A 144,179-nucleotide genomic window follows, 5' to 3' on the forward strand; every position below is an offset into this window, starting at 1 on the left:
ATGAAGAGAAGGACAAAAGCAGATGCTGTTTACCTGTGTTTTAGAATTTTGGAATACACGCTGCAGTCCCATGTCCTGTGGTCATTTAGAAGCTCCTGTGTATGTATCAGTATGGATTATGCAAATTGCGATCTTGCTAAATTCTGTTTATCTTATTCTTTTATGAGACCAAAAGGGCTTCAAATAATGGCACTCGTGTTGATTGCTTGTTTCTGGACCTCCAGAGAGCATTTTTGCAAGGATGCACGTTGTTGATAAGTAAACGAACCCTGACTAATCAACTCTAATCATATGTTTAACATGTATGTAACAAAATTTCACTCAGCTCCATAAAGTGTACTGCTGTGCTATTTCCTACCCAGTTAGAAATTCACATTTCGCAGCAGACTGCACTTATCGACTGAGGTGTTCTACGAGAATCATGAAAGAAATATTTGAAGAATTGAAGCTTTGCAAGCGAGTCTTGAGTCGTACCAGGCCTGCTTAATTGGTAGGATGATTTGGTGACTTGTTTGATCAATATTTATCCATTGCTATGCTAGGATGCACAGTGAGGCCATAGAAATTCCAAAACATAGAAAGAACTTAAAGAAAAAAAGGACTGAAATTTGACAAACTGAGGGCTTTAGAGCTAAATACTTCAACTGCATCAACTCTCTCCTATTCCATGCTCCATTACAGACATCGTGTCGCAATCGTGGGAAGCGATCTAACAACGTCACTAAATGACCGTTGCTTGGATACACACATGTTGATTATAATCAAAGTGCACTTACTTACAGGAGGCCAGTGTGAGGCGTAATTGTCTTAAGGCAGCGAATATTTGCATATATTCTAATGCGTTAATTCAAATCGATTTACGCTGGAAAAAAAAATTCCAATTCTGCCCATCAGGCGCAAATCTGGTGGTATAAATACAAGAAAGGCGTATAGAAATGTTTCCATACATAATGGATAGGAACAAGACGTGGGCTGAGCCATCAACAGTAGAGGAAGTAGCTGACTTCACGTAGCAGACTTCATGCTGCAGCAAAGTTCCCGTGATATATGCTACTCGTACGTCAGTTGAAAAGGATGGAAAGGGTTCTTGTAGTACATCTAGGAAAGTGGAGATGGTTAATGGATGATGATTCTACACGGAGGGGCTCGATTCTTGTTACAGCCGCGTTACACTCATCATTATTGCCGTTAGTCCAACAGCAAGTCTGAGTCTATAAAAAATAAAAAACCAAACGAGTTGAGCACATGAAATCTAAGCCATGCCTCATCGGAAGACTCATTTTTTAGCGAGAAGAGATGCTACACAATGGGATTTGAAGATTTCGAGTAAACGTTGCAACAGTCGGATATGGTTAACCCTTAGCTGTGTAAGTACCTCAATGCATCGGAAGTAATTTAAAGATATATGTACCTGACTTGAGTTTTAAGTTCGAAAGGCACGGTGCGCTAGCACGAAAAGCGCTCACAACACGCGCACGTTATAGGAACACGTCTTACTCTATTTAACAGCTTTTCTAGGGCTCTGTCTTACACTTATTAGCATCTAATGAACCAGCCGCTGCCGGAACGATTCTCCTTAATTTTACCTTTATCTCCTCCACCGTGGAAACTTTTATAACGACTGTTCTTCGTAGTTATTCGACAAATATTGGTACCTTTGTTTGTTTCTTTCACTTCATAAATGCTGCTAGGACTTCTGAGGCGTTTTAACGCCCAAGGAAACAATGTTGAAGAGTAACACTTAAGCCTTATGAGAGCAGTTCAGTACTTTTAAGGCCCTGCAAACAATACATCGAAGTAACACAATGCGGGCATAAAATTGGGGATATTTTCGAAGTTTTGAAGAAAAACCATAAATCGAAAGATGGTAAAAACTTAACAACGCTTGCCTTAATCTTTCTACCTAGTGAAAACAAGAGTGGAAGTACCCTGGAACAGTTTCAGTGTATTCGAATTGTGGAATTAAATTTTTATTTCAGTTTTATGACAGTCTCCTTATTCGTAATAAAGCTGCATAATGTTCTAATACTTTGATGGTACTAGTTCATTTGTAAGAACATGCTATGCGACAAAAGCAGGTGCTAAATATTTCAATATTGTTACAAAGTATCCGTTTGATTTGTTTTCAGACACTGGAATCTAAAATCGAACTCTAGGTTTTCGCAAGCGGTCGCTTTTACCAGAAAAGCCACAAATCCACCACATCGAACATACTCAAATTCACAATGTGGCATATTTGCCTCAAATTTTCTCAGAGTTTTCTTTGGCCTTTAATAGCTTCCTTCGCTTTGAATAGCACAATCCATTGAGGCGGCATTAAGGACCATCAACCTTACCTCTGATGCCCATTTTTTTAGTTGCTGAAGAACTTCTGATGATACATTCAGAGAAACTACGTGCAGTCAAATGTTACTATTAGAACTTAACCATCCGGAATGCGAACGTGAATGGCGTAATTGGTAAAGTCGAGCACTCACAAGAATAGAGAGATCCATATTCTAATCAGTTGTCTAGCTCAGACTTCCATTGCATCGTATTTTAACAATCGCAGCGCATACTAAAAATAAATGAACTGCTTCCTCTGAATCGAAGGTACGGTACTTGTAACACGGTTTTAACTGGGCTTGACATGACCATATGCAGAAGCACGTCCATTACTATTTTATCAAATTAATGGTTCCGCATAAACTTTAGATTTAGTATTGAATAATTCATATTTAGCATTTAAATCGGGAGAATATTCTGAGTGTCTTTCGGAGTCACTAAACAAATCATTTCACGATTTCGTAAAATAAATTCCCGATTGTGTCTAATTGTTGCCTGCTTCATGTTCGTCACAATGCTTCATGTTTAGGAAACACCGTGGAACTTAGACATGGTAATTTTAGTATGTGATTTTTCCCGATAGAATAACTATTTTTCATTTTACACTTAGTATAATTAGGCTAGGACAACAGACTACTATCTGTCGTGTGTGTCACTCACGTACCGCTTGTATTTAGAAAAACATGGGAACTTGTGTAGTGACGTACTTCAGTTTAAACTTTTAAATGCGTCGTCTGACTTTTTCCGCTCAATATCCACTGGCTTAAGTATGACGCGGTGCCACGCTCAACGTTTGGTTACAAAAGTTTAAAAAATGATTTCAGGGAGGTGCAGAATGTGATGGAGAATGGTTTGGGGAGTGGTAGAGGAGTGTAAATTTCCAAGTAGCTCGACACATTGGAGAGATGCCGAATTTGGAATCTTCCTTTATGTGTATATTTTGTCTGTAGAAGCGTCCTCCTGTGACCGTTACTTTTAAGCCAGGCGACTCACGTTAAATCGACAGGTGTGTAAACCTATTGGCATGCTAGCAGGTTTACACACAATTTATTTCCGTATTCTTTCTGGACGTGTAATACGTAACTGTGGCGGAACGGTTATCCACCATACCAGCGCTTACGTAACTGCAGTAACCACCTAGAATTGTTACTGAGGCTGACCAGCGGAACTGACAAAGACCTGCGTCGAGAGACAGCATTTTCCTGTGCTAAGAGTCATCACACATTACCATATAGCGATTTCCGCGGGTTATGTTTCTTTTTGTGAAGGAACACAAAACGCCATCTATTTACTTTCCTGGAGAAAAGATTTTACTCGCTGTGCGAATGCAACTAAAAATTTCATTTGTGACAGGTAGTTTTAACGCCTTAAACTTTATTAAGTTGAGGCATCTTGTCACGGTCCGCGCGGCTCCCCCCGTCGGAGGTTCGAGACGTTCCTCGGGCGTGGGTGTGCGTCGTTCTTAGCGTAAGTTGGTTTAAGTTATATTAAATGTTGCGTAAGCTTAGAGATCGATGACCTCAGCAGTTTGGTCCCGTAAGACCTTACCACAAACTTAACTTTCAGTGAGATAACATTTCCAAAATGGAAGTATATATCTTTTGTGGGTGCTTAAATTAGAAGTAAATATTATTAGTATTACCTTGTAATACATCTAAAAATATATACATTGTGCTGAATATGGGTTCAGTATTTTATTACTGGTATGGACCCTTCTGCTTAAACGAAGATCGTCACGAGCTGAGCCTGGATAGCTGAGTCGTTAAGGCGATTTTCCATGAAAGAAGGGCCAAATCCGAGCCCAATTCTACACACAGTGTTACTGTCAGGAATATTCAGAACACTGAACACTCGAGTGCGTAGCAGAAGATTAATTCTAGAAATATAACAGTTTAAAGAAACGTCATAAAATCAAGCAGTAAGGTTTTATGTTCTCCCAAAATGTCTTAACATTCTACCAGCAGCGTTTCCTTTCCCTTATTTAAATCACATATATAAGCAGATACCAAATCTTTGTTTGCAATATAATGTCGCTACTGCCAGATTGTTTCCTGAATGCCCACAGCCAACAGCACCTTTCGATACAAAATAGTTGAAGATTACAGTGACCAGATTAAGGGGGAGAAAGACTTTAATTATAATAATAAATGGTCCACGATGCGAAACGAAAATTAAAGAAACTTATAGTAATAAGTAATGTAATAATATGCTATGATAATGAAAAGATAGATTGGAAATGTATCTGTGGTCTAGAAGTCAATATTTTGGACATCTTTTCAGAGCAACCAAGAATTCTTTAGCTTCGATTTTGTTCATTTGATGGGAATTGCTGGTATAAAACAAGTTGGTAACAGTGCAGTGGGCTGCCTTTTCTCACATTCCTCCTCATTATCATGATGTCCCAGTTTTCCATCACTTCGGAAACAGAAGTTTCCTTGTTTTAGGAGCTGACGTCCTAACGATACAGCAGTACCGTGGCTAAGTCGGATTCTAATTTGGATAGTAAACTATAGGACATTTAGTTCCGGCAAGTCAGATTTCGTACAATTTTATGTTTTAAAGCAGCATAGGCAATCCTTTTTCCAATTACTAGATCGACAGCAGTCACTTAAAAACGTCATTATTATTCTAAACACGCGCATTGTAGCTAACACATGAAAGGCACCACATTTTTCACTTAGGTTATGTGAAAACGTTAGGATACGCGAAGGACTGGGGTAGTTGATGGGTGATAAGCAGAGGTAACCATTGCAACATCTTCCATTCTCCTATGTAAATCTAAGTTGGATCTGCGATCTTTCAGAACAGGTGTGGTAGGAGATTACGAATGCCTCACTTTCGCTTTGGTGATACGCAAACAGGTCGAAGTGGCGAAGTGACAAAATCTCACTAGTTAATATGGCTTCTTGCTTACATTTGACGTTCTATTGACAGCGTCGTAATTAGAGCGACCCCCAACTGCTTAGCTTTTGCAACAAGAGGAAGGAATCTGAACTGACAGCGAGTAAAATAAGTCTGTACTAATAACGGAAACGTTGTCTTCCTCATTACTGATAAAAGCCCCCCCCTCCCCTCTATTTTACGGTCAGTCAAGAAATGTAAGGGTGGAACTTGTCTGTTTGTAAAACACACATAAAAGATACATTTAAAATTTGCTCAGTGCTAAATCGTCTTGCCTCAACTACGAGTGAGTGTATGGATAGAGTTAACTAATTTATAAGTTGTGTGTCTACGATATATTTTATATGCCTATAATAATTCAGTCAATGCAAAACTGGATTAACTGCGTTGCACGTGTTATCTGTACAGTTAAATTTGCAGTTCCAACACGTCTAAGACAGACCATACCGCAATTACAACGTATTTTCATATGCCTTATTGCTACGGGTTTCTTTGATTTTCATTTTGCATCACGGACCACTTTCTAATAATGCTTATTGTGTAGAAATTCCAATCACAGTCCGTCTCGGTACCTGCGCTGTCAGCGCGGCGTATTGCTTTCTGAAGGGGGCTGTGTTCGATTCCCGGCAGCGTTGGATACTTTCTCCCCATCAGGACTGGGCGTTGTGTTGTCCTCACATTCGTATCCTCGTAACTGACATTCCACTACTCAGACAGCCATATAGGCACGTTCCGAAAGCCAGTACATTGAAACAAGTTCCATTCATTCTCCGCCTTAATGCTCTATTCACTGTTATCGCACACCGTGGTTTATGCAGCAATCCCGCCAGCTATGGCCAGTAAAGATAATTGGCCAATCGCGAGGTTTTTATATTCTAATGGAAATAAACATTCAGGAGCTGCTTTTATATGTCATTTAACTAAGTGAAAGCAAGCATAGCTAGCAGTACGTCTGACGTTTTGGCAGAACATAAAATCTTATTGGCCAATTTTATGCTCGTTTAAACGTGTTTTCGGAATTAATCTCTTACTACGTAGCGGGATGTGCGTCAGACTAGGGTCCTTATCGGGCCTTCTTTGGCTTTCACAGGTTACCCCCACGCACCAGAGATGGCTCGAAGAGGGGCGAATGCATTTCGCTCACTCCACAGACTTCGGTAGTTCCCAAAAGCATTTGTCTGTAGCTAGCTTTGTGTGCACGTAAATTGCCTCTTAAAAAAAAAAAAAAGTCCTTAAATGTTTCGAAGAATTGCTCTTACATACAAGTACGTCGAGGATGTACAAAAACTGCGAAACTCGTTATAGTTTTGGAGTCTGTGACGACATAAAATACAAAAACGCAACAAAATAGTTTTCTACAATGTCAAATTTGAAAGATTTATTGCGAACAATAGAAGTCAATGACAGATTTAAGTTTCTTGATTTCGTCGCTTATTCTCCCACCATGAGTTAGCAAATCCCGTTCTACATTCAACAAGTCGCAGGGGCAACTAACTAGGTGTTAGTTGAGAATATCTGTTTTTTACTCCATATCATTATAAATCTAAAGGAGGCAAAGAAAATTTTAATAAAGTAGATCTGATTGTGATCTGCACACCGTCGTTTCTCAGATATGTAAGTAGACTTAGTAGCTACACAGTTTGTTTGTGCAGTAGTAGTACACAGCTATTTAAGAACCTTTTCCACATTGCACTGTACAATGTTAGCAGCAGTGGTATTTACTGAAAATACAAAAACGTACAGAAGGCCACCGGTTCATTCATAATGTGCTTCGCTGTTCATCGTATATGCATTAGTGATGCTTATCCAAGCGCGCAACATTGGAAATCTGTTTCACTTGTTTGGGTACTTACAACATAAGTGCTCTGGAGTTAACTTTTTGGAGAGGGATGTCAGGAAATGTTTCACACCGGAATCAGTTCAAACCTTTCTAATGTTGTCGCTGTCAGTACAGCTACGCCGATACACACAATACAGGAGCGGAATAGCTAAAGAGTGCAACTGAAAGTTGTGTCCCTTGGAAATCAGAGACTGAAAAGAGTGAACACTTCCGTACGATTTGAAATGACTTAACTCTTTATATCGAACTCTGCTAAGAATGAGCGATCTTTTACTGAGAAATTACTGCTCACAAAGTGCAGTAGGGCATGTATCATCGTCGGAGGACGAAGCCTGCAGAACCTTAATGCAGAATATCTGTTCAAGAAACATATTTAGAGGTGTAAGAAGACAAACGTCTTTCAAAATAAGAGACGGTCAGGAACAAACCAAGGAAAATTGCATAAAAAAGTATAATTCATGGACAATTATAATCCAAAATTTCCGCCGAGAAGCAGTAGTTAGCGTATCTGTTCCTTGCATGGTTCTAGAACGAAGGGAATTCCCAAATACTGTCATAAATCCAGTAGTAGCTAGAATCACGCTAATTTTCTTCAACATGAAAAGCGCTGAACAGCTCTTGCGTTGTTTACCGAGAGAAAAATTATTTCTTAACATTGTGGATAAAGGATGCGGTTACACAGTACCGTTTAGGCAATCAGCACATCTGTGTCTTAAAAAAGAAACGAATTTGAGACTGTTGTGTAATCATTGCCAGCAGAAAGACTAAACAATGATTACAGGACGCGTAGTCATTGAAAAGAAAAAAAAGAAGAAAGAAATAAACGTATAGTGAAATGCGGAAACTGGTAACCACTTAAGAACACAGTTTCCGCAGCCGAATCACAAGCAGACACTATAGGTTGAAGGGATAGTCGCTGGTAACTTAAATGCAAGAGCAAAAACTTGCTGCGCCCACCTGCACTCGGCAAGCAGCAAGCGTCGCGTAGCAGGCAAAGAAGCTGCGGAGTGCGTCGAGCCGTCCTCCCCTCCACTTCCTGCGTGCAACCCCTATCGCTGTCGGCTACTCACTGCTGACAGCTGGCAGTCGTAAATTTGCCTGAGGCGACTCGGGCACAAGCTCGTGACGTCACCGCGCATGCGCCCGAGCGCACCTATCTTCTGCCTCCGTGCTTGCCGCGGTGGCTTTGGGACGGTAGGCACGGGCGTGAGGAAGCTACTGACTCGCTACCAGCCAATCGCGAACCTTAAGGTAATATTACTTTTTGATGCAGCTGTCGAGCGTCCAGACGCATATCACCTTGCACCAAAGTCACCGGGTAGGAATGAAGAGTACGAAGTAACTGTCCCACGGTGTTTAATGCCTAACTAACACAGTGGTCAGTAAACAATATTTCTTGCGCAACATTTAACTAATTACGAAAAGAATGTATCTGCTTTTCCCGCACCGTCCCAGGATTTACACATACTACAAGCCGATATCAGAACAAACTCCTCTCAATTCAAATCTACTTGGCACAGTAGTAACCTTTGACAAAAATACTGCCATCGCATAGAGGAACACCTCTTTTTTTCCAAAAGCATCTATTAACGATACAAAAATTTCAAGATCGTAAAAAGCTTTCAAAAAATAAAACGGATTCCAGCTTTCTTTAATTCCTTGGCGTAAACATCTGCCTGGACTGATAGATTGAGCGAGGAAACCCAGTGCTTAGGACACGGTCGTAGTCGCGAGGAATGGGGCTCAAATCCTCGTCCAGCACAAGACGTTGAATGTTAGATTGTGAGAAGTGGGAACACACCATACAGCCAACATCCGCCCATCCTTTTCATAACTGCTGATATCATACATAGATCGGCATGGATGTGATTTTCGCCTGTTTGTAAGACCTGCCATTTTACGCCTCATGTACCGGAAAAGAAACAGATATCAGCGGTCACATATCGGTGACGTGCATCCTTTCATATGCCTGTTAGTTAACGGTGACGTAGTGACAGAAGGAACTCCAGCTACAAGAGTGAAGTTTTTCTATTGGACGCCGCTTCGGAGAGCTGTGTATCCCTAAGCTACCCTAGTAGTTCTACCAGAGAAAGGGGACGTACCCTTTAACGGGGAATCCGAACCACATCTCGTTGCTGGCGAATCTTTACGTCTATGAAAGGTGAAGGCTAGGTTAAAGGCAAATTCAGAATTCCATGGTCTGACCGAGATTCGATCCCGGCCATTGAATTGTCAGAAGCACGCTTACAATTTCTTTATTTTTTGTGAGACCACAAGGAACGACAAGGGGTGAAGTGAAAGGTTCAGCCGGCCGTGTTGGTCGAGCGGTTCTAGGCGCGTTTGTCCGGAACCGCGCGACTGCTACGGTCGTAGGTTCGAATCCTGCCTCGGGAATGGATGTGTGTGATGTCCTTAGGTTAGTTAGGTTTAAGTAGTTCTGAGTTCTAGGGGTCTGATGACCTCAGATGTTAAGTCCCATAATGCTCAGAGCAGCTTTGGAATGGACAACACTTTATACTCATAAGGCACCTAAGAAACTTTGGATCGATTTTTCCCGGGATTTTCCGGGTAGTGCGTCCTAATATCTTAACCACGTGAGGTGTTAGGGGTCCTCTTTCACCACACAAAATTTCGGACAAATCCCCGACCCCACGCTCGTGCCGTCTCCTTGTTAACCCTTTCGAAAACGCTGAGCCCTGCCCCCCCCCCCCCCCTCAACCCCCACCCCCCTCCACATGCCCCTAAAGCCAATGATCATGCCCATTTGGACTGAAACGTCCCCTTATAAAAAATATACAAGACTGGTCTATGTGAAACGTCCTCTTTGAACAATTATACACGAATGTGCTTAAACTGACACACAATATCTTTAGCGCAACACAATCTAACTTCCAAAAATACCTACGAAAGAATGGCCCCGACTAACATTAACCTATACGTTTCACAAATCACTTACCTCACAAAAATCTTCGTTACTCGAACTACTGCAATACAGCGAGCGCCACTACTGCCAGCTAAATAAAATATTCAAACTACTGAAGGCACTAACTACTGATAGGCATAGTTAGCAAATGAAAGATTTTAATACAGAACAAACGATGTATTTACCTTAATAGTCATAATATATATATATATATATATATATATATATATATCAGTTCGTGACACCAATTCTTACAAATTTCAAAACTCCGCCATCTCTCTCCCCACGTCCACCACTGCTGGCGGCTCACCTCCAACTGCGCAACGCTACGCGCTGTTAGCATCGAGCTTCCGCTGCCCAACACTACAATGGCGAGTATTACAACAATGCCAACCAGCCACAGACTGCACACGGCACAGCCAGTGATTTTCATACAGAGCGCTACGTGGCGGCGGCGTTACCAATAAAAAAAACCTAAACAGCCTACTTACATAGCCCCCATGCTCCCCACAAAAAAATTTACAAGTTGTTTTGGGCAGTGGCCAATACAGATTTGAAATTTTTTTTCATAATTACAATAACAAAGAAATGAAATGCACACACTTATCGATACAATGTTGGTCAAAAGCTAAAATTTTCTCACAGTCCATAAAGACAGTCATGATCATTCATCAAAGTAAAATTGCAGTATTTTTCTCAAAGTCTGAGTAGTAAAAGAAAATGCACACGGACGTAGTGGATTTCCATGCAGTCTTGAAAAAGTAGTGTTGTCCTTTCAATGGAAAGACAGTGCTGACTCTTGATATGCAGACAGGTAATGGGCCACAGCAGAGTCAATCAATGTTGAAGACTATCGGTAGGTAGGTCATCACAGAGCAGACCCACTGTAGTCCTGGTAGAGATTACTATTGGTGGGCCACCAGAGGTGCAGACCCACTGCAGTCCTTGTAGAAATAATGGTATTGGTGGGTCATCAAAGGTGTAGACCCACTGTAGTCCTTGTAGAGATGGCCAGCAGCCATCTGTTTGACTGTGCAGGCGCACAATCACCATTGAAGAGTCTTGCGAATAATATAGCAAGTCCATAACCACCACTTGTGCACTCAGAAAAATTGTTTTTGAAATGTCCTTAGAACCAGCAATGCTGTTATCCAGTCCCTTACTGAGTTATTAACACACGTGCAAACACTATCAGTCCCTACTTCTCACATATTGTCCATATACTATGACCAACAGAAACGTGTGCAGTGAAATGTAATTTACAAGTTACTTAATTTGATGAACTGGTGTCAATTACAATTTTATAACGTAAGAATACAATAACAAAGGTATAAAATACATTATTAAAGAACATAATAGTACAGATAACATTTGCAGTCATACAGGCTTTACAAAAGAATCGAAACAACAAATACATCAGTGTTACAAAAATTACGACATAAGTACATACATAAAAGATCAGAATAACTCTTGAAACATCAACTTCACACATGAGCATTAAAACAAAACACAATAAATAATGTCTGAACATATTTACAAAGAAAATAACATAGTATTTGAAAAATTCTACAACATAAATCTTATTAGCTAAACACATAAAGACAGGAAAAAGACAAATACACAAGGGTACATAAACACATAGAGGGATAATACGAAAGGAAAGGACAGGGTTTGTTTTACTGCAGTATTTTGCATAGAGATCTCCCTTAGTTCATCATTATTCCCAAAAAGTCCTATCTAAACCTGCTTTCTGTACTTTTCTCATATAACCTCTCAGTGCATTTCTTCAAATCCATCGCAACTCATTCTCTTATATAGGCTACCCCCTCTTAAGCTAACTTAAATCTACTGAGCTCAGATGCTTAACTAAGGGACGAGGCAATGCAACAGCACAAAACAATTTACACAAACAGCAATGATAAAAAAATGGAAATTGGCAAAAAAAAGGCAGCAATATTACAACTAATATAAGGCAATGCGCAGCAAACAAGAAAAATAAATCATTTATAAAATTGGCTTAACCTAGTAATACAAAGTGACATTCAGTAGCACTATGAATGGTAAACGGCCGCAGCAAATGCTATAACTTATACCTAAACATGACAAAGCTCAATCAGAAAAAATATTACACTAAAGACAACAATGCAGATAAGGGAAAGTTATAATCACACCTTAATGTCTATGTAATTAAAGTGGTGCACCACAACTTATTCTATTAAATAAATTACCAAGTATTTGAAAAGAAAATAATGTATGCAGTTCCTGTTACTAGTCCCTTCTTATTGTTCTTTCCTTTCCAAGTGCTCCTTTTTTTTTTGAAGAATGTGGATCATAAAATTATTATTTAACAGATCTGTTGACAGAAAGTTTTCACACTAGCAAATGCATTTAATTTTATTTTATAAAACCAATGCTGTAACACAGCTGGAAAACAGATATCAAATGAAATAAGCAATTATGCAAAGCAAAGAATAAAAACATCATTCAATAGCTATGTGGCATTTCAGAAGTCAGTAGAAGTTCTCTCAACTCTCGTAGAAAGACACTTGTTAATCAGGTGTGCAGATGTAAGAATGTTTCCAAGTAATGAGCATGTCGTATTTGCGACGCTTTCAACAAAGAAATGTCAATAGCGAGGATAATGGCTTCCCTATTTTTTTTTTTTTACCTGTGCCTCTGAAAGGCACACACTAATGGCTTGTTTCCTGGTGGCTGTCGCCCAGCTTGGTGCCCACGACGCATTACGCGCAGGTGGTCTCTTAACTGTCTTACCGAAATATTTACGACACCAGTTTCCGCTACAGTGGCAGTCTCATATAAAAAATTTCACAGGTCAAGAACTTGCGTTACAAATCTGTAGAAACAAAATCCTGTAAATATAACAGTGTCCAAAAAATTTTCGGCGGCATTGTGGTACATTCACGCATTTACATACATATCATCTCTTAAAGTACGATTCTTGGTTTCCAACCACCTTTTTCACAAACCAGAGTCCCTAACCACTACTCATTATTCCTTACCTTATTACACATATACATATTCGTCCACACTTCTTCAATATTTCATCATAACAAATACATAGCATAATCAAATTCCTCATATAGCATCAACTTATTGATCATAAACATGCCACAACAGCATAATACACATAGTCATCGCAATAATAACATCATAACACCTCAGTCAAATCTCAAAATCGTCGTAGCTTCCTCCAATAATTTCAAAACCTAAAAAAAATTCTCTGCTCATGTCAAAAGTGTCACCTGCCTCAAACGTACTTTAAAAATCATGATCCCATACCAAATATGTCATTCAAAGCTCTCATAGTATCACAATGGTTCCGAAAAAATATGAACAGTTCACAAAGTACAGACAAATTCAATTTCGTGAGTGTGAAGTTATCCAACTGCGTAATTACGTAAACATCTGTCACTGATATAGTATAATAAATGTTTGTTTCTCTCAGTTAAATGACCAGATAGCTGTGTAATTTATGTGTTAGAGAAATATGGTACCGATGTGTAAAGTTGTATAAGCAAATACCATATTAGCTAGGGCTCCTTGTGCTTGCCAAACACATGGTACACAAAGTAGACGTGTACCCCCCTGAGGATTAATGTAATTTTACCCTCAGGTGTTACAGATTACAGCAATGGAATGAAATGTATCACAAAAAACTTTCTTTTTAATTCAACAATATTGATAAATAAATGTTTTAAGTACCAAATTAATCACTCAAATGCGTGCCCTGTAGTGCTAAATGTGCGTTTTGCTGTAAGATAATTCTGTGGAACTGTCGTAGTTATCGTCCTCTGTAAGCAAAGTTCTGCTGAAGTCAATGTACTTACCTCATCATAAACGAAGGTGAAATGCTTTCCGTATAGATATCGTAGTTATTACGTACCTTACCGTGGTCAAGAAAGTACTATAATGTAACGTATTGTTGTGCTACGATAAAGGCTGTCTCATTGTTGCTATACCACAAAAGTTACTACTAAAACATGTTTTACTTTCCAGAATAATACAGAAAAACTGTGCAGATATAAAACAGATACACCGCAAAAGCAACAATGTAAATCGTGTCACATATTAGTAGCGTCGTGATATAATCGTGTAGCTATTTGAGAAACCAAAAGCTAAGTCATTTTTAATCTCACCGAATGAACTTCAAATAAAGAATGTGTTTTCAAGTAAACCAAAATGTTGCATTAAAATCTCATTAGCAGTACTGGTAAATGTTCTAAGAATGTAAGCCTTATAGTCGTTAGGTAATCGTGCAACTAACAAGCAAGAATGTACACACACAATAACACTGTGACGTCTGTTCACTATAACAATGCACTCGTAAATACTGTCTAAATAAGTTTTCTAAGTTCTAGACTGGATAGTTAACTTCAAAATATTGTTGCATGTTAACAGATTCTTAGTGTGACAAAGTATACTAGTGACGTGATGTGAACAGCTTTATGGCAAAGACTAAGTTAAAAAGCAGATTATCTTTCAATAAATGGTTTTACATGTGAAGTGTTGTGTAAACCTTTACTCTTCCTAGTACGAAGAGTTTCAACTTCAACGCAATTATAATGTGCTATACGTCAGATTCTGTAAGGTCCATTGTAAACTAGAAAGAATTTGTGACTCAAGTGTTTCTTCTTATGTGACAATGAATGAGCTTTAATGAGAACTTTCTGACCAATATATAATTTCTTTGCATTTGCTTTACCGTGTAATTTTCTCCTTTTGTCTGCAGCAGAATTTATATTTTTAATAGCCAAATCAATTATGTCTTTGTGTCGAAGTTTACGTGTATTCGGAAAAGGTACAAGCTCTCTGATTCTGTTCGGTGGTTCTTTATTCTTCAGTACAAGAACAGGTGGTAAAGCAGTGGAGTCATGAGGCATCTCATTCAGCACGTTTTGAAATAAGTGTAAATATCTGTCCCAATTCTGATGCTTTTTGTGACAATAAAGTCTGCAAAGCTTATTGATTTCTTTCATAATCCGTTCAGACGGGTTACAATGTGGTGAGTACAATGAAATAAAAACAGATTTGATTTTATGGTTACGAAGCATGCGTGACCAAACAGCAGATCTGAATTGCGGTCCGTTATCTGAAATGACTTTCCTAACGTGTCCAACTTCACGGAAGAAATTTTTAACAAAGGCGTTGGACACAGACCGTCCAGTGGCTTTACGTAACGGAGTGAAATAAACAAATTTTGAAGTAAGTTCAACAGCGACTAGAACGTACGAAAATCCATTAGGTATTCTGACAATCGGTCCCAGGAGATCAACAGCAGCAAATTCTTTTAATTTAGAAGGAATGATAGGAAACAATGGAACACGATGCGAGACAGTAGATGGTTTCGCCTTTTGACAAAGTTTACAAATAGACAAGACTCTTCGAATTCTCTTTTCCATATTGTTAAAATAACAAGTCGTTCAAAGAATATGATAACATTTTCGTGGACCAAAATGTGCACAGCTGAAATGAATGTACCAAATGAGCTTATTAACGAAATCGTCTGGAATGCAAAGTACCCATAGCTTGTCATCAACAGTGCAGCGTTTGAACAATATGTTGTTTCTAACCAGATAATAATGCCGAATCTGTGTGTGTGTCTTTTCATGCCATTTACTTTTGATGTATTTCCAAATCGGATCTTTATCTTGTTCATGAGCAATGTCCTTCAAAGATGTGGTGATGAAGTTTTCAAAGGCGACTTTTCTGAATGTAAAGAATATTGAAATTTTTCTCGAGGTTGCTTTCTGTGTTACTTTTCTCAAGCCCAGCCGGTGCACGTGGCTGCCTGCGGTGCGAGTCATTGTCTGTTACCTCTTTGTTGGCGCGCGTCGTTATTGGGATTTGGAGACCTAACTTATACAAATTCACCTTGTCGAGAGGGCCCTGCTCTGTTTGAATCCCGCCAGTTATGCTGCAATTCAGGTCTGTCGTTACGATCATATCGTGTGTCGTCATGTCGGTAGATTCCATAGTTTCTTTCTTGTCGGTCACGTGGTGGAGAATTTCTCCCTGAATCGTAACTGCGCGCTGGACCGTTGCGTCTTAAGTTATTCCGTCTCCCTTGATAATAATTATTTTGGTTTCCATATTGTCTGTTTCTCTGATTGTCTCTGTGATAGTCATTACCGCGGAGATGTGATCTTTCCCTGTAATAATTACTACTCTGCCAACGGTTGTCATACGGGTGGTGTCTGTTTTGGTCACGATTTACGTTGTACGACTAGCCTTGTCGTGTATTATTTCTGTCATCGCGGAATTGTGACAGGTGTGACCTGTAATTGTTGTGCTCCTGTTTTCGCGTTCCGCGATTGTCAGTGTCAATTTCCAGTTCTTGTAACAGTCCCTGAAAAGCTTCAATGTCGTCTTTGCATCGTCCTGCTAAAATAATCTGTCGTAAATGTTCAGGTAATTTGATTAAGCAAATGCGGATGAGTTCTGAGGGGCTGTATGGGTTTGAAAGATACTGATTCTTATGTAACATGTCTTCAAAATATTTGACAAGACTGGAAAATTCAGATTGTTCGAAATGTTTCATCATTATGATGCTATGTTTTACTCGGTCTTGTGTAGCTTGAGACAAATATGCTGAGAGGAAGGCATGATAAAATTCTCCTTCACTATGACAATCGTGAATGACCGATCGCATTCTTACAGCTGGTTCATTCTCCAAGTAGCCACATATAAATTCTAATCTGTGCTCTAATGACCAGTTGGGAGGAAAACAATGAGAGAATTGATGGAGCCACGCTTGTGGATGAATGTCGTTGCCAGAATTCTTAAATGTTTTGAATTTACGTGCAGTAATGAACAGCTTATAGTCAAAATCATCGTGTCGGCGGGTAGCATATCGTTCATTGTTACGTCGTGTCGGCAGTTCCATCTCAAAATTCGGTGCACCTTGCCAATTTCTTTCACAATTTCCGAAATGCCCTGTGTTATTATTTTGTGGCTTTTCCGTATTTCTAAGTCCCTCTTCCCGTGTTGGAGCGCGAGTGTCCTCTGAAATACGTAATTCTTGTATTACCTGTGTCAGCTGATCTTGCACTTCCCGGATTTCTCTTTGGTGTTGTGTATTAATTTGATTCTGATTTTGTTTGAATTTCCTAATTTGTTCGCACTCTTCTGTATCATTCAGATCATCATCTACCTTTGTAGATAAGTTAGTGAACTGATCTGAAAGTTCGGCTACTTTCTCCGATAGTGAACACATTTCCTCAGTGTGTTTTTCTGAACCAAGTTTCAGAGTGTCCATTTGTGTTGAAATCGAATCTACTGTGACCTTTAAGTTTTCCTGAGTTCTTGCAAGTTGCGTAACCGAATCGGTGGATGCAACTGAGTCCATTTTAGCTTGCAAGGTGTCGTGATTTTCACGAACAATAGTTTGCAGTTCTTTTATGGCTGCTTCATGATTCTGTAATGCATTTTCATGCCGCGAAAAAATAGGTTGAAAATGCTCACAAATTTGTGTTTTTACGTCATTGCAGATTTTTTGGCATCTCGATTCAATGTTATGTAACTCAGTAGTTAAATCGTCACGTGTTTGTTCAAGTGTGCTGTCTAACTTCCGAAGATTTTGTTCCATTGTGTCTAACTGTTGCTGTGTTTGTCTCTGGTGTTGTTCCATTGTGTCTAACTGTTGCTGTGTTTGTCTCTGGTGTTGTTCCATTGTGTCCAACTTTTGAAGATTTTGTTCCATTGTGTCTAACTTTTGAAGATTTTGTTCCATTGTGTCTAACTTTTGAAGATTTTGTCCCATTTGTTTCTGATTTTGCTCAAGCGTTGTGTCTAACTTTTGTAGCCTTTGTCCCATTTGTTGCATTAACTGTAATAACAGTGCACTGGTGTCTGAAACATGTTCCTCAGTGCTTTTGGCAGTGCATTTGAACCGGCAATATTCGCATTTTGAAAAGCAGAAAATGTGTCTTGATTTATTTGAGAAAACGGTGAGGACGCAAAATCTGAATCTACAGTATTTGCAAGATTGTGTCCTGTCATTTCGGAATCCTGAGGCGAGCTGTTGCCGACCGATCGATCGATAATGCTTCCCTGTTCACTAATTGTTTCACTCCCTACACCATTATTTGCAGCCCGCTCCATTTCCCTATGCGCTATTACCAAATTACTACTTTGAACGTTAGTGAATTCATTACATGGTGACGCTAACACACTGATTTCGTCTTCACTGTCATTTCTCAGTTTACTTTGGAGCCTAGTGTTACGTTTTTCACACGCCATTATTGTCACAATTTTTCACACGACAACACAGAAAAACACAATTTGAAGAACAAAAATAAGAGAACACATTAACATAGCACTGAAAATAATATCTAGTTAATTGCAAGCGCAGCTGCGAAATACTTCGTGCAAGACTACATGCATGCCACAACTATTTTACTGTACAACAATGAAGGACTGCAACTACAAAGGAAATTCTCTCTATGATTACGCGCTAGCAATAAACAAAGGCTACACTAATTACACAAACTACAAGGAAAAAATCAGAAGATTCCAGTGAGGTATCCTTGGCTAAGGGTCGACATATGAAACGTCCCCTTAGAAAAATTATACAAGACTGGTCTATGTGAAACGTCCTCTTTGAACAATTATACACGAATGTGCTTAAACTGACACACAATATCTTTAGCGCAACGCAATCTGACTTCCAAAAATACCTGCGAAGGAATGGCCCTGACTAACATTAACCTATACGTTTCACAAATCACTTACCTCACAAAAATCTTCGTTACTCGAACTACTGCAATACAGCGAGCGCCACTACTGCCAGCTAAATAAAAGATTCAAACTACTGAAGGCACTAACTACTGATAGGCATAGTTAGCAAATGAAAGATTTTAATACAGAACAAACAATGTATTTACCTTAATAGTCATAATATATATATATATATATATATACATATATATATATATATATATATATCAGTTCGTGACACCAATTCTTACAAATTTCAAAACTCCGCCATCTCTCTCCCCACGGCCACCACTGCTGGCGGGTCACCTCCAACTGCGCAACGCTACGCGCTGTTAGCATCCAGCTTCCGCTGCCCAACACTACAATGGCGAGTATTACAACAATGCCAACCAGCCACAGACTGCACACGGCACAGCCAGTGATTTTCATACAGAGCGCTACGTGGCGGCGGCGTTACCAATAAAAAAAACCTAAACAGCCTACTTACAGGACGTCAGATAAATCGCCCCATTTCGGCATTACGACAACTACTGCACGTTTTGCAGGTCTCCTCTTCACTACTAGTGCTGCCACCTTCCGTCTGTGTGTGCTTATTGCACATTGACGTCACATAAAAGTGATTGGACTGTGTATTTCCAGAAGACACTGTGGACAATGATACACGGATTCTGGTTGTTTATTTTACCTTCTTATTTTTTCCACTTGGTTTCTAGACGGACTGAAGATTTTTGCACCCAAAATTGACGCGAGCACTTCAATTGCAGTTCGCTCCAGCATGACGCCATCATGTTTGTGGCAGGGTGTAGCCTGGTTCCAACATTCAGCCCACAAATGCTTACACAAGAGCCAATGGTCAAACACAAATGGTAGGAGAATTAACCTGAGTGTTCTATCTGCATTCTTGGAAATGTTGTGAATGTGATGGAAAACTGGATGTGTGTGATGTCCTTAGGTTAGTTAGGTTTAAGTAGTTATAAGTTCTAGGGGACTGATGACCTCAGCAGTTAAGTCCCATAGTGCTCAGAGCCATTTGAAGCATTTGCAAGTTCTTCTATGAAATACTTCGTATCTCAAAACAAATATTTGCAACCAAGCAGGCAATTATTTCTTTTATATTTTTATTGAACACTGATTATACCTAAAACAATCAGATGAAACAAATTTTGGTTAAAGAAAATAATAAAAATTCATTTGCAAAAGACGTGTAATAGGTATTCTTAAATACAAGGTAACCAACTTTGAAGTAGCAGCTGACGAGGAATAGCTGCAAATATCGATAGTGTAAACCTACCTGTACCCAGATAGCCCCAGGAGCCATAATGCTGACTTTCTCCAGCTGGTAGGGGAATTATTATTTGTATTGTGTTTAAAGAAATTTTTAATAGATGGAGGACAATCCTTAACTGTCGTTTAGTTCGTGGATGGCGATTTTAATCACAACACGCGTAGCAGGTAGCAAACAGTCGCAGCTAATGAGCTGCTAAATGCAATGTAATGGCGAAATGTTCATGTTACACTGTCGGTAGGTTTTCGGAAAGTAAGTCCTCGTGGAAACAGGTACGGCATAATATGTAAAACCGATAAGGCCATAACAGCTGTTGTAATATCTGCCTGGAGCTCACATAAAAACTTTGTAGCGTGTTTCAGTTACCACTTCCCTCTCTCACCGAAAGCAATTCCGTTGTAACAACCGCTAGGTTACCTTGGCCGATTAGGGCCAAGTTATATCAGCCAAGATGAGTAATAGGAAGTGCTTTCCAGACCGTGCGATACGCCAAACATGAATGGAATATGCTCTGGAAATTAACAGCCGATCATCTTATAAATTAAATTTGTCGGATTCCTTTCTAGTTCTGCATTTTCTCCGCTCCTCTTTCTTCCACTTTTCATTGCAACGTAGTGTAAGATCGCACTGCGGCTTTTTCAACAGGGGTATCCAAACACACAGAAAACATGCCGAAGTTATGTGACGGCGACCTCACAATCAGTAGGATTAATAACAGGAAATATCACTTTATTCAAGTTTTGTAAATATTTCTCCTCTTTCAGGTCGTTTTTCAGTGGTGATAGTAGAAAGGTATTTTTTTAACGGATTGGTCTATGCTGAGGTTAAATATTCATTTCCACAAAAGGTGTTGTGCGCTTATGCAGGGTAATTATTTCCACTATGAACAAACTCTAGGGATTGATCTATGAGAGGATACGGAACAAAAACGATATAACGAACTTATGTTCGGGAAAGCAATGTTTCCATGTTAGAGACCATTTATTCAATCATAATTTGTCTCAGATACTGAGGTCTAATATGCGCTAGTTGCAGTGTGCATGGTTACCCCCTAGAGGGTGGTGCTGTTCCTCTTACGTCATGCGCTAGCTCTCTCTCCCGCCATACTAATTGGTAATGTGCCCGATTCACTTCTCTTGCTGACTCACCTTATAATGGATGTGACACAGCATTGTGCGCAATGCTTCCGTATTCGAATCGAGAGCTTCCCGACGTGGTGTTTGCTTACGGAAAGGCAAATGGCAACGGGCGGAGGGTAGCAAGGTTGTATCAGGACACCTATCCTCTGCGACAACAACCACAGCAGTCAATGTTTGCAACAGTGGTTCGCCGTCTGTCTGAGTCAGAGTCGTTTCATGAAGCAGGAAATCATGACGGACGTACCCGAAATGTTCGGACACCAGCCTTGGAGGAAAATGTGATTAACGCTGTGGAGACGACCGGGCAGTTCGCCCGCCAGTACAGGGGAAGCCAGACCGTTGTTACTATCCTTATCACTTACAGCGTATACAGGGCTTACTAGCGACAGACTTTCCACATCGGGAGCAGTTTTGTCATTGGTTTCTTCACCAGGCAGCCACGCTCCCGGGATTTGTGTCATCCAACCTATTCACAGATGAGACCATCTTTACGCGCATTGGTATCTTCAACTTTCTTAACAGTCGTCTGTGAGATAGTATGCAGAACCCTCATGGTATGGTGACAGTAAATCATAAGCATCGGTGCAGCCGGAATGTGTGGGCCGGGATAATTGGCAACCGTATTTTGAGACCAGTCTTCCTTCCACCTTGCCTAAGAGGCCGGAACTATTGGCGTTTCTTGGGGGTTACTTTGCATCTCCTGCTAGAAGAAGTGCCATTGATGATTCGGAGGGTTACGTGGCTGCTATATGATGGTTCTCCAGCACATTTCGATGTTAACGTCCGGACGCAACTCAATCGCGTCTTTCCTGGTCGATGGATCAGACTACGGGGTCCAGTTGCATGGCTTGCTCGTTCACCGGATCTCAACCCGTGCGATTTCTGGTTATGGGTCAATCTTAAATGTATCGTGTATGCAGAGTCAATTCCAGTTGTGGAGACACTAGAGCACTAGAGCAGCGTATTCATGCTGCCTTTGACACTCTTCGGATGCAGCTTGACCCATCTAAACGTGTGAGACAGAACGGCGCGTACACGTATGTGTTGAAGCATGTGGGAACCATATTCAAAACATACTGTAACTGTGGCTGCGTGGTACTGCGTGTATTAGACCTCAGTCTCTGTAACAACGTATGACTGAATAAATGGTCTCTAGCATGGAACCCATGCATTTTAGGACATAATTTCATTAGAAGTTTTTGTTCCGTTTTCTCTCGTCGATCAACTCCTAGAGTTTGTACATGGTGGAAAGAATCACCCTCTATAATATAAATAAACCACAATTTCAATGCAGCCAGTGAGCGATAAATTAGGTTAACTCTAATTACTCAAAAAATGGTTCAAATGGCTCTAAGCAGTATGGGACTTAACATCTGAGGTCATCAGTCCCCTAGAACTTAGAACTGCTTAAACCTAACTAACACAAGGACGTCACACACATCCATGCCGGAGGCAGGATTCGAACCTGCGACCGTAGCAGCAGCGCGGTTCCGGCTTGAAGGCCTAGAACCGCTCGGCCACAGCGGCCGGATCTAATTACTCAAATGTTTCTGAAGGGTGATTTAATTGTCTGACCAACGATCCGAAAAGTTCGGTGACAATTTGGATGTAACGTAGATGGGATATTTTAGTGCATGATTAATTAAGTAAATGTTCCTTACATCATGATGTTATGAATTGCTATTTCCTCATAAGTAGTCAAGCAGCCGTTGTGATAGTGGGTTTATACAAGGACACCTCATCGAAGTAGTGTGAGACCACCTGTTTCGGTATACAGTAATGAGTGCACTCCACTGGCGGAGATCTGATGGTTCAAAATGGCTCTGAGCACTATGGGACTTAACAACTGAGGTCATCAGTCCCCTACAACTTAGAAACTACTTAAACCTAACTAACCTAAGGACATCACACAAATCCATGCCCGAGGCAGGATTCGAACCTGCGACCGTAGCGGTCGCGTGGTTCCAGACTGAAGCGCCTAGAACCGCTCGGCCACACAGGGCGGCTGAGATTTGATGCTTATATCTTAATCTACATCTATACTCGGCAAATCACCTTATAGTGTGGTGGAGGGGACTTTGTGTACCACTGCCACTTCCCCATTTTACTGTTGCACTCATATACGCTTCGTCGGAAGAACGATTGGTGACAAGCCTCCGTGTTGGCTCCAGACTCTTTATTATTACATTCATGGTCTTTCCGGAAATATACGTAGGAGGAAGCAATATATTGCTTGACTCTTCTAAGAACGAGGGCTCTCGGAACGTTAACAGTAAACCACACCACGATATAGAACGCCTCTCTTGTAGCGTCTGCAATTAGAGTTGACTGAGCATTTCCGTGACGCTTTCGTGTTTACCAACTGAACCTGCCACGAAACGCTCTTCTCTTCTTGTGATCTTATCTGTTTCCTCTAATATACCTGTCTCGTACGGATCTCAGACTGACGAGCAATATTCAAGTATTCGTCAAACGAGGGTTTTGTAAGCTACCTCCTTTGTGGGTGGAATACATTTCTTGTCGACTCTCCCAATGAATATCGGCCTGGCACCTGCCTTGCTTTCGAGTAATTTGATGCGGTCGTTCCGCTTTAAAATTTGATGCGGTCGTTCCACTTTAAATCGTTCCGTACGCCTACTCCCAGGTATTTTGTAGATGTGACTGCTTTCGGTGATTGTTCTGCAACCGTGTAATCAGGCAGTAATGGGTGTTTCTGCTTGTTTGTGCACAGTACATTACATTTTTAGAAGTTGAGGTTTAATCGTCTATCCTTGCACCAAATGTCGATTCTCTATAAGTCTTCATGCATTTTCCTACAATTTTCTAACATTACAACTCCTTTGAATACAATAGCATCATCGGCGAGAAACCCCACGAAATTCCGACGTTACCCACTAGGTCATTTATATACACTGTCCGTCCAAAAACTGCAGAGGATGATTTTTAGTCCTCGCATCTAAGCAACGTCAGCGCACTAACTACGGTGGCAGCTTGAACTAACAATTGGAAACAACGTATGTACATTCCACTAGTCAGTTCAAAGCAGGCAGTGTTAACCAGTGCTCGTTCGACTGTAGAGTGTCAACATTGTTGTATCACAAATCGCAATGGACCAACATCTCTCAGTCTAGTGTTCAAGACATTCTGAAGAATGTTTTGAAGAAGAGGAAAGTGTGTGCGAAATTTGTAATGCACACTATGACTTCCAAACAAAGACAACGATGCGGGGCAGCTTCCCGCGATTTGATTGAAATGCAAATCGCGGACAGTTCTTCTCTGGAAAAAAATCAGCACGGGTGACGAGACTTGCCGTTAACAATATAAACCTACCACAAAACGACGAAGTGTAGAAGTCCACACGAAGGATCAATGTTTTGTCTATATAACCGACATTCAAGCCAATGTAACTAATGGGCTGAACAACACCCCAAAGACGGACTTTTCTAACACTTTCACATGGTTGTATGAACGTCGTGTGCATTGTACTAAAGTGATGGGATACTAAATAGAACACATGAAGCATTAAAACCGCCACCTTAACGTTTCTCCATTTTGCTTTAATCCTTTCTCGAAGCTTTTTGGACTGACGGGGTATATTGTGAGAAGTAATGACCCTATAACACTCCCTTGGGGTATGCCCTAAGTAACATTTACGTTTGACAGTTTATCTCCGTTGAGGATGACATGCTGTTTTCTGTTTGCAAGGAACTCCTTAGGCCAGTGACACAGCTGGTCTGACGTTCCGTGCGCTTGTGGAGGAGGAGAAGATTAGTGTTTAACGTCCCATCGACAACGAGGTCATTAGAGACGGAGCACAATCTTCGATCAGGAAAGGATGTGGAAGGCAATCGACCGTACCCTTTCAAAGGAACCGTCTCGGCATTTGCCTGAAGTTATTTAGGGAAATCACCATACGCTTGTATTTTGTTCATTAGGCAGCAGTGCGGAACTGTATCAAAGGCCTTCGGGATATCAAGGGACATAGAACAACCTGGGCGTTTGTATCTACTGCTTTCTGGATATCGTGGACGAACAGATCGAACTGGATTTCATACCATCATTGCTATAAGAACTTATGTTGACTCCTAAGAAGGAGATTTTCGGTCTCCAGAAATGCCGCAATACGCGAGCATGAGACATGTTCCAAAATTCTGTAAATATCGTTTCTTTGCCGAAGTCGTCCAGCTTTACCTAAGTTCCAGACCTGAAGATATAAATATTGCGATTGTCTAGACGAATGATGATCTGTCTTCAGTGGTAAGATGGGCTAAAAACTTGGTGCTAAAACTAACTGCAAAAAATCATATGTTATCTTAGTATCTGATGAGAAATTAATAAGTTTACAATTCCGCGAACATTCCCTCGTATTCTGTTCGACGGAATTCAAATTCCATATCAGACAACAATGAAGAACTTGGTGTAACGTTTGTTGAGAATCTATACAAGGCAAAGAATACTGTTGCCCTCTCCCGGAAGACTTTCGCTTGTTTTATGCCCTCAAAAAGTATCAGATCATATTTCCACAGGATATGAAACGTAAACACGTGTAAGCACTCGTTCTACCTAGAATTCAAATACCATATCAGACAACAATGAAGAACTTGGTGTAACGTTTGGTGAGAATCTATACAAGGCAAAGAATACTGTTGCCCTATCACGGAATACTTTCGCTTTTTTATGCCCTCGAAAAGTATCAGATCATATTTCCACAGGATATGAAACGTACACACGTGCAAGCACTCGTTCTACCTAGCATCCACCATTGCGATGTAATTCAGTATGGCATGAGTTGCGAAAACACAACATGGCTACAGCTAATCATGAATGCTTGTGTACGTTAAATCCTCCAAATTCGTCTACATAAAAATGTCGGTGCTTCACACACCCAGACACGGTGGTGGCCACCAGACACATTACTTGACAATCGCAGGCTATGTCTGCTTCACAGACAGCTCAGTGCACAAGCATCCCAGTACCTGGAATTACAGATTAAATACCTTTCATGCCATCACAGTCCAAGCATTTGCCTGAAACGATTTAGGGAAATCACGGAAAACCTAAATCAGGATGGCCGGACGCGGGTTTGAACTGTCATTCTCCTAACGCGAGTCCAGTGTGCTGACCACTGCACCACCTCGCTTGGTCAAAAACAGTTCCAACCTCCTTTGCTGTAACTGCTGTCCGCCTCTGGAAAAGCTGGTCAGCACTCTGCTCACAATTCAATACCCTGCTGCTTTTAAGAAGTTGAAGCACTTCCTTCTGTCACCCTCATAACGTTTTTCCCAAAAATTAACCTCTACGTCTAGCTTTCCCTCTGTCAAATAATAGAGCCAATGCTTCTGTCTTTCCCTAGTTATTCTCCTTTTTCTTTTCCTTTCTCCTTGAGTCACACTACTTTCTTATGCCTTATATTTATTAACTGTGCTTTGTCATTTTCCTCTTTCCCACCTTCCCTCCCTTTTCCTTTATCTGTGAGACACGCTACCTTCTTTTCCCTTATATTCGTTAACTGTGCGTTGTCATTTTCCTCTCTCCCTCCCTGCACCATTCCTTTTTCTCACGCTCACTGCTGCTAGAGCTCATATTAAAAACCTACCTTATCGTAAGTTCTAATTATTGTTGTACTTTTCATGTATGAATATAAACTGTGTGAGTATTTTTTTACCTGTACTATCGTCATTTTTAATTTTTAAATTAATGTAGTGTAAGATGTTTACCGTAATATATCTAGTGTAAAATATTTAGAATGCCTGGTTAGGCCGATCGGGATTAGCCGAGCGGTCTAGGGCGCTGCAGTCATGGACTGTGCGGCTGATCCCGGCGGAGGTTCGAGTCCTCCCTCGGGCATGGGTGTGTGTGTTTGCCCTTAGGATAATTTAGGTTAAGTAGTGTGTAAGCTTAGGGACTGATGACCTTAACAGTTAAGTCCCGTAAGATTTCACACACATTTGAACATTTTTTTGCCTGGTTAGGTACAAGAGAGGGCCTGATGGTCCTAAATTGCCAAGTTAATAAATAAATAAATATTCTACAGCAGATTGATGTTATAGTTAGAAGCCTATAATTTTGTGCGTCTATTCGATGACCCATTTAGAAAACAGGAACGATCTGCGCTTTCTTCCATTCATTAGGAATACTTCGCTCCTCCACCGAACCACGGTAGACTACTGCTAGAAGAACAGCAAGTTCTTTTACATACTCTGTGTAGAAACATAATACTGTGTGGGAATTATTATCTTTTATAAGCGAGAATAGTTCTGGGACCTTTCCTGCACTTAATTAATATTACGAGAGCTATTCCTAAAGTAAGGACCACTCGATCCGATGAAGCTTTGAATAGATGGATTGAGTAGCGTCTCCACTATGCCTGTCGATCGCGTCACTTCGTTCTCTTCAGTTCCAAACACAGGAGCACGTAATTGTGTCTAGAACAATTGTGTATCCCGCCAATTATGGGTGCCCTGTGAGAAGTTTCGCCTAATTTCATGCAGTTCCACATAATGTACCTGTCATGCATTTCCTTCTTCATGACAGTTCTCAGCAGCACAGTGCAGGGACAATGACGACGCCCCTGAAGCGTTTTCACGGAAAGAGTTTGATCACCTACCATACAGCTCCTACTTGGCTACCTCTGATGTTCAGTTCTGTTCTAATGAACAGCTGGCTATTAAGACAACATGTTTGCACTGACAACGAACTGCAGACCAACGTAAAGAAGTGGCAGGAAGCACAGGCGGCTGGCTGCCTTCTCTGACGAGGGAATTTGATAGTTGGTACAACACTAAGACAAAGGTGTAAGTCGGAGTGGCGACTATGCAGAGAAGTAGCAGGATGGTGTAGCAAACTGTTGCTAATAAAACAGTTTTGATTTACACTGCCGTTTTCATGTAGAGGTCGAGAAATCAGCAACCAAGATTGTCGTAAATCGTCTCAACCTCTAGTTTAAGCCTTCCACTCGGTTCTAAACCACGGTACCACGATAGGATCTGGGAGCGATTCTGCTAAACGCTAGCTCTACTTCCATCCCACGAGCGGGGCTAGCTGTGTTCAACAAAGCGGTCAGTCAGCTATAGAAACCGAAGGTGGTATGTGACTGCCATCTTCCGTGCCGACATGACCCACGATATATACCAGGTGCACCCAGTGGCCTCAATCGCTGCCAGCAAAACGTGGACACTGTTCTTCTTTCCCGACCTGCCCGCTGTTTACCAAAGGGAAATATGAGTTTTACAGTTTTACTTTACCTATTTGAGAGTATTGTGCAAATTTTTTCTACCACTGGAGTTCGAAATGTTCAGATCCCTTGAAGATGTGAAATATATGATATCTAATTTAGTTTACGTTTTCCGTAATTATCTTGGAATCAGCAGGGAATTGATCGTCTGATCATTAAAACCAAATTAACTCAAGTGAATGGATTCGTCAGTGCCCTGAATGTAAGGGAAGCTTAGTTTTCCCTGTGTCCAGTGGACGATACCTAAAAGTTGGACATTCCTTTTTCACTACGGGCGTGAAGGCGAGTCGTATGCTGTTTCCTGTTAGAAAGCTTCTTTTGTGCTGTGTCTCGATGACTGCTCTGAGTAATAGTATTTATGATGGCTATTTTTGTCAAACTCAGATCGCTTAACAGATGGAAGACACAGGGAAAATAAAAAAAAAGTGCTAAATGTAGTTACACCTTCCAGCTACTTCTCTGTTTACTCGCCACTCCGACTTAGGACATGTGTGGGATAAGCTTCATCGGATTTTCACTGTGGTTTTAATTTCCACGAGTGGTTGGAGCTTGAAAACAAATACTCCTTATACATACCCGCAGAAATCTGCAAGGATACTGTAGAGTGATGGTGACATAAGCGAGGGAGATGGATAAATGGTGTAAATAACTTCCATAATTGAGTTCATGAATGTGGAAATTACTGTATACACAAGACACAGTACAATTCAGAAGTTTCAGGCTGTCCCTGTAGTCTCTCTTCTCATTTTTCCTCTTTCTGATATGCAAATACAATAAATAATTCACAGATCACATTCATATCGTTCGAATCTCTCTCTGATTTAATAAGAGAGTAATAGCAGTGATTGTAAGGTGAGATCATCTTCCTCTTCTCTAATTAACAATACGGGCTTACACAGAGGTAGAACTCAGTCTCTGGCGAACGGACAGAACAGTTGACGGCGACAGCGACTCGGCTGACCCCTAGGGAGCGGGCTGGTGGAGGAGCGGACAATGAACACCGCAGGCAGGCTTGACAGACTACATTTAGGTGTAGGATATAGTACTTTCGCCAGCTAAGGGGCAATGTTGGCTGTCTCGCCTCCGATTAAGACAGCATCGTAGCGTATCTTCCCAGCAGAAAAGCGGCCTACTTTTACTGGCCAGCTCTACCACGAAAACACGGCCTGTTTTTCAAGCTAAGTTGGACGTCCAGCGGAATTCGCAGAAGACGGGAGTGAAGAGGCTCATTTCTCCACCTACCTGTATTTTCCCCCGGTCTGAAATCAAATAAGACATTTCGGAACACGTCTTGTGTGTCATTTCTTACCACCAGGTGGGAAGATGACAGGAGAGGCCATAACAGTGGGATGATAAGAATTTGTCAACCACAAGGAGAAAGAAGCGTCCTGAGAATTCGTGGAAAAGCACAGAGCTATTTCAGTATTTTTCCGTGCCAAACGACTAATCATTGGCTTACTAAATGGCGTGCATTCATGATGGGCACCCAAGGCCCAGAATCCTCCGTACAGAGCAGGCCGATGGACACTAGATTGGAAGCTATGTTTTCAGCAATTCATGGTGGGAGCAAAACAACAATTACTACTGACAAAATCTAGGAAAAGTCTTGTCATTAGCGGACAAAGAATTTAGTGCAAAACCAAATTCAGAGTAAATGGTGTGAGTGCAATGTCTTCACTTGTTGGTCAGAGTTATTTTTAAACAGTACTCTGTGGTCTTCCCTGGACATTTGCATACTGCTGTAGACTCCAGCTCCGACTTCACATGCAGAGAGTGCAGATTGTCGTGCACTTTGAGATGGAGAGAGGCGAAGGCAACGTCTGTAACTAGATTGGTAGAAGCTGGAATTCAAATGAGCTCCATCTACACTTTTGCAGTCAACTCATCTGCTCACAATTATGGTAAGATAAAGTAAGATTGAGTATAATTTTAGTTGCTTTTTGTTCAGTTTTGCCACTCAGTAGCAAAGAATAATCGATACTAAAATTATATATTTATATGGATTAAAATTTTATAAAAATGTTATAAAAATCATCATATTGAATTTTATAGCCATCAACCATTTCCATCGAGACCCATTCCTAATTTTATTTCCGAATATCTCTCTAACTTCTGATGCTGCTATTTTTCCTCCAAACAATGAATCACAAAATATATAGCCTGTCTTTCTCCATTTTTTAAAACTGTTTATCTGCTTTATGTCTATATTCTAAATTTTTATGATATCTGAATGGAATATCCTCTTCGTTTTTGTAGGTTTCATCTAAGGAATTCCTATCCTGATCATCTAATACTAACTTTTCATCTATTTAAGTGAATTTTCTGCAATATTAAAATCATGGTTGATACATCTCTGGTAATACCAAATTACTTAAGGTCAATTTAGTAATACTTTTCTATGTTTTTCATTTTATAAAATGTATCTGGTAGTCTTCAAGATACTAATTAAGAATAGAATTCCTTTGGGATTGTTGCTAATGAAATCATTGAAAATATTCATTTATATTTGCTTATTATTCACAATGTTTCTCTATGAATTACTGTTAATTGAGTGATTAAATTTCTAACATCATTTATCCAAATATATTCTGCTGCTCTTTCTGCATATTTTTTAATTTAACTCATTTCTTTATACATTTTCTGAGGCATCTATATTTTCACTCATTTTTACAAAATTGTGAAAGCAGAGGAGTCATTTACAATAAAAGAAATGGTTAATGTCAAATTATTTTAATTGAACTTATAGTTTTTCAGAATATATTACTGTTGACTCAAATGATATATTTACATAATTTGGTAAATGAACAGACTCAAATTTTGAATTTATATCATCCTTAGTAATATGTTTTTTGCCAAAAAACTTTGTTAGCTTATCTGTTTCTTCATATACTCTTTCACCAGGAATTACTTTATCTCCATCAAGTTTTACTGGTAAATTACCAATATATTTAAACATACCAACCGGTTTTATTCCAAAAACTTTATTTGCACTATTGTTAGCTTATTTCAAAATTCTTCCACTTATAATTATTTTTAATATCTTTTAATTTTTTATATTCTTATTCCCTTCTTTGTATTTACTCAGAATGTCATGTATTTCTGATATGCTTAACGTTAATCAGTTAGTGTAATATCAATAAATTCTTTGAAATATTTATGGTGATTATAAGGAACCAATTGGTTTTCAACTTCTCTATTTTTTTAAATATCCTTCAGTACATCATCACCTAAACCTTAGATTCCTTCTTTTACTTTTTCTACTCCATTAACAGCAGAATGAAATTCCTTTTCATATTTTTCATTTCTGTTCTTATTTGTTTCTTCTGATTTTTAATTCTTCTTTTAATTCTTCCCTTGTCTCCCTCTTTTGTATAGATTTTCTAATAATTTGTCAGTCATATTCTGCAAACATTTAATAAGTATAAAAATATTAATATATTATATTTAGTGTTTATGTTTCTACATTATTAAGAAATCGTTAATCTTATTTCTATATTTTCCTTCATCAGTTTTTCTTGCCATATCTAATGTAAAAACTAAAATATATTATTATTCCTACATTTACTACACATTTCTTAACACTATCAAATGTAGATCCCTCAAACATAGTTGCGGTAAATATGTTTAAATCTGTGTCATCTTATCTGAATATAATTAAAACTTGTGATTCTATCTAATTCTTTTGGTACTGTTGAACAAGCCTGTGCCACAAAAACAATCTATTTTTCATTCCTTTCTCTAGTAAAATATTTTTTACAACACCTTTATTTTTAAGAATAAAATTACTAGCTAAAACAAAAAATTTTTCTTCACATTCATGTAATTTTATAACATCATCATTATTTTCCATAAAAGTAACAATATTTTAATCACATTCTTACACATTTTCATAGATTTTTCATATTTGGTTGACATAAACTTTTAGAATAAATATATAAATGATTGATTTTGTCTCAGTTCAACCACACTGGGGCGAAAACATTATTATTGATCACAAATGTTTTTTCTTCACAACCATGTGGTCCAATTATAGAACACTGATTTGTATTTGGTAAAAGCCTACTATGCTTAATCTCTGACTACTTTTCTGGACTTCTTATTTTTAGAGTTCAGTGTCTCAGTTAGTAAATACCAATTACTTTTATAAATGAAACGATTGGTTTCAAGTAAAGAGTCATTCATCAGTTAACGAAAAAAAGATTAACTGTGCCCCTAATGTAACAGTAATTGGTTTTTACAAAACTTCTTTAATTCAAAATATTACTTTCAAAATAAATCAATTATATTGAATTGTAGAAATCCCTGTTGTTCAGTATGGCTGGAGGAACTTAAAAAATGCTATCATTCTAATAAACCTAATGTATGTGTTAAAGTAAATAATATTTATACAGATTTGCTATTGAGAGCGAAGTTATGCTATGTATTAATTTAAAATATGGTATTGAAGAAGTTTTAGGATTAAAATTTAAAATTATTGAAGCTGAGAAGAAAGTTGTTGCTAATAATATTCAAAAACTTATACCATTGTACATAATTAATGTTAATTTTAATTTGACTGATAGAAAGTGTCAAAATGGTGAAGTTTTTCTTTAGGAAATTTTTATTGCTTCTTTTATGCCTCATTTTTAATTTAGTGCTTGTATTATGTATGAATCAAACTGTTCAAAATTTATTCCAGTTCATGATAGAAACTTTCAATATTCCAAAAAACCATAACTGATGAAAACGATAATTTGGTTGTTTTTAATGGTTCTACTACAACATCTGTTTAAGAAATGAATTAATAATTTTAAGAACCTAATTAATAAATTTTAATCCATTTAAATGAAGATGATTGTGAATTATCCATTTTATTCTTTTCTTGTTAATCCAAAAAGAAAAATAATTTAATTATTCTTAATAAAGATGCTGAAGCTAACATAAATATCTGCAACTGATCGGTTTATATACATTTGTAGAATTACTGGAGCTGATTATCGAACATAGAATGAAAAATATGACAAAAAATTTATTTGATTTTATAACTAAAAAGAAAGGGGATAATATTTTATCTAAAGTAGAATGCTCTTTCAATTCTTCATCAGTTTCATTAAATTTAACTTTGCCTCTTTCTGATCAAATTAGTATGTAAGGATATATACTTAATAATGGTATAATAAAAAGTGGGAGAAATTAAGTTCTTAATCTTTTAGAAATATTTAGAGGTTTATTTAAATATTGTAAAAAAGTAATGTGGGAAGGAGGTTTTACTATTTATTTCACTTTGAGTTTGAGTTCAAATGATGATATTTTTTGATAGACTGATTTAAATAATTCTGAAGTTGGAATAAAAGATGCTTTACCAAAACAAGAAGAAACTGTAGTTGAAAATATGGACATTCGAGTTCCTGTTGTTAGATAAGAATCAGAGTATGAACCTGAATTAGACCAAGAAAGACTTAAGAATCCTAAAAACCAATATTTCTCTATGAGTTAGAAACTACAGAAGTCGCTGGATTGAGTATTAGAGAAAATGTAGAGTTGAATATAACAAGTCATTACAATTCAGCAAAACGTGATTTGTCTTACATTATTTTTGTTGTTTTTCAAGGAAATCGTAAAAATAATTAATTAGTTGATCCTTCATTATTTGATAGTGGTAAGTTACAGAATATTTGTTTGAAAATTTGGGAAAGGAAGTTTTGTCTGAATAAATATAGAATTTAGGTCTAGCAAATAACTTTCTGGAATCTTATGGTTCATTTCGAAATTTTAAACGATTAACACAATTAAAAGGAGTTACTGACATCAGTCCACATAATTTTATTACAAGTTATCCAACTGGTGTTATAAGTATGTCCCACAGAAAGAAATAATGTGGCAACACCAAAAACTGCTATTAAATAATGCACTACTTTTAATGATAAAATTCCTAATAATACATTAGCTTATACAATTTCGGCTGGAAAAAGAAATTCAACTTATGAAACTTGACACAGGATATTATCAGTGTATTTTTAATTTTTTTCTTTTTTTAAGATTATCTACTTTCATAAATTTATCAAAAAATTAAGTTATCAAAAACTGAATATTTTAATCCATCATATTTGTTCTCTCTTCAACTGTATAAATTTGTTTAGATTTTTGTTGTAGGATTTCCAAAATATATTAGCAGAAAATATAACTCTTTTTCAATTGTTTAGTTTATCATTTTAAAAAATTTCTTCACTATTTTCATTTTTAGAATAAGTAAATTGTTTCCAAATATTTGTCTAGTTATTAAAGCAATTATTTTATCTTTTCTGAATTTATGATATCCTCTGAAATTATTTCTTTTACAACGATCACAAGTCGAGAAAGTGTGCATTGTCTCAATGTGGTCTGCATCAAAAACATCAAAATTTGTTAGGTTTTCCAAAAACAGAAAATCGAGTTTATCTTTTTTATAAATTTTCTGTTTAAATTAAAGGGCTATAATAATTTTTTTTACAAAGTATTACTGGTTGTGAATATCTGAATAGAAGGTCTGAAGAGAACATTTGTATGAGCATAATAATGAGTTAAAATTACTTTGCCAGTGAGATATAATAAATTAATTAATGGAAATGATTTCAATTATTTTGAAGAAGGAAACGTTTAACAAAGATCTGAAGAAATGAAAAATAAAGGTAATGAGCTCCAATTATATGATCTGGAATTCGCACAGTGAGTTCCTTTGAAATACAATACTGAGTTTCTAAAATAATTTTTTTCCTTAAAATATTTATAGTAAAAATAGTGAAAATGCCTGCAATTATGACAATTGTTATATAAATTCACGTAAATTTCCCTGAATTTCTAGTGATGTTACTGACTTTTTCGACCATTTTAGATATTCAGTTAAAATTTACGATTTTTCTGCTTACATGCATTGTATTTCCTGTCACTCATGTCTTTTGCTCTTTATTTTTATTGTTTTTTTTACTGTAATAGGAAGTGACATACATGCATTTTTTATGATACATAAATAAAATTTTCAGTTAAAATTGCGACTTTGCTGATTGTTCTATTATTTTCTTTCATGGTATTTGGCTGAAATTTACAATTTTTCGGAAAACAAACATGTTACTTAAATATTTATTTAAATTTTGTTGATTTTGGTAAAAGTGGGGTGGCATCCCTATAATCACTATACCATTTCTCAATGCAATATGCAGTTTATCAGAGATCATTATGTTTTGCTATATGAAATTACACACATTACCAACAAGTACTTGTAGGGTACTGCGATGAATACACTAAACAATTTGGGAGCCTATTACAATATCTAGAGTTTGCCATGTGGCAGAGTAGCTCAGGAGAGAGAAGAGGTGAACAGCAAAGTCAGTTCGGTGGGCCACAGTAACATGTTAACGAAAGCTGAAACGAGACAGTAGAAACAACAGGCTTGGATCATCCGGAACTTGTCGATTTCAGCTGTATTCATCAAATGAAGCAATCTGGAATCATAACAGGGACAACAACATGAATAGATTTCGGCAGAACTGGAAAGAGACAGGGAGAAATAGGTCACAGATGGAAATTGTGAAAATGAGACTGCCTAATCAGAGATACAATTAGAATGTATTTATTGTAATGACTGATAGAAGGCATGGGAATGGTAGTAGCAGAACCTATGAACCACACCAGAAGCAGCTACAGGAATTTTAGGTGAGATGAGGATACAATAGAAACAGTTTCAGAATAGGAAGACGACGTTGTTGTGCTTGATAATGAACAACAAGGAGAAAGTTGGAAGGCTCGTGCTGATAAGGACTACTTATAGTGAAATTTGTATGCCGAGCAAACTGGAACAGAAAATGATACTGAAATGATGGCAGAAGGATCTGTCGATCACATTGAGGCCTGTGAAAGAATATAACTGAAAGGGAGGACATAGCGGAAACTGTTGGATGTAACATATGACATTGTGATGCATTAATCGTGTCCCATTATCACAATTACTGTTGGGGACATACTACTGAAAAGGAATTTTGATAGTTCCAGTCAGATTTCTGCCATTTCGGACGAAGCCTTTAAAAAGGTGATAGGGAACAATCAGTGGTCGGTATTATCACTAAAAGGGACAAAAATTAAGGGAGCAGTAGTTGGAAAGTGCATGAACGTGAGCCAACAAACTTCAAAAGTTTTAACTCCAGAGAGAAAAGAAATTACCATAAATCCCTTCGCTCATTTACCCAAGGAAATAAATATAGAAGATGAAATGTAAAGAAATGTAAGACTAAGCTAAGTAATTAACAAATGCGTTATTTGCAGTTTACATGAAATAAGCGCAAGTGTATACGTAAGGTAGGTTTCTCTGACGTTTCTTTTTCCTTGGTATTATTTTTTTCCCCCAACAGTTGAAGAAATCTGTGGCATTGCGTCAATCTCACCCCTAAACAGTTTGACTCTACTTAATGGACTATAGGTGGTCTAGTTGGCAACTGTAATTTTATGTTGACTGTCGTAGTCATTACGATAACTTTGTGTGGTCCATCATATTGTGTTAAAACGTTTTTGTTTTGTCCTATGGGGCATCCAGATTAGATGGTAATATCCACTTACTTCTCTAAAGCACGGTTTACACTTGGCCAAACTTTCCTCAATGTCTTCCAAAAATTATTCACTGATTCATCCTGTGGACCTAGTTTAGGTTGAATTGCATCGAAAGGTGATGGCATTTTTCGCACACGTATTGCCTCTTACAACGAGAGGCCAGTTCTTTTGTGAACGTTTTAATTATATGCACTGATTACAACACTTAAATGTACCGGTATATCCCAATCTGAAGACTCTGCGTTTATATAATGGCTTAAAATTCCGGATAAAATACGGTGAAATCGTTCTGTCTGTTCATCGGTTTGAGGATGTGATGGCCTGATACGTAAAGTTTACAGTAAGCAACATAACTGTTTCATTAGTTCACATACAAAGTTAGTTCCCTGGTTCGTAATAATGGTTTCTGGCACACGAGGTTTCAGTAACCTGTGCTATTGTTCTCGTCGTCTGATCCTGGATGACTATTAAAACTAAATATCATGAAAAACAATGTAATATGGTAAGGAAATATTTATTACCGGCTTTTGTCCTATTAAATGATCCTGAAACATTCAGGTCTAGCATAGAAAATGGTTTGTCAACTGGAGGTAATCTCTGTAACTGAATTTTCTGATGACACCAATCTGATCTTTGTGCACACAGGATGCAGTTCCTCACATATTGTTCTACATCACTGTGACGTATTTCCCACCAAAATCTTACAGCTACACATCTATCAGTTGTTCTTTTCTCTTCATGACTGATAGGACACTGTCATTTATTTGATGTAATACTTCCATTCTCAGCGCTGCAGGAACGACAATGAAGTCCGCACTTTGTAAATCTCTATAGCAAGCCTTATTGCGTTTCAAACTGAGGTTGCATTCAAAACAAGTGACACTCACTGTCAGCTGATTGTGCCTTTTCGAATCTGCCCAAATTCCACCGATTACGTGTAAAACTTCTGTCTTACTGCTTTGGGTATTAGCATTCGCATGTTCGACTCCTGGCTCATGAACTACTTTATAGATAAACCCACTTTACTTTAACAACCATCTCGTTAACTGACCTGACCGTAATACCCATTTTAAAAATATGTGATCTGTAATCACTCTGAATTTTCGACCGTACAAATAGCAACGAAAATAAGAGAGCTGCACAAGTAACTGCTAATATTGTTTTTCAGTAGTTGAATAATTAGTTTTAGCCTTATTCAGTTGCCTGGAAGCACACGCCAGGAACATTCTGACTTAAAATACAATTCAAAGTATTGTTGGAGGTATCACATAAATCTTTGAATTCCTTTTCAAAGCCAGGGAATATTAACACAGGATCCGTTATTAATGTCTTCTTGAGCATCTCAAATGCTTCTTGACACTGTGTTGTCCATTGAAAACTAACACCTTTTCGTAGTAGCTTAGTTAACAACCGTGGAATTTTAGCGAATTCCTTCACAAACTTACGATAATAATTGCATCCTGGGTCGCTACTGACTGAGCCAGGGTGTGAATCGGACATTCACCAAAGCTGCTTTCCCCCTTGAAAATGTCCTCCGCAGATGGGGACGAAACGTCGGGTTTCGAAGTGAAATCCCTTAGACCACGGCATAATAGCCAGGAATATTTTATTACCTGTAATCAAGAAATTGAATGTTATTATTATGAATGACATCTATCCCAATGATCAACGCTTGATGAGTGGTGAAGTATATAAATGGAGCTAGCATGAGTCTATGATGAAGGGCTTGGTTCATAATGATTGCATGTGTCGTCCTTATTCTGCTATATTCACTTTACAGGCTGTTAACTTCTGTGTCAGTTCCTTGCCATGTGCTCTTGTGAAAGAGACAAAATTTCTTGCAACATGTCTTATGAGATAATTAATAAGCTTGTCTTGCTTCCTTTGGTTTTCTGTCACAGTCTCCTTTCTGCTGAATGTATCCTCGCACAACAGATTGTATCATAATATGTCGACAGCCTGAACCACTTGCGACGTACTGGCTCATTTCCCACTCCCGCCTCTGTCTCTGGTATGACTTGAGTTGGGCGGTGGCAATGTGAATGAGTTTTAATATATTTTTTTAAATTTCTACCGCTTAGTGTTCTGTGCCATAACACCACATTACTACATGTGAATAACAAGGAATGAGTGCGTCACCTAATCAAACAGATAGCTATAATATTCTTTGATTTATTGTCCTATATGTCTAAGCAGAAAATAATTTTTTGTGTCATAACATTTGTAAATCTTAGTTTTGTGACTACGAAGGCTTTCCCGGCGTAAGAATTGATAATATTCTTCTCGGGTATGCAGCCGGGTCAGAACATCTTCATGAAACAATATTTCCGCGGTCCAACTGGCCGCCATCTTCAGGTGAGTGTGGTGCTGCACGATCTCGCCGGAACTGACTTCCCAGCGCAAGCGGCGGCCCCTATATAGGCCGCAGAAGACCCACAATGCGTGCGCGAGAAGGTGCCGTAACTGCCCTCTAGCGCAGTAGACATACCCCGCCGCCAGTGATGGAAACAGGCGAAATCGAGATATCGCTGTCGAAAATTAAAAAATAAAAATAAAGAAAAAATAAATAAAAAATAAAAAATTTTATTCCGACGATAGAACCACTGACCGTTGTTTTTTAATGTCAGATAACACTGGGTCCCAAGTCTTACTTAAAAGAAAACCCTTGTCTCTATTAATAAGATTGTCAGATAACCGAATCTCTATGGATTCTTTTAAAATACAGTCCCAATAGCGAGATGCAGGGGCAACCATTTGTGTCTCGTCATATAGTATTCTGTGTCCCTCGGTGAGACAGTGTTCCGCCACTGCAGACTTCTCAGGTTGAAGCAGCCTTGTGTGCCGCTGATGCCCAACACATCGCTCCTGAATGGTCCGGATGTCTGACCAATATAAGCCTTTCCACAGTGGCAAGGGATCTTGTAAACACCGGGCTTCCTCAAACCCAAGTCATCCTTAACAGAGCCAAGGCGCGCTCTAATCTTGGCTGGCGGACGAAAAATACTTTTGATGTGATATCTTTTCAGAATCCTTCCTATCTTCGAGGAAATGCTCCCAGCAAAAGGCAGAAAAGCTACCGATTTGCAATTATCTTCTGGTGGTTCAGGCGAAGGTCCAAACTGGAAAGCACGACGGATCTGTTTATCTGTATAGCCATTCTGCTTGAACACAATCTTAAGATGGTCCAATTCTTGTGTCAAGCTTTCTCCATCTGAAATGGCATAAGCCCTTCTCGCCAACGTCCGTAGGACCCCCGTACGCTGGAACGATGGATGACAGCTAGAAGCATGTAAGTTACGGTTCGTGTGCGTAGGCTTTCGATAAACGCTGTGTCCCAGTGTCCCATCATCCTTTCTGTACACCAGAACATCCAGAAACGGAAGCTTTCCATCACTTTCCACCTCCATGGTAAATTTAATGCTAGGATGCAGGGAATTGAAATGATCTAGGAGGCGGTCCAGAGCTTCTCTCCCATGAGGCCACACCATAAGCGTATCGTCAACGTACCTCCAAAAACAGGTAGGTTTTAAGGACGCTGTCTACAGCGCCATGCCCTCAAAATCTTCCATAAAAAGATTGGCGACTATTGGGGACAAAGGGCTCCCCATAGCCACTCCGTCAGTCTGTTCAAATATTTGTCATTGAATAAAAAGTACGTCGACGTTAACACGTGGCGACAAAGCCTGGTTGTTTCCTCGTCCAGTTTCTCACCAATTAATTGCAAGGATTCTTCCAGAGGAACCCGGGTAAAAAGTGACACGACATCAAAGCTCACAAGCAAATCCCAGTGACTAAGAGACAAGGACTTCAATCTCTGAATAAACACCATAGAATTGGAAATGTGATGTTCGCATTTACCGACGTGAGGGCCAAGAACAGATGCTAAATACTTGGCTAGATTGTAGGTGGGAGCACCCAAATTACTCACGATCGGACGGAGCGGGACCCCTTTCTTATGGATCTTGGGTAGACTGTATAATCTCGGTGGCACGGCAGCACCAGGACGAAGTTTTTTTTATTTATTTTTATTTTTTAATTTTCGACAGCGATATCTCGATTTCGCCTGTTTCCATCACTGGCGGCGGGGTATGTCTACTGCGCTAGAGGGCAGTTACGGCACCTTCTCGCGCACGCGTTGTGGGTCTTCTGCGGCCTATATAGGGGCCGCCGCTTGCGCTGGGAAGTCAGTTCCGGCGAGATCGTGCACCAGCACTCTTACCTGAAGATGGCGGCCAGTTGGACCGCGGAAATATTGTGTCATGAAGACGTTATGATCCGGCTGCATACCCGAGAAGAATATTATCAAGTCTTAGTTATGTTTACAGAATGGTGTACACCAGAAGTTAAACACCACTGAACTGATACCAGCCAACCATCAACATCACCCGAAAACACCAAGGAAGACATCATCTTATAATCAAGGAGATACGTTTTACGAAGAAGTGGAAAAAATAAAAGAAACATCAAGAAGAATGTGGCCAATTCACCAGTACTGGATGCAGTATGGTGACGGTGATAGTCACAGTAAAAATGAGATTTTTCGTAATGAGGTGCCTGTACAGGAAATACAGTAATTGACTGCACGGATGGAAAAAGGGATAATGCATGACGTAACTACCCGTTAACCACTAATAAACCCATCTAACAAGTGTGGGTGTGAAAGTGAATTATGACTCCAAATGGTGATTTAAGGAGAAACATCTTTGTAAATAATTATAAGACTGAAAATTATCAACTATTAAATAGAGTTTGCAATTAAATGTAGAGTTAACCTGAAATTGAAGTGACAGCTTAACCAAAGTAAAGGGTGCACTTATTGCGTACTGAATAAAGCAGTTTCTTGCTATGTAAGTCGTGTACTTAATATAAAATTAGGGTAAGTTAGTAGTTCGTGATTTTTGAGAACTATGCAGAGTTGATCAAAGGGTAGCAGTGGACAGAGAAACAGATGGATCCCAGAATGTGGCAGCTGTGGAGTCTCCAACCACGCAGCTGTCAGCAAGCTAGGCCTGAGAGAATGATGAAACTAATGACGAGGGACAGAGTAGTATCGAGCAGTTCATTTGCACTGTCGCTTTCACTCCAGCACAAGGAGTGGAGCTGTCTCAGTCAGCCAGTCTGCAGCAACATATTTTGACAGACAACAGAGTCGCTGCCTAGCTACACAAGTCATTGCCAAAACAAAAAACAATTGGTGCTCTGCCTGCTACGTCGATCGGTGGATGCACTTAACTGGAATCAAAGATACGGAAGCTCTCAGGCAATTGTTCTCGAACCACAGAAGATGAATATTTATTTACAACTCTGTTCGCATCAACGAGTTCTGCACTGCATGATTAGAACTATAGCGTTTCCCTTCTCAAAACAATTACGTTGGCCAGATTGACAAATAAGCAGTACTGTGTACTGGGCCACAAACATATCTCAAGATTCTAATTTTTCTCTTCACTAGAAATTCCTCTGCCATCACTCTGTAACGTTATGCATGTGTAGGCGAGTTATTCAGCTGCCTAAAACTAGTAAGATATAAGGTAAATTCCTTGTGTGACTGTGCACTAGCCGGTGGGCCAGGGCATGGTGTGGCTGGCCTAGCCAAAGCAAACATTAATGGTGAGTCCAGGTATGAAGGCGAGGAGCATGGGGCTGGAAATGGGTAAATTCCAGAATAGGGAATTTGGATGGCGATTGTTTAAATAGCCAAGAGTGCAGATGCACCGTGAATGGCAGAGTTTAAGGCAGTCTGAAATTTGGTTACTTACAGCTCTGATAAATACATTAATAAATCACAGTTACATAGCAAAGCAAATCCTAATACACTTGCAATCTCAGAAAACTGAGGCACATCAATGACAGAATAATATTTTCAATATCTTAAAAAAACTACAAAACTTAATATTTTACAATGACTGAATATTTTCACAATGAATTCTATAATTAAAAATTCTTAAACTCTTCATGCGATTTAAACAAACGGCATCTCAGATGATGGCATTGCACCATAGTTATCATCCCTGAAAGCTACTCACCTGTATCTATTTTATTTTTTGATTTACTAAACATGTATGCCAGTATCATTACGTATATATTTGTCAGACTATCATATCCTCCGCAAGAAGACAGCTTCTGAATGCAGCATGAATACCCCATATCCTGTCATATTTGTGTAGTTATTTAAGGAATATGTTACTATTTTTGTCTATATCTTTATTTAAATGTGATCACATTTGTTATTAAAAGGCCAATGTAATTTAAAAGTGGTCAGCTGCTTGTGTTAACTGACACCTCTATTGAAAATGGAGGCAAAAGATGCTTCAATGAAATAGACATAAGTAATTGTTTAAACAATATTTAACAACATTTTGTTATCAATTAACATGAGCAAACATGAGCAAGAATGGCGCATTATTTGTTTATGAACAAACTACTATTTATATTTACTGGAAATGGTCTGAGTATGGCAGTGTGTTTATAATATTTGTTTTATTTGAATATTGTTATAATGTATTAGTTTAGCATGGAAAATCCGTAAAACATAAGAACGATTTAGTTTTGCTGTGGATGCCCTTTAGCAAATGGAGAAGTAGGCAATGACAGAACTCCACTGAAGTCAAGTGGAGACAGACTTTTTTTGAATGGTGCACTCAAGGTAGCGGTTCTGGACACTTTTACATTAGATCTGTAAGAAGGCAGACTTGTCTGAGGGAACGTGTTATATTCAGTCGTGTGGGTGCTAGATTCTGGGCAGTGAACCGCCAATAGAAAACGTTATCTTTTGAAGAGACTTTAACTTTTGCTATGTCTGTATGTGCTCCAGTGTAGAACTTTAACTTTTCCACTTCCACTATGGAAACGAGACTAGACAGAGTATCTCTCGTGTTTTTATGGATAGATTGTTGTACTGAACTTGGAGTTATTTTGAGCCACTGAGTATTTCGTGTACAGTGTTCATGAAATGTACTTAGTTTCTCACGTGGCTTGGATGACTATTTAGCTTGAGGATTCTGCTATCATTCTCACAACGCACTTACGCAAATTTATTGCATTTTAATAAGGTTATCATTCTGTCTGTTTTTAATGGAAATTGTAAGAGGACTTTCCTTTCATTTGAGATTGCTTTCTTGTATAGACATTATTCAACAGAATTCTCTTGTGTCGTCTACATCAGTTTCAGACGTTATAGAAAAACTTTTTTTTATTAAGTATTCATTTTTCTTTTATTTTGATATTTTGATTATTGCATTAATTCGCAATTCTAGCCAATGACTAGACTATTTGACCGCAGGATCATAGCTTCAGATATTATTTGCTGTGAGTTAAATATGGTTCAAATGGCTCTGAGCACTATGGGACTTAACTTCCGAGGTCATCAGTCCCCTAGAACTTAGAACTACTTAAACCTAACTAACCTAAGGATGTTTCCAGAATGAGATTTTCACTCTGCAGCGGAGTGTGCGCTGATACGAAACTTCCTGGAAGATTAAAACTGTGTGCCCGAACGAGACTCGAACTCGGGACCTTTGCCTTTCGCGGGCAAGTAAAGCTGTGAGGACTGGGCGTGAGTCGTGCCTCGGTGGCTCAGATGGTAGAGCACTTGCCCGCGAAAGGCAAAGGTCCCGAGTTCGAGTCTCGGTCTTGCACACAGTTTTAATCAGCCAGGAAGTTTCTTAACCTAAGGATATCACACACGTCCATGCCCGAGGCAGGATTCGAACCTGCGACCGTAGCGGTCGCGCGGTTCCAGACTGTAGCGCCTAGAACCGCTCGGCCGGAGCTGCGAGTTAACTGCAGAGCATGAAAACAGGTAAAGATGCAACTCGTGGACGAATGATGTTGATAAGTACTCTTGAAGTAATCAGAAATGCCACAATACAGCGCCTCGTATGGCACTGTCTCTCCACAAAGCCACTATCCTTTCTGCTCAACAAGCGACCAACTTTTCTCACTGTTATCAACTCAGCTGAGAAACATCCCTCGAGATGCCAAATATTTTTGAGGCCTGACAAAAATGCACAGCCGATACGACGCAATTACTACTCTCTCTGGAAAACTCAACGAGATGCAGAAACAGTGTGAACATGTCAAGCAGAAGAAATTTTTCTCCTGACAGTTAGTCGACATTAACCATTTCGCCTCATCAGTGTACTTCGAAAATTAACTCTTTCATACTACTACTCCCACAAAAAAGTAGGCCAACTCTATGAAACAGCATGAGAACGAGTTTACTTACCGCTACACATACAGCTAATCTTCATATACAAACAGCCACTTTTCCAAGAACTGAACATCATCTTGTGTTTCGTGAACATTTGCGTGCCAGTGTTCATGCACATTATCATTTTGTTTGCCGAACTTGAACAATGACACCGTCTCAAACGAAGCTACGCTTTTTCTTATTTAACCTGTCTGTACAAGTGTATCATTGTTTTGTATATTTGTTTGTAATTCTATCTACAAGTGTCAAATACTTTTCTTGGATCGTTTGGACATAATATTTTGTTAAGTTGTCTTTGTATTTATTTTATTGTCCCAACCACTTTTGTCATACATATACAAGCTATCGTATTGAAAACACACAGTGATTTTGTCCTATTTCATCTGTTTCCTTTCAGTGTATTTTGTAATGTATTTATGTTATTGTACCACACATATTTTGTCAGAGTTCTGTAAACAGTCCACTTGCAAGAACTCAGTAATTGTATCGTATTTCACTTATTTGTTTCAGTAATTTCTTATATGACCTAAGATGTGTATCTTGTATGCTTAAAACCATCGTCTAATATTAACATTGACACAACAAGTATTACATGTACTGATATGAAATATAATTTCATGACTTTTGTATGTAGATTATACAATTTCTCTGTATCCACAGTAAAGGGATGAAACTATAAGGAATCCTGACCTTCAGGCACAGTATACTGAGGCATTCCATCGTACTAGTAGCTATGTTTTTCGTACACATTACTGTCATAACACTTCTTTTCCCTCTACAGTGAATTTTTCATGTCACTAATGCATATTAGACTATTGGCCATTAAAATTGCTACACCAAGAAGAAATGCAGATGATAAACTGGTATTCATTGGAAAAATATACTATACTAGAAATAACATGTGGTTACATTTTCACGCAAATTGGGTGCATAGATCCTGAGAAATCAGTACCCAGAACAACCACCTCAGGCCGTAATAACGGCCTTGATACGCCTGGGCATTGAATCAAACAGAGCTTGGATGCCATGTACAGGTACAGCTGCCCATGCAGCTTCAACACGATACCACAGTTCATAAAGAGTAGTGACTGGCGTATTGTGACGAGCCAGTTGCTCGGCCACCATTGACCAAACGTTTTCAGTTGGTGACAGATCTGGAGAATGTGCTGGCCAGGGCAGCAGTCGAACATTTTCTGTATCCAGAAAGGCCCGTACAGAACCTGCAACATGCGGTCGTGCATTATCCTGCTGAAATGTAGGGTTTCGCAGGGATCGAATGAAGGGTAGAGCCACGGGTCGTAACACATCTGAAATGTAACGTCAACTGTTCAAAGTGCCGTCAATGCGAACAAGAGGTGACCGAGACCGAGACGTGTAATCAATGGCATCCCATACCATCACGCCGGGTGATACGCCAATATGGCGGCGACGAATACACGCTTCCAATGTGCGTTCACCCCGATGTCCCCAAACTCGGATGCGGCCATCATGATGCTGTAAACAAAACCTGGATTCTTCCGAAAAAATGATGTTCTATGGACAAACTGACGAAGTGCAGGAACAGATTCGTTACTCGAAATGGAGGAAAAACGGTTCTATGAACATGTGTCCAGGAATGGACAAATGGATGGTGTGCGTGCAACACCAACAAATCGTCCTGGAACACTGTACAGAGATGCTTTGCATCCACATCATAACACACGTTCGTAGTGGCCTCCATTGGGTGCAGTGCACACGTTCACACGTCGCATCATGGATTGCTGCCACACTTTGGCACGTTCCAGTCTCTCTCATGAATAGTGTCACAGGCATCGTGAAAACGTTGTTGAAAGGTCTGGAGATGAGGAACTGGTTCAGCAAACTCAGCGGTTTTCAGATGCCACCAGAGGTAAAAATCAAGGGGGTTTAACTCCGGTGATCTAGCTCGACGTGCTACAGGGTCTCCGCCCTCTATCCAACGTCTGGGGAAGATGTTGAGGTGTCAGCGAAGTCTGATGCAGAAGGGGGGGGGGGGGTGCTCCATCATTCAGAAACCACATAACGTGTCATACTGCCAAAGGTATATTCTCAGGCAGCCTATGCAGTTCGTTCCACAGAAAATCCAGATACGTTCCTCCGTCGAGGCGTTGTGGGATAATAACCAGTCCAAGTATGCGGTCGCCAAGAATCCCTGCCCTCACATTGATGCTGAAGTGATGCTGGTAAGACGCCTCAAACATTCCCGGGGATTTTCTGTAGCCCACAGATGACCGTTATTCAGTTTGATGATGCCAGTTCTGGTAAAGGCTGCTTCGCCGGTAAAGATGGTTCAAATGGCTCTGAGCACTGTGGTACTCAACTGCTGTGGTCATTAGTCCCCTAGAACTTAGAACTACTTAAACCTAACTAACCTAAGGACATCACACACATCCATGCCCAAGGCAGGATTCGAACCTACGACCGTAGCAGTCGCACGTTTCCGGACTGCGCGCCTACAACAGCGAGACCACGGCGTCCGCCGGTAAAGAGAAATGATGACTGAAGTCCCATAATTGAGATGGTCTGGTGCAAAAACCATCGACAGAATCCTTCCCGTAGAGGGAAATCCGCTGCTGATAATCCTTGCACTCACTGCAGGTGCTAGGGATAGTAGCAGTTGTCATACAGGTTACACATTATCGTACTTCTGCTTACACCATGCTGGTGCTCCACTTGCCTGGAGATTGTACTAGGGTTATTCTCAATACCCTCTAGAACCTGGCCCTCCAAATGTGGTGTACGCACAGTGCGCCGCCTCCCTGCACGTTCGTTTGTCTGGAAGTACGCATGGTCACACAAACGTCCAAAAAGGGTTTGAAATGTTGTGTGATGTGGTGATGTGGTTGGTGTCTGTGAGGGCACTTGGTTTAGTATAGCCGTGGTGCCTCTCGAGCGTTTCCATCTGCTTGGCCGTACCCAAACACCATCTCGGCTTTTCTCGACATGAATACTGGACCATTCTGCTGCTTACAGTACTCTGCGTCAATCACGCAACTTGCAACACACAAGAAACACACGACAGTGGTCATAGATCAGAGGGACTTTCATTCGTCAGTGCCATCTACCGTGGCGACGATGCGTTTCCGGACGCGTGTTCATAGGATCTTTTTCCTCAATTTCCAGTCAGGAAACTGTACCTGCAGTTTGTCGGGTATATTAATGTTCACCCTGTATAATACATAAACTTGGAGAATGTCGGTGTAATTTGCTGGTCCCGACATCAGACTGTTTCTCTTGTTACGGAGTTTGTCGAATTCATGTATTCTGTTGACCATATCCTCGCTGTAGAGATGCCTGATGTGCTGCTTGAGACTTTCCCGACATAATAGCTTGTTCAGTGGTTCAGGAGCGTGACGTCGAACATTGTTATGAAAGCTACAAAATATTTTTAAAAGACAGTTGTTCATCATCTTCAGGTGCTTACTGGCATGATGCTACACTGGCTCTCTAATACTTGCGTTGGTTCAGCGCAGGTGCCAATGGGTGGGGCTATTACATCATCCATCCGAGCCTTTGCCTCACCATGGACAGAAATGGAGGCCTCCGGTTTTTAGATGTCTTGGTCCGAAGAAAATAAGATGGTTCCTTGAGTCACAGTATGTTCCAAATGGTTCAAATGGCTCTGAGCACTATGGGACTTAACATCTGAGGACATTAGTCCCCTAGACTTTGAACTACTTAAACCTAACTAACCTAAGGACATCACACACATCCATGCCTGAGGCAGGATTCGATCCTGCGACCGTAGCAGCAGCGCTGTACCGGACTAAAGCGCCTAGAACCGCTCGGGCACAACGGCCGGCCAGTGTGTTCCGTAAACCAACTCAACCTACTAGCTACGAGCTGCCTGGTGTATAACGGGCTCTCGTTCATAAGGCTAGAGTTACCTCAGAGCCGGGGAGCTTATCAAGAAAGCTTAGTCGCCTTCGTCCTGTGTTAGTACAAAAGGGGTACTCTGATAAGCAGATTTGAAATGCATTTCAACCCGGACGCACTAAACTTCAAGAAAAGCCGGAAGAAACGGAAAACTTCATGAGGATGATTTTTCTGCCCTTATATCAGTGGTGAGTCTTTTAAGGTTATCTGTCTGTTCAAGAAATATAAAGTGTGTCTTCCACCACCTAGCGCGAGTGCAAAGGTCGATGGGTTCTGTTAAAGACAACCACGTCTAAGAGGACCGAGATCTATAAAATTATGTGCCACTCTGGGGAGTCACACATTGGCCAAACGTGTCACACTGCGCTGAACATAAAAGTCACATCAGATTAGGTCAGCTAGAAAAGTCTACTGCTGCTGAATACAGGACATAGCATGCACTATGAAGAGAAAAAGGTCTTTTCTTTCGCTTTCACGTATGGGACTCCAGTATTAAAGAAGCAGTCGAAATACCTATCAGTAACGACCTGCTTAATACAGACACGGCATTTCAACTTAGCAAGGCATGGGAACCAGCGCTGACGGAACTAAAGCGTCGTCGGACACAGACGAACGAATCCATCGAGTCAACACAGACTGGGAATCAGAATCCCGACACTTAAAACTGGGCGCCAACACACTGCCCGCGATCGCGCGCGCTGAGTCACGATTTGCGGCCGCGCTTTTCCCACTTCACACATGCGAAACCGTGGCCCGTTTCTTCGGCAGGGGCCACTGGATGTCTTCGCGCTGTATAATTCGTCTACGATGATGTTGTAGCCCCACCTCTTGGCGCCTGCGCTTTTCTAGCGAGCCAGGGCGTACATTGGCGAACCACTCCAGCAGCGCTTCAGTCAAGAACCTGAAGATGCCGAGCAGCTGTCTCGTTGAAATACTGTGCAACATTCGGAACAATGTCCAATGCGACGCCCGTGAATCACTGAAGCAAATGTAATGTTTTGTGTTGGTCTGTGCACAAACAATAAGTTGTGATAAAATTGGTATTTATCTGGACCCTGTATTTAATGCTGTAGTCATTACATCCCCTTCTTGAAATTAAACAGCATAATAATTGTGGACATATCCTTACTTGAAATTCAGTTCTACGTTCACCTTGTTGTTAAAACTTTAAGTCCGTTGCGTATCTTCATTAAGCATTTGGATTTCAGTGAGCGATGTGCCTCTTAGTAGGTTCCGCTGATGCAGATCTAAAAGTATTTAAGTATTTCGCACAGCCTTAAAACTGGTGTCGCAGAAGTGTATGTTTCATCACGGCTATCAAGTGGTTAACACACAAGCACGTATGAAATCCAGAAGTGTGTCATTCATGAGGATGACTTACATATCATGATGTTTAATTTGGAAACTACGCTGAAAGTCTTTGCTATTAATATTGTCACGAGCGAGGAATTTCACCACCAGAGCAACTCAATGAGGAGGAAGTAGGGCCAACCGAGAAAATCACGGTTGAAGTGGCAGTACCTGGTCACTGCGACCTCTGTTTGTGAACAATATTCCTTCGAAAGTTTCTGAAGATTCATAACACCGTATACCCATTCACTGTACTCACACCAGGTTGCCACCGACACCAAGCTCGTGTCATTGTTCGTGTAATACACTCCTGGAAATTGAAATAAGAACACCGTGAATTCATTGTCCCAGGAAGGGGAAACTTTATTGACACATTCCTGGGGTCAGATACATCACATGATCACACTGACAGCACCACAGGCACATAGTCACAGGCAACAGAGCATGCACAATGTCGGCACTAGTACAGTGTATATCCACCTTTCGCAGCAATGCAGGCTGCTATTCTCCCATGGAGACGATCGTAGAGATGCTGGATGTAGTCCTGTGGAACGGCTTGCCATGCCATTTCCACCTGGCGCCTCAGTTGGACCAGCGTTCGTGCTGGACGTGCAGACCGCGTGAGACGACGCTTCATCCAGTCCCAAACATGCTCAATGGGGGACAGATCCGGAGATCTTGCTGGCCAGGGTAGTTGACTTACACCTTCTACAGCACGTTGGGTGGCATGGGATACATGTGGACGTGCATTGTCCTGTTGGAACAGCAAGTTCCCTTGCCGGTCTAGGAATGGTAGAACGATGGGTTCGATGACGGTTTGGATGTACCGTGCACTATTCAGTGTCCCCTCGACGATCACCAGAGGTGTACGGCCAGTGTAGGAGATCGCTCCCCACACCATGATGCCGGGTGTTGGCCCTATGTGCCTCGGTCGTATGCAGTCCTGATTGTGGCGCTCACCTGCACGGCGCCAAACACACATACGACCATCATTGGCACCAAGGCAGAAGCGACTCTCATCGCTGAAGACGACACGTCTCCATTCGTCCCTCCATTCACCCCTGTCGCGACACCACTGGAGGCGGGCTGCACGATGTTGGGGCGTGAGCGGAAGACAGCCTAACGGTGTGCGGGACCGTAGCCCAGCTTCATGGAGACGGTTGCGAATGGTCCTCGCCGATACCCCAGGAGCAACAGTGTCCCTAACTTGCTGGGAAGTGGCGGTGCGGTCCCCTACGGCACTGCGTAGGATCCTACGGTCTTGGCATGCATCCGTTCGTCGCTGCGGTCCGGTCCCAGGTCGACGGGCACGTGCACCTTCCGCCGACCACTGGCGACAACATCGATGTACTGTGGAGACCTCACGCCCCACGTGTTGAGCAGTTCAGCGGTACGTCCACCCGGCCTCCCGCATGCCCACTATACGCCCTCGCTCAAAGTCCGTCAACTGCACATACGGTTCACGTCCACGCTGTCGCGGCATGCTACCAGTGTTAAAGACTGCGATGGAGCTCCGTATGCCACGGCAAACTGGCTGACACTGACGGCGGCGGTGCACAAATGCTGCGCAGCTAGCGCCATTCGACGGCCAACACCGCGGTTCCTGTTGTGTCCACTGTGCCGTGCGTGTGATCATTGCTTGTACAGCCCTCTCGCAGTGTCTGGAGCAAGTATGGTGGGTCTGACACACCGGTGTCAATGTGTTCTTTTTTCCATTTCCAGGAGTGTACACTAATGGGAAAAAGCGCAACACAAGAAATGATTAATATAGAGTATTGAAATTTCTGAATACATTTGTGTAGGTAATATATTTAAGTGATTAACATTGCAAGATCACGCGTTAATGTAAGCAAGAGATAAGCCGCTGGGTCCGCAGATCGTGGTCGTGCGGTAGCGTTCTCGCTTCCCGCGTCCGGGTTCCCGGGTTCGATTCCCGGCGGGGTCAGGGATTTTCTCTTCCTCGTGATGACTGGGTGTTGTGTGATGTCCTTAGGTTAGTTAGGTTTAAGTAGTTCTAAGTTGTAGGGGACTGATGACCATAGATGTTAAGTCCCATAGTGCTCAGAGCCATTTGAACCATTTGAGATAAGCCACTGCAAATGTGAAACGCTGCTACAATAATAACCGGTGTAACCGCCAGATTGTTGAATACAAACATGAAAACGTGCAATCGTTGTGTTGTACAGGTGTTGTGGGTCGGAGTTCCATGCCTGTTGCACTTGGTCGATTGATACAGGGACTGTTAACACTGTTTATGGATGTCGATGTAGTTGTCATCCGCTGATATCCCATTTGTACACGATTGGAAACTAATCTGGTGATTGAGCAGGCCAAGGCTACATTGCGATACTCTGTAGAGCATACTGGGTTACAACAGCGTATATGTGCGAGCGTTATCATGTTGAAACACACTGTTCGTGAATGACAGCACAACAGATTGAATCACCAGACTGACGTACAGTTCTGCAGTCAGGGTGCAAGGCGTAACCACGAGAGTTCTCCTGTTGTCATACGAAATAGCACACCAGACCACAACTCCGTGTGTAGGTCCAGTGTATCTACTACGCAGACCGTTTGATTCCAGGTCCTTAATTGGCCTCCTTAGAAACAACACACGGCTGTCACAGGCAACGAGACATAACTAACTTTCGTCAAAAAACACAGCGGACTTCCACCCTGCCCTCCAATAAGCTCTCACTTGACAACTCTGAAGTCTCAAAGGCCGGTAGTTTGGGATCAGTGGAATGCAAGCTAGTGGACGTCCGGTTCACAGCTGTGCTTGAAGTAACCAATTTGTAACAGTTCGTTGTGTCACTGTGATTCTAAATACTGCTCAGATTGCTGCTGCAGAAGCAGTATGATGCGCCAGAGCCGTAAGGAGAACACTGTTGTCTTCCTTCCCTCTTGCTAGCGCTACGTCCCCTTCCGGAGCTCCGTCTTCTTGGGACCGTGCATTCTTCTGACCACCGTTGCCAGAAAATGTGTACAGTTGCTACATTCCTGCCATGTCTTGTTGCATTACGGCAGAAGGAACACCCAGCTTCTCGTATCCCAGTTATACGATCTAGTTCAAACTCAGTGAGGTGTTGATGATGGCATCTTTGGCTACTAGCGCCACTCTTAGGCGACTAGCGTGAAATTTAAACAGACATCATCTTTCCTACCAAATTTCGTTTGTGCCGCATAACTGCTTCATGGTGTTACAATTTTTTTCCGTCAGTGTAGTAGTGATAGTCACTTTCCCTGCAAATGTACTTAAAGTACTCAACAACGTTTTACAGCATCGATGTACCAGGGAATGGACTTGGACTTATTGTTAGAGTTAAGGGGAGCGGGGAGTCAGAGTATGGTTCACTATTTTGAAGCTGGCCGGAGTGGCCGAGCGGTGCTAGGCGCTACAGTCTGTAACTGTGCGACCGCTACGGTCGCAGGTTCGAATCCTGCCTCGGGCATGGATGTGTGTGATGTCCTTAGGTTAGTTAAGTTTAAGTAGTTCTAAATTCTAGGGGACTGATGACATCAGCAGTTAAGTCCCATAGTGCTCAGAACCACTATTTTGAATTCTGATTCGACCTGGATACTATAATCAGAGCAGCGTAGAAGATCTCGAATGGAGCAAAGTTTTACAAATAATCGTAGGTCATACGTGCACTGTAGTGAGCTACAGCTATAAGACGATAGACAATCAGCGACAAATGTGCAGAACTGTTTACATTTAAACTGAGTGGATCCAACCTGTACTGATATAATGGGCAGTTTCTAATTAAATTAAATGAAGGTAATATTTTTTGCTGAACAGTCAAAGCTATGCAAACTTTAAATTCTTATCCATGGCTGTTTACATTAGACGTGAATTTTATGTAACGTTTACTGAATAAAGATCGACTAAGAAGCCACCTACCCTTAAAGTACCGTAATGAAATTAAGTATTAAGATAATAAAACGTATTGCAGAAACAGCACTGAAATAATGTAACGGTACTGACAGTTGCGATGTTATTAATAGTGAAAACTAAAGGCCACATGTTTTAATTTCTACTAATGCACAAATAAGGTGAATGAACTTTTATTCTAACAAGTTTAGTTGATCAGTACGTGTCAACTATGAGAGTAGTGAAAAAGGAAAGCAGAAATTTAAATTTTGAACATTCTTTTCTTCTCATATTACATTTTTTTAATAGCGAATGCTAGAAATTACTGCCTCAAACATCGCTACAAAGTTGACATCGTCGAAGAAATGACTGGCGCACCCTCTCGAAAATTACTACACGCACCAAAACACTCTCGGTTAGCCGACATACTTCGGCGCCTATCGCTAACTGGTTGTCGTTTTATGGCTACAGCTCTACAACGGTGCATTTCTGTCCTATGGATACTTGGAAAATTCGGTTCGATTCGACGTACTCTACCCTCCATTGTCAGTATTACCAACACACTGTACACGCCAAACACCAGATTCAATAGCTGATACACCCAATCACTCAGCAGGCACACATACAGTGATATGTCAGTACTAGTGCATAATCGTAATTTACCTTCTTTTGGCTAGCACTTAAAATTTAATTTTTCTGCAATGGCTATGCTTATGGAAATGCAGCTCACATTTCACTGAGTTTCTGCTCTATTGCACTTCATGAGCTGTAAGGTCATCCGAGTGGTTATTAATATAGAGCATTTGAGATACAGTACGTGATCAAAAGTATCCGGACACCCCCAAAACATACGTTTTCCATATTAGGTGCTCTATGCTACCACCTACTACCAGGTACTCCATGTCAGCGACCTCAGTAGTCATTAGACATCGTGAGAGAGCAGAAAGGGCCACTCCGCGGAACTCACGGACTTCGAACGTGGTCAGGTGACTGGGTGTCACTTGTGTCATACGTATGTACGCGAGATTTACACATTCCCAAACATCCCGATGTGACCGTGAAGTGGAAACGTGAAGGGACACGTACAGCACAAAAGTTTACAGGCCAACCTCGTCTGTTGACTGGCAGAGATCGCCGACAGTTGAAGAAAGTCGTAATGTGTAATAGGCAGATATCTGTCCAGACCATCACACAGGAATTAGAGATTGCATCAGGATCCACTGCAAGTACTATGACAGTTAGGCGAGAGGTGAGAAAACTTGGATTTCATGGTCGAGCGGCCGCTCGTAAGCCACACATCACAGCGGTAAACGACCAACGACGCCTCGCTTGGTGTAAGGAGCGTAAACGTTGGACGATTGAACAGTGGAAAAACGTTGTGTGGAATGACGAATCACGGTGCACAATGTGGCAATCCGATGGTAGGATGTGTCGAATGCTCGGTGAATGTTATCTGCCAGCGTGTGTACTGCAACAGTAAAATTCGGAGGCGGTGAAGTTATGGCGTGGCCTTATTTTTCACAGAGCGCGCTTGCACCCCTTGTTGTTTTGCGTGGCAGTATCACAGCACAGGCCTACATTGATGTTTTAAGCACCTTCTTGCTTCCCACTGTTGAAGAGCAATTCGGGGATGGCGATTGCATCTTTCAACACGATCGAGCGCCTGTTCATAATGCACGGCCTGTGGCGGAGTGGTTACACGACAGTAACATCTCTGCCATGGACTGGCCTATACAAAAACCTGACCTGAATCCCACAGAACACCTATGGGATGTTTTGGAACGCCGACTTCGTGCCAGGCCTCGCTGACCGACATCGATACCTCTCCTCAGTGCAGCACTCCATGAAGAATGGGCTGCCATTCTTCAAGAAACCTTCGAGCACCTGACTGAACGTATGCGTGCGAGAGTGGAAGCTGTCGTCAAGGCTAAAAGCGGGCCAATGCCATATTGAATTCCAGCATTACTGATGGTGGGTCATTTTCAGACAGGTGTTCGGATACGTTTGATCACATAGTATGTAGGTAGGACGCTATTTCTTTCAGCTCCAAGAAAGCGAACAAGCAGTGAAGTATCTACATGTTCCATTATTAGATAAGTAATAAAATACTGGCCAGACGTTATTCCTCTATTACGAACCAATGTGATGGAAAGTTTCGATGTTCAGAAGTGGAAGGGAGAAAATAGTCTGAAGCAATGCTCCCACATGACTGAAATTTTAGTCACATATTGTACGCAGCATATGATCACAATCACAGGATTCTGAACCTAATACTCATGGACAGCAATGACAGTATATTCTACAGCGTCCTCTGGAGACAAATCACTCACAAATTTTGCGTGGAGACGATCATGGAGGAGTCGGCTATCACCTTCAGAAATAATGTTACACGTCCCACCTCCTGTCACAAATGGACAAAACGTTTGCGGCAACGCAGACTGGAGCGAGTGCCGAACGTGTTCAGTGAGGGACAGATCTGCTGATAGGGCTCACGGCGAGAGCCGTTATATATCTTGGAAAGTGTACTGATAGAAACGAGAAATATGTGCACAGAGTACCGTTACAACAGCTGCTGCGGGTATGTTTGTTGCAAGGCTTACTGCCCTCTGTTCACAACATACACGAAGCAACTAGAGAGAGGTATGGCTGAAAATACGAGTTACATTAATTTTGATATGAATTATAAGTGGGTTGGCAGGAATACGAACACTCAAACAAAAACATGTGATTAGTAAATGTCCGTTACGTTTGTTGAATGACGTAAGTATCTGCATATGTTAACATATCGCTGTGTCAGAACAGTAACACTATAGTCAGTCTGCAAAGTGAAGGGCGAATAGCGTGGGAGGTAATCGTTCTCGGAAGAACGCTACAGCTACCGCGCAGGAATCCAAGAACCAGTTTTCCACTTAGCAGTTTAGCAGTGCAGCAAAGCATATGGCAATTTGGATGGATTATGTTCATATGCGTTTCTCGAGTTAGTGAGCGGAGCTTCCTGGCAGATTAAAACTGTGTGCCCGACCGAGACTCGAACTCGGGACCTTTGCCTTTCGCGGGCAAGGCAAAGGTCCCGAGTTCGAGTCTCGGTCGGGCACACAGTTTTAATCTGCCAGGAAGTTTCATATCAGCGCACACTCCGCTGCAGAGTGAAAATCTCATTCTGGAAACATCCCCCAGGCTGTGGCTAAGCCATGTCTCCGCAATATCCTTTCTTTCAGGAGTGCTAGTTCTGCAAGTTTCGCAGGAGAGCTTCTGTAAAGTTTGGAAGGTAGGAGACGGATACTGGCAGAAGTAAAGCTGTGAGTACCGGCCGTGAGTCGTGCTTCGGTAGTTCAGATGGTAGAGCGCTTGCCCGCAAAAGGCAAAGGTCCCGAGTTCGAGTCTCGGTCGGGCAAACAGTTTTAATCTGCCAGGAAGTTTCATATCAGCGCACACTCCGCTGCAGAGTGAAAATCTCATTCTGAATATTTTTTAATATTTTTACTTCTGCTTACGAAATTAGTTGAAGTAACCGTTCCTTTTAATCTGGAAAAGCGGTAATGAAAGGGTTAGAATGTGCACTTATTATAAGATTCACAAAAATATCTTATAAGTGGATCTGAAATCGAATTGGAGGTTTTCCTCGAAACTAGAATCGCATTCCCACGTCGCCATTTGTTACTAAGATGGCATATCATTTGAACTGTCCATCTCAACTTACGTCCGTCAGTGCTCCAAAAGAAATTTACTCCATACGAAATCTCCAAGAGTCGTGAGTACTGCAAAGTCTCCGAGGGAAGTAAGTGCTGCTCACGGACACTCCTGCTTGATACGCACGGCTTCAGAAGCGCGAGTCGATCACCTACGCTGCTTGCTTTTGACAAGCTTTCAATAGATACATTAAATTCCTGTCTCATTACGTCGTTCAGCCTTATCTGGATTTCAAGTATCTATTTCTCTCTTAAACATTTTAATTGTGATTCCTCTCATTAGCGCATTTACGCCTGCTTTCTGATTTGATAGGGCAGTATATGGCGCATACCATTGGCGTTACGTGGAGCTGTTGGAGTTGTGTCGCCCGCTGTTACTAGAAGGCGAGAGGTGTCCACCCTCCTGCGGAGACTCTCGGGACTATATACGAGGCTGGTGACCACGTTTCCCTGCCTGGCTAAGCCAGCGCATGTCACATGCCTTACTGGGCGCAAAGAAAATATACCCAACAGAATTTAAGTCCTACAGAATGTAAGTTTAATATATGCTAGCAGCTGAGGATCCGTGGAGTGGGAGAGCGTTGTGAGGTCATGGGAGTCAAGTTCTCACACCCACCCAGCCCACAACGTTTTAGTAAAAACAATCATAGTTTCACATATACCAGTTTCCTAGTTACTCTACTAACTTTCGGAGAATAAAGGAGCATACAAATGACCAGGAATTCCAGAAAGTACACAGCATAATCTTCAGTTGATTGCATGAGGGCTATCCCATATGGATTGGTTTGCGGCCTAGACAACATTCCATCCGGGAAAAGACGACGAGACATGGGGCGACCGTACCTGTTGTCAGCAACAACTCCGACGCGACTAATAACTGCACTGGTGGAACCAGCAAATGACAGGAAACTGAATTAGGCAAGACAATAAGGGAACGAGCTTCCACTAAGGAAAAATGAAAAGTTACTGAGAGACTAACCTCCCGAACGTAGGCGGAAATGACTGAAAAAGCAGTATTTCCATCATTTACATGTTGACATAGCTATACACTGCAGACCCTCCATAATCGTAGCGCAAACTGGACTGTTTCTACGAGAAAAGGATCTTCACGAGCTGAGAAAGTCAGTAAAGCGTGGCTCCACCTTCAGTCCTTATGCACGAAGTTATTGGGTTTGGCACTGCTCGAAAGTGTTGTTGGATGTAATCCGAGGAATATCGTGCCAAATTCTGTCCAACTGGTTCGTTACGTGGAGATGGCTGAAGGGCCTTCCTCACATTTCTCCAAAAATTCTCAATTGGGGGAAAGATCCAGCGACTTTTCTAGCGAAGGTAGGATTTGACAAGCACGAAGACAAGCAGTAGAAACTCTCGCCATGTGCTGGCGGGCATTATATTACTGACATGTAAGCCCAGGACGGCTTGCCACAAAGGGCAACAAAACGGAGGGTACAATACCGTCGACGGACCGCTGTACTAGAAGGGAGCCACGGATAACAACCAGAGGGTTCCTGCTGTGAAAAGAAATGTCACCTGAGACCATTACACCTGGCTGTCGGGCCGTATACTGGGCAACAATAGGGTGGATATCCCATTTCTGTCTGGGGCGTCTATAGACACGTCTGCGACTTGGAATCTGGTGGACTGGGATTGTTTTCAGTGATGAGTTCCCCTTCGAACTGAGCCCCGATAACCAGCGAAGACGTATCTGCAGACGCCCTGAACAGCAGTGGGATGCCAACCTGGCTATCGCCCGACATACGGCTCGAGAACCTGGAGTGATGGTCCTAGGTGCCATTTCTTTTCGTAGCAGATCCCTCTGATGGTCATCCGTAGTACCCTTACAGTACAGTGGTATTTCCACGATATTCTCCGCCCCGTTTTGTTGCCCTTGATGACAAGCCATCCTGGGCTTACATTACAGCAAGATAATGCTTGTCAAATTTGCGAGAGTTTGTTGTTGTTATAATACTTACAACAGCTGCATCACACATGCAGTTCTCAAATTTTTGGGAATACATCTTTCGAATTCTGTTTTTCTCTAAATTGAAATTTCTTGGAAATTATGCTAAGGCAATGTTCTACGCCCAAACAAATTGTTATAATTATTGCTTTAAATATTTTATAGTAATAAAACAATTTATTATTATTATATAAAAACGTGTAATATATTTTATTGTTATCATTATTAAAAACGTAGGAATTTGTGTAATATTAAAAGTGGGTATGGAGGCAATATATTTATATATGGGGGTGGGGAGTGTAATGGTACTTGAATTACGTAACCATTATGGTACCTCACCTGAACCTCTCGATACCAGCAATATTTTACTGTGTTTCTGTAAAGTAGTTGACATATTTCTGAGGCAACATTCAGTTTGATTTCATTAAAGTAGAGATACTTTGATGCATCGATATGTTTATGTTGCAATGATATTATTCTTATGTGTATTCTTTCTTTTGTCACTATGATCTTTGACGTACTTGTAACTCTGATTTTTGGGCGCTAAGCGATTATTTGTTGTTAGAGAGTCGGACCTTGAAAGAGTCAAGTCTTGGACGTCATGTTGGAAAGACGCATATTGTAGTCAGCTTATAAAATGTGAACTTTAACAGTGACTGTGAGGAAGATGTTTTCAAGTATGTTTTGTATTGTGAAGTGATGTTTTGTGTGTTACGTGATATTGCAATAAAAGCAATTAAAAGGAAGCGTAACTTAAATTCGGAGTGCTGATTATTTTTTTTACATCACTATTGTGCTAACTTTGAAAGGTTTAATCTTCAAGAATGGTTTGTGAAGCGCATCTACAAAACTTTTAAATATAGCAAAATAAAACCTAGGCCTCTTTGCATCCGAGCTTGGAATCATCACCACCTAGATTTTCGACGATTGAGCCATGATTTTGCAACGAGACCAGCGTGGGAAACACGGAAAGATGAGTGCCTAGTTTATTCATTATTACATGAAATGACTTTATTTACTGTGCTCTAATGACACCTGCCACATAATAACTTTGTTGTTGCCCGAAAAAGCAGTATTTAGCAGCATGAGCAACACCACAATCATTAAATTTTGACCTTTGTTGTGGTAAGGTTGTTAGAGGAGGAAGTCTAGAGACAGTAACGAACTGTGAGCAGCCCCTCCCTTCCAGAACTGGATCATGGATCTGTGTCTGATTATCTGCTGTACTGGTTACTTGCAGCGTTTCAACGGGAATTTTTCTTCTAGAGGAACTAATATTTCCACTCCTCTAGTCGGCATCACAATCACACATCACATCACTGACAACAGAAGCGTCATCGCTCTCATCACTAAACACAACTTCATAACTTTCAGTCGTCTAGCTATGTTTTTCGTTTTAGCATCGGAAAGGAAAGAAAGAAGGTTATGGTTTAACGTTCCGTCGATAACCATCATAGATGGGGATGGATTATGAAGAAATTTGGGCATGTACTTTCCAAAGGAATCACCTAGGCTTTTACATTAGGTGAAACCTCAATCTCGAGCGTCAGTTGGAGGGGAACGCGAGACCAGTGACTTACCAGTCCTCCACCTTGCTCATCACAGCTCTGAGACGGACTGGAAAATACTGATACTTTTCTCGTAGCCCACTTCCAGCAAATGGTATTGATTGTTGTATCTGACTCCCTGTATTTAGCATTAATCCTCATGGGAGGAACAGCGAGTAATCAACAATAGCTGCTTGCATAATGAGTCTGTCCGCCCCTGAAACTATGTGCTGATGTCGCCTGTAACTAGGCTAACGAACATGATCTCCTACCTCTGGAGCACCATAATCAGCACTTATAAATAGATGACAGATTGTGTTAAGGTCAGATCTATTAAAAGGGCCAGTGTAACATAAATGTAAAATCAGCGCATAGAAATAGCACTCTTGAATGTCTGTTAATGGTTTCCAAACCTTAAAGGTGTTATTTAGGGCTGAATGACGCTGTTGAGAACCCACGGGCCACTTTCACCTCACACACATGTGGGCTGTGGTAATTGGACAGTGTGTAAATGTCACCATAAAAACGACCTTGTGTGAGCCGATAATGACAGGACGAGGGCAGGTCAGCTCGAGGGCATCTAGCAGGTAGAGTTTTTTTGTTGCAAAAGCAGTCAACACTGATCAACCCTCTGTGATTCGGACGACCATGAAGTTAGCATCGGAGTTCTTCCTCCCATTTGTTACAGGGGCAGTGTAAAGTGCTTTTTTGAACACTACTCCAACCCTGCGTGAGTGTACAAGTAGCTCATTCCGCGTGCATGACAAAATGCACAAAGTCAACATACTTTCAATGAAGTTTTCACTTTATACCAGAGTGTGTCCAGAAATGATTCTTCCTTGAAAATTAAAACAGTGTACTTTACCAGAATGCAAACCTCAGTATTTGCTTACCCCGAGAGATACTTCGCCTCTGAGTCATCTGACAGAGCTTGATGAAATTGGGTTGTACCATTTTATGTAGCATGGCTCGTTTTTTATTTTAATAACTTTGAAGCAAAATAAATGATTTATAATTGTGATAACCAACATTAATTTAGTTACACTGCTAACCACGAAAACTTCAACACCATGAAGGCAAGAAGCAACAAACGTCGATTTGGTATTAAGAAAACTACTGGCTTGGCTATGCTAATGGTTAGCATTTCAGGACAACCTCATAAAGTAAGTAGGAGTAACAACATCTACATTATTTATGTATGCAGTGTGTTTGTCATTCAGAAGTCGCAAATGAATATTGGTTGACTGGGAGAAAATCATGCTATGTTTCACGTAAGAAGGAGAATTTCGACCAGCACATCACAAAATTTGACAGCAGCAGTATTGTGGCCTAACGAGACTGCATTTTACCGTTCCATGATATTGGTGCTCGTGTTAGTCGGTATCCAACGCCTGTCATTCAATGGGGCATACACAACATCATGAAGGATCTCTGTGGCTCCGTGCTACTAGCGCCTGAAAGTACACACATAGTATTCGCTCAACCGTGCGGGATCTTACAGCAATGTAAAAAAAAAAAAGGGTTGAAATGGCTGTGAGCACTATGGGACTTAACATCTGAGGTCATCAGTTCCCTAGAACTTAGAACTACTTAAACCTAACTAACCTAAGGACGTCACACACATCCATGCCCGAGGCAGGATTCGAACCTGCGAACGTAGCTGTCGCACGGTTCCAGACTGTAGTGGCTAGAACCGCTCGGCCATCCCGGCCGGCACAGCAACGTCACATCGAACGATTATAGTGGAGAAATAAACTTCAACTGTAGTACTCGTTCATACATAGTTCATTTCACTTCGACCTGTATCGCATGAACTGTGGAATTTTGTACCAGGGTTAGGTTGAGATTCATTGCCTAGACCCGAATGAATGGTGATGGTCAAGATACGCGTTAAATCGGCGATTTATTGTGAGCGGTGCTGATGACACTTCCGAACGTTTCTCGCGTATGAGATATCTGTGTCAGCAATTCGGATACATGTTGCAACCTAGAATGAAATTTTCACTCTACAGCGGAGTGTGCGCTGATATGAAACTTCTTGGAAAATTAAAACTGTGTGCCGGACCGAGACTCGAATTCGGGACCTTGCCTTTCACGGGCAAGTTCTCTACCAACTGAGCTACCCAAGCACGACTCACGCCCAGTCCTCACAGCTTTAATTCGGCCAGTACCTCGTCTCCTAACTTCCAAACTTCACAGAAGCTCTTCCCGAGTTCGAGTCTCGGTCCGGCACACAGTTTTAATTTGCCAGGAAGTTTCATGTTGCATCCTCTTTAAATTCCGCCCAGTTTTCCAGTTTCCGGGAGAGGACACGGTCCAGTCATGACGCTTCTTGAAAGAATACTCAACCGTGAGCATTATACGGAAATTTGTATACTTCCTCTCCATCTAAATCTACATCTACATACATATCCCGCAAGCCACTGTAGGGTTGTGTGGCAGAGGGTACCCTATTTCACTTCTGGTCATTTCCTTCTCTGTTCCGCTCGAGAATAGAATGAGGGAAAAACAACTGTCTGTATGCCTCCGTACTAGCCCTAATCTTCCTAATTTTATCTTCGTGGACCATATACGCCATGTATGTTGTTGGTAGTAGATTCGATCTGCAGTCAGCCTTAAATGTCAAATGATTCAAATGGCTCTGAGCACTGTGGGACTTAACATCTGAGGTCATCAGCCCCCTATAACTTAGAACTACTTAAAACTAACTAACCTAAGGACATCACACACATCCATGCCCGAGGCAGGATTCGAACCTGCGACCGTAGCAGTCGCGCGGTTCCGGACTGAAGCGCCTAGAACCTCTCGGCCACGCCTTAAATGTCAGTTCTCTAAAATTTCTCAGTAGTGCTCCTCGAAAAGCACGCAACCTTCCCTCCATTGATTCCCATTTGAGTTCCTGAAGAATCTCCGTAATACTTGCGTGTTGTTAGAGAATAACAGTAAAAAATCTAGCAGCCGACCTCTGAACTGCTTCGATTTCTTTCTTTAATCCTGTCTGGTGTGGATGTCAAACTCTCGAACAGTAGTCAACAATGGGTCAAACTAGTGTCCTATATGCGGTCTCCTTTACGGATGAAACACATTTCCCTAAAATTGTCCCAATAAATTAAAGTCGACCATTCGGCTTCCCTACTGTAGTCATTGCATGCTTATTCCATTTATTATCGCTTTACAACGTAAAACCGAGATATTTAATTGACGTGACTGTATCAAGCAGCACGCTACTAATACTGGATTCGAACACTATGGGTTGGTTTTGTCTACGTATCTGCATTAATTGACTTTTTTCTACATTTAGAGCTAGATGCCATTCATCACATCAAATATCAATTTTGTCTAAGTCATCTTGTGTCCTCCTACAGTCACTCAACGATGACACCCTACCATACAGCATCATCAGCAAACAGCCGCAGACAGCTGCTTACCCTGTTAGCCAGATCATTTACGTGTAAAAGACAACAGCGGTCCTATCACACTTCTCTGGGCACTCTTGACGATACTCTTGTCTCTGGTGAATACTCGCCGTCGAGGACAACGTACTGGGTTCTGTTACTTTGGAAGTCTTCGAGCCACTTATATATCTGAGAACATATTCCGTATGATTGTACCTTCGTTAACTGTCGGCAGTGTGGCACTGTGTCAAACGCATTATGGAAATCTAGGACTATGGAATCCACCTATTGCCTTCATCCACGGTTCAAAGGATCTAATGCGAGAAAAGGGCAAGCTGTGTTTCGAGCGAGCGATAGTTTCTCTAAGCCCGTGCTGATTTGTGGACAGAAACTTTTCCCTCTCAAGGAAATTTATTGTATTCGAACTGAGAATATATTCAAGGATTCTATAGCAAACCGATGTTAAGGATATTGGTCTGTAATTTTGCGGGTGCGCTCTTTTATCCTTCTCATTCCTGTAGTTGCTCAGGATCTAAGCACCACCGCGTGAATAGCATCCACGAGGACAGACATATTGTACGCTTGGTGGTGCAGGATCATACACCTCGTCACGTTTCATGCGTCAGGAAATGGGTTTGTTCGCAGCAAAATATGTATCCACACAGACAGTGCGACGCTGTGTGGAGCACCACGATCTGTCAGCACGGCAGCAATTGTTGTGGATTCCTTTGATATGTCAGCCGAGAGAGGCGCGCCGACAGTGGTGCACCCACGACATCACTGGTGGTAATATGTCGTATTTTGAGACTACCTCCGGTTCTGAGTACAGCTGTACAATGATCGCATCCATATGTTGAAACTCTGCAGAGAACAAACGTTACCAGACTGCGTTCGTCATCGTCATACGGGCTCATCACCACGTGTGATGGTACAGGGTGCCGCCGGATATATCACTGCCACTGGTTCACGTAGCCGGTAATTTAGACCGCAGTCGCTGCGTTTATGACCTAAAGCCGGTGGCTGTGCCCTGTCTTTAAGATCTCTCTGGTGTTATGTTCCAACATAATTACGGAAGACCACATGTTTCCCGAGTTGTCCTGACATACCTCGATACAGAAGGTGTTCGACAGTTAATCTGGCCACCTTGCTCTCCAGTCTCTCACTCAATGAAAAATGTATTCACGGCAGGGGCGTCACTATAGTCATTGGGACCCTGGCGCATGCACCTAAAGTGAGCCATTGTTTTCAAGCTGATGAAGAGCCGTGATTTGAATCGGGCTCTATGCGAAGTACACAGTACGCAATACAACCTACAAGTACACAAGGACCTTTTCATGTTTTATTTTAGTGTATTTCATACATGTGCAGCTGGACATGATAATGGGTGGATTACTGTTACTGTGGTGTGGTGTATATCTTCGTCAGGGGCTGGGCTTGAGAGGTTTAGTGAAAGAGATGTTGTTGTGTACAAGACATTTCATATTTCTGAGTATACCAACAAGGACTATGGGAAGTCTATTTATCAACGCTATGCTCCATTCTATAGCTGTGCGATGTGTCTCACTGGTCAAGACACGTTAGGGCTGCTGTGGCTCTAATCTCCCTCCGACTGTTCAGATATAGGTTTTCCACTATTGACTTAAATCACTTCAGATGGGTGCGTGGATGTTTCCTGTTTAAGGACACGCCCGATTTGCTTCCCAGTTCTTACCAAATCCGAGTTCGTGCTTTGTGTCTTTTTCCTTTGTCATCGACAGGACGTTAAACACTAATCTTCCGTCAGCTACTACCTTAAGAAAACATTTGTGAAATAAAAGCCCAAATGTGTTAATGAAAATCAGTATTTAACTTGTATTAAAACGTTATTACGTTAGGAATAAGACATTAAAAGTCAATTACTTCACAAAATACACTCCTGGAAATTGAAATAAGAACACCATGAATTCATTGTCCAAGGAAGGGGAAACTTTATTGACACATTCCTGGGGTCAGATACATCACATGATCACACTGACAGAACCACAGGCACATAGACACAGGCAACAGAGCATGCACAATGTCGGCACTAGTACAGTGTATATCCACCTTTCGCAGCAATGCAGGCTGCTATTCTCCCATGGAGACGATCGTAGAGATGCTGGATGTAGTCCTGTGGAACGGCTTGCCATGCCATTTCCACCTGGCGCCTCAGTTGGACCAGCGTTCGTGCTGGACGTGCAGACCGCGTGAGACGACGCTTCATCCAGTCCCAAACATGCTCAATGGGGGACAGATCCGGAGATCTTGCTGGCCAGGGTAGTTGACTTACACCTTCTAGAGCACGTTGGGTGGTACGGGATACATGCGGACGTGCATTGTCCTGTTGGAACAGCAAGTTCACTTGCCGGTCTAGGAATGGTAGAACGATGGGTTCGATGACGGTTTGGATGTACCGTGCACTATTCAGTGTCCCCTCGACGATCACCAGAGGTGCACGGCCAGTGTAGGAGATCACTCCCCACACCATGATGCCGGGTGTTGGCCCTGTGTGCCTCGGTCGTATGCAGTCCTGATTGTGGCGCTCACCTGCACGGCGCCAAACACGCATACGACCATCATTGGCACCAAGGCAGAAGCGACTCTCATCGCTGAAGACGACACGTCTCCATTCGTCCCTTCATTCACGCCTGTCGCGACACCACAGGAGGCGGGCTGCACGATGTTGGGGCGTGAGCGGAAGACGGCCTAACGGTGTGCGGGACCGTAGCCCAGCTTCATGGAGACTGTTGCGAATGGTCCTCGCCGATACCCCAGGAGCAACAGTGTCCCTAATTTGCTGGGAAGTGGCGGTGCGGTCCCCTACGGCACTGCGTAGGATCCTACGGTCTTGGCGTGCATCCGTGCGTCGCTGCGGTCCGGTTCTAGGTCGACGGGCACGTGCACCTTCCGCCGACCACTGGCGACAACATCGATGTACTGTGGAGACCTCACGCCCCACGTGTTGAGCAATTCGGCGGTACGTCCACCCGGCCTCCCGCATGCCCACTATACGCCCTGGCTCAAAGTCCGTCAACTGCACATACGGTTCACGTCCACGCTGTCGCGGCATGCTACCAGAGTTAAAGACTGCGATGGAGCTCCGTATGCCACGGCAAACTGGCTGACACTGACGGCGGCGGTGCACAAATGCTGCGCAGCTAGCGCCATTCGACGGCCAACACCGCGGTTCCTGGTGTGTCCGCTGTGCCGTGCGTGTGATCATTGCTTGTACAGCCCTCTCGCAGTGTCCGGAGCAAGTATGGTGGGTCTGACACACCGGTGTCAATGTGTTCTTTTTTCCATTTCCAGGAGTGTAATAACCTTACCTAACCACAACTTAGTCACCGCTAGAGAAATTATTACGAGCATCCTGTACTACCGTGTAATTCCGCCCTTGCACATGATGGCCGACTGGTCTCGGTCGGGAAGTGAGTCCACGAGGTTGTACAGGTATGTCGCAACCAGGTTAAGCCACTCACTGAGGATCTGATCATGAAGTTCAGCCAAATTAAGGGGAAGCTGGTGTCGGTGTCTTACCGCTGTTCCAACATGTCCCACCGCTTTTCTGTGGGAACCATATTAAGTGATTTTGCAAGTCAGTCGCGATAGGGTGGGAGGATGTTCAGAAAACCAGTCACATTTTCTTCCACCCCGATGAACTTTACTGCTGTCGACTTAATGAGCCTGTGTGTGCATACTCCAGATGTTCATTGCATGCATTTGCTATCGCAATGTTGTCTCGCTAATAGGTTGGGATGGATCTCAATTCACTGTCTGCAGCAATTCCTGTTTGGAAGCGATTTTGATTCACAAACCGTGAAACGCATCTCAGGTCCCTCTCAGTCAGGATATTTTTCCGACCACAATTCTGACGTGTATCGTGGCCACATGTTGCTGCGCCATCTTCAGAGGTTTAATATTACATCTGATGATGATGTTTGGTTTGTTGGGCGCTAAACTGCGCGGTCATCAGTGCCCGCAACAATTCCCAATCTATACACAGTCCCGTCTAGCCACTTTCACGAATGATGGTGGAATTATGAGGACAACATAAACACGCAGTCACCGGGTAGAGGAAATCCCCAACCCGGCCGGGAATCGGACCCGGGAGCCCGTGATCCAGAACTAGCAACGCCAGTCACTAGACCACGAGCTGCGGGCGATTCATCTTTGTGCGTCCACTGGGGTGCCAAATTTTTTGCCCGGTGAGCGTCTTATAATACAGTTAAGTAACATCCGATAGTATGTTGTAAGACAAAACAGAAACTAAAAGTTAATTTGAAAGAAGGATGAATATCCACGTTGAACTAGAAATTGCTTATGAATAGTATGTGATTTGAGGTCTAAATTTTTGTCTTACTTAACGTTTTTTCCCTCTTTTCTGTATATGTAAAACGTTCTATTATTTTAGAAATATTAGTTTAGTATTCTTTTTCATTTTCTGTTGAGAACACTGATGCACTAGATGATAGTTCATGCCCCACTGTAGCAATTTCTTTTAATAATTTTGACTTGGAATAAAAACGCTCAACTATTCCAACAGTCACAAGCATTGGAGAGGACAGGAACACATGATGTTTTTTGGTCGATACTTCAGCCTAGTGACTGATTTTAGAGTCACTTGAAGGAATGCGCGCTACAGACCGCCATTAGCTGTACCACCACTTCGGCAGTTTTTGTTGGTGTTAGATGTGAGGTGGTATTTTACGAAGCAGTTGTAAACATTTCGTGTGCCACACATTTAAGTGCTGTATAATATATTAAAAGTATTTGAAATATATTGCTAATTCTTCAGGTATATAATTTTATGGTGAGTAAAATACTGTATATTTTTACAACTATTTAGTTAACATGTGGACGGTTAAGCAATACCTCGTCGGTCGTGCACCGTCTTTCACCTTGAAATAAAAGATCTTTTACCATAGAACATATGATACTTGCAAATGAAATGAGTTTCTTTCGAGTATTAAAAATATTACCTGGCTTGAAAATGAAAATTTTCGTTAGTTTCCAGTAGCTTCTATTTCAAAATGTATTTAACTTGTAACTGATGTTTCATGATACGTTTGATTAAAGTGATTTAACCTACTAATTATTACTGTGTAGTAAAGTAATAACGCAACAAAAAAAAATGGTTCAAATGGCTCTGAGCACTATGCGAATTAACATCTGTGGTCATCAGTCGCCTAGAACTTAGAACTAATTAAACCTAACTAACCTAAGGACATCACACACATCCATGCCCGAGGCAGGATTCGAACCTGCGACCGTAGCAGTCGCACGGTTCCGGACTGAGCGCCTAGAACCGCGAGACCACCGCGGCCGGCAATAGCGCAACAGATAGACTATTAAATACAGTATTGACGACTATTTCTCTAATGCTACGCTTTTAAATATCGATCTAATATTTGTTCCTAGATATATGGCCATGTTCCACCTTGGACCATGATTTCACATTTGGAGAAACCTTAATTTTTCGGAGCAATTTTAGTAATTTCACAAAAAGTGAATGCCATCATCTAAAAAGGGAATAAGAAAATATATTTAACTTCTATTACACGGTTGGTTTAAGGCGAAAATCTCAAAAGTGTACTAAGATACAAGGCCCTTCTCTACCATTAGATACATCAGAACGCGCGTGCATGCTTCATGGTAACTCGATACCAGTGAGCTATGTTTCAACAATATTACCTCTGCAGAGCCTTGCGCACCAGATAATTTTGATCTATGTATTTTAAATTAAGTTACAAATACTAACTGTACTGGCAAGGAGGTTACAAACCTCAGCAGGAAATGACACTAACTTAAGTGTATTCTTCCACTCCAATGTGGAAAGTCTCGCACTGGGCATTCTGAGAAGTTTAATCCATACTGATCTACACCAGTATGACTGAGCATTAACGGGAAAGATCGTTAATCATGTTATGACACTTGCATTCTGTGACAAGAAAGGAAATCTGCGTATCTACAAAACGCTGCCACGTGCCACTGGTATATTTTTGTCAGTTCATTGTACGTTCTCTCGTAGGTAACAATGAGTGCTCCCACGATTGTCGCTGGAAACAAGAGAACTGTGCTTTTTCTCAAAGTCAGGGGAAAAAATATGTCCGAGAACTAACAAAAGAGTAACACCTCTACAAACACTTAACGTCATATGCATCAAGTTATGCTATGCATTTCGGTAACACGATGATAGACGTACTCACCTAGTGGAAGATGATTACGTATCCCCCATATTCTTCCGATCCTGAGCCACGTTTCTCTTAAGTCTTCAGTTGAGCAAATATTATTCGTCAGGGAAACTCCTTCAGTAATGAAGATCTATTGTAAACTTAGAGTAAAGGTGTCTTATACGTCAATCAGTTGATACTGGATCGTGAAACTTCCTCATCGATGGCAAAGACTCATAGATAATTTAGGACATTCTAATTGTTAATGATTAACTTCTATATGTTACTTATCTCTAATAAAAGCTTTTGTCATAATCAAGAAATGCTATGAAAGTTTGCATTTGTTCAATATGAATCACGCTCAGAGGAGTACTGGACGAAATACAATAGAAGTGTAAGTGGAGAAGGTGAAATTATTATGGCTACATGCCTGAAATTTAATGAATTAATTATTTACTTTTTATGGCTATGAACTGACTGTAACGGTGTGACCTACTCGTATAGCGAACGTAAAGCGCGCTAGTTTGCAAGACTGGGAGATCGGTCAAATCCGGATCGAATCTGCGCGGAAGAGTAACGACCGTGAGCTGGTACAACGGCCAGCCTGGGAGTGGTTATTAGAAGGTTTCCCACGTACGTTTAGGCAAATGCTGGACTGATCCCCAAATTCGACCTCAGAGAATGCGATACAATACAGTTAAAAACAAGATAACTCAAGGAACAAAATGTGCGTATGGCGTTTTTAACTGAGAGTCCTCTTGTGGGAAATTCGGCAGCCAGATGCAAGTATTTCTATTTGACGCCACCTCGGTGATTTGTGCGCCGATGGTGATGATATGATAATGAAGACAACACACACTCCCAGTCCCGAGCGGAGAAGATCCCCGACCCGATCGTGAATCGTACCCGTTAGAGTATCAGCAACGCGAACCACAAGACCACGAGCTCATGGCTATAGAAATATAGTTTACACGATTCCGTCTCTTAGGTTACTTTGCGGGCTGTGGCATAAGAAAGGGCTTCCGGCCAAGAAGTTAAATCCGGCCACGAAATTAAATTCGGCCACGAAGTTAAATACTAGTATAAAATTACTGAACTCCTGAAAAAGCGGATTCAATACTGGACTGGATTAACGTTATGGACAAGAAAGTTGACTGTAACAGTATCTGAGGCGGGAACTATCGGATCGTAACGAAATTGCAGTACTCCATTACAGAGAAAGTGAATGGGCTAATCATTTGTTGTTTATAATAACAGCCGCAACATGCAAAAAAACATCTTTTGTTTGTAGTTGTGCAACAAGCTCTTCCTTTAATATCAGAAAATCATTACCACCGAGTAATGATCCATCTTATTCTTCGAAAGAAGGTACTTGCACTTTTATGTAGTGGACAATGGCATATTTCCAGAACGAAATCGAATGGCAGAGAAGGAACGTGAGTTATGCACCTCACACATGCAGCTCTAAATATAGTTTTCTCCTTTGTCTCGAGCTATAGAACCTTGTGACTATTTATAGGTAAATTTTAAAGCTCCGTTCCTAAATATAATATGGTTAATCATCGATAATTCTCTTTCAAAATTCTCGCATGTATGCCAGATCTAATCAGCATCATAAGACTCCACAGCAAGGGCATCATCTAATGTTTTTTCAACTAGATTATGTTCCGAAAGCTATAGATACAGACAACAGCCCATAGTTATCTTCTTCCACATTCTCACATTTTTCTGTTCAGGAGGAAATACATCACTTTCTAACTGCATATTTTCACCCGTGACGAAATGACAAAGTGAAAAGATTTTTAGAAAACGTAAGATGGAGATGAAAAAAACATTACAGACTATAAATTGGGACAAAGTGACAATTTTTTCAGATGTAGGTGTACATCCAACGGTAGAAAGAGTCCATGTGAAGTTATGGATGGGTGGCAACACCAGAGTCTGTCCCATCTACTGGTATCACAAGCAGCACCACATAACACTGCAAATCGCACTTAGGTCACCAAAGTACAGTTGCGAAGTGACGGAAGGCACCAAAGGTAGCGTGCCAGCAAATAACAAAAGAACGCTAGGCAACTGGATGTATGAGGTGGCATCTCAAGTTGGCCAAGAGCATCGTCATAGGAACCACCTGTGTCCTTGGCAGCGGACGACTGACACACCTGCTTACAAATGGTTCAAATGGCTCTGAGCACTATGGGACTCAACTGCTGTGGTCATTAGTCCCCTAGAACTTAGAACTACTTAAACCTAAGGACATCACACACATCCATGCCCGAGGCAGGATTCGAACCTGCGACCGTAGCAGTCGCACGGTTCCGGACTGCGCGCCTAGAACCGCGAGACTACCGCGGCCGGCCACACCTGCTTACAACCTGCGCCCAAGAGCATACAGCTACATGCGCCTATGGTGTTCAGCCTATGCAGCGGCTTCCACTGCTCCGACGCCAAGTGGGGAGACTGCCACCTTTCCTTGTTTCACGGGATCTCTGCCACGAGAGTCTACACAGCAACCTTCGTCAGTTAACCATGTACTAGCAGCCACAGATTGCAGCATCTAGTCAACGTTTCCCACTTCATACCTAAAGACACATTTCATCAACAGCACAGACTCGGCATGAGCACCTGCAAGGTCGCATAACTGCAAAGATTGTGTGGTTATTTTGGAGGATCAGGTCCATCCGATAGTACAATACTTGTTCCCCAATGCTGTTGCTGTATTCCAAGACGACAGGGGCCCGGTTCCCACAACTCGCATCGTCCAGGCCTGGTTTCGTGAACACGAGGATGACTAGTCGCACCTACCCTGGTCGCTACAGCCACCAGATCTCAATACTATTTAGTGTCTGTAGCCAGCTTTGGAGAGATGGTTGCATGATCGTTATCCACCTCCTTCATAGTTACATGACCTTACTAATATTTTGCGGGAGGAATGGTATAAGACTCCCTTGAAAGCCATACAGAACTTGTATTTATCCGTTCCGGGACGACAGTGAGCTGTTTTGAATGCCAACTTTTTTCTACGCCTTGTTGGGTATGGTAATCTGTTGTTTTTCTATGTTTCCATATGTTCATCCACCCACTATAGTTAAAATTTCTGTGAACAGGTCTTTGCTCTCTTATGTTCAGATAAGCTACTTTAGATCAGTTAGTAACTGATGCACCTTCCTTGAAATCAAAATTAGCCCCTCTTGTGAAACTAATCCACCAAAAATGTGGGTGGATGTGGCATTCGAAATGATTGCATTTGCAAACAGAGGCATGGGTACTTTATTTTTATTTAGTTGGGCAGTACTGAGGCGATAGTGCTGCTGTCTACGAGTGCAACAGTTCTCTTCTTGCAGTCGCACTAAGATACTGAGAAAAACGTCGTCGTTAGCGGCCTAATTGGAATTTGTTGATTCCCTCAGATGTTCCTGACTCCCTTTGATAATGGTAGTACAAATGTTTGTCGTCGCTCACGCTTTTATATCTCTGTGAATACTCAATGTTTCCCGATTTTCCTGCGTGAACTGTATATGTAAGCTAGTGGCTGCTAGCGCCAGCACGCGGTCCTAGCTTTCTCGCTTTCTCCGATGACTGAGCATTTCTGTCATTTGGACAGTAGACGAGAGTTCCTGTCTCATGCAGAAACGCCAACACCTTGTAGTTGTGTGGATGATAGCTACCGTCGACAACTTTATGGGTGAAGTTTTTCATGGTTTTACGTCTGCTTAATCCAGCTAGCAAAAGGCTTTCTCCTAGAATCGTAGCAGGTTGTTCTTCTGTACATCTAATCTACTACAGAATGGCTTAAACAGGAGAATATTGTGGCGGCAGCATTCCTTAATTCCTAATAAAACTGTTCTCTGAACTTCCAGTGAGTTTCAGGTTCCCTAAAAATGTCTGACCAATAATTTTGCTGCTCTGTAGAGCCCATTCTATGGATTTCATCCACTCTTCAATTATTTGTACTACATGTTCCCTTTCACCTATCTTCTCGTTTAGCGGTGTTAATTCTGCAAATTCCTTTCGGACATGTTCCATATTGAAACAGAAATTCTTCCCTAAATTGTATAGTAGGCTCTTTGTAGTTCTTTAGTTTTTGCGTTATTTATCTCTTATCTTTCTCCTTTCTCTCTCTGTCACCTTTCTTCACCTCTCTTCCTTTTCTTTATCTCTAAGCCTTTCTTTCTGTCTTGCTTTAGCTCCTCATCTTCTTTTTATCAAGTACCTTTCATCTCAACCCGTCGTATTACTTCTGTCCCTTTCTTTTATATCCATATTCTTTTATCTGCCCCTTTTCTCATCTCCTCTAATCTTCCTCCAATTTTTACATCATTTGAGAAACTACCCGCTGCGTGTATCTCACTGGTTGTTCTCCGCATTTCTGGCCTCATATTCTGTTATCAACTAATGTAATAAAGGGGACACAGCATTTTCGAACATTTTCACTAATGCTAAGCGATAATGAGCTGCACAAATATATAGAGCCTACATTCAGTTAATGTTTACAATGTAGCTGCCGAATGCTCTCCCATACCAACAACGAGAATCCCGATATTGGCAGGATCCCCTGATGAAATATTCCTTCCTCCACATAGCCGAAGGAGGGACATCCACTGACACCATGCACTTACTCCAGGCGAAATGTGACGAGCGCGAGTTCGCTATGTGACATAATCATGCCCCTATTCGTACAGAAACATTAATCGACAGGTCTGGATCAAGTCCTACACTTCTATACAAGTGCAGCCGTGTATGGAAGCGCCGCACTTTAGAGATAAGGTTGAAAGTTACAGCTCGTTGCCTGCAAATAGGATCCCTGTAATCCCACTTATGGACCGAAATCTAAAACGTGATTTGTTACCTTTACTCTTTACACCTTTTCTCTTGGTGTCACAAAAAACTATAACTACCTAGATAGTCTGACATTGAATGTCAGTCGGTAATAGTTAAAAGTTAAATCATTAAATCAAATCGAATCAGTGACTTAGGTTTTCACAGAAACAAAAAGGTTTATTCAATTCACCTTCACCAAGACCATTTTTGGGGCGACTGTCTCCTCCACCTGGTTAATGTTCAGTCCCTTACATGAATCTACTGCTGAACAGTTTCTTACCTTTTTAAAAAGCCAAAACTATCAAAACATAAACTAAAGTCCAGTCTATAGCGTCTCAGAAAAATATTTAACATTTAGCCTTTTCAACCAATCAGCATTTCAACGGCGGTTTCACTCACTTTTTCCGTAGTCGCAGGTATTCCCATTTATTCTGCCACTTCTTTCACTAAAAACAACTCCCTGTAGAGTGTTATCTCCTAGCAAGCTCCCTCGTACAGTTATTTACCATGATACCGATCAGGACCCCCCCATGAACCATGGACTTTGCCGTTGGTGGGGAGGCTTGCGTGCCTCAGCGATACAGATAGCCGTACCGTAGGTGCAACCACAACGGAGGGGTATCTTTTGAGAGGCCAGACAAACATGTGGTTCCTGAAGAGGGGCAGCAGCCTTTTCAGTAGTTGCAGGGGCAACAGTCTGGATGATTGACTGATCTGGTCTTGCAACATTAACCAAAACGGCCTTGCTGTGCTGGTACTGCGAACGGCTTAAAGCAAGGGGAAATTACAGCCGTAATTTTTCCCGAGGACATGCAGCTTTACTGTATGATTAAATGATGATGGCGTCCTCTTGGGTAAAATATTCCGGAGGTAAAATAGTCCCCCATTCGGATCTCTGGGCGGGGACTACTCAGGAGGACGTCGTTATCAGGAGAAAGAAAACTGGCGTTCTACGGATCGGAGCGTGGAATGTCAGATCCCTTAATCGGGCAGGTAGGTTAGAACATTTGAAAAGGGAAATGGATTGGTTAAATTTGGATATAGTGGGACTTAGTGAAGTTCGGTGGCAGGAGGAACAAGACTTTTGGTCAGGTGAATACAAGGTTATAAATACAAAATCAAATAGGGGTAATGCAGGAGTAGGTTTAATAATGAATAAAAAATAGGAGTGCGGGTAAGCTACTACAAACAGCATACTGAACGCATTATTGTGGCCAAGATAGACACAAAGCCTATGCCTACTACAGTAGTACAAGTTTATATGCCAACTAGCTCTGCAGATGAAGAAATTGATGAAATGTATGATGAGATAAAAGATATTATTCAGGTAGTGAAGGGAGACGAAAATTTAATAGTCATGGGTGACTGGAATTCGTCAGTAGGAAAAGGGAGAGAAGGAAACATAGTAGGTGATTATGGATTGGGGCTAAGAAATGAAGGAGGAAGCCGTGTGGTAGATTTTTGCACAGAGCATAACTTAATCATAGCTAACACTTGGTTCAAGAATCATAAAAGAAGGTTGTATACATGGAAGAATCCTGGAGATACTAAAAGGTATCAGATAGATTATATAATGGTAAGACAGAGATTTAGGAATCAGGTTTTAAATTGTAGGTCATTTCCAGGGGCAGATGTGGACTCTGACCACAATCTATTGGTTATGACCTGTAGGTTAAAACTGAAGAAACTGCAAAAAGGTGGCAATTTAAGGACATGGGATCTGGATAAGCTGAAAGAACCAGAGATTGTACAAAGTTTCAAGGAGAGCATAAGAGAACAATTGACAGGAATGGGGGAAAGAAACACAGTAGAAGAAGAATGGGTAGCTCTGAGGAATGAAGTAGTGAAGGCAGCGGAGGATAAAGTAGGTAAAAAGACGAGGGTTGCTAGAAATCCTTGGGTAACAGAAGAAATATTGAACTTAGTTGATGAAAGGAGAAAATATAAAAATGCAGTAAATGAAGCAGGCAAAAATGAATACAAACGTATCAAAAATGAGATCGACAGGAAGTGCAAAATGGCTAAGCAGGGATGGCTAGAGGACAAATGTAAGGATGTAGAAGCTTATCTCACTAGGGCTAAGATAGATACTGCCTACAGGAAAATTAAAGAGACCTTTGGAGAGAGGAGAACCACGTGTATGAATATCAAGAGCTCAGATGGTAACCCAGTTCTAAGCAAAGAAGGAAAGGCAGAAAGGTGGAAGGAGTATATAGAAGGTTTATATAAGGGCAATGTACTTGAGGACAATATTACGGAAATGGAAGAGGATGTAGATGAGGACGAAATGGGACATAAGATACTGCGTGAAGAGTTCGACAGAGCACTGAAAGACCTGAGTCGAAACAAGGCCCCCGGAGTAGACAACATTCCATTAGAACTACTGACGGCCTTGGGAGAGCCAGTCATGACAAAACTCTACCAGCTGGTGAGCAAGATGTATGAGACAGGCGAAATACCCTCAGACTTCAAGAAGAATATAATAATTCCAATCCCAAAGAAAGCAGGTGCTGACAGATGTGAAAATTACCGAACTATCAGTTTAATAAGTCACAGCTGCAAAATACTAACGCGAATTCTTTACAGACGAATGGAAAAACTGGTAGATGCGGACCTCGGGGAGGATCAGTTTGGATTCCGTAGAAATGTTGGAACACGTGAGGCAATACTGACCTTACGACCTATCTTAGAAGAAAGATTAAGAAAAGGCAAACCTACGTTCCTAGCATTTGTAGACTTAGAGAAAGCTTTTGACAATGTTGACTGGAATACTCTCTTTCAAATTCTGAAGGTGGCAGGGGTGAAATACAGGGAGCGAAAGGCTATTTACAATTTGTACAGAAACCAGATGGCAGTTATTAGAGTCGAGGGGCATGAAAGGGAAGCAGTGGTTGGGAAAGGAGTGAGGCAGGGTTGTAGCCTCTCCCCGATGTTATTCAATCTGTATATTGAGCAAGCAGTAAAGGAAACAAAAGAAAAATTTGGAGTAGGTATTAAAATTCATGGAGAAGAAGTAAAAACTTTGAGGTTCGCCGATGACATTGTAATTCTGTAAGAGACGGCAAAGGACTTGGAAGAGCAGTTGAACGGAATGGACAGTGTCTTGAAAGGAGGATATAAGATGAACTTCAACAAAAGCAAAACGCGGATAATGGAATGTAGTCAAATTAAATCGGGTGATGTTGAGGGAATTAGACTAGGAAATGAGACACTTAAAGTAGTAAAGGAGTTTTGCTATTTAGGAAGTAAAATATCTGATGATGGTCGAAGTAGAGAGGATATAAAAGGTAGACTGGCAATTGCAAGGAAAGCGTTTCTGAAGAAGAGAAATTTGTTAACATCGAATATAGATTTATGTATTAGGAAGTCGTTTCTGAAAGTATTTGTTTGGAGTGTAGCCATGTATGGAAGTGAAACATGGACGATAACTAGTTTGGACAAAAAGAGAATAGAAGCTTTCGAAATGTGGTGCTAGAGAAGAATGCTGAAGATAAGGTGGATAGATCACGTAACTAATGAGGAGGTATTGAATAGGACTGGGGAGAAGAGAAGTTTGTGGCACAACTTGACCAGAAGAAGGGATCGGTTCGTAGGACATGTTTTGAGGCATCAAGGGATCACCAATTTAGTATTGGAGGGCAGCGTGGAGGGTAAAAATCGTAGAGGAAGACCAAGAGACGAATACACTAAGCAGATACAGAAGAATGTAGGTTGCAGAAGGTACTGGGAGATGAAGAGGCTTGCACAGGATAGAGTAGCATGGAGAGCTGCATCAAACCAGTCTCAGGACTGAAGACAACAACAACATCAACCGATCAGGAAAGTTTCGTTGGCTTATTGGGAATATGTCTGACAAACAAGCGATGTAACTCGTACACGATCACTGTGTCTCAAGCAGTCGAGTGTCAGCTTATAGAGTGAACAATGCCAACGAAGGAAGCATCCCAGCTACGAACAATGCAGCCACATCTTCAGCAATCTAGTGGATGCCTATTATCGTTTCACTTTCACTAAAACTGTACACTGATTGCCGCGGTCGTCTGCGTTGCACTTAAGGTTAGTATATTCTCACAAGGCCAGGAGTTGATATATTACGTTAGCGCTATTACGCCACAGTGATGATAGTTGTAAGTTGTGATAAATTCTGACAGTTCGTATCAAATATTGTCGAGGGGTTTCTTTACGAAATTGGTGGTTATATCAATGTTGCTTTCATACCTTAATTGAACAACAAAGAAATCATTCTCACAACATATTTTTTCCACACGACGCCGCATTTGTTAGAAAATGAAGATTAGGGTCTAACATCCTGCCGGTAATTATATTATTTGAGACAGTACGGAGTGCCCGCGTGGTTAGAGGCGCCATGTCACGGATTGCGCCAACCCTCCCGCCGGAAGTTCGAGTCCCCCCTCGGGCAAGGGTGTGTGTCCTGTTCTTAGCATAAGATAGTTTCTGTTAGCTTAAGTAGTGTGTAAGTATAGGGACCGATATCCTTAGCAGTTTCGTTCCTTAGGAATCACACACATTTGAGTGTGCTTCCTGCCGCCGTTGGATAAGCAGCTGCCAGCAGCAAGTTGTATACTCCTAGCTCACTTATTTGTTAAGTAGTTTCGTATAGGAGGTGTAATTTAGAGTTTTAGTTACTGTAATCGTAAATTCAGGCAGATTGTAGTGCAGTCGTTAGGCATTTGTACACGTTAGTTCATACATTCTTTGCGTATTTCCCTTGCGTTATCTAACCACTGACTCGTGTTTCAGTAACTGTTGTTCAACAGCGATTAGAATGGACAGGGACTGTGATTGCTGTGTTCGGATAAGGGCTGAGGTGGCATCCCTTCGCTCACAGCTGCAGGCAGCGCTGACTTCGGCCGTGCAGCTTGAGGCTGTGGGAAGCCGGACTTGGGTATCACGGGGATGTCAACCTCGTCCCGTCTGTCCCGAGATTGGTCTGCCGCTGTGGTTGCCCCGGTTGCTGCCCGCAGTGGGGCTGAGCCCTCGCCTGTGGTTGATTGGGAGGTCGTTCCAAGGCGTGGCAGGCAGCGAAAGACGTCCCCTGATCAGAAAGCCTCCCCGGTGAGTCTGACAAACAGGTTTCAGGTGCTGTCTCTGGCTGAGCCATATGCAGCAGCCTGCCCTGTTACAGAGGATGATTCTCAGCCTTCAAGGTCCGGGCAATCGCAGAGGGTGGGCTTATTGGTAGTTGGGAGCTCCAATGTCAGGCGCGTAACGGGGCACCTTAGGGATATGGCGGCTAAGGAGGGGAAGATCCAGTGTGCACTCAGTGTGCATTCCGGGTGGAGTCATTCCTGATGTGGAGAGGGTCCTTCCGGATGCCATGAAGAGCCAGCTGCAGGTGGTGGCACATGTAGGCTCTAATGACGTGTGTCGCTTTGGATCTGAGGAAATTCTCTCTGCATTCCAGCGGCTATCTGATTTGGTGAAGGCTGCCGGTCTTGCTTACGAGATGAAGGCAGAGCTCACCATCTGCAGCATCGTTGACAGAACCGACTGCGGACCTTTGGTGCAGAGCCGGGTGGAGGGTCTGAATCAGAGGCTCAGACGGTTTTGCGACCGTGTTAGCTGTAGATTCCTTAACTTGCGCCATAGGATGGTGGGGTTTCGGGTTCCGCTGAATAGGTCAGGAGTTCACACTACACTCAGCTGGCGGCTACACGGGTAGCGGAGGCTGTGTGGCGTGGACTGGGCGGATTTTTAGGTTAGAAGGCCTCGGGAAAGTACGGGGTGGGCTGCAATCTCAAAGGGTGCATGGCAAACACAGGACGTGCTTGGATGAAGGAACAGTCGGAATTGTAGTTGTAATTTGTTGTAGTTGTGCTGGGAAAGTCCCTGAGCTTCAAGCGCTAGTAGAAAGCACAGAAGCTGAAATCGTTATAGGTACAGAAAGCTGGCTAAAGCCTTAAATAAGTTCTGCGGAAATTTTTACAAAGTCTCAGACGGTGTTCAGGAAGATAGATTAGGCAGAATTGGTGGTGGAGTGTTTGTGTCTGTCAGTAGTGGTTTATCTTGTAGTGAAGTCGAAGTAGATACTCCGTGCGAATTGGTATGGGTGGAGGTTATACTTAACAGCCGAACTAAGTAATTGGCTCCTTCTACCGACCCCCAGACTCCGATGATATAGTTCCTGAACAGTTCCGAGAAAATCTGGGTCTCGTAACAAATAAATTCGCCACTCATACGGTTATATTTGGTGGGGCTTCAACCTTCCCTCGATATGTTGGCAAGAATACTTGTTCAAAACCGGTGGTAGGCAGAAAACATCTTCCGAGATTGTCCTAAATGCTTTCTCCGAAAATTATTTCGAACAGTTAGTCCACGAACCCATGCGAATTTTAAATGGTTGCGAAAACACACTTGACCTCTTAGCCACAAACAATCCAGAGCTAATAGAGAGCATCATGACTGATACAGGGATTAGTGATCACAAGGTCGTTATGGCTAGGCTCAATACCGTTTCTTCCAAATCCACCAGAAACAAACGAAAAATAATTCTATTTAAAAAAGCGGATAAAGTGTCACTAAAAGCCTTCCTAAGAGACAATCTCCATTCCTTCCGAACTGACTATGCAAATGTAGACGAGATGTGGCTCAAATTCAAAGATATAGTAGCAACAGCAATTGAGAAATTCATACCTCATAAATTGGTAAGAGATGGAACTGATCCACCATGGTACACAAAACAGGTTCGAACGCTGTTGCAGAGGCAACGGAAAAAGCATGCGAAGTTCAGAAGAACGCGAAATCCCGAAGATTGGCTAAAATTTACAGACTTGCGAAATTCGGCACGGACTTCAATGTGAGATGCCTTTAATAGGTTCCACAACGAAACATTGTCTCGAAATTTGGTAGAAAATCCGAAGAAATTCTGGTCGTATGTAAAGTACACAAGCGGCAAGACGCAGTCAATACCTTCGCTGCGCAGTGCCGATGGTACTGTTACCGACGACTGTGCCGCTAAAGCGGAGTTTTGAACGCAGTTTTCCGAAATTCCTTCACCAGGGAAGACGAATGGAATATTCCAGAATTTGAAACACGAACAGTCGCTAGCATGAGTTTCTTAGAAGTAGATACCTTAGGGGTTGCGAAGCAACTCAAATCGTTTGATATGGACAAGTCTTCAGGTCCAGATTGTACACCGATTAGGTTCCTTTCAGATTTCGCTGATACAATAGCTCCCTACTTAGCACTCATATACAACCGCTCGCTCACCGATAGATCTGTACCTACACATTGGAAAATTGGGCAGGTCGCACCAGTGTTTAAGAAGGGTAGTAGGAGTAATCCATCAACTACAGACCTTTATCATTGACGTCGGTTTGCAGTAGGGTTTTCGAGCGTATACCGCAATCAAACATTATGAATCACCTCGAAGGGAACGATCTATTGATAAGTAATCAGCATGGTTTCAGAAAACATCGTTCTTGTGCAACTTCAGTTGGAAAGACCACATAGATAATATTGTGGGGAAGGCGAGCCAAAGGTTGCGTTTCATTGGCAGGACACTTAGAGACAGTTCACTAAAGAGACAGCTTACACTACACTCGTTCGTCCTCTGTTAGAATATTGCTGCGTGGTGTGGGATCCTTACCAGGTGGGATTGACGGAGGACATCGAAAGGGTGCAAAAAAGGGCAGCTCGTTTTGTATTATCACGTAATAGGGGAGAGAGTGTGGCAGATATGGTACGCGAGTTGGGATGGAAGTCATTAAAGCATAGACGTTTTTCGTCACGGCGAGACCTTTTTACGAAATTTCAGTCACCAACTTTCTCTTCCGAATGCGAAAATAGTTTGTTGAGCCCAACCTGTATAGGTAGGAATGATCATCAAAATAAAATAAGAGAAATCAGAGCTCGAACAGAAAGGTTTAGGTGTTCGTTTTCCCCGCGCGCTGTTCGGGAGTGGAATGGTAGGGAGATAGTATGATTGTGGTTCGATGAACCCTCTGCCAAGCACTTAAATGTAAATTGCAGAGTAATCATGTAGATGTAGATATAGATATAGATGAGACAGTACACAGGTTCGGGTTAGAATCATGATGGGGAAGGAAAGCAGCCGTGTGATTTCACTTCAGTATTCGCGTTAATCGATTAAGGGACACCACGGAAAACCTAGATCAATATGTTCGGATGGGGATTTAAGCACACTGCACCTGGACACGGGCGCCCTTTATTAATCACTGCGCCATTTCGCTAAAGCTACTAAATATTTGCTGTGCTCTCCATTAACTGACAAGAGTAATTACTCATCGCACCCTCCTCAGATTTAGTGGTTAAACGTACCAGTGGATAGCCCGTCAAGAACTGAACACTGGTCAAGCATGAAAACAGGAAGGCGTACTGAACTGTGAAAGAAGAAGCAAAATAGAAACAGTGAACGGTCCAAGCCCATCGAGCGAATTTCGAAAATTACGGCGTCGTGTGCACTGCAAAGCGGGAGATCCGTGTTCAAAACTCTCTCCTACGTCACTGACGGGACGGACAGTTTATAATCTTGGTAAAAAAATTGGGGCACGATGGAGGTTTGAACGCGGATCTCATCGTTCGCAGCCAACACCATGGCCACCTAACCACGACGCCGTGGCGAATCAGAATCACTCGATGTTTCGCATCTTGAGCTTGGACCGTTCACAGTTTCTATTTTGCTTCTTTTTTCACACTTCAGTATACCTTCTTCCTCTTCTCATGCTTGATCTGTGTTCAGTTCTTGACCGTGCGGTTCTGGCGCTACAGTCTGGAACCGAGCGACCGCTACGGTCGCAGGTTCAAATCATGCCTCGGGCATGGATGTATGTGATGTCCTTAGGTTAGTTAGGTTTAATTAGTTCTAAGTTCTAGGCGACTGATGACCTCAGAAGTTAAGTCGTATAGTGTTCAGAGCCATTTTTTTGTTCAGTTCTTGACGCGCCAACCACAGGGTTACGAAATCTGAGGGGGGTGCGATGGGGAGTTTCCCTTGTGGGAAGACATAAGACTAAACCAAAAAGAGATTTTTACAGATTTAAAGTGGTTCCCTCTTCAGTAATTGTGTACGCTGCTGAACGCATGTACCCACAACATCCAGAAGCAGTGAAGATAACATTCCCACTTTCAAGCTACTACTCGAGTACCCAAGTCACGGGATGCGACACGCCTGACGTCATTCGTAAGTAGCGTTTCTTGGGAACTGGTAGAACTGTCGCTGGCAGACTGCTGCTGCCTTGTACGAGTCTCACATAAATACTGTTTTACACCCACGTATCTCCACATTTTCTTTTACTGCTCTGTATGGAAATCACCGGCATTATATCATACTGGCTTCTTGATCTCCTGAAGATGACGGAATACAGTTGTTTTGATTTTTTGTCCTTACATAGAATCGATCAAATGGTTACTAAGGATACTGTTGTGCTACTTTAGCGGTAAATAATATTCTGACATCTGTTTGTTTCTCTTGTCCGTGATAAAATTTATTTGCAGAAGTGAGCGCTGCAATAACTGTGCTCCGTTGCATTAATGGTTCTTCCACTACGAACTAATTCAGCGCTTGTGTTGGTGAAGGAACGTAGATAGCGCAGTATACCTGAGTATCTTTTCTCATTAGTACATACTTAGGAATGCTTTCAGAAGAAGTTGTAAACCGGTCTTTCAGAAGGAAACAGGAAAATGAATAGGTATTGTAACTATTGTAAATAGGGTTGGCCGAGCGGTTCTATGCGCTACAGTCTGGAACCGCGCGACCGCTACGGTCGCAGGTTCGAATCCTGCCTCGGGCATGGATGTATGTGATGTCCTTAGGTTAGTTAGGTTAAAGTAGTTCTAAGTTCTATGGGACTGATGACCTCAGAAGTTAAGTCCCATAGTGCTCAGAGACATTTGAACCTTTTTTTGAACTATTGTAAATATGCTATGAATTTTTTGTTTGAATAATTCTCGATTAACTTGCCGTGCTACATTTAGATAAAATGTGAAACATTCTACATTTAGAGAGTAATGGATCAAACTGGGGGATTACCTTTGTTTCTGCTTTAATGATCAGAAGGTAACAACCATGCGAATAGGACGCCTTGTTTGCGTAACATTTTAACGTCTTTTTTATCAATATCGGCGATGAATTGGCTCTAATAGCCGATCTTCCCTAGGAAGGCTTGCAGCTCTTTGAGATTATGAGGGCAAGGCCTTTCGTCTATTGCTTTCAGATAGAGCTCTGTAGAGTGTATTCAGTCTTTTGAATTATGCGATCTAAGTTATGCACACTTAGAGAAAGCTTTTGACAATGTTGACTAGAATACACTTTTTGAAAGTTTGAAGGTAGCAGAGGTAAAACACAGGGAGCGAAATGGATTTACAACATGTACAGAAACCAGACCGCAGTTACAAGAGTCGATGGGAATGAAAGGGGAGCAATGCTTGAGAAGAGAGTGAGACATGTTTGTAACCTATCCCAGATGTTATTCAATTTGCAGACTGAACAAGCAGTAAAGAAACTAAAGAAAAATTAAAAGATGGAATTAAAGATGAGGTAGGAGAAATAAAATCTTCGAGGTTTGCAGATTACACTGTAATTCTGTCAGAAACAGCAAAGGACTTGGAAGAGCAGTTGAACAGAAAGAACACTGCCTTGAAAGGGGAATATAATATGAACGTAAACAAAAGCAAGACAGTGGTACTGGAAAGTGCTCAAATTAAATCAGGCGATGCTAAGGGAAGTAGATTAGGAAATGAGACACTAAAAATAGCAGATGAACTTTGCTATTTAGGCAGTAAAATAGGTGATGAGGACCGAAGTGCAGAAGATACAAAATGTAGACTGGCAGTGACAAGAAAAACGTTTCTGAAGAAGAGAAATTTGTTAACATCGTATTTAAGTGTTGGGAAGTCTTTCCTGAAGGTATTTGTCTGGAATGTAGCCTTTTATTGAAGTGAGACGTGGACCATAAATGGTTTAGACAATAGGAGAATAGAAGGTTTTGAAATATAGTGTTACAAAATAATACTGAATATTAGATGGATAGATTAAGTAACCAATGAGCAAGTTCCGAACAGAATGGAGATGAAAAGAAATTTTTGGCGTAACTTGATTAAAATTCTGAGGTATCAAGTGATCATTAGTGTAATATTAGAGGGACGTGTGGAGGGTTAAGATCAGGAGTCCAAGAGATGAATACAGTAAGGAGTTTCAGAAAGATGTAGGTTCAGTAGTAATTCGTAGATGAAGAGGCTTGCACTGAAAAGAGTAGCGTGGAGAGTTGCATCAGACCACTCTTCAGACTGAAGATCACAATACAACTATTACTTACCGACTTTTGAAGATACGGATTTCTTTTGAAGTCTGAGACCAGCTGCTCTTAAAGTTTGAAATACCTTTACAAGATTTTAGAAATTCTCTACATGTTTGCATCTGATGCATTTATGTCATCAAGATATTTACCAAAAGATGGAACAACCTGACAAATTGTTCTAAAAGTCTTTATGGCATTATTAAATACTTGCATTACTGAAAGACATGGAGGTAGGTATAAAACGCGAAAGGGGTTTTGAGAACCACAGTATTTCGAGGAATATCGTTTTATTGCTGTTACAGATTTGCACTAGATAAATCAATCTTCCAGAAATACTCACCACAATTTATACGTGCGAGCACTTCTTCTAGGAACGTTATTGGAATACAGTTGACTACAATTTGGGAAATTACTACAAAGCCTGAGAGATCTGTTCGGTTTGGTAACAATCACTTATGGTGAAATCCAAGAACTTGAAGGCATAGTAACAGTTAAATATTATATATTTCTAACCTGTGAAGTTCTGCTTTGGCTGAATCCCACAACTCATTTGCGAACTGGGCACCATTGAGTAGGCCATTAGGGTTTGCACCTCTTTGTATTTTGGACAGTCCAAGAAAGGCAAGTAAAAGATAGAAAACTATCACAGTACCCCTCCAGCTTTTGGAATGAAATTACCGATGAAAGTATATTCACAGTTTCCAGAGTAGCAAAACCAAAAGCTCTAAAAGGGTCCAGACCAAAAATGTTTTCTGCGTTAGCCGACTGTATTACTAAGTGTCACGTTACTTTAATTTTGTGACCACCATGGCCTGTTAGTATTTTATTGTGAACACTCGATAACGTTAGGCCTAACAGCTCATACGTTCTTCAGTTTAAAAATGGGGCTGAGGCGCCTGCATCGACTTGATATTAAACATTCGAAACTCGATCATAACTTTTGTGGCATACGTATTGCTAGGTTCCAATATGTTTTAATATGGCTCAACTAACTGGTCATAAGTCGGCCTTATTGTTGATTTGGCATGGCAGACTATTTCAACTGTCCTGATACCCCATAACGAACACATACTTCATCTTTCATAACGCAACGAAACGAGAATGCTTATCGAAGCTTAAGGGAACGCTTGCTGATTCTCAAGAGTAAATGAAGAATGTGTGAAACTATGAGGGATATTCTCTTGCCAAATGTTGTCAATGCGACAAAGCCACGTTCGTTTCTGGATCGTTTTGCTGTTCCTGCGAGCGGACCAACCTAGTGCTACCAGGAACAGCATGACTGTGTGACTTCATTGGCTACGCTGGCTGTTTACTCGCTCGGCGTTGTTTCATATGTACGACGTACATTTTCTCAACAGATGACAAGTGCTTTCCTGCTGCTTGAACGAACTAGAAGCTACGAGCAATTTTCAAAACTTCGTCTAGTGAGAAGTCTTGTGATTTCAGAGCTTGTGATGGAATATCCCTCTCCGGCGCTGATCTGGTCTTCCAGTTCCTGATTAATTTCTCACCCTATAACTGCTTGAATTTAGGATTTTCAAGACGAAAATTGTCATGGTGGCTTTACCCGCTTAAATCTACTTCCTGTTTCTGATATGATTCTGAGGGTTTCTATGAAGAAACTGACTGAATTTAAATCATACTACTAAGATATGTACTTTGTGACTGAAATGTTCAGATAACACCTAAAAAATGGAACAGAAAGCCAAATTTTTCAGACCCTCTAATGGAGACTACTTCCTTAACAACTGTGATACTTCTTACGAGTACCGAGACAGTAATAACGAACAGTGAAGAGGTAAATCAGTTACCCGGGGAGTCCTAAAGTGTTTTCGTCTCTGAAGCTACGCTCTTCATTCATCCAAGTCCACAATGAATGATGAACAAGTCAAGATCGCAAATGTAGAACGTTTCTGCATAGCCAACACAAGTATTAGATGGTTTGGTTGTTGTTGTAGATGGAGCCGAAAAATTTGGAAATTTGTGGTAAGTTGGGACCAAACTGCTGAGGTCATCGGTCCCTACGCTTACACACTACTTAATCTAACTTATGCTAAAGGCAACACTCAGGCCTATTCCCGAGCGAAGACTCGAACCTCCGACGGAGGGAGCCACGCGAACCATGGCAAGACACCCCATACCGCGCGACTACCCCGTGAGGCGTTGGAGCTGTTGTTGGTAGTAGTCTTTTAGGGTAGGCATCTGATTTTTGATGGAGAACCATCTGCTGTTGCTGCTGTGCTTGCAGCTCAACAGTCGTCTTGTCCACATGTCGAGCCACATGTATTCATTGTCACTAAAGTAGTTGTGACAAATAGCCAACAAATTCCCTTATTGCAATCACAGATACACAATAAAAATTGGGCCGGCAAGAGTGGCAGTGCTGCAGTCTGGAGACGAGCGACCGCTACGGTCGCAGGTTCGAATCCTGCCTCGGGCTTGGATATGTGTGATGTCCCTAGGTTAGATAGGTTTAGTTAGTTCTAAGTTCAAGGGGACTGATGACCTTAGAAGTTAAGTCGCATAGTGCTCAGAGCCATTTTTGAATAAAAATTGGAAGACAGGAAATGACGAGTGGTTGGATGCACTGGAATCAAGGCTGGCCGGATCGAAATACCAATGCAAGTCAGAATTATGTGTTTAGATCGTCATTAATGATCCACCGGAGATAGCCACAATGTACATCATGTAAATGAGTGTCTCTGCGTGGCGGTGCAGCACTATCGGATTTAAGCCCAGACATACGAGAGGGTATTGGCAAACGTAATTCTACTCCAAGTGTGCGTGACTGGTAATAGCACCTACCAAGATATTACTGTGTGGGCATATTGTCGCCCCTGGCAGATTTGACTTCGCTAACAACATCGTAACTATTCGAATGTGAGTCGGATACAATAATAAGCAGAAATAAAGTAAAAAAGCTACCAGATAGAGAGATCCAGTGAAAAGGGGGTGGGGGTGAATTGGTGTGAGATTTTACAAGGTGTGAGCAAAGCTGTAACGTATGGCTAGGTTCCACTATGTTTTAATATGGCACAACTAACTGGTCATAAGTCGGCCTTATTGTTGATTTGGTATGGCACACCATTTCGACTGTCCTGATACCCCATAACGAACACAAACTTCCTCTTTTATAACGCAAGGACGATGCTTATCGAAGCTTAAGGCGTCGAGGTTCCATGCAAAGGGCACTGCCGAAGTACAGGTACAGAAAGGCTTTGCTGTACTACTGGCACTTGATGGGACACGGAAGTAAAAAAGCCTTGTCCATTTATAAAATAGAGAGTGGCTGTTAACAAGAAGACCGTACACCACCTGGAATTTGCATCATCTACACTAGAGCGGAGCGTGGACCATAGCTGAACTGGATGGGGAATCGTTATATCATAAACGGTACCTGCTGGATATAGGTACACTATGTGATCAAAATAATCCGGAAACCCCCCAAAAACGAAAGTTTTTCAGATTAGGTGCATTGTGCTGCCACCTGTTGCCAGGTACTACATGTCAACGATCTCAGTAGTCATTAGACACCGTGAGAGAGTAGAATGGGGCGCTCCGCGGAACTCACGGATTTCGAACGTGGTCAGGTGATTGGGTGTCACTTGTATCACACGTCTGTACGCGAGATTTCCACACTCCTAAACATCCCTAGGTCCACTGTTTTAGGTGTAATAGTGAAGTGGATACGTGAAGGGACACGTACGGCACAAAAGGGTACAGGCCGACCTCGTCTGTTGATTGACAGAGACCGCCAACAGTTGAAGAGGGTCGTAATATAGAATAGGCAGACATCTATCCAGCCAATCACAAAGGAATTCGAAACTGCATCAGGATCCACTGCAAGTACTCTGACAGTTAGACGGGAGGTTGAGAAAACTTGGATTTCATTGCCGAGCGGCTGCTCATAAGCCGCACATAATGCCCGTAAATGCCAAACGACGCTTCGCTTGGTGTAAGGAGCGTAAACTTTGAAAGACTGAACAGTGGAAAAACGTTGTATGGGGTGACGAATCACGGTTCACAATGTGGTGATCCGATGGCAGGGTGTGAGTACGACGAATGCCCGGTGAACGCATCTGCCAGCGTTTGTAATGCCAACAGTAAAATTCGGAGAAGGTGGTGTTATGGTGTGGTCATGTTTTTCATAGAGGGGGCTTGCACCCCTTGTTGTTTTGCGTGGAACTATCACAGCACAGGCCTACATTGATGTTTTAAGCACCTTCTTGCCTCCCATCGTTGAAGAGCGATTCGGGGAAGGCGATTGCATCTTTCAACACGATAGAGCATATGTTCATATTGCACAGCCTGTGGCGGGGTGGTTACACGACAATAACGTCCCTGTAATGGACTGGTCTACTCAGAGCCCTGACCTGAATTCTATAGAACAACTTCGGGATGTTTCGGAACACCGACTTCGTGCCAGGCCCCACCGGCCGATATCGATACATCTCCTCAGTGCAGCACTACGTGAAGAATAGGCTGCCATTTGCTTTCTAGTTCGTTGGAAATGAATGAGAGGCCGATACAGCGTTATTGTTCCACTTTTTGAAATTATGATGTGTGGAAGAAGGATATTAACTTTTCTTTAAGGATGTGTTATTAAAGGCAACTAATATCAACTAACTTGGTCATAGTGACGTATAATGAAAATTCAGTCTAATGTACTCAGTTTATATTTCTGCGGCGCGCGCGCCTATTTTCGTCATTTATTATTCGTTAAAATGAAACTCGCGGACTTTTCTGAACTACCATTGCATAATAGGGGTCCATATTAAATTAGTCATTACAAAAATGGAACCCATAGTCTCACAACAATATTAATTTTCAACGACTTTTACATAAATGTTCCCATTAAGTATTATTACAATAATGGGTTACCAATTTTCATTTCAATTTTGAAATGACAGAGCAAGAATAACACATGAAATAATGACGTTTTGGTAATACTGTGCTAGCCTTCTTGTGGATTTCTTCTCAACGAATTTAATTTATAATTCTGTGAATATCTATTTTGATTCCTTATTTAGGGTTGTTTGTATAAATTAGTGTAAAAAAAGCGACGCACTACGAAGGATTTATCTGAATGGGACGCAAACTGGTAGGTGTAAAGTAATTGTACAGACAAAAAAAATGATTGAAATTCCAGAAAAAGAATTGGATTATTCATTCAAGAGAAAGAACTTAACAATTTGAGCAACTCAATAATGGGTTGGTCCATCTCCGGCCCTTATACAAGCAGTTATTCGGCTTGGCATTGATTGATAGAGTTGTTGTCGGGGTCAGTTCGATGTGGGACTCATCAATGAAGACAATTTTAGGCCCCGACGACAAGTGAAGACGTGTCTGGAGACACCCCAGACAGCTGTGTGATACCAACTTGACTGTCACTCGCTAAACGGCCCTACAGCCAGGATTGATGATCTAGGGTCCTATTTCATTCCACAGCAGGATCCCTTTGGCTGTCGTTCACAGCACCCTTACAGCGCAGCCATATGTCGACGATATTGTACGTCAGTTTTGTTGTCATTCAAGTCAAGCAACCATGGGCTTACATATCAGCAAGATAATGCCCGTCGTCACACGGCGCGAGTTTTTAGCGCTTTTCTTCATGCTTTGCAAACCCTACCTTGGCCAACAAGGTCGTCGGATCCTTCCATAATTTAGAACGTTTGGATTATTATGATAGAGCCCTCCAAGCAGCTCGGTATTTTGACGATCTAACGCACCAGTTGGACAGAATTTGGCACTGTGTCCAGCAACCCCATCAGTCAAAGGCAAGACGAATAGCCTCTTGCCAAAGGACCAGAGGTGGACCAACGCGTTACTGACTCAATTAGTGAAGCTCTTTCTCTTGAATAAATCATACAACTTTTATGATATTTTAATCATTTATTTGCCTGAACAAGCTCGTCACATCTACCGATTTCCCTCCCATTCGGATAATTCCTTCATGATGCGTCGTTTTTTGGTCTTAGACTGTAGTTTTACATGCTCTGTTTACTGCTGAAAACTGCATCACACTCCTTTATATTAGGTAACTCAGATGCCTGTATTTGCTGTCTAATGATAAATACACTCCTGGAAATTGAAATAAGAACACCGTGAATTCATTGTCCCAGGAAGGGGAAACTTTATTGACACATTCCTGGGGTAAGATACATCACATGATCACACTGACAGAACCACAGGCACATAGACACAGGCAACAGAGCATGCACAATGTCGGCACTAGTACAGTGTATATCCACCTTTCGCAGCAATGCAGGCTGCTATTCTCCCATGGAGACGATCGTAGAGATGCTGGATGTAGTCCTGTGGAACGGCTTGCCATACCATTTCCACCTGGCGCCTCAGTTTGACCAGCGTTCGTGCTGGACGTGCAGACCGCGTGAGGCGACGCTTCATCCAGTCCCAAACATGCTCAATGGGGGACAAATCCGGAGATCTTGCTGGCCAGGGTAGTTGACTAACACCTTCTAGAGCACGTTGGGTGGCACGGGATACATGCGGACGTGCATTGTCCTGTTGGAACAGCAAGTTCCCTTGCCGGTCTAGGAATGGTAGAACGATGGGTTCGATGACGGTTTGGATGTACCATGCACTATTCAGTGTCCCCTCGACGATCACCAGAGGTGTACGGCCAGTGTAGGAGATCGCTCCCCACACCATGATGCCGGATGTTGGCCCTGTGTGCCTCGGTCGTATGCAGTCCTGATTGTGGCGCTCACCTGCACGGCGCCAAACACACATACGACAACCATTGGCACCAAGGCAGAAGCGACTCTCATTGCTGAAGACGACACGTCTCCATTTGTCCCTCCATTCACGCCTGTCGCGACACCACAGGAGGCGGGCTGCACGATGTTGGGGCGTGAGCGGAAGACGGCCTAACGGTGTGCGGGACCGTAGCCCAGCTTCATGGAGACGGTTGCGAATGGTCCTCGCCTATACCCCAGGAGCCACAGTGTCCCTAATTTGCTGGGAAGTGGCGGTGCGGTCCCCTACGGCACTGCGTAGGATCCTACGGTCTTGGCGTGCATCCGTGCGTCGCTGCGGTCCGGTCCCAGGTCGACGGGCACGTGCACCTTCTGCCGACCACTGGCGACAACATCGATGTACTGTGGAGACCTCACGCCCCACGTGTTGAGCAATTCGGCGGTACGTCCACCCGGCCTCCCGCATGCCCACTGAACGCCCTCACTCAAAGTCCGTCAACTGCACATAAGGTTCACTTCCACGCTGTCGCGGCATGCTACCAGTGTTAAAGACTGCGATGGAGCTCCGTATGCCACGGCAAACTGGCTGACAATGACGGCGGCGGTGCACAAATGCTGCGCAGCTAGCGCCATTCGACGGCCAACACCACGGTTCCTGGTGTGTCCGCTGTGCCGTGCGTGTGATCATTGCTTGTACAGCCCTCTCACAGTGTCCGGAGCAAGTATGGTGGGTCTGACACACCGGTGTCAATGTGTTCTTTTTTCCATTTCCAGGAGTGTATAATTAGAATTTCATCGAAAAGTATGTTTCTGCTTTAACTGTTCATTGTCCCATTTAAAACAGGTTATATGTTTTGATATAAATGTGAAGGATCAATTTTTGACATTTATAAGTTAGAATACAAATACGGCCAGTGTAGTCGACCAAATGTCTAAATTTTCCATCAGTAGTCCATATTAAAACCATGAGCTCAATTTTTCATAGACGAGAATATTACAGTATTTTCATTACATTAAATGGCGTCACATTAAATCATTTCACAGAATTATGGAAACGACTTCACCTTCAGGGTGAGGCAAAAAAACCACTACAGTTCTGGTGAAAGGTCATGTAATTAGGTTGTATGAAGGCTTCCACTCGGTCTCTGGAAGAAGTGGCAGGCCCATAATTCGTTTGGTATAGCAATGCTTAACCGATGATCTAAGGTTTCCCTGTGCTGGCAGTAACTGCCGCCAGGTTGGTTCCCAGAAACTCAAACTGAGCTTAGGTGCACAGTAGTAAGACAGACACTTGACTTACATGAACGCTGTTGAAAATAGTCCCAGGCTTGGGATTAACATGGAGAGATTCAGCTATGAGTCGAGTTGTCATAGTGTGATTGATTATTCGCTCGACTAGTACCGTGCACTATCTGATCAAAAGTATCCAGAACCTCTATATAATGCGAATTCGACAACTAGAGGTCGCGAGTGACGAAACCACGAGTATAAAAGGAGGCGCACAATACTGTGTTGTCAAAGCATTAACAGTAGAATTGGTCAGTTAGGAGGCCTAGTGACTTCGAACGTGAACTAGCCATTGGATGTCACCTGAGTAACAAACATATCAAGGACATTTCAACCTTTAAAGCTGCCCAAGTCAGTTTTTGGTGATTTGACTGTGAAATGGAAACGCGAAGGAACAGTTACAGCTAAACCAAAAGCAGGCAGACCTTATGTACTGACGATTACGGACCTCCGAGCGTTGTGAAGGGTGGTGGTAAGAATTGCATGAAATCAGGGAGGGAATCTCTTGTGAGTTTCAAAGTGCTACCATCGGTCCATCTAGTACAATGACTGCGCATAGACTGTTAAAAAGAATGAGGTATTATGGTCGAGCAGCTCGTCACAAGTCACACGTTTCTGTAGACAGTGCTAACGCTTGAGATGGTGTAAAGAGCAACGCCACCTGACAGTGGATGCCTGGAAACGAGTGATTTGGAGTGCTGAGTTGCAATGTACCCTGTGGCAATCTGATGGAAGGGTTTGGGTTTGCCAAACCCCTGGTGAAATTTACTTGTCATCATGTGTGGTGCCAAAAAGGTAGTAAAATTTTTCTGTTTAGCAAAAGTGACAGTGTACTTGACGGATCAACACAAAAGTTTTGTCTCAAGCACAGATAGTGTTGAGGATCAATGGACAAAATTCAGAACCATCGTACAATATGCATTAGATGAGTATGTGCCAAGCAAGTTCGTAAGAGATGGAAAAGAGCCCCCGTGGTACAACAACCGAGTTAGAAAACTGCTGCGGAAGCAAAGTGAACTTCACAGCAAACATAAACATATCCAAAGCCTTGCAGACAAACAAAAATTACACGAAGCGAAATATAGTGTGAAGAGGGCTATGCGAGAGGCGTTCAATGAATTCGAAAGTAAAGTTCTATGTACTGACTTGGCAGAAAATCCTAAGAAGTTTTGGTCTTATGTCAAATCGGTAGGTGAGTCAAAACAAAATGTCCAGACACTCTGTGACCAAAATGGTACTGATACAGAGGATGACACACTAAAGACCAAAACACTAAATGTATTTCTCCATAGCTGTTTCAGAAAGGAAGACTTTACTGTAGTTCCTTCTCGAGACTATCACACAGATGACAAAATGGTAGATATCGAAATAGATGACAGAGAGATAGAAAAACAATTAAAATCGCTCAAAAGAGGAGAGGCCGCTGGACCTGTTGGGATAGCAGTTCGATTTTACACAGAGTACGCGAAGGAACTTGCCCCCCTTCTTGCAGCGGTGTACCATAGGTCTCTAGAAGAGCGTAGCGTTCCAAAGGATTGGAAAAGGGCACAGGTCATCCCCGTTTTCAAGAAGGGGCGTCGAACAGATGTGCAGAACTATAGACCTATATCTCTAACGTCGATCAGTTGTAGAATTTTGGAACAGGTATATGTTTGAGCATTATGAATTTTCTGGAGACTAGGAATCTACTTTGTAGGAATCAGCATAGGTTTCGAAAAAGACGATCGTGTGAAACCCATCTCGCGCTATTCGTCCACGAGAGCCAGAGGGCCATAGGCACGGGTTCCCAGGTAGATTCCGTGTTTCTTGACTTCCGCAAGGCGTTTGATACAGTTTCCCACAGCTGTTTAACGAATAAAGTAAGAGCATATTGACTATCACACCAATTGTGTGATTGGATTGAAGAGTTCCTAGATAACAGAACGCAGCATGTAATTCTCAATGGAGAGAAGTCTTCCGAAGTTAAGAGTGATTTCAGATGTGCCGCAGGGGAGTGTCGTAGGACCGTTGCTATTCACAATATACATAAATGACCTTGTGGGTAACATCGGAAGTTCACTGAGGTTATTTGCAGATGATGCAGTAGTATATCGAGAGGTTGTAACAACGGAAAATTGTACTGAAATGCAGGAGGATCTGCAACGAATTCACGCATGGTACGGGGAATGGCAATTGAATCTCAGTATCGACAAGTATAATGTGCTGCGAATACATAGAAAGATAGATCCCTTATCATTTAGTTACAATATAGTAGGTCAGCAACTGGAAGCAGTTAATTCCATAAATTATCTGGGAGTAGGCATTAGGAGTGATTTAAAATGGAATGACCAGATAAAATTAATCGCCGGTAAAGCAGATGCCAGACTGAGATTCATTGGAAGGATTCTAAGGAAATGCAATTCGAAAACAAAGGAAGTAGGTTACAGTAAACCTGTTCGCCCACTCCTTGAATACTGCTCACCGGTATGGGATCCGTGCCAGATAAATGGTACAAATGGCTCTGAGCACTATGGGACTCAACATCTGAGGTCATCAGTCCCCTGGAACTTAGAACTACTTAAACCTAACTAACCTAAGGACATCAGACACATCCATGCCCGAGGCAGGATTCGAACCTGAGAACGTAGCGACCGCGCGGTTCCAGACTGTAGCGCCTAGAACCACTCGGCCACCCCGGCCGGCGTACCAGATAGCGTTGATAGAAGAGATAGAGAAGATACAACGGAAAGCAGCGGGCTTCGTTGGAGAATCATTCAGTAATCGCGAAAGCGTTACGGAAATGATAAACTCCTGTAGAAGACTCTGCAGGAGAGACGCTCAGTAGCTCGGTACGGGCTTTTGTTGAAGTTTCGAGAACATACCTTCACCGAGGAGTCAAGCAGTATATTGCTCCCTCCTACGTATACCTTGCGAAGAGACCGTGAGGATAAAGTCAGAGAGATTAGAACCCACCCAGTGGCATACCGACAATCTTTCTTTCCACGAACAATAAGAGGCTGGAATAGAAGGGAGAACCGATAGAGGTTCTCAAAGTACCCTCCGCCACACACCGTGAGGTGGCTTGCGGAGTATGGGTGTAGATGTAGATGCAGACCTGGACGTGTGGAGGAGGTGTTGTTATGGTGCTAGATGTGTTTTTCGTGGTTAGGATACGGTCGCTTTATCGCAGTTAAGGATATGAATACATTTCATATTATTGTATGCGGTATACAGTAGAGGAACAATTCGGAGTCGACGGTTGTTTGTTTGAGTGTGACATAAAGTAGCATCTCCGAGGCAATGGTTTATGGGAAATAACATTCCTGAAATGCACTGACCTGTCCAGATACCCGACCTGAACCCAATGGATCACCTTTGGAATGGGTTAGAACATCAACTTTGCTTCAGACCCCAGAGTCCAGCACCACTACCTTATCTAGTTTCGGCTGTTGTGGAAGAATGGACTGTCATTCGCCCAAAGACATGCAGACATCACAATGGAAGTGACGCCAGCAGAATTTCATGCGTCATAATGGTCAAGGGTGGAGACACCTCACACTAATGTTCACTAATAGGTGTCTGGTTAATTTTGATCAGATAGTGTATGCCCTGGGAACATGGCTGATGTTATCTTGGAAGATCGAAATGTCCGCAGCATAATCATCATGAAGATGTAGAAGGGACAACAATTGATCACTGAAAATGTTGAAATAATCATCCTGTTTCATTTCATGATAACGTGAATGAGAGAGCCCAAGTCACGATATGAAATAGGCCCCTAAGAATCACAGAACCACCTCCATACTGAACTGCAACCAACACCATTGGAGTTAGCTGCCTCACTGACCCGTCGCTATACTTTGCAGCTTGCATAATTTCAAAAGAGTTAAAACTGTAACTTGTTGGATCATATAAAACGCCTCCAGTAAGCTGCCATTGATTTTGTGCGTGTTTGGCCCACTGAAGACTTGGCAGCTGTATGTTCCACCATGAGCAATAAAATGTGAGGTACCCAACTCCATTGTTCACAGAATGGAGTTACGTCGCAATGTTGGCTCGGAAACTGGTGGAGATGGACTTGCATTCACTGATAATAGTGATTCGTATCGGATTCGAAACCGATTATCATTGACAAGGGGTGACACTCGTTTCCAAATGCTGTCGGTTACGATTTTTTTACGACCACTGTTCTTATAATGTATTACGTGGTTGCCAGTGGTACATCGTTCCCTGTAGACACTTTGGACAGTATGTGTTGATATAGCAACAAATCAGGCAATTTCTTTCACGGAACGGTCATGGATACATCGAAATACTAAACCTCCTTTCTGCCATTCTGTTACGTCCGCACAACCACCCATGTTCTTGCGCTGATTCTGTACAAACGAAACGTCGCATAAACAACGCTTCACTGCCATGAGTTACTCCACTGGGAGTGTGACGTAACCGTCTTGCCTGTTGTACGCCATCCACAGCGTTCCAAAGTAACCAGAGTGCTCTTTTTAGGCGTTAATGAATATTTTATCCGATGAGATTATGATAAATATTGACATACTGATTCAATAATTATTCTGTTGGTTGAGAAATGTCCTACGACACCAACACAGAGGTTCTGCCAAATGAGCCCACAAATTCTTTTTACATGAGGCTGCTGCTCTGTTTTTTCATCGACATACTTCTTCAGTAGTTTTCATACATCATGTTCTTAAAAATCAGTTGCTGAAACTGCACATTTTATACGGTATCTTTGGGATTATAGATTTTCACTGTCACAGAAACGCTTGAACTGTGTATCACATAATTGTGTAACATCAGGCGACTGAGCACCACTGTTGAATAGTACTATTGTTTGCAAGGAATTATCAAATAGTTGATACCGTTCAAGAGTGAATAATACCCTTGCTGTCATTGCATCGCCGACTTTAAAAAAAAATGCCATTTAGTAAAACTTTGATTCTGGTGATCAACTCATTAAACCATGTTTGCTCTCACTGACATTCAATATGTGAATATACGGCAGTAGGTATATCAGCGTGGACATGAACTGAGCAACAGATAAAAAAGGGAAACGGTGTTCCATCAGGGAGCTTGGTCATACGTGCAGAGTATGCACTTAAAGTAAACCAAGTTGTAACATATTGGTACACTGTACTGAAATGGGACGGTGCTTACCCACCACAACTGCAGTGCTATCCTGCATGTATTTAAGCGTAACAAAAGTGTGTTTTTCTTAATTTTTATGGTATTATTTGACTTAGGGTAAATAAGCTAGTTTAACCATCTAATTTTTATCGCCATTTTTGTATAGGACAATTAAAGAGACGGGGCTCCTCCACGCCCGCACCAACGTGGTGACCAAACCAAAAGTTCTACTGTCACCTCCGTAAACATGTTAGTTATCTAGTAAGTGGATCACAGGATGCTGGGCTGTGATGTTGTCCGTGGGTCTGGGTAAGACTGCGCATTAACACGGTCCATCACGTGATAGATAGTGGACGAAACGCGAGTGAGGGTAGCGATTGGAAGAGCAGAGGGAAAAAAGTGCCATGGCTCGTGCCGTGGGAAAAAAACCTCTGCGACAGTGGGATGGGTAGTAAGAGCAGTAGTGGCTTACTAGCTGCGATAGTTCATGCAAGGTTGGATTTGTGAGTATAGATATCATGCATCATTACCGTGACGAGCGATGGCGATGTGTCCCAGTTGCTGCAGCTACTACATTCCTGGAACAATCAAGATCGTTATGCAGTAGTGGGAGATCGGCTATAGATCATCTCACTGTGTGGGGGATGTGTGGAGCTTGTCTGCATGCAGTGTACGGTACGGCTTCCCAGTGTAGTGCCAGTTATTCGGCAGTGTATTTCAGCTGGATATCCAGTAATGGCGTCTAATTAGCACGGGCTCGCCTGTACCGTTATGTTTGCGTCTGCTTGGTCATAGATGTTATGTCCTTACAAGTATGTCTTTTGGTCTTTTATGTTTCCATCTATGGTTGTGGTCGTAGTTCCCCAGATTCAGAATAAACGGGTTCTGCGAATATCTGTATAGTCTTGTGGTGAGTTTGTGGATTACCTCCTTGAGAGTCTCAAGTCGGTATTCCCGGTGAAGGTCCGCGATGCGTGTGTATCCTGGAGCATTGCTGATGATTTTGAGTACTTTGTTTTGTATGAGCTGCAGACGGCGCAGACGTGTGGGCGCAACGTATCCCCAGACAGGAGCTGCTACGTCATCCGGGGTCAGATAAGTGTCATGTACATGGACCTCGACACCCTTCTGTTCAGTGTGCTACGCCTGTTGAGCATAGGACAGAGCTGTTTGAGCCTCGCGCTTCCTCGGTCGGTCATGTGTTGTATGTGGTCCCCCCAGAGTAATTTCCGCTCCATCCAGACACCGAGGTATCTGACTTTCTCGCGGAAACGTATTGGACGTGCATATAGAGTTATTGGTCTGCAGTAGCAGTGTTCGCGCAGTTGTTTCGGTCTTCTAGTGAACAGAACGGCTTCGCACTTATCGACGTTTACTCTAACACGCCATTTCTCCAACCAAGGCTCAGCCACTCTGGGTGCAGTCTGTAGGCGTGACGTAATGTTTGATGGTTTCCAATCTTGCGCAAGGATGGCTGTGTCATCCGCGTAGATTGCCATCGTTGTGTTGTGTGTGGTTGGGAGACCGTTTATGTAGAGGTTAAACAGTAGGGGCCCTAGGATACTTCCCTGGGGTACTCCCGCGTGTATACCGTGTCGTGTTGATTGTTTTCCCTGCACGTCAGTGTTGAAACTCCTGTCTGTGAGGTATGAGTGTATTAGACGCAGCAGCCATTCGGGGAATCCCGCGTCGCTGAGTTTGCGGATGAGGCCGTTGTGCCATAGACGGTCGAAAGTCTTTTAGATGTCCAGGAACACCGCCCCTGTAGCTTTGTTTATGCTGAAGCCATATGTTATGTGTTCAACGACCCGTTGTAGTTGTGTTGTGGAGTGGTGATTCCTGAAGCCGAATTGCTCCGGTCTCACATAGGACAACCGGTTTAATAGAATTTCTCACCACCTTATCATAAGGCAAGAGATTTATTTTACAATGATTCTGACAAATTTTGAATTTCCAGTCACTTTTACTTAGGACAAGTTAGCTATTTCCGATAAATTGGATTATTTCGTCAGAAAACTTAGATCGTTTCATAGGAGTGAAGGGAAGTTGAAATCGGTTAATAACGCAGAATGTGTCAGAACTGGTACTGTCTTGGTACTAGAAAAACTCTGAAGAAGAAGTAAAATATATTCAAGTCAAACGATCATATAATGTAAAACATTTTGATGTCCACACAAACAATACATATTGTTATATTTAATCCAGCTGTACAAAGTCCATGGATGATTTGCTACCTGCAAGAAGTATTCTTAGATGAGAATCTCTGGCTAGGTTAGACTGCAGATATGGTAAAAACAACATACCACATCTCATTTACCTTTATCATATACACCTTTATGACTTAGTCAATTTTTTATTGTAATATTTACCAAGCCCTTGGAGAGGTCCACTGTTTCACAATATGGCAGTTATTTATTTCAGTTTTTTGGCTGGCTACTGTTATTGCCGCCACAGTAGTCAACTTAAGGGAGGAATGTAGTTTGTTACATCGGTCTGTAAATCGGTGTAATTTTTGTTCTGGCTGTCATCGTACTGAAACATCTACTATAACATATTTTCTCACGTAGAGACTGGTAGTCAGCCCACTTTCTACCTAAATGACTATGGGAAAACACCTAGAAATCACACTGCTGCCTTAGACCATGATTGTTAATGTGTTGCCAAGATTCGATCTGTGTCAAGTTTACCTTCCTGTGCTACAAGTTGGTGCACTGTGTTCGGCAATAGTGATAATAATAATAATAATAATAATAATAATAATAATAATATTGCGCGATACGGTGTCGTCTAGCAGACGTCTTCGAAGCTCCAACTCGCTAAGGTTATCATTGCGAAAGAAGAAACCTCTGGGAGTCTCTAGTGTTTGACTATTTCCCTAACTTACAGTTCTTTACTGGTCGGAATTCCCAAAATTCCACTATGAAGTTGTCCTACAAGGAAAGTATACTCTCTCCAATGGCTAAAATCACTGGAAACCAATTTAAAATATAATTATGTAGCTGTTTCATTGACTATCAGAGCCATTCATTTGTAAATTTTCATGTGCGGCCCCTTGCTCCATCTGAAGGTCAGGGCACTATCACCACTGCATAGTAGCTGTACACAAAGTACATGTGTGACTGTTACTTAGTTTAGTTCACATACTAACGGCAGACATGAGTGGGAAGAAACCAGTTAATACTGTGGACGTTGCTTAGCCGCTTCCAGAAAAGATACGCCGAATTTAAACACTGGTCACTGAAGATGTAATTAGAATGGAAGGAGAGCAGATTGCACGTTTGTTACAGGATAGAATGCAAAAATATGGTGGGGCAGAACAACACTAGGTAGAAATAATGAGTCTTGGTCTGACAGCGACGAAGAAAGGGTGCGTGAATATGAGAGTTCTGAAAGTTAAGAACTGATATATTCATCAACTAAACGAACTACAAATCAAAGTGAATATGCATCTTCACACCCAATAATATCGCAATAAGTGTACTGCTGTGTATTGATGACCGAACACTGGGTGATGTGTATGAGTTTTACTATAACAGCGGTTACAGTTCTTGCTGTCGTTGTTGTGGTCTTCAGTCCCAAGACTGGTTTGATACAGCTCTCCACGATAATCTATTCTGTGCTATTCCCGGCGTAACTACTGCATCTTACATCCGTTTGAATCTGTTTACCGTATTAGAATCCTGGTCTCCCACTACAATTTCCCCCGTCCCCACACATGCCTGCATCTCCAAATTGACGATTAGTTAATGCGACAGCGTGTGTCCCATTAGTCGATCGCTTCTTGTAATCAGGTTATGCCATAAATTTCTTGTTTTCCCATTTCGATTCAATAGCTTATCATTACTTATTTGAGCTACCCACCTATTCTTCAAGATTGTTCCGTAGATTCATAAACTTCTCTTCCTTTCCTATCTGAACTGTTATGCCATAAATTTCTTGTTTTCCCATTTCGATTCAATACCTCATCATTACTTATTTGAGCAACCCACCTATTCTTCAAGATTGTTCCGTAGATTCATAAACTTCTCTTCCTTTCCTATTTGAACTGTTAGTGGATAACATCTTACTTCCTTAATAAAAGAATTCAAAATTTATAAATTTGTATTCGGTATTAAAAAAATTTCTCTTTTTGAGAAATGCTTTTCTTGCTAGTGTCATTCTGTGTTTACGGTATATCATCTTTTCTTTGTCCACCGTCGGTTATATTGCTTCCCAAATAGCAAGAATCTTAACTGCTTTTAGGGTCTCATTTCCTAATCTTATTCTGTCAAAATCAGCTGATTTAATTCGACTGCATTCTATGTTGACGTTCACCACATAATCCCTTTTCAAGAGATCTCTGGCAGAATTACAGTGCCTTCAACAAATGTTTAAGTTTTTATTTCTTCACCTTGATTTTTGACACAGCTAGCTCAATGTGCAGACTGAATAACATGGGTGATTTTCACTGCCTTCTCTGCTACTACTTACTTTTCACTTCTTTCGACTCTTATAACTACAGTCTCATTTCTGAACAAGTTGCAGATAACTCCTCGTTCTCTGTATTTTTTCTCTGGTACGTTCAGAATTTAAAAGAGTTTGGTCCAGTCGACAATGTCAAAAGATTTTTCCAAATCTATTAATGCTATGAACAAAGGTTTCCTTTCTTTACCCTCTCTTCTAAGATACGTTGTATGGTAAGTATTGCCCCGTTTGTTTCTACATTTCTTCTAAACCCAAAGTGTTCTCCCCCGAAATCGCCTCTTCTCAGTTAACCCATTCTTCTGTAAAGAATTCGCATGAGTATTTTGCAAGGAACTGGACTTACTAAATTCCTCTTGAACTCTGGGTTTCTTTGCCGGTTTCATATATGTTGCACATCACCTGGAATAGTTTCATTGTGGCAGTTTATCCCAACTGTCTAAAAAAAATCTGAGAGAATGTCGTCTGCTTCAGGGGATTTGTTTTGAGTTGTATCTTTCAGTGCACTCTTAAATTCTTCTCGGTGCATCACAACTCCCATCTCCTTGTCATTTACTTCCTTTTCCCTTTCTATAATATTTTCTTCAAGTTCATTTCATTTGTATAGTCCTTCTATACATTCATTTCACATTTCAGCTTTTTCTTCTTAGCATAGTACTGGCTTGCCATCTGAATTCTTTGTTCTCATACAACTGCTTCTTTATTCTTCCAGAGTCTCCTTAAGTTTGCTGTAGGTGGCATCAATCTCTCTCCTAGTTACTAACGCCTCTACAGCCTTGCATTTATTTGTCCTGTAGTCAAACCTGCTTAGCCATTTTGAACTTTCTGTCAGTATCGTTATTTAGACGTCTGTTTTCTCTTTTCCCTGCTTTAAATGCTGTAGTTTCTTTAATGTTTTCTCCTTTTATAAGTCAATTTCAATGTCTCGTATGTTCTCCAAGAGTTTCTATTGGGCCTTGTCTTTTTACCTATTTGACACTCTGCTGCTTTCACTTTATCATATCTCAAAGCTAGCCGTTGGTCATCTGTTGTATTCCTTTTTCCCGATTCTGTTAATCGCTGTCTAATGCTATTTTTGAAATTCTCAACACCATGTGGTTCTTTGAATTTATCCAGGCACACTATTCTTGATTTCCTACCTTCATTCAATTTGTTCAATTTTAACCGTTATTCATAGCCAATAAAACACAGCCAGAGCCCACGTCTGTCCTTGGAAATATTTTGCACCTTAAAATATGGCACTGAAATCTCTGTCTTACGATTATATTATCCGTATGAAAACTTGCGATGTCTCCAGGTCTCTTTTATTGTTTCATGTTTCTTAGAAAAGATTAAATTACGTTCCGTGAAGAATTGTGGCACGTAGTTTCCACTTTCATTTCTGTTCCCCATTTCATGTTCTTCTTGTATTTCTCCTCCTCTTACTTTTCCTACTATCGAACTACAGTCTCCCATCTCGCGTCTGAGCAATATATTTTACCTCATCATACATTATTTCATTCTCTTCATCATCTGCAAACGTAGTAAGCATACAGAATAGTGCTACAGTGGTGGCTGCTGGCTTCGTGACTATCTTGGGTACGTTAGTGTATTTGCTACGTTGTTGATCCTAGATTGTCTGCATACCACTTTTCTCGTTCATTATTAGACCTACTCCTGCATTACCCTTGTTTCATTTTTTATTTATAATCATGTACTGACCTGACCAATGCCCTGTTCCTCCGGCCACTAAGTCCAGCTCTACCTGAATTTAGCCTTTCCCCTTACCTTTTAAATTCTCTAGCATATCTGCCTGATTAATGAATCTAGCATCCCACACTCTGACATGAAGAGCGCCAGTTTCATTTGCACGCCGACAGTTGTGTTACCTCGAGACAAATGCACAGTTTCTAGCTGTAATACTTTTGACGTAAGATTATACCTCTTAATGGCTAGATTATGACAAAATTTCAAATTTTTAATTTCGGTTAATAATTGTGCAAAATATAGAAAATCAAAATTTTGTTGCCCCTGGAACCATTATATTCAATCTGCTGTTCGGGTATAGTGCCCCTGTTTCCAGGACAGTCGGTTAGTAATATAGCTACGCTTACCATGTTTGGTTTTTATCGATCGAAAGCCATAGGAAGAGATGCTGGATATATGCGTATGTAAGATGACTTCCACTCACATGTCTGACGCTCTGCCGCTTTGCACTACCAGATTCGAGACAAAATGTTAAATTTATCTGTCATATTCAGCTGTGTGGCTTGCTCTTAAGTATCGTAGTAAGTTCACAAAATTATTGGCTCGCAGAAGTGCTAATTCTCGTGACCTAGCTGAACACAAAAACAGCACAAATAAGAGACAAATTGTATTTCATACTTTTAAAAGTATTCCAAGTCAACTAAATACACGAAACAGATACGAACAGGTCGCTTTCGAACTTTTTATGTCGCCCCTTCAACTCACCCTAATGGTAATGGGGAAGCTTACACCCACAGTGTTTTTATGCAAACAACAGAGCATGCACCTAACAAATTAGGTTGAAATTTGATCCTGGGTTATGCTTCAGTGTCATCCCCTTTTCATTATCTATGGGAGGTGGGTCGTTATTAACTTCACCTTGCTTATTTCCAGACAGTAAATATCCAATAAAATCCCAATTCGTTAAAGAGGCGTACTGTCCTGCATAAAACAGCTTAAGACTTCTGAATATTTTTCAATAAATTAATGTGTTAAATATTTGGAGTTACTCATGTAACAGAGAACAAGTTTATCAATGGTTTAAAATTATGTGTGAAATCTGTTGGAAGTTGCGAACACTGGAGGAATATAATCTGGATAATTTGCACCCCGTTTTAGGAAAACCTAGGTTTTTAGGCATTTCTGTATTTAATACGTATCTCCTGAACTATTTGTCGCACAGTGATATAATTTTGCAGGCACATTTAGTGGTATGTGTGGGTACCATCTGCAAAATGTGTTATGAGTGGAGTTAATACACTAGAGGAGTAATAAGTTAAAACATCATTTCTGATATGGCAGTTTAGTGCATAAAGAGCGGAAATGCAGTAATTGATAAACTTTTTACTTTTCATCATTAGGTGGCGGTTGTCATCGAGAAAAAGTTTCTTAAACGGCTGAATTGGGTGTGAAGTCTATTGGAAGTCGTTGATTGCTTCCATTTTCAAGTATGAATGAATAAAATCTGGGTATTGGCGCATGGCGCGTTACGCTTCATTTTCACGCCCATCCCTACCCCTTTCAGAGGTAGGTGGTTCTTACCCCAACAGTGCTTCTATCTAAACAGCAAGTGATATGTGTACCAAATCTGCTTGAAATCGATCTACTAGTTGAGGAGGAGATGTTGAATATACATACATATATTTTAAGATTTAGAGATATGCTTTTAATTGGAAGACTGTATTGTCGCGTCAATAACAGTAACGGAATAGGTGCACTCTGGGTAGGTTCTTCCAATTATACTTCTCAATTTAAAAACTACGCAAATCAAACTACTTTGATAGGATTAAAGGCATTTGACATGATGTTAAGAAGAACTCCGCTAACAGCTGATAGAATTGTTGTTTTATTTAAACTCAACCGGATTCAATAAAACAGCAATTTTACTAGCTGTTAGCAGAGTTCTACTTAACAGCATGCTTTACAACAGCTGCGGATGTCCAGAGTATAAAATAATTTGTTACAAGCGTTTCTTTCTTACACAATGGAAGGGCTGAAAATAAAAATGTATCAATTGATAGATGCGTAGTAGGGATCACCTACAACACAATGTCACAGAAACATATTGTCTCTGGTAAGTTCTAAGACACTGCATGCAGATTCAAAGCGCGATGCAGGATACGTAACAGACTGGAGTACTGCATATCGACAACAGAGGGCCCAACGCGGTGGGCTGCTCGGCCGACAGGCTAGATAGCTATCTAAATTGAAGCGCCAAAGAAACTGGTATAGGCATGCGTATTCAAATACAGAGATATGGAAACAGGCAGAATACGGCGCTGCGGTCGGCAACACCTACATAAGACAACAAGGGGCTGGGGCAGTTGTTACATTGGTTACTGCTGCTACAATGGCAGGTTATTAAGATTTAAGTGAGTTTGATCGTGGTGTTGTAGTCGGTGCACGAGTGATGGGACACAGCATCTCCGAGGGAGCGATGAAGTTGGCATTTTCCCGTACGACCGATTCACGAGTGTACCGTGAATATCAGGAATCCGGTAAAACATCAGATCTCCGACATCGCTACGGCCGGAAAAAGATCTTGAAAGAACGGGACCAAAGACGACGGAAGAGAATCGTTCAGCGTGACAGAAGTGGAACCCCTCGGCATTTTGATGCGGGTTTCAATGCTGGGCTATCAACAAGTGTCAGTTGCTAACCATTCAACGAAACATCAACGCTATGGGCTTTCAGAGCCGAAGGCCCACTCGTGTACCCTTGATGACAGCACGACACGAAGCTTTACTCCTCACCTGGACCAGTCAACACAGACATTAGACTGGTGATGACGGGAAACGTGTTGCCTGGTAGCACGAGTCTCGTTTCACATAGTATCGAGCGGATGGACGAGTACGGGTATGGAGACAACCTCATGAATCCATGGACCTTGCGTGTCAGCAGGGGACTGTCCAAGCTGGTGGAGGCTCTGTAATGGTGTGGGGCGTGTGCAGTTCAAGTGATATGAGACACCTGACATGTCTAGATACGATTCTGACAGGTGACACGTTCATAAGAGTCCTGTCTGATCACCTGCACCCATTCATGCCCATTGCGCGTTTTGACGGACTTGGCCATTTCCAGCAGGACCCTAAACCTCCAGAACTGCTACAGAGTGGCTCTAGGAACACTCTTCTGAGTTAAACACTTCCGCTGGCTACGAAACTTCCCAGAGATGAACATTATTGAGCATATCTAGAGTTCCTTGCAACGTGCTGTTCAGAAGAGACCTCCACCCCATCATACTTTACGGATTTATGGACAGTCCTGCTGGATTCATGACGTCATTTGTTTTCGGCACTACTTCAGGCATTAGAGTAATCCATGCCACTTCGTGTTGCAACACTTCCGAGTGCTCGCAGGGGCCCTACACGATGGTGGACAGGTGTGCCAATGTCTTTGGCTCTTCAGTGTAGATTACTAAGCGACTATCCCGGAACCCTGCACCGGTTGCAGGGGCAACAAACATTTGATTTTCAGTATTTCGTGTAACTATTGACCGAATTGATATGGCCTCATAAACACTGAGATTCGTAAAAAAAAAACTAACTTAAAAATGGAACACACATCACCCACACTATATTGATCCAGTGTTTTATTATGAAAAACTTAGCGAATTCCAACAAACTTTAAGCACAACTTCAAACCTTTTCCAAACTTTTTCTCCGCTCGCATGCTCCACGTCAAATATTTAACTCATTTTCTCATTTGTAAAGTACTCAGGCGTTTGCAGTGGTTTTATACATGGGAATTCTTTAAAGACTCGACGCTTACTGGTGGTAGATATACGATACGTTGTCTGTGGCAGGGCTGACCTGTAGGACTATCCCGTGGCTCATAGCGGTGGGAGCTCGAGACACACGCCGTGCACGAGTCGATACGCAGATACAGCTTATGTTGAGGTCCTCTGTACAGCCTGATCGGGAAAAAATGTTCTATGTGCGCAGTTCGGATCGCCGCTGTAGATTTTTCGTGGAAACATCTGGATAAAACCACAACAAGTGTTTCGTATTAACATGTAATTTCACTATCAGTCTTTTTAATACAGTCGTTACACAAAATAGTATAATTGTTATAGAAGAGATAAACTTCCCTTTCATCGCATGTAGCGTCGTTTGACAACACTATGAAGTTTGGTGGTCGCGATGCACACTCGTCTGGCACTATCACGTTGCATCTGCGTCTATATAATCACTGTTTTCTTCACTGACTTCCAAAGACGGCTTCACATGGCCCGTAGACGCTGAGACTGTCGCTAGCCTCTATGTGACCGAACTATGCAATCGCTTTGCGACCTTGCCTCACTGTCTTTCCCCCACTGCCATCGCTGTCATATTCGTTCGGCACTGGACTTTTTAGGTTTATTGGATTCCTTTCAGGGTGAGCTTTCCTATGACTTGTCTTTCCTATCCGGAGCACATCTTCGAGTCATATGAGTACCGATTTTCACTTATATTCCAGCAAATATCTTTATTATTTCGCTTTATGTCCTAATAGTGCACCATGTGTTCTTCACATGACAAGTGAATTGATGTCCTAGCTAAACACGTTTTCACACTACAGACTCATAATACTGCACGAAACTAATTCGTAACCGTCGCTCGTATATGCCTCTATTGGTACGATGACCACATAGGAGTAGTAGGGAAACGCAGGAGTCACCCCACGTTGCGGGTTGCCTACATCAGGGGCAAGCATACATTTAGGGGCAAACCCCATCACCTTGCTTTGATTCACAGATACTTAACGTATTGTTCTGCTGAGGATTAAGACCCCCTGAGGATAATCCATCCTTTTCATTGACAGCTTATGACCCCCTGGGGATGATCCTTCCTTTTGATTGACAGGTCCTTAATCCATTGTTCCCCATTCCTCCCTCTGCTCCTCTTCCCTCTCCATGTCCTCCTCCCCCATCCCTCTGGGAACTTCCCTCACCAATACAAGTACACTTTTGATATCATTTTGTTGTCTAATTAATTAAATCTATCAGTCAATTAAATCCACCATATGGAAAAGTCCCCAGCCCTCCCCCTCCCCTCTACCTCCCAGAAATTGACAGGAAAAAGGCTCAGTTGATCAGCCACTTGGAGGGAAATCTTTTGCAGTGTATCGAATATTGCTTAAAGAATTTAGAAACTACGTGCAATATATTTTATTTATTTATAGAATGTAGGAATTATAGTTTATTTATTTAGTTAAAGAATTTGTCAAGAAATCGATTGCTGTGTTACCATCAATGTGCATGAAAAGCGGTCTTGGTTCTATAGGCACACACAAGAGTTGCTGATAGTGTAACGCTTTCTGGTAGACACGCTGTCAGCGATTTGTCATCAAGTCTCTACATTCAAGCACATACCTGTATTGGATCCTATGGAGACGTCATTAATGATAACAACCACAGACAAATAATATTCAGGCCATTCTCATATCTTGAAATGAGTCACCTTTTTCGAATCTATCTGGTACAGCAAAACTCCATCGTGTTTTTAGGCAATTCCTCTGCATCTTGTAACTGTTGTCTGGTCTCTGCCTTGGCCTCCCTGCGTCTTTGTCCATATTACCATCCGAACTTAAGTTTGAACTAAATAGAAGTCCGAGAGTGCTGTATCCATCTCATTCTGCAACCCATGTAGAAACAGGTTGAGCTGAGTTAATGCAACAGATCAGTCTTTTGTTCACTCAGTGGAAATAGGAACATGTTATTGTAGCTCCGCCAATGATGCTGACTGCAGAAGGATTGTACCACTGGTAACATACATTACGTGTAAAGACTACACTATTAAAAACACCATCACAACAGCTATGTTACCGTCATGCATAAAAAGCGGTCTTGATTCTACAGGTACATGCAAGAATCACTGATAGTGTGTGTTTCCTTGTAGGAATGCTGTATGCGATTTGGAAGCAAGTCTTTCCATTCAGCCCCATACCTGCATTGAATCCTATGAATACCCCTTTTAATGATTACAGCCACAGGTGAATAATGTGTGTGCCACTCTCATATCTCTAAACTAGTCAACTTTTTCGAACCTTCCTGCTACAGTAAAATTTCAACATGGGTTTAGACAGTCCCTGTGCATCTTGTAACTGCTACCCAGTCTCTGCCCCACCATCCCTGCAGCTTTGTCAAGACCTCTAAGCCACAGCGGAAAAAACAAAATGTATGGCACTGTAAAAAGCGAGTTACAGCAGAAAAAAAAAGAATGTATCAAACAACAAAACAGGGACCCTCTCTTGCAACTGATAGTCTGTGGGATATGGTCCCTCCAGAGTACACGCAATGAAACTTTACACAAGTCTGTACAAACGACTTTGATCACTGGCCGCCTGCTCCAATGGATCATTACCTGTATATTTAATAGGATCACCACATATGCTCGACGTCCGCATGCTGACAGACGGTAACTGTTTTCCATCTATTGGAAGAGAGAGAGATACAGTAAAAATCTTATCGAGTTCTCTATCAGATGAAGTTATTGGAGCTTTTTATAGTTTGTAGTTTTTTATCCTCTGTTAGATGGCACAAAATAACTATGATCGAATGTTTGGGTGATAGAGGTGAATGGACCCTGAGAGATGCAGATTTTCTTAGGAATGCAGTACCTGTATGTAATTTGGAGATGCACCTCAATGCAGTAGCGTTTGTACCACTTCAACCATCGCCGGGTGCATTCCATGGCCAGGAGTGGTGCACTCTTGCATACATCCATGTACACAACTGCGGCTGCGGCCGCGCCATAAATTATCACTGACGTCTTTACGTTGGTGCTGGTGGTGTACATGGGGATGGGCGTGCTGTGTGTGGACCTTGGGACAGGAGAGCATAGTATGTAGAAGTGTTTTCAGCTGTCTCTGATATCTAGCCATGACAACTTATTGCTTTGGCCTGTATCATGGTTTAAGTGTGTGGTGTTTAGTGCTTTTCAATAAAACACAGAGGAGTGTGCCCTGCAGTAGTATTTGCTGTTGTCTCTACCCTATCATGCAGAAGGCCTTCCTCCTTCTTCAAAATGTAGCAGAGAGAAGCATTTTGGGGCTACAAGTGCCTTAAAAACCCAGTCGGGATGTCAGATTCCCAATTAGCTTATTACTATCGATTGGATCACAGTTTAAGTATGTTGTGTTTAGTGCTTCTCAGTACATCGCATTGGACTCTGTCTTGCAGTGGTATTTGCTGTTGTCTCTATTCTATTACACAGCAAAACCTTCCTCCCTTTTTCCGTATATAGTGGGGAGAGTAAATTTAGGAATCCTATAGTACTTTTCAAAACCCAATCGCATTTCCAGTTGTTGTACTGCACGCACGCATGTGTTCGGGTGTGGATCTCTCTCCCGGCTGGTGTGGGCTGCGCTGCAGCCGGTGGACGTTGTCCTTCATGATCGAGAGTGTGTGTTACAGTTAGGATTTTCTCTTTTTCACCAGATATGTTTAGTTCAAAATGGTTCAAATGGCTCTGAACACTATGGGATTTAACATCTATGGTCATCAGTCCCCTAGAACGTAGAACTACTTAAACCTAAGTAACCTAAGGACATCACACAACACCCAGTCATCACGAGGCAGGGAAAATCCCTGACCCTGCGGATACGTTTAGTGGAAACGTTGTGGAGGAGGAGGGTGTCTGTATTCTCAAATGGCGATACATCCAAGACCTTCGATATATTTGGCACTACGATCAGTTTGTGGTGGAGATTTCATTACTTCATTTGCATAATGTTTGTGTATGATACTAAAATGAAAATATGTTTTATTATGAAGAAGGACCATTGCAAGGTGGAGGTGAGTCTTCAAAGCGCTCTATTTGACTCCTGTAAATTGTTATACAATTAGTTTGAAAGGGTAATGCAAATGGATTATTTCACTTTATTTTTGATTTCGAAATTGTGTCAGCTTGCCCTTTGTCTGCAGCATTAGCTAATAGTAGTAAAGTATTCTGAGGAGAGATGAAAACCTCCATCTTTGTGTTTTGAGACGTTGATTCACACAAACAGGGAGTGTGTGTTTCTGAGAGGCAGACACATGAAACAAGTCTGGAATTTGCCGACCGCTAAGGTCGCAGATTCGAATCTTGCCTTGGGCATGGATGTGTGTGATGTCCTTAGGTTAGTTAGGTTTAAGTAGTTCTAAGTTCTAGGGGACTGATGACCTCAGATTTTAAGTTTCATAGTGCTCAGAGCCATTTGAACAATTTATTTGGAATTTGCCGATCAACAAAATGCAGCCACTTTACACTTATTTTGGGGAACACATGATTAGAGGTTGCTGACATGTGGTCTGTGGTAATTGGTATTTAGTAATGTGATCTGCATTTAGGACATTGGGCTGTTGGTAGAGACATGTATATGAGATCTCAAAGCAGTGGCTACTATACAACATTTCATTCCATTCATGATCTGTAGACCCCTTTTGTAGGGTTTAACTGTCGGTGCAATATGTATATATATATTTGTCGATCTGCACAAAATAGTTTGCCACTGAAATTCTTGTAATTTGTCCCTCTGCGGAAGGCAGCAGTGGGTCTCGAAATGTGTGCTGAACTTTTAGACATGTAATTGTTCAGATTTTCCAAATCTGTGCTTCAACAGCAGTATGCCTCGAAAAGTGACGAAAATAAGAGCATTATCATCTCTAACTTTGGTAGCAAATATAAACATAGCCGATTCAGTGTTCCTGGTAATGGCCTTGCCACAGTGGATACGGCTCCGATCAAAGAAAACACTCATAATGACCAGAAGAGTGGTGTGCTAACCACATGCCCCTCCTATCTTTATCATCACTGAGGATGACACGGCAGTCGGATGGTCCTGATGGACCACTTGTGGCCTCAAGACAAAGTGCTTTATTCAGTATGTCCAAGTGTGATCAGAGTAATAAAGCTCCGTGATTGTTTGAATATTCTATGCTGCGTTTGATTTTCTGACAAATCCCTTAAGTAAACTATATTCCATACTCCACCCCATATCCTGTAAATTGTTTAAATAAATAGTATTTCATACACTGCAATCAATTTCCTGACAAATTCTTTAACTAAATAAATAAACTTTGTTCCACACACAGCCTTGAATTGGCGAAATTTTTTAAATAAACTATATTCCACCCATTGTCTAAATTGTTTAAGGAATATTCCATACATTGCAATCGATTTCCTGACAAATTATTTAACTAAATGAGTGATCTATATTCCAGACATGGCCTTTAATCTCTTAAATTGTATAAATATACAATATTCCACACATTGTCTAAACTGTTGAAACAATATTCCACGTACTGCAATACATTTCCTGACAAACTATGTACTAAACAAGTAAACTATATTCTGTACACTACCATGAATACATAAACATTATTTCGCACATTTTCTAAATTGTTTAAATAATATTCAATACACTGCAAACGCGTTCCCTCGAAATGGTCAATCATTTGAGTCTTTCTCCCATCAGTTTCCAGGAAGGGGAGGGCAGGGGATGGCTGGAGATTTTTCCAGACGGATGATTTAATTAACTGATCGATTTAATCAATTAGTCAATAAAATTGATGTCAAAAGAATGCTTGTATCGGCGAGGGGAGTTCCCAGCAGGATGGTGGAGAAAGACGTCGAGGGAGAGTAAGAGCAAGGGGGAGGGGGGGGGGGGGGGGGATGGAGGATCAATAGGTTAAGGACCTGTCAATCAAATGGAAGGACTATCGCCAGAGGATCATAACATGTGGATCAAAAGGATGGAATATCCTCAGGGGGTTTTAATCCTCGTATCAGAACAATGGGTTAAGGATCTGTCAATCAAAGGAGAACAATAGGTTTGCCCCTGAATGTATGCTTGCCTCTGAATGTAGGCTTGTCCCAGATGTAGACAATCCTCAATGTGAGGCGACGCTGGCGTTTCCCTGCTACTAACAGGCAAACAAATACTGTGTGACATACATGTACACGCAATCCAATAGATGTAGTCTTGACCATTGTTCAAGTTTTAATAGTCTCGCAGTTATTAGCGATTAAATTCTGCTTCTCACTGTAACGAGCGTATAAACGTTTTCACCATATTCACACTGTTTTAATGTCCTTTGCATGGCTATGCTGAAAAGATGAGTTGCCGTTACGGGATTTTCTGCCTCATTTTATGATAAATTCTGTCGTTAAACCATATAGAACAAAAGACGAGTATGTATAAACATCATTCTACTGCCTTAATGCTTTACTGCTGTCAATACCACATTTGCTGAAGTGGGTATACTTTCGTAACTGGAACATTACTATCCGGTATTTCTACGACATTTTTCTGAGAGCTGTGTTTCAATATCTGATCTCTAAACGAGTTGCACTAAACACGTGAAACTTACAGCACCCAGAAAGAATGTACTCAGACTTTAGGATGCATAGAATCGTATGTCAACAATAAGTTGCTGAATTCTAGGAGATGGCATACACATGCCCATTCTTTGTACTGGAATGGTCAATTTTACTCTTATCTCAGACTGTGAAGAACCATCAAAGTAAAAAGAAATGTGAAAGAAAGCGGCAGATTGCCCCATACGCATCAAAGGGTAAACTAACAGCGTGAGAACTACTTCGAATGGACAAACTGATGGGTTTCTGCAAGGTGAGTTTGTCATGCTGCTGTATTTCGACTTGTACATAGCAGGCTTTTATGAAATGGCGTCAGTATTGGATCAGTGGACAGAAGACGATTCGAGGCAACAATGAGCGAATACTAGATTACACGCTGTGACGATATCACAGGATGGCCCCTTCTTATCGACATCACGCTAACGGACCGTATAGTTAGATAGTTTGAGACGCATTAGCATACAACATGCTATCTGTCATCCTAAATACTGGGAATAGCTGCTATACCGTGGAGCTCATAAATTCTTGATACTACCCTACCTTCAGGCAACTCCATATCTATATTAAAGCAGGACAATGACCGGCAGCATGTGGTGAAATATCTGCAAATGTTCGAAAAACGAAGGACGCCATTGGTTCCCTCGTCACCATGTTCGCTCTGTATGTTACCAATCGAACACATCTGGGATATAGTAGGTCTAAGTTGTTTGTCAATGTCCTCCATCTATCACTGCTTATACTTCGCAGACTCGCACGTAAACGCCTGAGAGAGGTTTCACAGGAACATTGTGATACCCTCCTTTATTCCAAAAAAGTCAGTTAAACGCTGTAATGGCAACAGTAGTTGGCCTCGTACCGTACCGAATATTCAAAGTATAATTTGTCCTAGATTTAGGACATTTCACAAGGTCAGTGTATATGTAGGTGAAAGGTAAAATGTTCAAGCTGAAGCCCCATCTGATCTTCCAGTCAAAAATGCCAAACGACGTTTACACTTTATTTATTTATGAAGCAGGAGACCAGCTACACAACAGACCATATATATCACATATTAAATGTTGTGTAAATAAGAAATAGGAAAACACGAAAAAACGTAGTCTGACTGTAATCGAAATCCATCAGCTGCTTTCAAAACCACCAACACTTTGAAGCAGTCTGTTACTGAAAATCTCTTTCGAACAATGTGGTGGATAGGAATCTGAAAAACTCTTTGTATTCAGAATAGTACTGGCTTGGCAACTTATATTCTGCTACATTGCACAACAAGGAACACCACCTGGACTTACTCTGTTTCATCGCAGTTAACTGCTGCTTTTACATTCTTCACCGTTCATGGTTACTCGTCGCAGTTTAAACTGTTCATCGAATTTCTCAGTAGGCAGTTTCTTTTATCACAGTTTATTCGCTTATCTTGTCACATGTATTCTCGTTCTATCTTGGTCATAAGCATTTCGCAAAATTGTTCATTCATCACTGTAATATAACTACGGCGTGGTTTGTATCATCATCACTGCTTGCCGGTTATAACAGTGACTTCCGCACCACTCGTATAGTTGGAAACATGATCGGTATATCAGGAGTACTGCGATGGGAAACATGGTCGGTATATCAGGAGTACTGCGATGCATGTGTACAGTACTTTTCTTAGTATTATGGATAGACTTACCTTTTAACAGGTGACCACACATATCCCAAATATCTCATTCCAATGGGAAAGAAGAAAGTGTGAAAATTATATATAGCAATAATAATTATAGAGGGCACATAAATAAAGAGATTAACATAAATTCAATTACTTTCAAATAATGCCCAAATTTTGGATTTTTGTAGTTTCTTTCCTTTGAGTCCGTTTTAACGTCAACTTACTTCTGATGTCCTGGGTTACATTTATCTTCTTCCGGCAAGAATATTTATCTGTTGACCGTGCCTATAACAGTTCTTAATCGGGCTCCTTCTTCTGAATGCAGGCCGCTTGTGGACCTGACATGAGATGATGTGCGGAAGAAAAGAAAACTTTCATGATTTTGCACAAATAATAATTATTATTCAAACAACACAATTGGCTACCTCACACATATTACAAAAATACGTCTTCTCCACTAGAGAACTACAGACAGTCTCTCTATTAAAAAAAAATTGAATGGAATTTTTTGTCATTTGTTATTAGCCATCCGGCGTGGTAAAATATATCTTTATCGGCGCTTACAGTGGCCGCGCTAATTGTTATTATCATTGATTTTAATATTTTGTCGTAGCTTGTTGGGGCTTTTCCTTATGTACCTATACAAACGCACCAATTTGTAATGCGAAGAATGCGGTTCGGGTTATCAAGAGTTTATGAGTCACCCTCAGTGTGACTATAATTAGCAAAAGATCGTGGAAGATCTTTGGACTGAGAGTAATATTACTGAAAATAGTCTTTCAAAGAAGCAGTTGCCCTACTTGTCGTCCTAAAGCTCACTAGAACACATTGGTTATACATCAGACATTAATAGATCCGATGAATTAAATCAAGAGAGAAATATAACGAGAGCCCTTAACAGAGAACCTAGGCCTAAATGAAAAACAATGTAGCTGCTAGTTACAAGCATCAAATCCATACATATTATAAAAATGATACATAAACATGTATGTATGTTCCACATCTCCTCTTAAACCACTTAACAGATTTCAACCAAACCCGATGCACGTACCACTTAATGTCTGCAAATCGCCGCTATATCGCTACGGTGGTAAGGATCACCTACCTTCCAAAGGGTTAGGAGTGAGGGTGAGAAATCAGTATAGCTCATCACGCAAGAAAACCTATACTTTGGTCATCCAGTATTTGAGATTGAGAGCACTTAGAGACTCGAAACAAGTTTTACATATAGTTTCAAACCTTTACGAAAATTTTGCTCGCTGACGACCACCACAAAATGATGAAAGGGCAAAACTTTATCCCTTACTTCATTTTCACTGTTCACAGAGTAAAACTGCCACGTGAAGCATGACGTTTTAATTTATTACTCCTTTACTACTAACAGCATTCGCGACACATTTTCCAGACAATACTGTCATATCCCATTGAATACACTACAAAAATTTTATCATTGTGCGACACATAGTTCCGAGATTTGATGTAATAAACACTGACATGCGTGAAAAAGTGCCGCATCATGCAATACGTTTAAATTCGTTACTTCGTTGCTATTAACACTATTGTCAACACTTATCGGAGACAGTGTCCACATATGCCGCTGGATGTACCAAGACAAATATATCGTTGCACGACACATAGTTCACGAGATATGTACGTCATATGCATTGAGTTGCATGAGAAGCTGCCGCATCTTGCGTGACTTTTAGTTTATTACTTGTTTACTACTAACTCTATTCGTACCACATTTCGCGGAAAATGTCTATATATGCGGCTTAACGTACCATCAAAATTATCGTTGTACCGCATATTGTTCAGGAGATAAAAATGCCTTGAACTTCGAGCTGAAACTGCAGGGTGAAATTAATTAGAAATACAGATGAAATATGTGTACAAATACGTGTGTGAAATACACTGAAGCCGAAAAACCGGAACACTAAAAAAAAAAAAAAAAAATGCAGCATAATGAAATTTTGGGATACATTTGTCTAGGTAACATAATGAAGTAATTAACATTTCAAAATCAAAGGAAATGCAATTGAGAGATAAACCATTGCAAACGTGAAATGCTGGTACAATAATAATCGGTGTAGCGGTGAGAATGTTGAATGCGAACGTGCATGCATCGTGTTGTACACGTTCCCGATGTCAGTTTGTGGGATGGAGCTCCATGCCTGTTGCATTTGGGCGATCAACACAGGGATGGTCAACGCTGTTTGTGGATGAAGCAGGAGTTGTCCGAAGATATCCCGCATGTGCTGAATTGGCGATAGCTCTGGTAATCGAGCAGGCAAGAACAAAATGTCGACACTCGGTACAGCATGTTGGGTTATAACAGTGGTATGTGGGGGAGCGTTTTTCAGTTGGAAAACACCCTCAGGAATGCTGTTAATGAATGGTAGCACACTAGGCCGAATTACCAGATTGACGTACAAATTTGCAGTCGGGGTGCGTGGGATAGCCGTGTGAGTGCTCTTGCAGTCATACGGAATCGCGCCCCAGACCATAACTTCAGCTGTAGTTTCACTGTGTCTAACACGAAGACAGGTTGGTTGCAGGCCCTCATCTGGCCTCCTTCTAACACACACACAGCCATCACTAGCACCGAGGTAGAACCATCGTTCATCAGAAAACACAGCAGATCTCCACTCTGCCTTCCAGTGAACTTTCGCCTGACCCAGCTGAAGTCACAGATGGAGGTGGCCAGCGGAATGCACACTACAGCGCGGCCTATTCGGAGATGTCCTTGAAGTAAGCGATTTGTAACAGTCCGTTGTGACACTGTGGTGCCATCTACTGCTCAGATTGCTGCTGCACATGCAGTACGATGAACCAGAGCTATAAGACGAAGACGATGGTCTTCCCTCTCCATAGTGCCACATGGCCGTCCGGAGCCCGGTGTCATTGCGACCGTACATTCTCGTAACCATCGCTGTCAGCAGCTATGTACAGTGGCTACAATCCTGCCAAGTCTTTCTGTAATACGGCAAAAGAACATCCTGATCCTCAAAAAATGGTTCAAATGGCTCTGAGCACTATGGGACTTAACATGTGAGGTCATCAGTCCACTAGACGTAGAAGTACTTAAACCTAACTAACCTAAGGACATCACACACGTCCATGTCCGAGGCAGGATTCGAACCTGCAACCGTAGCAGCCACGCGGTTCCGGACTGAAGCGTCTAGAACCCCGGCCGGCTCCCTGATTCTCGTAACCCTATTAGACAACCTCGTTCGAACTCAGTGAGCTGTTGTTAATGGAGTCTTTGTTGCCTTAAAGGAATTCTTGTCTGACATCAACTCACCACGTACAACCTTAAATGTCGCCACTACTGCGTGTATTTAAAGCAAACTTGACGTGCATCCTCATTGTGGTGCTACTAGCGCCACTCTTATGCGACTGGCGACAAAACTGAATATACATCATCTATCAGGTGCTGAAACATGCCAGCCAACATTCGTTTATGTCGCACAGCTCCTTCTTTGTGTTGCGATATATTATGTCGTCAGTGTATATGTAAAGTACACTGAAGAACCAAAGAAACTGGCACACCTGCTAATATCGTGTAGGGCCCCCGTGAGCACACAGAAGTGCCGAAGCCCGACGTGGCATGGAATCGACTAATGTCTGAAGTAGTGCTGGAGGGAACTGACACCATGAATCCTGTAAGGCTCTTCATAAATCCTTAAGAGTACGAGGCGGTAGAGATCTCTTCCCAACAGCACATTTCAAGGCATCCCAGATATGATCAATAATGTTCATGTCTGGGGAGTGTGGTGGCAAGCGGAAGTGTTTAATCTCAGAAGGATGTTCCTGGAGCCACTCTGTAGCAATTACTGTCCTACTGGAATTGCCCGAGTCCGTCGGAATGCACAATGGACATGAATTGATGCAGGTGATCAGACAGCATGCTTACGTATGTGGTATAAGTCACCTATCAAAGTCGTATCTAGAGGTATCAGGGGTCCCATATCACCCCAACTGCACACGCCGCACACCATTAAAGAGCCTCCACCAGCTTGAACAGTTCCCTGCTGACATGCAGTGCCCAAGGATTCTTGAAGTTGTCTCCACACCTGTACACGTCCATCCGCTCGATACAATTTGAAACGAGACTCGACCACCAGGCAACATGTTTCCAGTCATCAACAGTACAATGTCGGTGTTGACGGGCCCATGCGAGGAGTAAAGCTGTGTGTCGTGCAGTCATTAAGGGTACACGATTAAGCCTTCAGTTCCGAAAGCCCATGTTGATGATGTTTCGTTGAATGGTTCGCACGCTGACACTTCTTGAAGAGAAGATTCGGTGTTTTGCCGGATTCCTGATACTTACGGTACACTCGTGAATTCGTCGTACGGGAAAATCCCGACTTCATCGCTACCTCGGAGATGCTGTGTCCCATCGTTCGAGCGCCGACCATAACACCACGTTCTAACTCACTTAAATCTTGATAACTTGCCACTGTAGCAGCAGTAACGGATCTAACAACTGCGCCAGTTCCTTCTTGTCTTATGTAGCCGTTACCGACCGCAGCGCCGTATATTGCATTTTTACATATCTCTGTATTTGAATACCCATGCCTACACCAGTTTCTTTGGCGCTTCAGTATATATTTAGCATGTGCGTACGCGGACAAAGCCAATGGTAAAAAGCTCATCCTAAACCCCTGGAACGGTTTCAACAAAATTTGGTACACATATTAGTTACAACGTAGAAAGAAATGCTGTGTGGATAAGAACCACCCTCCAATTGGTGTGAGCGTAATAACGTTGAGAGAGAAGAGGGAGAAGAAGATGGACAGAAAGAAATGGGGAAGGAGGTTATGGGCACACATAGAGGGAGGGAGGAGATGAGGTACAGAGAAAGGAAAGAGGAAGAGATAGATAGGGGAGGAGGAGATAGACAGAGTGAGGGGGAGGAAGAGATAAGGAGACAGAAGGGGAGGAGGAATGGACAGAAAGTGAAGACTCGGATGTAGACGGAGGGGGAGAGGAGGGGTTGGTATATAAAGGAAAGAGGAGTAGATGAACAGGAGGAAGGGGGTATAGGAAGTGGACAGAGAAACTGTAGGAGGAAGAGACAGACAGAGAGATGGGAGGAGGAAGAGATGCAGAACGAGAGAGGGGAGGAAGAGATGAGCAAAGAGAGGATGGAGGAGGAGATGGAATTAGAGGGGGAAGGAGAAAACGGACAGAGGGGGAAGGAGCAGAGGGACAGAGGGAAAGGAACGGATTGGCTGAGAGAGAGGAGGAAGTAGAAAATAGACAGAGAGTGGAGCAGGAGATGATTGAAGAAGGTTGGGGGAGGGAGGAGGTGGACAAAAAATGTGTGCAATCTTATGGGACTTAACTATTAAGGTCATCAGCCCCTAAGCTTACACAATACTTAACCTATATTATCCTAAGGACGAACACACACACCCATGCCCGACGGAGGACTCGAACCTCCGCCAGGATCAGCCACACAGTCCAGGACTGCAGCGCCTCAGATCGCTCGGCTAATCCCGCGCGGAAGGAGATGGACAGAGAGAGGGGAAAGAGGAAATGGCCTAATAGAAGATTTCAATAAATTCTCACCCAGACAATGTCGGGTACTTAGCTAGTTACATATATAAAACGGCCACACGAATGCCAAGACTCGATGACTCCCAAAGCACACATTTACAGATGACGATGGTGTAGAACAGCAGTCTGTAACAGTGACAAACCTCCAATGATTGCGAGGCACCATTAAACATTTATTTGTGAGCCATGTAAGACCTAATAAATCTTTAGTTAGGATCTCTTCAGTTTGTTTCAAATATTTGGTATCGTTTCCATATTTGAAATTAAGAATCTTTTATATAAATATAACTTACATCTGTAGGTTTAATGCAAAGCAAAGTCCTCAGTACCACGTAAGAACTTTAAAATGTACGGCCTGTTTTACAGTTCCTCCCCCCCCCCCCCCCCCCCAATTAGTCACTTCAATACACCTATCACACTCACTGCCTCGTAACCTGCCTCATCTCGAAAACTGAGTCTCACTATGAGAGATCCCGTAGAGGGGATTATTTTCCCGGTAAGGTACTGTACGTGGATTGTGTGGATGGTCGATGGTGGCCGTGACCGTGGCACGACAGCGTGGCTAGCCTCCGCGCCACTCTGTGAATTAACCAGCACCGCAGGGGCGGGCACTGGACGGTCACGTTCTCTTACAGTCATCCATCTATTCACACCACTTCTACACTTCAGTCACACGACCGCAACTTGAAAGCTAAAGGAGAGCAAATTGTGAGCGTGATATAACGTGTTTCCCTAACGCTGTCAAATAGTGAGCGCAGATTCTTCGTCTGTAAGGTAACAATTCTTTTTGTATATTTTAACACCTTTTCATCGATTTTTACTGTAGTCCCATGTTTTGTAAATAAAAAAATGGTATTATCTGTTTTAGATTCATTTGATATTTTGTTCAAGTTATAAGCATAAGAAAGCTTTTCTCGTTCGAGGTGCTTCACAGAGTTCTAGATAAGGTGCCTTTCACGAAAAATTCATTTCCTACCTTTTTTTTGTGCCCAGCTTTGGAGACCAATTGAACTTATTTCACTGATGTTCATGCTGTTTTCTTCTCACAAAATCTTTTCGCCTTCTCACTGTGGTTTTTCTTACGTCCTGCTATTCATGTTCTCTTAGATGTTACACATGATGTAGCTTTGAAAGGTGGCTTGTCAATTAAAGTTTTGAATGCAGCGTTGTGCTGTAAAATTATGTTTGTAATGCTTATTTTCTGAATTTTTTTTTCAATTTCAAGTATCCAATTGTTTTTAACTTTAATTGAGAGGACAAGGTATCCTTCCGGCGGGATCAGGGATTTTCTCTGCCTCGTGATGGCTGGGTGTTGTGTGATGTCCTTAGGTTAGTTAGGTTTAAGTAGTTCTAAGTTCTATGGGACTGATGACCATAGATGTTAAGTCCCATAGTGCTCAGAGCCATCTGAACCATTATCCTTCCGGTTACTCTGTTATCGTTCATCTGAGAATGTGATCATAAAATTTCAATCTTATTTTTCTAAATCGATCAGAGTTTTCAAATTTTCTGTCCCATCCAGATCCTTTGGAAACAACCCGGACCAAAAATTTCCCTTAGGATTTTTATTTCTTCTTTTTCAATGACGTTAGTTGATCACCTACTTCCAAAGCCTCCTGTCTCTGATGCATGTAATACTTCAGGTTCGACTACTGTGAGGTAATGTTTTAATTTTGCTTTACGAGATAAGATTTTTATTGTACCTGTTCCATGTAATTCTGAAACCTTTTTGTAATTTAATGATTCTTTCTTTGTTTTCTTTGCTATTTAATCCAGAAGGTTGGATGATTTCTCCTAGGTATTTAAGTTCGGATACTTGAGATATTTATATCAGTTTTATCCCCTTTCTTGTCAATTGGTAGATTACGCCACACAACTATTCCTTAGGTATTGTTTCCTCTGTAAGAAGTTTATGACTGTTCTGCGTTGGCCTTTATAATCGATTTTCCACATTTCTAATACTGCCTCATCTTCATGTGGAGCTTTGTCATTTTCGAGTTGGCTTCGTCAACTACTTCTATTGCTGGGGGTTCTGATTCTTTGTTTGGCTCTGGTTTTTCAAATGTTAATTCGGCTATGGGAGATTACCAGTTTTAAGCGTCTTTTAAACAGTTTTGTAAGAGTTGTTACCTGATTTCTATCTGGTCGTCTAACGCAAAGACTGGGTGCTTGACATGTGACATTTTTTCTCTAGAAATTCTATAGAAATTCTGAGTGTTACTGCTCTTGAACTCTTGTTCTATTCCTGTTGGTCTGGTTTTATCATAATTGTGTTTTCCTAGTAGAATTGATTTTTTAGCCTGTTTCTGGACTGCGGTGAACTCATGCCACTTCCGTGTGGCTTTATGGGAAAACCAGTCTTTCCAAGTTCTAATTCTTCGCTCTCTAAAACAGTCACAAATATTATTCCACCGCCTATGTTTACGTTTCCTTGGGGGGTGTAAGAGACTGTTTTTAAGTTCTGACCAGCTGGAAGATTCTTGGTGGAGGATGTATCCACTGAAGATGTTTGAATTTTGTTTACGAAATTCTGTATCCATTCTTGGATTTCTGCTTACTCTCAATTCGGCTCTATTTGGCTGGAATATAAATTTAACTTACGACTCGTAGTGAGCAGACTCGATGACTCGTTTTTTTTTGCTTTTACATTCAAAATATCTTTGTGATTTCTTTTTGCAATGGTTATATGATATATTTGAAATTCTTCACGACATGGGTTTGGAGACTGGTTAGTCCTTTGGTGAGGTGGGTGCGGTTCTAAAGTTGTTCTGAATTTCTTTTCCTTGCTAGATTGTGCTTCAAAATCTTCCATCAAAATTTTAATGTGGTGTTAGAGAATAGCGGCTGTAGTTTTTTCTAATAAATTCCTAGAATTTCGCCACTTTATGTGACTGTTTTTAACTATAGTTGTTTGTTGATGCATAGGCATTGATTAGCGAAGAAGCTCTGTTCGCCGACTTGATTGACAGTAATGAAATTCTTTCAGAAGGGGAAGTAAGGTTCAGTATCGAATTATGATGTTATTCTACGAATTTATGGTGTTATTCTATAACTGCTTCGCAATCCGCCTCTTTTTACTTAAACATTCGTTTTATATACTTGTTCCACTGCACCAGGTGTGTGGTATTACCCAGAAATGTTGAGTAAGGCACGGAACAGGTATCTTAGGTGTGTTATTATGCTATTCTTTGATGATGACCTGCTGAGAAGTGTATCGATTATACAAAACCAATAAGCATCATATATAGGCCCATATGTTAGGGCAGAAGAAAGCCCAAGTTCTATTACGATACGCGCATTTCTCCCCATATTACGTTACAAAGGGGATATCAGTGGGTTTGTTACAAATTAAAACCAGGTGTCAAAAGCATAAAAACACGGTATCGACACTAAAAACATATGTAATATTCACTGAGGAGTACAGCGTGCCTCTAATGAACAAGAAAAGTGTATCCGCGAAATGTTACTTCACTTGGGAAGGAAGTCAATGTGACACGGTACACGTAAACTTGGCTTACTTGTAAGAACCGCGAAGTATCACAAAAAGAGATGCAAATTTTAATGAAGCTGCAGTATACAGACAAGGACGATCTAAATTTATAAGTGATGTGTTGAACCACATTGGAAAAAAAAGTTTCGAAATACATCATAATTTCCGATGTGGCCTTATCTCCCTTTTCGGGAATAGTTGATTGTAATAATATCTGATATAGGGTTCACAACCTACAACGTCCGACTGGTCTTTGGGAATGCGGGTGGTTCAAATGGCTTTACACACTATGGGACTTAACATCAGAGCTGATCAGTCCCCTAGACTTAGAACTACTTAAACCTAAGTAACTTAAGTACATCACACACATCCATGACCCGAAGCAGGATTCGAACCTGTGACTGTAGCAGCAGCGCGGTTCCGGACTGAAGCGCCTAGAACCGCTCGGCCACAACGGCCGGCCATAACCTCTGCATTAATGTCTCGACGCGTAACGTACCCAACTATCCATTCTTCTTCCCACGAAAGGCCACTACAGAGCAAATGTATCTAGGCGTCCTAACAGAGTACATGTCGCCAATGACTGCAGTTTCCAGCCGCACATCTGGCATCAGCGTTTGGTGTCCCACTTGTCTGGGCGGCTAGTGCGCGGTTCTTATGACGGATTTTTATCCGGACTGTAGATGTGATGAGATAGACCCCAAGCGTGGCCATCACGTTCCTGGAATATTATGCCCATTGAGTTACATTTGCTGGTGTTGTATCAAGAGCCAGATTTATCGCACATGCTATTCGTGGTGTTGACGCTATCGGCATCGTCGTCCCAGACTGTGTTGGGGCTGATGTGACTGAAACTTTAGTGGAAACTAGACGTCCTTCATGCAAACAATTGTTGCGGTTTTCGGTGGAAAATGAACTGTCGAAATCTATAACCTATGAGTATGAATTATATGTCCGTATACTTATTAGTCTGTATTCTGAGACAAAAAGTTGCACACCCTGTTCATTGGAGAAATATCATTGTGGAATAAATTATCCAGTTTAAAGCAGATAGAACGCTCTAAGGAAACTTAACTGTACCTAAACCATTAACCGTCATATTAGTTTTTCAAGGTGTGCTATTCCAGAAACTTATGTTCATTAAATAAAAAGTTAGTGACGTTAGTCCCAACGGAGCGCAATACCTCCACTATCAGTGGTAACAGCTGCGTTCCTGTGGTGTGGACTGGAAGAAGTTCTGGATGTAGGAGATATCAGCATCGAACCACTACTGTGACAATGACAGGAGGAATTCAGCTGGAATGCATGAATACCGTTCCAGACGTGGCTCGCTTTTCCAAGCGATCCAGAGATTCATTACGTCGGAATTTTCAGCGCAGTGTAGATGTGTGGTCGCTCCATAACGTCCTACATGTCAGTCATTCACCTGACTGACGGTAGTATTCTCGTCTTGGAAGAAATGATTGCTAAGCGTTCCGCTAGTCGTTAGGATATAAGGCAAACCACAAAACGCCGTCGTCCAGGAGCTCGAGGTACCTACTCTAATTAATTAAAGATGAAAGCAACCTAGAAAGGGGATCACACAGCAATCGGATTTTTGTAATTTTATATATTTATGGGACGTGAAGTTCACAACTCAAATATAAATTATTCAAAGCTATTCGATGCAGCTCTCAAAAATTCTCTAGAAAACCGTCTTTGAAGCTCCCAGAGCGACTTTAATACACTGAAGGTAGAACACTTTTCGATGGACCGCGTCTCTCTGTCGGTGGCGCTCGAGACCGTAAATCCCTGGAACACTGGTTCTAGTCTCACTTCGGTCACTACTTTTCTTTTTTTCGTTCTGTTCGAATACCTACGACATATACATATCACACTCATTGGATATACGTTAATTTTCTCGAGCATTTTTAAGAGTGGCATCAAACAGCGCAAGGAGATTGATGTTTGAGTTCCGAACTTCACGTACCATAAATATAAAAACACAATTTTGAGCTTCATCCACAGGCCCTGCCTGGCGCATTGGTACCGACCGACATCTGTGTCATCCTGTTCCAGTGGCGTCACTGTACGCGGTCTGAAGGTGCATGGGTTAGGGCACCGCTCTCGCGGCCGTTGTCGTGACGTACAGTCGCTACTTCCGAATCAAGTAGCTCCTCGGTTGGCTTCACGATCCCTGGCAGTACCGAGAATCGAACCCGGATCCCACGCATGGCAGTCAGCCGCGTTGACCATTCAACTATGGAGGTGGACACCGTAAATGTAGATAATTACAAAAAAAAACATGTCCTCTGGTTCCCCTGTAAAACGAATGACCCATTTCCGTGTGATTAAAATATTTCTAGAAGGTCACGAAGCACCTTACGTACAACTGTCCTGTACGGCTTCCTGAGCTCAATGGTAACTATGACGCCGCGTCTCGTTCACATGGGACTGATTAGTTTACAATCTCTCTCGAATATTCTTTCGGAGACTAGTAGGAGAGGACCAAATTTGACAGGTTGTGGCGAGTTCAGACTTGTAGAGAAGCTATTTTTAGTTACGAATCTGAGTGCACGCCGTAGTTCATGTTCCGTCATGAGTGTCTTTCGATCGCAACTTTTACGTAAGTTACTTCTCCATCGATATGTCTGCCACAGGTGGTAAATCCATAAGACAGTACGCAGCGAAACAGTTATGAAACCTTGTGTCCTCTTCAATGGATGATCTTGCGTCGGACGTTACATATTGTGAACAAGGTAAGCACTGACTGTAAGACTTCCATGGACAGGGTGAACGCTAATCTACATGTTTCAGACGGTTATTTGTGCTCCCTCAGTTATCATACATTCGAGTGAGGGGAATATTAAGACGTTTGACTCGTGTCCGAAAAGATCATGACTCAGATGCTTATCTGTTTATGAGTATTTCAATTCTCCGAAGTGACAACCCCAACGCGATAGCAGTAGGTGGAGTCACTATTGGTCATCTTAAACACATTCTCGATCGGCCACAACCCCTCTTCAACTATCGTCTTGGACACCTAATGCCTACCATCTATTTTATCACACTAACAATCACATGTATAACAATCAGTATGTATATCTGCCCCGATCAACCTGTCCCATACAACTCTCTTTATTACATTGACTAATTATACTCCAAGTTTATTATTGCCGCAGATCTAAATATGAGCACCCGCTCCCGAGCCGGAATCAACCGGAGGCTTCAGTTTCTGGTAACATAGTCCTTCTTGCGCGGCCGCAAAGTAATTCCATTCCTAAATCATTAACAACACAGAACAACCTGCTTAGACGCAGGTATGCGTCTAAGACATCATGACCCTGTTCTTCTTCTCCATCCACCATATCGCGTACAAAAATTTCTGCCTATTTGAGCGAGGAGGATGGCGTAGGTTAACTTCAATCAGAATGATTTCCTACAGTTAATAATAAAATGATAGTTATTAAATATGAAGAAACACTCAACTTAAATGATACTTCTTCTTTTGAAATCTCCAGCACAATTAGACGTTTAAAATTATAACAATTCCTTTAAAATATTAAAGTCCTGTCACTGTGCTTTTGAGTGACGCCTACGTAGAGTTCAGAGCTAGACAGCGATGCTTACGGAACCTAAGTCTCGGGGATGACGGTCGAATACTGCAGCTTGTAGACTCGACGGTAACTGGAGACTCTACACGACTCGGCGCACTGAAGAGAACAGTCCGCAATAGCTCAGTCCTCCGGTATTTATTAATCAAAAATGGTTCAAATGGCTCTGAGCACTATGGGACTTAACATCTTAGGTCATCAGTCCCCTAGTACTTAGAACTACTTAAACCTAACTAACCTAAGGACGTCACGCACATCCATGCCCGAGGCAGGATTCGAACCTGCGACAGTAGCGGTCGCGTGGTTCCAGAATGAAGCGCCTAGAACCGCTCGGCAACACCAGCCGGAGTTTTTATTAATCGACCAATCGCTATTCACACACGTGATGCCCGGTGGTTGGCAGCTGCGGCCCGTTGCGGACCTTGGTATGGTTCATACTGCCAACCCACACAGCTGCTGCGCTGCGAGTGTTTCGACAGCTATACATCGTGGTGTGTATTCTCTGGAGTCGCAAATACCGTCATCACGCGAAGGACGTCAAATTCATACGTGTCTGAAACAGGAAAAAGCATGACACCAAGACATAGACTTTTATAACCTAATCCATTAAAAAGGTCACCGCTCTCCTCAGCACGTAAAAATGGCCTCATTCCGCGGTCTAATTTTAGATTTTGTAATCTGTCACCTCGTTGATATCAGGTGCCCTAAACAACCCAACAACATCGAACATCGTGCAGTAGCCACTCTAAGAAAGTATGGTTTCCGATTCAAGCACTTCGACTAAATCACTTGTTTGTCATCGATCACTGCAAGTAGAAAGTAATCAGCAGGGAACACAACTGAGAAGAGAACGATTTACTATCCTGTTCGTCTTTTACAACATATCTTTCATGCATTAATAACATCGACATCAATGAAGTGTCAAGCCAGACCGCCTGTCCGTATCACATTTTCTGGACCATGCTGATCACACATTACCAGTGAAGTTACAAAGCAGTCGATGTTCCATTTGAAACTTCCTAGCAGATTAAAACTGTGTGCCGGACCGAGATTCGAACTCGGAACCTTTGCCTTTCGCGGGAAAGTGCTCTACCAACTGAGCTATCCAAGCACGACTCACGTCCCGTCCTCAACAGCTTTACTTCCGCCAGTACCTCGTCTCCTACCTTCCACACTTAACAGAAGCCCTCCAGCGAATCTTGCAGAACTAGCACTCCTGAAAGAAAGGATATTGCGGAGACATGGCTTAGCTACAGCCTAGGGGATGTTTCCAGAATAAGATTTTCACTCTGCAGCGGAGTGTGCGCCAATATGAAAGTTCCTGGCAGATTAAAACTGTGTAGCGTTCTCCAGTAGCGCTGATTCATCGCGCAGTGGACTGCAACAGTGAAACGGCCTACACCACCAAATGCTACACATTACTCGTCATAAATAAAAAGGCCAATATCTCAACAGGTATTGGTTTCCATACGTTAATTATAGGAGCTTTTCTTCTGTTTTGAGAAATACTACTTCCTGTAGGAAAATGTGACAATTTGTTAAGTACCCTATTTAGGAAAACGGAATCTATTCGTTCGCTTAATTTCATTATTTCCATGATTTCTTGTATGAATGAAACGAACTGTGTTTGACGTAAGTGATTTTTCCTGAACCCAGCCTGATTTTTCAAGAGAAGCCTCTGCTCCAGGGACATTATCATATTTGAACTTAAAGCGTTCTTTGGGATAACAATCGGCAATTTGCACGCCGACCACGAAGCCATTTTGTGCCGCACGTCGTGTCATCACTGAAAGTCACGATACACGGAACAAAACTAACACAGGTTTATGTCTATTTCGTAAAAGCAGATATGTTTGAGAACAACAAGGTAGACACAGTTGCAGGTAGCTCCAGTGCGATCAACACATTTCAGTATTGACAATAAAGCCGTGTTCACATTGGCGAGCAAAGCGTGACGCTGAAACGTCAGTTTTATGGTGGCCTGCACAGAGGCTCGAGTACAAAGGCTAGCGCGACGAACTTTGTACGGTGTTTGTCATGCAGCACACGGGTTCGACACATACAAATCTATAGACACGTGTATTCGTGGGGCAGACAGCGGAATATTTACACCAACTGATAAGCAGTGGACGTAGCACCAGGTTAAATTTTAATCATCACCATGATTTTATTGGCGAACTGACCAGTTAGTCTCACGCTACAACTTCGTTTTGTTCTCTTTTCCTGGTATTTCCTCTGTTTCCAGTACTCCTTTATAGGGTCGCTATGCTGCTGCATTTGTTCCTCCATCCTTGCTCTTTCGGTCTTTGTAGTTCTTGTTTCGACTTGAAACACTTCCAAATTTTGTATTCTGCTGAGAAACATGTACCGTTCTAATATGGGAGCTTCCGGGCTACTAGATCTCTCAAAGTATTTCTGATCTTTTTTAATCCACACTCTGGTAATCTTCTTGTTCTAGAGAGAATCAAGTATTTTCACGCATATTCTGTTTCTGTACAGTCTGTACAGGTGTCCAAGCAATGTCACCCCCCTTTTCCTCACATTCTCCGAGTCCTTCACCACGTTCTGGCAAAGTTCTCTGGTGCACCGAAGTTTCCACCTGACCTTAATCTGGATTGAACCCATCAATCTTCTGTACGATTTTCCTTTCCAGGATCTTCTACTTCTCCAACTTCTGGTTCATCAAGAGCCTGATGTACAGACATTCCGTATTGAACATAGCTTAGTTTATAATTTCTGCAGGAGTCTTTTTGTTACAAAGGTTTCTAGTCAGCCTATTTGCCCTCTCCATTTTAAGACTAGATCCACTGTCACAATTTTTTTAGTCCATTTTACTGTACGGTTGTACAGAGGTACTTGAATTTCTTTACCCTCGTAATTTGCTCCATTTGTGTTCTAAGGAATTTCTGTCAATGTTCGTCAATATCACGAATTTGATCTTTTCTATTAAGATTCTCAGCGCCGTTCTGCTGGCGATTTTTTCTTGGAGATTAATCTAGATGATTGCATGCTCTGAGATTTCCGAGAGTATCCCAAAGACATCAGCAAAGGTCAGTCAGTTGACTTTAATTCCATCCATCTTTTTTAGTAAGCAGAGAGGACTGATTCCTTTATTTTCAAGTTCTGATTTGCAAATTTTCGCAGTTTCTTTAGAACACAGTTGAATAGTAGCGGTGATAGTCCGTCACCTTCTTTAAAGGGCCCGGACATTTTTTGCATGACCTACACCTTGGAGGATGTGCCGGTTAACGTCTGTTTGATTGTGTTCTTCAGTTTTGGTTTTACTGCGAATTCCCTGATGATTCTGTTCAATGTCTCTCTGTGCACCGAGTCCAAAGCACTAATGTACTCAATGAAAGAAAGTAAGATTTTCCTGGAACTCAGCATTCTGCGGCACATTGCTGACTACAAATTAAGAATTTGCGGCGTTTCTGGAACCCTCCCTGATACTCCCAGGGTTGATTACCTATGGTCGTCTCTATTCCGTTGAGATGAACAGTGTGAGTACAAAGTCTTGCCCTGATTATAAAAATTTGTAACAGAATAACCGTTTGACATAATACGTTACATTTGATGTCGTTACATAGGTTAGTGTTACTACACTACTGGCCATTAAAATTGCTATACCACGTAGACGACGTGCTACAGACGCGAAATTTAACAGACAGGAAGGAGATACTGTGTGATGTGCAAATGATTAGTTTTCAGAGCATTTACACAAGGTTGGCGCCAGTGGCGACACCTACAACGTGCTGACATGAGGAAAGTTTCCAGCCGATTTCTCATACACAAACAGCAGTTGACCGGCGTTGCCTGGTGAAGCGTTTTTGCGATGCCTCGTGTAAGGAGGAGAAATGCGTGCCATCACGTTTCCCACTTTGATAAAGGTCGGATTGTAACCTATCGCGATTGCGGTTTATCGTATCGCGACATTGCTGCTCGCGTTGGTCGATATCCAATGACAGCAGAATATAGAATCGGTGGGTTCAGGAGGGTAATACGAAACGCCGTGCTGGATCCCAACGGCTTCGTATCACTAGCAGTCGAGATGACAGGCATCTTATCCGCATGGCTGTAATGGATTGTGCAGCCACGTCTAGATCCATTAGTCAACAGATGGGGACGTTTGCAAGACAACAACCATCTGCACGAACAGGTCGACGACGTTTGCAGCAGCATGGACTATCAGCTCGGAGACCATGGCTGCGGTTACCCGTGACGCTGCATCACAGAACAGGAGCGCCTGCGATGGTGTACTCAACGACGAACCTGGGTGCACGAATTTCAAAGCGTCATTTTTCGGACAAATCCAGGTTCTGTTTACAGCATCATGATGGTCGCATCCGTGTTTGGCGACATTGCGGTGAACGCACATTGGAAGCGTGTATTCGTCATCGCCATAGTGGCGTATCACCCGGCGTGACGGTATGGTGTGCCATTGGTTACACGTCTCGGTCACCTCTTATTCGCATTGACAGCACTTTGAACAGTGGACGTTACATTTCAGATGTGTTACGACCAGTGGCTCTACCCTTCTTTCGATCCCTGTGAAACCCCACATTTCAGCAGGATAATGCACGAACGCATGTTGCATGTCCTGTACGGGCCTTTCTGGATACAGAAAACGTTCGACTGGTGCCCTGGCCAGCACATTTTCCAGATCTCTCACGAATTGAAAGCGTCTGGTCAATGGTAGCCGAGCAACTGGCTCGTCACAATACGCCAGTCACTACTCTTTGTGAACTGTGATATCGTGTTGAAGCTGCATGGGCAGCTGTACCTGTACATGCCATCCAAGCTCTGTTTGACTCAATTCCAAAGCGTATCAAGGCCGTTATTACGGCCAGAGGTGGTTGTTCTGGGTACTGATTTCTCAGGATCTATGCACCCAAAGTGCATGAAAATGTAATCACATGTCAGTTCTAGTATAATATATGTGTCCAATGAATACCCGTTTATCATTTGCATTTCTTCTTGGTGTAGCAATTTTATTGTGACCAATAGATGGCGCCAGTGCTCCACAACACCGACGCGGTCTGTTAGGTCACGTTAGTTGCTGGCGGGATGGCGGTTAGGCAGGAGAAAGCGCAATGTGTGATTTGGTTTCACAAAACGAAATCGCACCTCAGTGTTCAGCGTAAATTTCGGGCTTCTTATGAACGCGGCCCTCCTGACGTTAAATCAATAAAGCGATGGTATGCCAAGTTTAACGAAACAGGCAGCGTTGAAGATCGTCTTCGAAGTGGCAGGCCTCGTGTGAGTGATGCAACTGTTGATCGTGTTCGGCAATCGTTTCAACTGAGTCCATCTAAATCAACTCGTCAAGCATCACGTGAACTTCAAATACTGCAAGCAAGAGTGGAGAAGATGCTTCATGAAAGGCTTAGGTTGCATGCTTACAAACTGCAAATCGTGCACGCCTTGCAAACCGAATGATTTTCTGACACTCGCTGTATTTGTAACTGAGATACTCAACAGGATTGATGGCGCTAACGATTACTTATGCATATGCTTTACCGATGTATCCAACTTTCGTGTCAGTGGAATGGTAAATAGGCATAATGTCTGTATATGGGGTACAGTCTCCACATGCTAACTGTGCAGTTATAGCGAGACAGCGAAAAAGTGAATTTTTGGTGCGGCCTCATGCATAATAAAGTTTTGGGACCGTTTTTCTTCGCGGAAAAATCCATTACCGCTAACATTTACTTAGACGTTTTGCAACAGTTCATTGCAGCACAGTTAGAATAATATCAACCATGGATACTTTTCCAACAAGATGGAGCACCCTCCCCCCCTGCCCTAACTAGGCTTTGATAGTGCGTGATTTCCTGGATGAAACGTTTCCGGATCAGCGGATTGAAAGGAATGGTCCAACATCCTGGCCACCCAACTCTCCAGACATAACGCCCCTTGACTTTTATTTCTGGGGCTACCTCAAGAGCAGAGTCTTCGTCACACCAGTTGCTGACGTCGACGAACTGAAGGCTAGGACACAAGGTACTATGGGTATTGTGACAGAACAAATATTACGAAACACCTGGCGGGAACTGGAATACCGCCTCGACATTCTCCGAGCTACCATGGGAGCACACGTTGAGGTTCACTAACGTAAGTGGTCTTAAAAAAAATTAGTAACACTAACCTTTGTAACGGCATCAAACGTAAATTATTGTGTCAAATGATTATTCTGTAAATAAATTGTTATAATCAGGGTAAGACTTTGTGCTCACCCTGTATTTCTGAAAGGACTTTATACACTACTAAGAGGAGGGACACAGCTCTACATTTGGCTACGTTTTGTTTGTCCACTTTCTTCCGAAGGGGGTTAATCACAGCGGTTTTTTTGTTCTTCTGGTAATTTCTCGGCCTCGTGAATTATCTGGAAGATTTGGTTTTGATCATCCAAAATTTTCGGTAGGACCCATTTCAACGTTGCTGCTGTTATCGAATCTTCTCCTCTGGCCTTATCATGCTTAAGACTTATCATGGCTCCTTTTATTTCTTCCTTTGTAAGCGGTGTGTCATCTCCTTGGTTCTTCAGTGGTGCCAGAAGTTCTAATTTGAATGTCAGCTAAGGGTGTTATGAAAATACCTGTCTAGTATCCTGTAGATTTTTTGGTTGTCGATTTCAATTTGCCATGCTCATTTCTGAAAATGATGCTAAGGGCTTGGAGCCCTTCATGTTTGTTCTCAAACGTCTTTTATAAATATCTGCTTTCTTTATTTTTTTCTTTTTTGCTTGTTTCCAACTCCATATTCTCAGATGATTGTTTTGTTCTTCGAAATATGTGGGTTGTTTCTTTTCTTTGTTGTTCAAAATTTCCAGATTTTCCACCTTTTCAGAAAATTTCCGTCTTTTCCATTGCACGCATATCTTCACAAGTGTCTCCTCACATTCTGCATTCCACCAAACATTTCTTCTTTGTTAGTCCGAGTGTCTTCATACTAACGTCGTTGATCATTATGATTAGGCCCGGTCAGCACTACATTCCAGTGGTACAGATTTTCCCTCTGATGATTTTAGTGGTGAATTGTGTGATATTCGTTCTGTTTCTGTCGTATGTAGTCATTCTGTATTTTAACACTGAGACTAGAAGTAGTGATCCGAGGCGAATTCGCCATTTCTGATCACCTTGACATCTATCATCTCTCTTCACGTCATTGCTATGTGGTCCAGTTGAAAGTCCCCAGAGTTGGGATTTGGAGATACGCAGGCCTTTGATTTTCTTGGAAGCTACCGCAAGTGAGATGAAATTAGTCTTAATTGAAATGTAGTCATCCGTATACCTCTTCCTCCTCCTTGATGTTCTGGTCTTCAAGAAAGAAGTTGGTAGCATGGGCCACACGGTGTACAAAAAACCTACACCGAGATTCACATTACCACCCACGATAATAGCGAGGTGTTGTAGAAACGTTAGCGAATAGAGCGAGGAACACCTGTGAATCGGAGCTGCTCACGTGGAATTGGAATATCATACTAATGCATTACAGAAGAATGGAAATTCATCCGCTGAAATAAGAACAACCTAAGGAATCCTAAGAAATTTTGGTCTTATGTCAAAGCGGTAGGTGGAACAAAACAAAATGTTGAGACACACTGTGACCAAAATGGTACTGATACAGAGGCTGACAGTCTAAAGGCCGAAATACTAAATGTCTTTTCCAAAGCTGTTTCACAGAGGAAGACTGCACTGTAGTTCCCTCTCTAGATTGTCGCACAGATGACAAAATGGTTGATATCGAAATAGACGACAGAGGCATAGAGAAACAATTAAAATCACTCAAAAGAGGAAAGGCCGCTGGACCTAATGGGATACCAGTTCGATTTTACACAGAGTACGCAAAGGATCTTGCCTCCCCTCTTGCAGCGGTGTACCGTAGGTCTCGAAAAAGAGGATCGTGTGAAACCCAGCTCGCGCTATTCGTCCACGAGACTCAGAGGGCCATAGACACGGGTTCCCAGGTAGATGCCGTGTTTCTTGACTTCCGCAAGGCGTTCGATACAGTTCCCCACAGTCGTTTAATGAACAAAGAGCGTATGGACTATCACACCAATTGTGTGATTGGATTGACGAGTTCCCAGATAACAGAACGCAGCATGTCGTTCCCAGTGGAGAGAAGTCTTCCGAAGTAAGAGTGATTTCAGGTGTGCCGCAGGGGAGTGTCGTAGGACTGTTGCTATTCACAGTATACATAAATGACATTGTGGACAACATCGGAAGTTCACTGGAGCTTTTTGCGGATGATGCTGTGGTATATCGAGAGGTTGTAAAGATGGAAAATTGTACTGAAACGGAGGCGGATCTGCAACGAATTGACACATGGTGCAGGGAATGGCAATTGAATCGCAATGTAGACAAGTGTAATGTGCTGCGAATACATAGAAAGAAAGATGCCTTATCATTTAGCAACAATATAGCAGGTCAGCAACTGGAAGCAGTTAACTCCATAAATTATCTAAGAATAGGCTTTAGGAGTTATTTAAAATGGAGTGATCATATAAAGTTGATCGTCGGTAAACCAGATGCCAGATTGAGATTCATTGGAAGAATCCTAAGGAAATGCAATCCGAAAACAAAGGAAGTAGCGTACAGTACACTTGTTCGCCCACTGTTTGAATATTGCTCACCAGTGTGGGTTCCGTAGCAGATAGGGTTTATAGGAGAGATAGAGAAGATCCAACGGAGAGCAGCGCGCTTCGTTACAGTATCATTTAGTAATCGCGAAAGCGTTACGGAGATGATAGATAAACACCAGTGGAAGACTTTGCAGGAGAGACGCTCAGTAGCTGGGTACGGGCTTTTGTTGAAGTTTCGAGAACATACCTTCACCGAGGAGTCAAGCAGTATATTGCTCCCTCCTACGTATATGACGTGAAGAGACCATGAGGATAAAATCAGAGAGATTAGAGACCACACAGAGGCATACCGACAATCTTTCTGTCCACGGACAATACGAGACTGGAATAGAAGGGAGAACCAATAGAGGTACTCAAAGTACGCTCCGCCACACACCGTCAGGTGGCTTGCGGAGTATGGATGTAGATGTAGATGTTAAGACAGACATGAAAAGATCATGGCGATGTACAGGCGTTTGCAGAATGCAAAGTTTTCCTATTATTCATTAAAGGCGTAACTGACGGCGTTGGAAGCGATCTTGACCAAACGAAATATCGCTGTAATCTACAAACCAACAGGGAAGAAACAGGGAAACCTTAAGTCGGTCAAGGAAGCTCACAAATAGCTGGAAAAGCGGGAATTTACAGTATACTGTGTAGTTGTGGAGACGTGTACACGTGTACTTCTGAAAGAACGGTCGAAAAACGACTAGAGGAACACAAGGACAACTGTAGAAGGGGGGAAACAGACACATGAGCTATCGCGGAACAAGTCTTACAGCCACGAGGCCATCGGATTCAATCTGTTGAGACTCAGATACTGGCAACCACAAGCGGATGCTATAAAAGGCTAGACAGGGAGTCCATAAAGATTACTAAACACCCCAATAATTTTAATCAGAAAAAGTAGGGTGTGAAGCGGAATGGTTTCTGGATTCCGGTAATGAAGAAGATGGGTACCGGTATTCCACAGTAGAATGATAGCAATAGCTGATGACAGACCTGACAATGGCCAACTGATTTCGAGTATACAAAACACGTGGCGTCACGACTCTGAGCAGGAGCACGCGGAAACAGAATTATATAAGAGGCGATCAAAAAGTTTCCGTTTGAGGTCGCTGCTGCACCGTGTAGGAAACGTAGAGCGACTTCGATGCAGGCACATAAGCACAGTGATGTAAGAAAAGGCCGGCCGGAGTGGCCAAGTGGTTCTAGGCACTACAGTGTGGAACCGCGAGACCGCTACGTTCGCAGGTTCGAATCCTACCGTGGGCATGGATGTGTGTGATGGCCTTAGGTTAGTTAGGTTTAAGTAGTTCTAAGTTCTAGGGGACTGATGACCCCAGAAGTTAAGTCCCATAGTGCTCAGAGCCATTTGAACCATTTTTGTAAGCAAAGGAGTAGTGTGGTATTCGTCTCTTTCCGACGTGAGTGCCGTAAATGAAGAAACGTGAACTAAGGCGATGTTATAACCATATGCTGCCAAACAGGATCAACGTGCTGTTGTTCTTTTCAAGGCTGCCGAAGGATAAGGCTGATAGACTTTAGAGATCAGAAATTATCTCCGTACACTTGGTTTACGCTCGAAAGTGAGTCCTGTAACTCGTCGTCTCTGCGTAGGCTTAAATCGTGAGTCCCGTCCGCTGCCCACTTGATACTTGAATCGCTTGTCAGGTACAAGTGAACCTGCCTCGCTCAGAAAGAACAGCGGGGCTCATGGGCTCATAACCGCACAGTTGCGGCATTTCCGCTGCATACATAACCTGTCTGAAAGAATTTTCCGCCATTGGACAGTAAATTACTATTCATTTTATTTCGAATAAATATGATTTCAACGCAAAATGTCCGATCTGCCTAAATGACACAAGCAACCATTGGACATGACTTCTATTATTTATCAATATAATGACTGATGTGACTGATCGATTAGTAGTGATTTTCGAAATCTGCTGTAAATTTATTATAATATTTAATATCTGTTCAGAGAATGTCTAACAATTACCATGACATAACACACTTTCGAGGCGTTAGCGAGTCTGTAACGATAGTAGCAAATGGTTCAAATGGCTCTGAGCACTATTGGACTTAACATCTCAGATCATCAGTCCCCTAGAACTTAGAACTAGTTAAACCTAACCAACCTAAGGACATCACACACATCCATGGCTGAGGCAAGATTCGAACCTGCTACGGTAGCAGTCGCGCGGTTCCGGACTGATGATAGTACCACAAAACATGACATGGAGTTCAATCCGTAAACAGTGATTAATTGTTGAACTAAATTTATGACAGTTATCGATAAGGTAACAGAATGAATGATAAGCTACACAATTAGCTGTTAGCACAGAAATGCAATTTTTCATGATCAAAAGAATACAGAAATAGCGCACTTTTTGGTCGCAAGGATATAATAGTGACGTTGGTCTGTGCTTTGTTTTCGTTTGAAGCAGCACATACGTTTTCTCATAGTGGAATACTACCATTTTGTTTTCATGAGACGAAATTGCTACGTTTTTCGTCTGAAGCGTAGATTGTCGCATGAAACGTATTTGCATCAATTAATTTTCTTCTTACATCCTCCGCAGTCTCAGAAAACTCAGTTTCGTTGAAGGTCACCTGATATCGACAACGGTCATTTCATCTTGGCAATGCTGCTTTACAAGAGCAAGATCTTGTACTAGTCTTCTGTACAAACAGTAAGTCACGACCAGTGTTTTACTCCTGCATGCCTCAGTAAGAGAGAACTAGTCGACGAATATGAAGCAATCGCAGCGCCACAGTTCTCTGACTCGTCACACTCGCCGACTACAGGGTGAACAAAGGAAGTCCATTAGCAACGACGGAACAGCGATGCTTCGATTTATAAAGTATGCATTCCGCTACATTAGACTCGTACTCAACCCGTTTCTGATCTCTGAGAGACATCCATTGGAGAATGAAGAATGTGTACGGGGCAGCACGTCTCTTCAACACCAACTTTGTGGAATGCTGCGACAAGTTCTGTGATGGTCGCAGTTCGACACAAGGCGCCAGTCGATCCATTACGGAGAAGTGGGAGACACTTGATCACTCTCTCCTCATGCGATTATCACGCCTTCGGTCCCTTAAAATAGGCCTCGAAGGGTCGACGGTTTCTGGCGGATGCCGATGTGCAGTAGGCAGTTACGGACTTTTACAAGCAGCAGGATGCAGTGTTGTATAACATGGGTATCTTCAACCTGGTGCGTCGGTGGGCTGATCACCTAAATGCTCACGGTGATTTTCCCTGATTGTCATACTGATTCTGAACCGTGCGGCCTCCGAACGGAAACTTTTTCATAGCCCCTTATACAGGGTGTTACAAAAAGGTACTCCCAAACTTTCATGAAACATTCCTCACACACAAAGAAAGAAAATATGTTATGTGTACATGTGTACGGAAACGCTTACTTTCCATGTTAGAGCTCATTTTATTACTTCTCTTCAAATCAAATTAGTCATGGAATGGAAACACACAGCAACAGAACGTACCAGAGTGACTTCAAACACTTTGTTACAGGAAATGTTCAAAATGTCCTCCGTTAGCGAGGATACATGCATCCACCCTCCGTCGCATGAAATCCCTGATGCGCTGATGCAGCCCTGGGGAATGGCGTATTGTATCACAGCCGTCCACAATACGAGCACGAAGAGTCTCTACATTTGGGACCGGGGTTGCGTAGACAAGAGCTTTCAAATGCCCCCATAAATGAAAGTCAAGAGGGTTGAGGTCAGGAGAGCGTGGAGGCATTGGAATTGGTCCGCCTCTACCAATCCATCGGTCACCGAATCTGTTGTTGAGGAGCGTACGAACACTTCGACTGAAATGTGTAGGAGCTCCATCATGCATGAACCACATGTTGTGTCGTACTTGTAAAGGCGCATGTTCTAGCAGCACAGGTAGAGTATCCCGTATGAAATCATGATAACGTGCTCCATTGAACGTATGTGGAAGAACATGGGGCCCAATCAAGACATCACCAACAGTGCCTGCCCAAATGTTTACAGAAAATCTGTGTTGATGACGTGATTGCACAATTGCGTGCGGATTCGCGTCAGCCCACACATGTTGATAGTGAAAATTTACAATTTTATCACGTTGGAATGACTCCTCATCCGAACATTTGCGCTGAAATGAGGATAGACACATTGTTGGATGAACCATTCACAGAAGTGTACCCGTGGAGGCCAATCAGCTGCTGATAGTGCTTGCACACGCTGTACATGGTACGGAAACAACTGGTTCTCCCGTAGCACTCTCCATACAGTGACGTGATCAACGTTACCTTGTACAGCAGCAACTTCTCTGACGCTGACATTAGGGTTATCGTCAACTGCGCGAAGAATTGCCTCGTCCATTGCAGGTGTCCTCTTCCTTCTAGGTCTTCCCCAGTCGCGAGACATAGGCTGGAATGTTCCGTGCTCCCTAAGACGCCGATCAATTGCTTCGAACGTC

The 144,179-nt window shown here is 42.0% G+C and overlaps 1 protein-coding gene across 3 annotated transcripts in view; it reads right to left on the minus strand.

The window, feature by feature from the left end:
- The window catches only part of LOC126297442 (beta-1,4-glucuronyltransferase 1), a 114,133-nt gene extending 105,905 nt beyond the window's left edge, over window positions 1–8,228 (minus strand). The window contains exon 1 of one of the 3 annotated variants that reach the window (XM_049988289.1): window positions 7,962–8,228. The gene's annotated coding sequence lies outside the window, so the exon portion shown is untranslated. The remainder of the gene's footprint in view (window positions 1–7,961) is intronic. The other 2 variants (XM_049988290.1, XM_049988291.1) reach the window with 2 other exon arrangements.
- Window positions 8,229–144,179: the final 135,951 nt, after the last annotated feature.

The sequence above is a fragment of the Schistocerca gregaria genome, chromosome X (genome assembly GCF_023897955.1).
Source record: "Schistocerca gregaria isolate iqSchGreg1 chromosome X, iqSchGreg1.2, whole genome shotgun sequence".
Classification (NCBI taxonomy): domain Eukaryota; kingdom Metazoa; phylum Arthropoda; class Insecta; order Orthoptera; family Acrididae; genus Schistocerca; species Schistocerca gregaria.